The 143,204-nt window shown below is 42.6% G+C and overlaps 8 protein-coding genes, 1 long non-coding RNA gene and 1 pseudogene across 13 annotated transcripts in view; all 10 read left to right on the top strand.

The window, feature by feature from the left end:
• nags (N-acetylglutamate synthase) overlaps positions 1–2,249 on the top strand; it is a 5,704-nt gene extending 3,455 nt beyond the window's left edge. The window contains exons 4-8 of the mRNA XM_084036881.1: positions 5–185; positions 494–533; positions 656–787; positions 877–1,059; positions 1,223–2,249. Of these exons, the coding sequence (XP_083893007.1) occupies positions 5–185; positions 494–533; positions 656–787; positions 877–1,059; positions 1,223–1,382 (696 nt within the window). The 3' untranslated portion in view covers positions 1,383–2,249. The remainder of the gene's footprint in view (positions 1–4; positions 186–493; positions 534–655; positions 788–876; positions 1,060–1,222) is intronic.
• A 3,448-nt stretch (positions 2,250–5,697) lies between these two features.
• Positions 5,698–58,422, top strand: LOC311031623 (NACHT, LRR and PYD domains-containing protein 3-like). 3 transcript variants are annotated; one of them, XM_084037996.1, is made up of 13 exons: positions 5,698–5,828; positions 6,413–6,523; positions 8,566–8,681; positions 11,606–11,885; positions 14,194–15,958; positions 16,047–16,217; positions 16,582–16,755; positions 16,867–17,040; positions 17,494–17,667; positions 17,748–17,921; positions 18,825–18,998; positions 19,669–19,715; positions 24,448–26,971. In XM_084037996.1, the coding sequence occupies exons 5-13, from the start codon at positions 14,286–14,288 to the stop codon at positions 25,044–25,046; spliced, it is 3,360 nt and encodes a 1,119-aa protein (XP_083894122.1). In that variant the 5' UTR covers positions 5,698–5,828; positions 6,413–6,523; positions 8,566–8,681; positions 11,606–11,885; positions 14,194–14,285; the 3' UTR covers positions 25,047–26,971. The 3 variants fall into 3 exon arrangements, with proteins under 3 accessions (XP_083894122.1, XP_083894121.1, XP_083894120.1); XM_084037995.1 differs by lacking the exons at positions 5,698–5,828; positions 6,413–6,523; positions 8,566–8,681; positions 11,606–11,885 and adding an exon at positions 56,407–58,422 and having other exon boundaries at positions 13,268–15,958; positions 24,448–24,936; XM_084037994.1 differs by lacking the exons at positions 5,698–5,828; positions 6,413–6,523; positions 8,566–8,681; positions 11,606–11,885 and having other exon boundaries at positions 13,268–15,958.
• LOC311031632 (beta-1,4 N-acetylgalactosaminyltransferase 2-like) lies at positions 30,243–33,800 on the top strand. The gene is made up of 4 exons (XM_084038027.1): positions 30,243–30,345; positions 32,938–33,081; positions 33,298–33,526; positions 33,624–33,800. The coding sequence occupies exons 1-4, from the start codon at positions 30,331–30,333 to the stop codon at positions 33,797–33,799; spliced, it is 564 nt and encodes a 187-aa protein (XP_083894153.1). The 5' UTR covers positions 30,243–30,330; the 3' UTR covers position 33,800.
• LOC311031634 lies at positions 41,010–42,160 on the top strand. The gene is made up of 4 exons (XR_014599098.1): positions 41,010–41,324; positions 41,476–41,542; positions 41,717–41,882; positions 42,071–42,160. It is a non-coding gene; the product is annotated as an uncharacterized lncRNA (long non-coding RNA).
• On the top strand, positions 44,912–56,402 carry LOC311031411 (NLR family CARD domain-containing protein 3-like; the record flags this gene model as incomplete). Its single annotated transcript, XM_084037724.1, is given in 9 exon segments — positions 44,912–45,041; positions 47,327–47,613; positions 48,703–50,458; positions 52,118–52,291; positions 52,372–52,545; positions 53,424–53,443; positions 53,446–53,596; positions 54,307–54,353; positions 55,891–56,402. Coding segments are annotated over 8 exon segments (3,108 nt in total), but the record flags the coding sequence as incomplete, so codon positions are not given.
• A 6,218-nt stretch (positions 58,423–64,640) lies between the features above and the next one.
• Positions 64,641–67,094, top strand: LOC311031631 (beta-1,4 N-acetylgalactosaminyltransferase 2-like). Its single transcript, XM_084038026.1, has 4 exons — positions 64,641–64,670; positions 65,619–65,762; positions 65,979–66,207; positions 66,295–67,094. Exons 1-4 carry the CDS (start codon positions 64,656–64,658, stop codon positions 66,489–66,491), a joined length of 585 nt encoding a protein of 194 aa, XP_083894152.1. The 5' UTR covers positions 64,641–64,655; the 3' UTR covers positions 66,492–67,094.
• A 4,999-nt stretch (positions 67,095–72,093) lies between these two features.
• LOC311031621 (NACHT, LRR and PYD domains-containing protein 3-like) lies at positions 72,094–86,674 on the top strand. The gene is made up of 11 exons (XM_084037992.1): positions 72,094–72,189; positions 75,949–76,235; positions 77,326–79,081; positions 79,173–79,343; positions 79,731–79,904; positions 80,017–80,190; positions 80,753–80,926; positions 81,007–81,180; positions 82,084–82,257; positions 82,839–82,885; positions 84,200–86,674. Exons 2-11 carry the CDS (start codon positions 75,962–75,964, stop codon positions 84,772–84,774), a joined length of 3,693 nt encoding a protein of 1,230 aa, XP_083894118.1. The 5' UTR covers positions 72,094–72,189; positions 75,949–75,961; the 3' UTR covers positions 84,775–86,674.
• A 2,954-nt stretch (positions 86,675–89,628) lies between these two features.
• Positions 89,629–94,507, top strand: LOC311031410 (beta-1,4 N-acetylgalactosaminyltransferase 2 pseudogene; annotated as a pseudogene). Its single transcript, XR_014599367.1, has 3 exons — positions 89,629–89,689; positions 93,866–94,009; positions 94,226–94,507. The product of XR_014599367.1 is annotated as a beta-1,4 N-acetylgalactosaminyltransferase 2 pseudogene (transcript).
• Positions 94,508–99,574: 5,067 nt separating this feature from the next.
• Positions 99,575–115,621, top strand: LOC311031620 (NACHT, LRR and PYD domains-containing protein 3-like). The gene is made up of 11 exons (XM_084037991.1): positions 99,575–99,704; positions 105,443–105,729; positions 106,820–108,581; positions 108,672–108,842; positions 109,221–109,394; positions 109,506–109,679; positions 110,146–110,319; positions 110,400–110,573; positions 111,456–111,629; positions 112,304–112,350; positions 114,813–115,621. Exons 2-11 carry the CDS (start codon positions 105,456–105,458, stop codon positions 115,388–115,390), a joined length of 3,702 nt encoding a protein of 1,233 aa, XP_083894117.1. The 5' UTR covers positions 99,575–99,704; positions 105,443–105,455; the 3' UTR covers positions 115,391–115,621.
• Positions 115,622–120,075: 4,454 nt separating this feature from the next.
• Positions 120,076–142,985, top strand: LOC311031628 (beta-1,4 N-acetylgalactosaminyltransferase 2-like). 2 transcript variants are annotated; one of them, XM_084038023.1, is made up of 12 exons: positions 120,076–120,172; positions 128,559–128,692; positions 131,290–131,433; positions 131,661–131,767; positions 132,595–132,632; positions 138,956–139,022; positions 140,210–140,323; positions 140,542–140,628; positions 141,118–141,299; positions 141,553–141,696; positions 141,913–142,141; positions 142,224–142,985. In XM_084038023.1, exons 1-12 carry the CDS (start codon positions 120,170–120,172, stop codon positions 142,421–142,423), a joined length of 1,449 nt encoding a protein of 482 aa, XP_083894149.1. In that variant the 5' UTR covers positions 120,076–120,169; the 3' UTR covers positions 142,424–142,985. The 2 variants fall into 2 exon arrangements, with proteins under 2 accessions (XP_083894149.1, XP_083894148.1); XM_084038022.1 differs by lacking the exon at positions 120,076–120,172 and adding an exon at positions 124,578–126,252.
• Positions 142,986–143,204: the final 219 nt, after the last annotated feature.

The raw sequence follows: 143,204 nt of genomic DNA, 5'->3' as shown, positions 1-143,204 counted from the left end.
GCAGGTGCTGGACATAGTGTCGTTGCCTAGCGACCTGCCCAGGCTGTCCATGGCGGCGTGGCTCAGCGCTGCGGAGCGGCACAGAGTGACGGCCATAGCCAGACTGCTCAATCAGCTGCTGACTGAGTCCTCTGCAGTGATCACCTCGGCGGACTCACTGCTGACCGAGCTGTTCAGCCACAGAGGCGAGGCTGCCCACTGACTCACTCTCTTCCTCCCACATGTACACACCAGCTGTCTATGTTGAGGTGTAACTCAAGAGGGCAATGGTGTGTGTGTGTGTGTGTGTGTGTGTGTGTGTGTGTGTGTGTGTGTGTGTGTGTGTGTGTGTGTGTGTGTGTGTGTGTGTGTGTGTGTGTGTGTGTGTGTGTGTGTGTGTGTGTGTGTGTGTGTGTGTGTGTGTGTGTGTGTGTGTGTGTGTGTGTGTGTGTGTGTGTGTGGTTCTGACCACCCAACAATTACTCAACATTTATATTGTGTGTTTCTGGCTCAGGGTCTGGGACACTCTTTAAAAACGGAGACCCCATACATCGGTAAGTACAAACACGGGTAATCCGAGCCCCGTAACCCCAAATACCTTAAAGGACAGGAACACAGAACAACAGCACGTGACTCACTGGTCCCATTCAGAGTTAACGATTGCTCCATGTTGCAGGTACAGCTCTCTGGATGGGATCGATGTGGAGCGTCTGCATGCCCTCATCAACAAGTCGTTCGATAAAACTCTCAGGCGAGACTACATCAGCTCTCTGAAAGGACGACTACACTCAATCTACCTCTCTGAAGGGTGCGCGCGGAAAACAGGCGTCCACATATCCATCCAGATCAGTGAGGTAATCCGCATCCTGAACACTTTGTGTCCCTCTGTCCCTCCAGCTACAGTGCGGCGGCCATCATCACCACGGAGCAGGTGAACAACGGCACTCCCTACCTCGACAAGTTTGTGGTGAGCAGCAGTAAACAGGGTCAGGGCACCGGCCACATCCTGTGGGAATGCATCAGGCAGGACCTGGGCAAACTGTTCTGGAGGTCTAGAGCCACCAACAGGATCAACCCCTGGTAGGAAACACACATTAGTGCATTCACTAACAAAGACCCACCTTACACTTCTGCACTTTTCACTGCAGCTCATACAAGACAGCAGGTGTGTGCTATTCAAATGGGGCTTGTAACAATATGAATTCTAGATAACGAGTGACCTGTCTCTCCCTCTGCCCGTCAGGTACTTTAAACATTGCGATGGCAGCTTTGTTAACGGGACATGGACCTTCTTCTGGTTCGGTCTGACCGACATCAGGGATTCCTACGAGCTGGTGGAGTACGCCAAGAATCTCCCTGACTCTTTCCACGCGTCTTCTATGAGCTCCAGCACAGGATCCTGAACCCCCACCTCCCAGCCGTGGGTTGTGTAGCTCTTTTAACTCTCATATGAATATTGTTTTCTTTGCTCTGACTGGACTTTTTCTCTTGAGGATTATGTTTTTCTTGAGTTTTTCTCTTCCTTGAAACTTGAATACCGAAGCTACAGTGAGAATTTCCTACCTGCTGTGTTTTGACGTGCTATAACTCATCCTCTATTTTTAAATTGGGGTTAGCTCTGAAGCATTCCAGTGATCAGAGCTGAGGGTTTCAGAGGCACCACACTGCCTTTTTGGTGCCCGATCAGACGGAGGTTTGCAGTGTGCTGCATTTTCTTTTAATCTTGCTGCGAGGCGATTAACTGATTGCCTTAACACAAACCATGAACTCTATGTTATATTATTTAATAGTATGATTTAAAGATGACATATTAAGCTTTTCTTTTCCTTCAGTGTGTTTATATAATTTTGTGTGCATGTGAAAGGCCTCCAGATTGTCGAGGCATAAAGTCCACGTCCTAAAGGCAGTTATCCTCCTCCACAGAAACCAGAAAGCCTTTTCTTCCGTAACGTGGTGATGTCACCAAGAAACACATTTGCATAATAACTACCCAGCCGCTAGTTTGTCATGTCCTCAAACAAAGCTAAAGAGAGGAGCTGTGCATGATGTCTCCTTGTTGAGAAGAAAAATGTAAATGTCCTCGGTATGGAGGTGCTGAAGAATAAGTGGCTAAAATTTTTTGTACGACTTCTCAGACCGATGAGTGGGTCCGCTGTCCAATAGGAGCAGATTAGGCTTTTTGGGACGGAGGGGTAGAGAACATTTCAGAGAGGGGGCTGCGAAGAGATGCTGCAGCACAGCCTGATGGGGGAAAAAGTGGCTTTTTTTGTAGGAACCTGAAATATAAAATATATTTAACAATTGTTCTATTGTGGCATTTTGTTTTCTTGAGTTTTTTGCATGTTTTTGCAGGTCCTCTTTGAATTCTACTACAGCTACAACAACAGACGATGGATGTACTGTTTTTCAGTTCAGACTACCGACCTACAGTTTGAATTATTGCTGGTTAGATGGTGGTGGTCAGTTCACTTTCATTTTTGGCCTGTTGGTGGAGCTGTACACACACGCAGGGTGTGCCAATATCCCAATAGCAGTGTAAAGTGTTGTTTTTTTGTCTGTGATAGACTGGTTACCTGTCTGTCTCTACATGTCGGCCCTGTGATAGACTGGTTACCTGTCTGTCTCTACATGTCAGCCCTGCGATAGACTGGTTACCTGTCTGTCTCTACATGTCGGCCCTGTGATAGACAGGTTACCTGTCTGTCTCTACATGTCAGCCCTGCGATAGACTGGTTACCTGTCTGTCTCTACATGTCAGCCCTGTGATACACAGGTTACCTGTCTGTCTCTACATGTCAGCCCTGTGATAGACAGGTTACCTGTCTGTCTCTACATGTCAGCCCTGTGATAGACAGGTTACCTGTCTGTCTCTACATGTCAGCCCTGCGATAGACTGGTTACCTGTCTGTCTCTACATGTCGGCCCTGTGATAGACAGGTTACCTGTCTGTCTCTACATGTCAGCCCTGCGATAGACTGGTTACCTGTCTGTCTCTACATGTCAGCCCTGTGATAGACAGGTTACCTGTCTGTCTCTACATGTCAGCCCTGCGATAGACTGGTTACCTGTCTGTCTCTACATGTCGGCCCTGTGATAGACAGGTTACCTGTCTGTCTCTACATGTCAGCCCTGTGATAGACAGGTTACCTGTCTGTCTCTACATGTCAGCCCTGCGATAGACTGGTTACCTGTCTGTCTCTACATGTCTCCCTGTGATAGAGTGGTTACCTGTCTGTCTCTACATGTCGGCCCTGCGATAGACTGGTTACCTGTCTGTCTCTACATGTCGGCCCTGTGATAGACTGGTTACTGTCGTGTTGGGTTCTTTATATGATAGTGAATAAAGACACTACTGCCCTATAGCTAACATTAACACGCTTTACTTGTTGCTTGTCAAACATACAACAACCTCCCGTCATCCCATGTGGCTCAGGTCACCCCTGGCCTAGAGCGCCCTCTTGTGTCTGACATACATACACCTGTAGATTACACCACATCTCCCTTTCTGAGAAACAATACACTGTAACAGGTTCTCAAAGAAATACAGTTCCAACTGAAATCATAATAGTGTATTGGTTACTGAAACAAATTCCTTACAGAATTTCTCCACCACATTATGAACTCCTATTTGAGGCCATTTTTTTTTTCTTTTTAACACCGGAACTCTTTAAGGCCTGTTTTAACACTTTAACCACATCACAGAAACATACCATTATTCCACTGGATGAAACTTCCCAAATACTCTCTTCTTTCCTTTTGTTAACATCACAACCTGTTTCATGAACACATTTGGTTACAATCACTTTTTTTCACACTTCTCTTATTTTAGGTGTCCTTTTCAGCATATCTGTCCTCACAGGTCCAGTCGATCTGGCTTTATGACAGGTCTGCCAGACCTGGTTGTAACAGGTTGTTGGGCCCCCTGAGGCCTCCCTGGTGACCCTGAATCAGTGTCCTTTGGAGTGTCCTGCAGGTCTGGCCCTGCAGCATGTTCAAATGTCTTACTGCTGCTGTCTGCTGGCATAGGCACAAGGTGGCGGCGGTTCCTCCTACCCGTGCCTTGTGGTCCACTGACCAGGTAGGATCTGGGTGTGTCATGTGCAGATGTAACAGTAGCTCATTTTACTGGAAGCCTTGTTAGCATTAATGATTACCTGCATGGTGTAGAATAATAATCAAAAGCAGCTTAAGTTGTTGGGTAAACTGACGTTAGCATTGGCTAGTAGCACTAGCTGCTAGCTTGCTATGCAGCTAAAGTTTCATTAGATTTGCCGATTAGCTTGCTAGGCTAAACAAATGTGTTTGTGTTTTACAGGCGAGATGTCATTGAACTCCAATAGTCCTGATTTTGTGCCATCTGTGTTTACATACACAAAACAAAGCCAGGACCCAGTTGGAAAGATGGACAGGTAGGATTAGTGGCTCTCCTCAGTCGTTTTTTATGTTTTGTTTGTTTTCCTCTGTTTCATACGCCAAACCTGTCAACCCTGAGACTAGTCTCGAATTCCTTTCAGTTAAACTGATGTGTCCAAAGTCATAACATAACATAACGTTAGATCTAGCTTTGCTGCACTACCTTGTTTAGTCGGTGCTACATTGTTTTGGTGTCTACAGCTGCTGTTTTGAGATATGGATATTATACCTGTACATTTCTGTTGTTGCTGTAGGTACCATAGGAAAAGGAGGAGAGATGACAGACCTGGTACTGCAGCAAACCAACATGTTCCTACTGAAACTCCAGAACAAGAATGCAGCATGGATCAGTGTCCTGGTATGAATATATTAATGTATCATCTTGCGATTAACTGTGTGTGCGTGTGTGTGTGTGTGCGTGCGTGCGTGCATGCGCTCCTGCAAGGCCCACTGCTCCAATTGTATGTACTGTATGTATGTATGTATGTATTTGAATGAATTTGTTGCAGCACGGGCTAATTTTTCACTTTTCTATTATAAAGCTGAAGAGGACATCCCAGTTCCAAAGAGGGAATACGATGATCTGAACCTGAAATACCGTCAACTTCAGGAGGACTATGTCAACCTGCAACAGGAATTTGGCACACTACGAGCAGGAAATGTAAAGCTGAAAGAGGAGCTGCAACAGTCTACATTCTCCTACACCACTGTTAAGTGCAACATCAAACAATTGGTTTTCCTCACAGGACTCACCTCTGTGGTCTTTGAGTGGCTGATTACAAAAATTATGGGCAGCGTAGAGAGAATTCACAACAAACTTACAGTAGAGGACCACCTACTGATTGTATTGATGAAATTAAGGTTGGGCATATGTAATACTGATTTGGCTTATAGATTTCAGGTATCAAAAACCACCATATCAAATATTTTGCGGAGCTGGGTCCCTGCTATTGCCTTCATCCTCAAGCCACTCATTAAATGGCCAAGTAAGGGTGCAGTACTGAAGAATATGCCCAAAATATTCAAGCGCAACTTTAAAAGATGCAGGTGTATAATAGATTGCACGGAAATCTTCATAGCAAGACCCAGTAGTCTGACTGCCAGGGCCCAGACATGGTCAAACTATAAACACACCAACACTATTAAATATTTGATTGCCATCACTCCAGCTGGTGCCATTTCATATCTGTCCCCTGGGTGGGGTGGACGGGTTTCAGACAAGCAGATCACAAATGAGTCAGGTTTCCTTGAACTTTTGGAGCCTAGGGATGAGGTTTTAGCCGATAGAGGATTTCTCATCAGAGACGAGCTTGCTGCCTATGGTGCAACCCTTCATATCCCTCATTTCACAAAAGGAAAGAAGCAGCTTTCTGCACAGGAAGTGGACACAGCTAGACAACTTTCTCGTGTGCGGATCCATGTAGAACGAGTTATTGGTAGGTGGAAAAACTTTAAGATATTGCAAACCGTTATTCCAGTGTCGCAGGTTAACCTACTAAATGACGTTGTTATTGTATGTGGTGCCCTTACAAACCTGTAAGAGTGTTGTTCAACTGTCAGACATTTCCTACATAACCATGATGCTCGCTTCCTTTTTATTTGTGCACAACTGTAGTGAATGTGGTTGTTGCATTTGGCACAGATTATCATTTTACCAAAATGTGGTCTTTCACAGTATTCGCAGGCTCTCTGTAACACCAAGACAGGATCATGTATTCGTGTCAGTAATTCTGGCAACACACTTGAGATAAAGAAGTTTTGTGCTTTTGGCAAAGCCTCCTGCAGAAACATTTCATTTCTTACGATACGTTGCACAATGAACTTCTCCTTCGTCCACAACACAAAGTCACAATAGCTTACACCACAGACAAACATGTGAAGTTGAGTTTGATAGTAGTACGTGTGTGAATGTTTTAACGACCATGACTTGTCCAGACAAAACTGCTTGTCTTCTGTACATCCTTGAAGGCTATTCCTGTATTTATAGGGGCACTTTATCTCTACCACCCCTTTGCCACAGCAGGTACATCTTGCTATCCCATCTGGCGATGAGCCAAGGTGTGGCTCAGAAGGTGACACTACTAAGCCACATGAACTGATGCTGAAATCTGGATGGCTTTGGGACATTAAGGTAGTGTAGGCTTGTCTTGCAGTTTCCTCCATGTTTTGACCCCAGAGCACAGATGGAACATTTAATTCTGTTTTGTTGTACTGCATTATATCATTCAAGTACGTTTTGCTCATCTTGTCAGTTGTTGTTGCATGGTGAAATTTGGTGCTAGTGATCCGACCAGCCCTATAGGTCTGCCACTGATTTGACCGTGACTGTTGCCTTGTCACACATTCCAGTTTCTCACATTGCTGAGGTCGTAGTGTAGTTTTTAGTTTATGAAACGTATCTTCACATTTCTCCTGTGGTGAGTGCTCCCTGAGTGTTGCATCAAATAAAGCTGTCAAGGGCTCAGGTAAGTCTGGATGCTCCTCTGAATCACTGTCAGATGATGCAGTGTCTGTGTCACTGTTTTCCAGGCTGGTCAGCACTGCAGCACCTGGGTAAACCTCCCGCAGTTCGCGAATGTCATCATCTGTCGACACTGATAATAAAGCAACAAAAAGACAAAATTAGTGTGCATGATGTTCACATTTTAATAATTACTCTAAAACAAAACACAGAGGAGAAATCCTTGAGATTAATTAAATGCACGATCGCAAAAGGAAACTTATCTGTCACCTATTACACATACACACACTACATGCCTCTGGGGGTTGCACTACTCTTTCTTCTAGCTGGTGTTGAAGCTGCCGGAAGTTGCCTGCCTAGCTTTGGTTTGTGGAAGCTTATCTCATTCACTGGAGCTGGCGTAACTTCTTTCCTGCTGTTTTTCCACATGCACACTTCAGATGTAACTGATGCCTTTTCTGTTCTTCCCATCCTAACATATAACTCAATCTTGAACAGTATGGCAGCTGCATGGCTACAGCATGACCCAAGCCTGAAATTCACAATAACATAATAAACATTTGCTGATCAATTCATAATGTTATGACCAAGGCTTGAAATTACACTCAAACAAGTCTCGGCTCTGGTTATGAGGAAGGTAGGCTAAACATCTATCTTACAAGACATGTGAGTAAAATCCTAAGATCTATGTAACTGAATGATATTGGCTGCTGACATTTTGAACCGTGTTGTCACTGCGTTCATGAAAATGTTAGTTTCAAACCCTGGTTACGAGAAAGTTGCAAGGCATACAATTTTTGATATGTAAGGAGAGTAGCCTAACAGCCAACTGAAAGGACAACATAGACTCATAATTAATCTTTGCATAACTGGCAGCTACGCACCGCGTTTCCCAAAACCAAAACTTGCTATGTTTTGCTAACCTCTTATCAACTCGGCCAAGCAATGGGTCATTACATTGCAACCAACAAAGTCGCTAGCTTAAGTTTGTTGACTTAGTTAGCAACTATGGTTTTGGGAAACGTACCTCTGAACAGTTAGCTGCTATCAAAGACTCTATAACGACAAATAACTGCTAATAGGCCAGTGCTACTTACCCCGCCATACAGGTGCAATTCCCAGTCAGGACATAGTTTTCTTGATGGTTGATGATGATAAACTCCGGGTTCGCTAACTACGTTGTTGGTGCTTAGTTTTATGTGTAAGGACCCTTATCATGCTACTGAAGAGGTTTGGTGCTATTTTAAGCAATATTAGTATTTAGAATATGCCGTTGTGGAGGCGTTAGGTGCATCGCCCCAATCTAATCAGTGTTAGCGCTATGGGGCTGTTAGCGTCTTTCGAGGCTTTCTCGATACATGGGTGATCACTGAAAAAAAATGTCTGGATGGCTTATTTGATGTTTTTTCATGGCAAAAAAGACTATGGGGTCCATTTTCGCCGGTCTTACACTTTAAGCCTTTGCTCTGGATCCTCCCGCTAAAATCACACAAACAGACAAAGGAAACCCTGAAAATAAAAACGTCCGTTTGGCTTGTAGAACAGAAAACAAAAACCAGAGGCCTTTGATTGATTTCCCTCTAAAATAATCTAATCCAAGCTCTTTATTTGTTCCTTTTCATGATTTTATTTTACAATGCACTTCCCTATTTTACACAAGAGGAAGACCTTGTTCCTCCTCAGCTGCTGCTCCTGTGTCCGCTGTTTGGCAGATAAATAGCTCACAGACGAAAGTGCGTCTTGGTCTTCGCCACAGCACCACGCAGAGCTGGACTCCCCACACAGAGGAAAAAGAGCTTCCACCAAGACCTCTGTCTGGTGAGAGAAGGTACTGTTTTCTGCCTCACTGCTTTCACAGAATACCCGATAATCCAATTTAGAAAAGTCTTTTTAGCATTATAACCCGATATCAGTGTCAGGCTACAGACCAGCTATCTTAAACAGAAAAAGGCTATCATACAGTATAATGAATGTTTTTTTAAATGAAGCTGTGGGAACTTGAAACATATTGAAAGCAGAATGGTTTGTTCATGGTTGATAATGTGATTACATGCATGTTTAATGGTTTGATAGTTACATTTACATTTAGGGCAGGCGCTTTTATCCAAAGCGACTTATAAATACATTAGTTGGAAGAAAGTGCAACCGTGTATTGCTATCAGTACAGTCCAGGATTTCACAAGAACAAGTTTCAAGCACGCCCAATTGCTAAGTTAACCCATTACTGGTATACAACAGTGCTAAGATGCAAAGTGCAAAATACTAAAGTAAGTGCCAGTTCATACAAACAAGGAATGAATACTACGTCTTTGTTGAGTTTAATTATGGGAGGGGGTGGGGTTATAGAGGGAGAAGGCTAAGCAGAGTCCAGGTGAACTCTGAACAACAGGGACTTTAGTCTCTAATGGAATGCCGTTAGAGTGACTCATAGTTAATAGTTAGTATTTTTATTTGAATGCTTTAGGACATGACCAAGTCACCTTTTCAGCACTTGTGCATAGACATTTGGTTATCTTTATTATTCTTTTTATCATTTGGTTATTTTTCTTGCACACCAATCAGAGCAGTGTTTCTTTCTGGCTAAAACACTGCAGGTTTATTTGAATAGAAAAAGAACAACCTGATAATAAATAACTTTGCTATTAACAAACATTAATAATAACTAATCAGGTTTATTACTCTGACACTGGTTAATCAAGCTTCAATTCTGAGAAAAGAGACAGTGTTTATTTGACCACTGGGTGGAGCCATAACACTTAGAATTCACATGAATGTGGCTTTGAACTGATGAAGACCTGATTGTCCATCAACTCGGCTGTGTGAAAGATGAAATGTAACAGGATCCTATTGTGTGCGCCTACATGTGTGTGTATGTGTGTGTGAGTGCGTGTGTGTGGAGGGCACAATGTGAAGTGTTCGCTCCACTAATTCCAAAATATAACATGGAAAATAAAAAAGTACAAATTCACATTATTGAAAGACGTCTAACGTCTGCATAAAACGAGCAGTGGAGTAGCACTGTGGTGAACTGTAGAGAGCCAGACTAAATGGGTAAAATTGAAAAAAAAAAAAAGTTAAAATAACCAGGCGCGACCTGCCGCTTACTCGCGCGAATGAGGTGAAATGTTTCATTGCTCGAGTTGAAATATTTCAATGCGAAGCCTAAGCGGTGAGATTCTTCTCGTATCGTCACTCGTCAGTGAATCGGTAATGGCAGCAAACAAAGCGTAGCAGTCTGTTGTCTCCCAGTGCCCTGAGATAGTATCTTATGATTCATACAGAGTCCAAACCAAACTTTGAGTACAAACTACAGACTCCATGGTACAAACATCAAGGTCGCTGCCGTAATTATGCCAAGATAACGCTATTTTCAGTGTTTATTGAGCAGCTACGCCTAGCCTAGCATAGCTCTGAGCGAGCCAAAAGCCATTGCCAAAACAAGCAAACTCAAGTTATTTGTGTATCCTCTTAACAGACAAACTTAACAAACCATGACCCACGATTAAAGCCTACAACATGTCCACCTCTTCCAATCGTGCCAAGTTTGAGGAAGCGTACCGTTTTTAAGTACGGAATTGAGCGCTCAAACTGGCCAAACAATCTGCACATTAGGATCAATCGTGCTTGAGCGTGGTACGGTTGGCTTAGTCCGAGTGCGCCCTAATGCGGCGTTCACACCGGACGTGATAGACGCAAATACAATCGCTTGGCTTGTATTGCGCCGCTTGATTATTTTGGACTATTTGTGTCACTCGCTTCATTCGCGCATGATGCTCATTTTTTAACCGGTGCCGCTCTAGCGGGGGAAACGAGGGCAGCGCCGGCGGGTCACATCGGGGTACCCGATGCCAGAGTCCGTGAGCCTCCTCCGGGAGCCACGTCCCTCGCACCTCTCCCCAGGGACCACATTCGACTAGACCTCAGATCAGACGAGACAACCCGCTGAATTTAAGCATATTACTAAGCGGAGGAAAATAAACTAACCAGGATTCCCTCAGTAGCGGCGAGCGAAGAGGGAAGAGCCCAGCGTCGAATCCCCGTCCGACGGGCAGACGTGGGAAATGTGGCGTACGGAAGACCGCTTGCCCGGTGTCGCTCGGGGGCCTGAGTCCTTCTGATTGAGGCTCAGCCCGTGGACGGTGTGAGGCTGGTAACGGCCCCCGTCGAGCCGGGGTCCGGTCTTCTCGGAGTCTGGTTGTTTGGGAATGCAGCCCGTCCATCTCAGCTGCGGAGCGCCTGTCCATCTGTCTGTTGGCTTGAACTCGTCGCTGATTGGATGTCGCGGCGCGATGCCGCCTGAAAAGTTCGATATTTTCAACTTTATTTGCGTCGCTCCAGACGCTCCAGACGCTTCAGACACTTCAGACGCGCCAAATGCTTCATTCGCGCCACGTCTCATCGCGCCAGACGCTCCATTCGCGCCGCCGCCTGAATCGCGTGTCATTGCGCCATTTACATTGATTTTCAATGTAGAGTTGCCGCTCAATTCGCGTTTATTGCGTCCGGTGTGAACGCCCCTTAACAGTCTCTCCCCCTCACATCCCACCACTAACTACTAGCTATGTAGCTAACTAGCCAGCCGTAGGTCTCTGGAGCTCCATCCGCTCTCTTCCCAGCTGCAACAACACTGACTTGTATTGTCACCATAATAGCTAATAACAATCACCATTTTCTTCTGTACTAGTCAAATGACCACATAAAAAGTTCAATGTCCATTTTACTCCCATTTCTGTCCGTGTAATGGTATTTCAGCAAGCAAGAAACCATGGCAACACCTAGAGAGCTGTTGGCAGCGTTGGAGGATTTGGCGGACGGAGAGTTTAAGAAGTTCAAATGGTTCCTGCAGCAGGCTGACGTCTTGGAAGGCTTCCCAGTGATCCCAAGGAGCCAACTGGGGAACGCAGACCGAATGGACACCGTGGATGAGATCGTAGAGACCCACAACAAAAATGCAGTGGAGGTGGCCATTAAGGTTTTGAAGTTGATCAACAAGAATGACTTGGTGCAGCGTTTATCAGCACAACATCCAAAGGTATGCGTTGGCATTTTTATTGTTTCTCACTGGAGAAAGCGATTAAAAAAATGAAATATTCTCTGAATTAATTAATAGTATTGATAGTAATTTGGACAATGAACCCATGACTCCAACAAAAATCAATTACAAGACTACCAAATTAGTAATCTCAGTATATTTACTTACTTAATCCCCCTTTTTCCTCATGGTACATAAGGCCATAAGGCTCCTCCCCCACCCCAAAATGCTGGGCCTCTACCCCATTGGGTTCATCTCCCCTCACTCATCTGTCAGTTATGTGGTGATTTTTAGTCTTCTAATGTCTATAAAAGGCATAGTTCGGAATTTTGGACATAAGACCTATTTTCCAACTCAGCCGGTGTGTTTGAGACGTCTGGAGACGTCGAATTTCATTCAGTTCTTCTAGTTGCCGAGTTCGCTTGTGCTATGGCTAGCGCAAGTCAATGGTTCTAGTTAGCATGGCATTAAAAACACTCCTACCAACTCCACAGTGCACCCGAGGCAAATCAATTGTAACAGCAGACTATCGATGTACATATGTGTTGATGGAATGTTTGAAATAAAACCAACCTTGCATTTTGAAGGATTTATGTCTCAGCAGCAGCAGCAGCAGCGTGTCATACTTCCTAGTAGGCTATGACAGCGGCGGAGTGATATCACCTAGCACTTATAAGTTACCGGTTCTATAATAGTTTGTTTACCTGCTGTCATTGCTACAGACGCAGAGTAGCCTGCAGTGCTAGTTTCTTCAATCTCACAGAAATGGCCACTTTTGGAGAATATACTGAAACTTTTGAAGACTCTGATGAGGAGTTTTTTTCCACCCAAACCCAACCGTACCTGTACGAGCCTGAATATACAGAGGAAGAATTGCGCGAGAGGGATGCTCAAAGGGCAGAATGTGAACGAGCGTCTGTGGAGACCGAGATAGCCCCCGCTGGAGCTGAGAACCGGGACCGAACAAACGGAGACTGGTGGTGCCAGGAGGGAATCCCCCGCAACGCCTCCGAGGGTTTACGGTTCTCCGGACGGAGCAGAGCTTCGGGTTCGCGGTGCGTAATTGTGGATTCGCGTGGCCGTGGGCTGGCCGGTGTTTGTGTGATCTCCAAGGGCTTTTCAGACAGCCTTGGGGGCATAAGTGCCGACAAATCGGCTGTGTTCAGGTGTGTATTTACCGGCTGGATTCCGAGCAGCGCGTCTTAGTTTTGAGTCCGACGGAGCAAAGAAAAAAATCTGCAGCTGCTGAGAAACTATTCCCTCAAAAAATGGATGATTCATGCGATGCAAGGTTAGTTTTGTTTCAAATATTATTCTATCAACACAGATATGTACATCGACAGTCTAGTGTTTTAATTGATTTGCCTTGGGTGCACTGTGGAGTGGGCAAGCCATGCTAACTAGAACCATTGACTTGCGCTAACTCGGCAACTAGAAGAACTGAATGAAATTTCTTGAAAAAGTCTCCAGATGTCTCGAACACACCGGCTGAGTTGGAAAATAGGTCTTATGTCCGAAATTCTGAACTATCCCTTTAATACAGGATTGAGGAATTAAAGTAATTACAAATTAGTCTATTAATATTTAGTCAGGCTGCTACTCTGCTTACTCAGGAATATGGTGATAGAAATGCGTTTGCAGGCTCCAGACAAACCTTTCACATTTTCTTTTAGGTGCAGTGAAACATTTTCCCTGTGCCTTTTTGCCGTGCCCGCCCCTGCTGCATTGCCAATGTGAATAGTTGAAAAAACAACTTATAAACTGCCATTACACACTTTTATGCTTGCAGTGCTGGCATGTGAAAATGTCCAAGTCTATTTTTTAAAGTTTACTCCACATGTTAATATAGTACAGATGTGGAAATAACGACAGAGAGATGGTGATAGGAAAAAAGCTTAAGGTCTCTCTTGTTATTAAATTTTATAAACTTTTTGTCCCCACCCCCACTTCTTAAATGAATCCTTTAACCGGGGACAGGGGAGACAGGTGGTGGAGTGACTACCTTCGGCGATGCTGTCGGGTCTGCTCCTATTTAATGGCGGGATTTTTCTTGAGGAAAAAACAATCAATAGTTGTCTTCCTTTATGATTGCTGGTATGTTTTAAGGTTGCGATGTCATGTGAGGAGTACAAGGTGCGCACAGAGACAGACCCTCTAAACGTAAAGCGCACTGTTGCGACCAATGAAAACGTTCAGACACACAGATTTTCGCATTTGATCGCACTCTGGAGCCCTGGTTGGTGTCTGTCTGGAAATGTTTGCATTGCTCCACTTAGAATTGATGCCATCTCTTGTGTACTCTATTCAGAAGCTGTCACTGACTGCCAGCGTAAGCTCAAATCCAACCTGAAGAAGGAGTTTCAGCATTTGTTCGGGCAAACCACAACATCTGGGAAGCAGATGTTGATGAATGAGATCTACACCGAGCTCTACGTCGCAGAGGAAAAGTCTGCAACAGCTTCCAACAATACAGTTGATTCGGAAAACACCATCAACATAGAAGACCTCTTCGAACGCTTACCTGGTCAAGACGGATCAGTTAGAACATTGATGACAAAAGGAGTGGCTGGTATTGGGAAGACAGTCATGACACGGAAGTTTGCCCTGGATTGGGCAGAAGACAAAATCAACAACAACGTCCAATTCATATTCCCTTTGACTTTTCGAGAGTTGAATTTGCTTCAGGAGAAAAAATTCAGCTGGGTAGAACTTCTTCATCACTTCTTTGCTGATACTAAAGAAACCGGAATATGCAGTTTTGATAAACTCCAGATTGTGTTCATCCTTGATGGTCTGAACGAGTGTCGGCTTCCTTTGGACTTTGCCAACAACGAGATCTTGATGGATCTTACAGACTCCGCTTCGGTGGACGTGCTGTTGACAAACCTCCTAATGGGGAAACTCTTCCCTTCTGCCAGCCTTTGGGTAACCACAACACCCGAGGCAGCCGATCAAATCCCTCCAGGATACATTCACATGATGACAGAGGTGAGAGGCTTTACAGACCAGAAGAAGGATGAGTACTTCAGGAAGAGGTTCAGGAATAAGGAGCTGGCCAGCAGAATCATCACCCACGTCAAGGCATCACGCAGCCTCCATGTCATGTGCCACATCCCAATCCTCTGTTGGATCACTGCAACCGTTTTGGAGGATTTGTTGAAGACCAATGACGGGGGTGACCTGCCGAAGACCTTGACTGATATGTATATCCATTTTCTTTTAGATCAGTGCAAAGTGGCAAATGACAAATGTCATGGAAGAGCTGAGACACATCTACTCTTGAACACCGAGACTAGCAACATGATTTTGTCTCTGGGAAAACTGGCTTTTGAGCAGCTGAGGAAAAGCAACCTGATCTTCTATGAAGCAGATCTGGTAGAGTGCTGCGTTGACGTCAGAGCGGCCTCAGTCTACTCAGGCGTGTTCATGCAGATCTTTAAAGAGGGCCACGGGCAGAACCAGGACAAACGTTTCTGCTTCGTCCACTCAAGCTTTCAGGAGTTTCTGGCTGCTGTTCATGTCACTATGTCCTGTGTCAACTCTGGTGTCAACCTCTTGTCAGAAGAACTATCAACCTCCCAACAGTCTGCTCTCATCCCAGGGCAATCTGCAGTACAACACCTATTTCAGAGTGCAGTCAACAAGGCTTTACAGAGTCTAAATGGACATCTGGACTTGTTCCTCCGCTTCCTCGTTGGCCTCTCACTTCAGACCAATCAAGCACTTCTTCAAGACCTGTTAAAGCAATCAGGTAGCAGCGAACACAGCAATCAGGACAAAGTCCAGTACATCAAGACGATGATCAGAAAGAATCCCTCTCCAGAGCGATGCATCAACCTGTTTCACTGTCTCAATGAGCTGCATGACTGTTCTCTCGTAGAGGAGATCCAGCAGTACCTCAGCTTAGAATGTGTGTCCACAAACAAATTGTCAGGTGGTCAGTGGTCAGCTCTGGTCTTCGTCTTACTATCATCAGTGAGCAAGTTGGATGTGTTTGACCTGAAGAAGTTCTCTGCTTCAGAGGAAGGTCTTCTGAGGTTGCTGCCGGTGCTTCAAGGCTCCCGGACATCTCTGTGGGTGCACAACCTACTGACAATTCAGCAGTATAAATGATATATTTTAGGTCCTTGTTCATTCTTTCTGCCGATTAATTTTTTTCAGGTTGAGTGGCTGTAAGCTGTCCCTGAGAAGTTGCAATGCTCTGGCCTCAGCTCTCAGTTCCCCAGTCTCCAATCTGAGAGAGTTGGACCTGAGTCACAACTTGATGAATCCAGGACTCCAGGAGATCATCGGTGGCTTAACGTGCCCACAATGTAGACTGGAAACTCTCAGGTCTGCTTGTTTTATTTATTTCTTGAGTCAAGCAGAGGAGGTTTACACAGTTATGGATATAATGAAAAGTTAGCACGATCCATAGCGTCACAATGTTTAATTTCTTTCAGAAATATGGCAAGTTGAAATGTACTGGTATTTTCACCTCAGTGACGTTATGATAAGGTTATTATGGAATGATTCTAACAATATGCGAATGTTCAGCACCAGCATAATAAAGATTTATGGAAGAAAGAGATGAACGGGACACAATCAAAATGAATAAAAAGCAACTTCTGTGAATAGGAAGTGTGTCTGACTGCATTGAGTCACAACTTACTTTTAAACTGTTGTCCATGTCCATCTCCAATTTCTGCTTCTCCAGGCTGAATGGCTGTAACCTGACATCCGTGAGTGGTAAAGCTCTGTCCTCAGTCCTCAGGTGCCAGTTGTCCAGTCTAAGAGAGCTGGACCTCGCTTACAACAACCTGCAGGACGAAGGAGTGAAGCACCTCTCTGTGGGATTGCAAAGTGTAAAATGTCGACTTGAAACTCTCAGGTCAGCAGGCTTTGTTATTAACCACAACCACCTCTGCGCCACCCCTGGCCTAGATTACGCCTGGTTAAATGGAAAGTTGCTGTTTTTCTGAATGCCATATTCGTTTCCCAGCTTAATTGGCTGCAGGCTGACATGGAAATGCTGTGACGCTGTGGGCTTTTTCCTGAACTCCCAGTCCTCTGGTCTGAGACAGCTGGACCTGAGTATGAACAACCTGCAGGATTCAGGCGTGCTGGTATTTAGTTCTGCACTGTTGAGTCCACACTGTAAGCTGGAAATTCTCAGGTTAGCTGCTTCCTGTACTAATCATTATTTGGTCTATGAATGACACCATACCTTGTAAGTCATTTTGTGTGCAATGAGATCGTAGGTAGTTTCTCGGTACCAGTAGGTGGAAGATATACAAATTAGAAATGTTTGTTGTGTGTAAAATTAAACGTCAATCAGGAGTAGGTTGGGGGGAGGGGGGGTGCACATTGTGAAATGGAGCCAAATTGTGAAAATGTAAGCAATTATTGGCTCAAAATGGGGCTCAAAAGAGAATACCTACATGAACCTTCAATAAGTGACATAACGTTGATTATATGGTTGAAAAGATTAGTTCACCACCTTCTCTCTGTGCCACTAAAAGTTGCATGTATGTAATGTTCATCTTTATACACTGTGAATTCGGTGTGGCCTTTTTGCTTTCCATTTCCAGCATCCACTAATTATATCTTTTTTTAAATTCTTCTTCAGGCTAAGTGCTTGTAACCTGTCAGAACAGAGCTGTGAAACACTGGCCTCGGTTCTCACCTTCCAGACCTCCAGCTTGAGAGAGCTGGACCTGAGTCGAAACAACCTGCTGGATTCAGGAGTAAAGCTTCTTTCTGTTGGACTGGAGAATCCACACAGTAACCTGGAAGCTCTCAGGTCAGCAGAGTAAAATATGATCTATTATAATTAAATCTTATCTTTAGATACGTGGATGTTTTTCATTGATTATTATCCAGGTTGAGTGAATGTCAGCTGTCAGAGAGAAGCTGTGAAGCTCTGGCCTCAGCGATCAGCTCCCAGACATCTAGTTTGAAAGAGCTGGACCTTAACAGCAACAACCTGAAGGATCCAGGAGTGAAGCTTCTGTCTGCCGGACTTGAGAGTCCTCAATGTAAACTGGAAACCCTCAGGTTAGAACTGACTTAAAAGCTCTAACATGACTCCAGACCAGCTGTAGTATAGATTGTTGTTACTCTTAAATGTTCGTTCACACCAAACACGATGCAAATGAGACGAATACGCTAAATTTGCATCATTTGCTTTTTCGGGTTATTTGAAATGTTTAACTGGAGTGAAAAAATGACTGGGATGCGGAAGCCTATCAGCATTAAGATTCCCCTCCTCAGAAATGGACCCTAAACACAATGTAGCGGTCTGAGCTCACCGAGAGCTCTACGATAGAACCTCACATTAGTACAGTGATCGAGCCAGAGTATGTGGAGAAACCAGAGACTGTCTATGGTACAAACCACGAGGTCGCTGCGATATGTATGTCTATATGATGTCATTTTAAGTGTTAATAGAGCAGATTCAGGACATTTTTGGGACAGGACTTTTGGTTTGGTATGTAATGGTATATCCCGTTACCCAAACATCGTTTTGTGTCTCATCCTTGCAAAGGCAGAACAGAATTCTGGAGCAAATTTTACCCAGAAAATTCAAGTTCAGTTCACTTCAAAGATTTAATTAAGGAAGAGTCCTTCTCCTCACGCCGTTCAGGTTCCTCCTACGACAGATTCACACGAGACAATGTAATAACTAATGTTATAGTGTTTATTGATGTGTTTTAATGCCAACATGCCAGTATTTGACTGCTTAAACTTAAACTTAACTGTTAAAGTAAGAATAACGGCCAGTGAGCAGCTGTTCAATGTTAATCATTTTCTAAATAAATTAATCAAAATGTTATTTCTGCATTTTCCTGGTCTTCTGAAAACGTACCGAACCTTGAATTCTGTGTACCGTTACACCACAAACAACAGTGATGACCTGCATAGTCAAAACAACAATCGACTATTGATCAATGTTCACAGGTTGTCAGGCTGTCAGGTCACACAGGAGGGCTGTGCTTCTTTGGCCTCAGCTCTGAGGTCCAACCCCTCCCATCTGAGAGAGCTAGACCTGAGCTACAACCACCCAGGCGATGCAGGAGTGATGCTCCTCCGTGATGGACTGGAGGATCCACAGTGCAGACTGGACACTTTAAAGTATTTTTCATAGAGGGCTGAGAGCTTACAGTCTTATATTATAGAATTTGAAAGGGACAGTGTGTAAGATTTTGCGGCATCTAGCCTTCTGGTTCCAACTAACCAGGGGCGTTTAAAGAGGGTCTATGGGCTCCAGGCAAAAGTGACCTCGGGGGCCCATCCAGCCAAATAAACCCCCTTTACTTTAGGCCTCTGGGTAAAAAGGCAAAAGGCTGTCTCTAGACATTCTAAGCTAATGAAAACACAATGATTCTTAGTTTCAGGTAATTGTACACTAATGAAAATAGTGAAAATAAGAGTATTATATTCTCATTATAGATCCCCTGAAATGCACACTGTACCTTTTTAAGGCTTAAGTATGTTTATTACTTCTAGGGTATTGAGCTTAAAGAAAATCGGCAAATGGTAAAATGATCATCTAAACTGTCACTTTGGTGCGTGCAGGGTTAAAAGCGATGGAAATGTTTGCAAAAACTTCTAAAATTAGACCCATTGCATTGTAATGCTAAAATTGACCGGAGATTTCAGGCTAAATATCCTTCTTATCAAGATGATTTTCGAATTTGTTAGTGTTTTGTGAAATGTTGTGATTTCAGTGTGATGTTTATTATGTTGTGTTTTACACCAGAGGGCCGCCATAGATTACGCTATTCTTGCTTTATTCTTTCAGAGTGGACCATGGCGGGATGCAGAGATTAAAATCTGGTCTACGGAAGTGTAAGTATATGTTTTTATTGGAATAAGGCTCTCATAAAGTCCACCATTAAAATCTGAGTTGTGGAAGCATCACAATGTCTCGTTGTTGCTTGTTCAGTTGTCAGAATAGATCATTTGAAAAGGGCTTCACGGTATTGGAATGAGACTTACTTTTTTCTGCAATATATATTGAACACATAAGGGAATTTTCAACCTAAATTATGAGCATTTTAAGGTCAAATGCATACATTTCGATGCACTTTGAGGAATCAATTAAGAGGCTAGATCTAAAAACAATTGTGTTCTCTGATAAAATATGCATTCGGAACTCAGTGGTTGTATTGATAAGAAAGCCAATAAGTGTCACTCATAAAGCATGGGTAACATGATTGGGGCTGCGGTTGAATAGTCTTTTTTGCTTGGGAAGGTTCCAAACTGAAGAAGTGACCCGGAAGTAAACAAGTGGCCGCCATGATAAGAGCCGTTCGTATTCTCTAAATGCAAAGGAAAGGAGCTCCAATGCTTCCTTTCAGAGCTCCTTAAGCATAGGATGCAACGGACCTTCCCATGCGAAAGGAAAGGAGATTACACCGACCCACAATTCTTTGCGAGAGCAACATTTAAAGTGCCGCACACCTCGGCCGTTCATGAAAACAAACGATTTACATTTGCATATTTAACAATGACTTTCATGCAGACATATAGTAATTGGAATTGTGATGATAAATGCGTGTGGACAGAGATAATAATGAAATTATATTTTTATTTATTTGAATCATGTTACAAATTTGACAAAAACAAAACTAAAACCACAAATGAAATGTAAATACAGCAACCGGTCAAACAGGAAGGAAGAGCTGCTGGAACTGAAGCCGTCAGTGAACCAGCTGTTGATAAAACCAACATGTGGAGAAGTGGACGACGCATTTTTTGTAGTCCATTATTGTAGTTTCTCCAACGCAGACGCACGTCAATCACTGGTGCCGATCATCAGCTGTCAATCATCAGCGGCCGCGTCATAATGACGTAGCTTAGTGAAAGTCTGGTCGGATTCTCTGAGCACCGCAGTCGACTTTTCCTAAATCCTTTTGAGTTCTCCTATCGCCTTTCTTTAACCCCGGGACGTTTTCCCCAGAGGTCAAGGAATAGGAGTTAGGAATAGGAGTTAGGACCAGATTTTTTGACTATTCGACTGCACCCTGGGGCTGCACGGTGGTGTAGTGGGTAGCACTCTCGCCTCACAGCAAGAGGGTCCTGGGTTCGATCCCCAGGTCGGCCCAGGTTCCTTCTGTGAGGAGTTTGCATGTTCTCCCGTGTAAGCGTGGGTTCTCTCCGGGTTCTCCGGCTTCCTCCCACAGTCCAAAGACATGCAGGATGGGGATAGGTTGATTGATGACTCTAAATTGCCCGTAGGTGTGAATGTGAGTGTGAATGGTTGTCTGTCTCTATATGTCGGCCCTGCGATAGATTGGCGTCCTGTCCAGGGTGTAACCTGCCTTCGCCCAATGACAGCTAGGATCGGCTCCAGCCCCCCCGTGACCCTAAATACAGGATAAGCGGTAGAAAATGGATGGATGGATGGATGGACTGCACCCTGGCTCTGTGTTTCAAGAGGGGTTGCTTGGGTTCAGGCCCCTCCCACTCTGGACAGTCTGTCACGAAACTCCCCACAAGTCAGTTAGAACTGAAGAAGCCTTTTGAATGAAAGGCAAAACGTATTCAAAACCTAAAGCAAGTCCAGCTTCCTACAGGCGGAACCCTCCGGTTCTGAAATGTTAAGCCACTGCTGAAGTTACCTAAACTTGCATTTTCTCTGCTGGCCATCAGGGGGCGACTCCTCTGGTTGCTAAAAGAAGTCCAATTGTAAAGTATATGAGGAAATGAGCCTACTTCTCTCTTGATGTATTATCTCAGTAAACATTATGGTCCATTTAGAGTAAAATTGACCATAAAGCAGGGGATGCTGCCATTTGCTTATTGTAACTCCTTGAAATGTAACTTGAAAAAATATATTTTTTCAACACTAATCTAATACCACACCTATTTAACTATTCAAAAATATTTACTGGTAAATCTCAGGCAAATTTGAGAGAGAATCCTACTCACTCCCATGGCTGTTCCCAAACTCCTTATATGATTAACAGGACTGAAAATAATTAGAATTAGAAAATATATGGACTATAGCCACTTGGTGTCCATCCTAATAGCATCCTAATAGCATATTCAGTACATTGAGATTGTCCTTCTCAGTAACAGTTACAATATCATTAAATATAAAGAAAAGAAAATGAGAGAACTTACTTTCCCTTGGCATTCAGAAGACCCGGATGATGCAAATTTCTGTTGAATGTGTGACTTGTGTAAAGGTAACAGGACGTGAAAAACCTGGGGACACATCTCATGTGTAATTTAATTAAAATATTAATGATTTATATTTCTGAAGTCCCGGGTACAGAAAAGCCCCCATTTGACAGTTGTTAACATCTTCACACCAGAATCCAGTTGGATCCAGATCCAGCAAGGTTGCCGCTTGCGGTGCTGCTCTGCCTTTTGTCAAAGTCAGATCCACCCATCGCTCCTCCGCAGTACAAATATGGTCACTTCCTTTTACTGGTTGCAAAAATGCCAAGATGGCAATGACCAAAACGTAGTCCACAAACTGGGTGACGTCACCATGACTTCGCCCAGTTCTTATGTACAGAGTATGGTTTCCTGATCACTGATCATCATGACTGACCCTTCACAGACGTCACATACATCATTATGAGTGTCTATAACAAGTAATAAGGCGAAAACCCTATTTGCAACTGTTGACAGACTGACCAACCCCCCAACACAAATACCAGCTAAACTCCATTCCACGCAGAAATGCAATGAGTTTGCATTCTTTTATACTAATAAAATTGAAGGCATCAGACGCGCCATCAATATCTCAAACAAAAAAGTTGGATCACCACCCTGTTCAGTCAAAAGTAACACAGCAATCATGGCAAGCTTTAATGCCATAGACTCTAAAACTCTAGTGGAAACGGTGACAAATCTAAAATCATCCACCTGCTGCCTTGATGCTTTACCTACCAACTTTTTTAAGAATGTTTTTGTATTTGACGTATTGCAAATAGTTAATAACTCCATTCAATCAGGCAATTTCCCAAAGGCCTTCAAAACTGCAGTCATTAAACCTCTTCTAAAAAAGCGGAGCCTAGATGCCTCTATTATCAACAACTACAGACCAATTTCAAATCTACCCTTCATAAGTAAAATAATTGAGAAAGTTGTCCTCCAACAACTAAATCACTTCCTGGCTTCAACTGGCTGCCACAACAACTTCCAGTCAGGATTTCGACCTTTTCATAGCACCGAGACGGCCCTTATTAAAGTTGTAAATGACATCCGTCTTAACACAGACTCTGGCAAAACTTCAATATTAATGCTATTAGACCTCAGTGCTGCATTTGACACTGTCGACCACTCAATACTCTTGGACAGGTTGGAAAACTGGGTGGGGCTCTCAGGCACAGTCTTAAGCTGGTTCAAGTCATATCTACAAGATAGGAACTATTTTGTTTCCATTGGCGACTTTGTATCAATGGTAACCTGTGGAGTCCCCCAAGGTTCAATCTTGGGGCCGACTTTATTCAACATCTACATGCTCCCACTAGGACAAATCATGCAAAATAATAACATTGACCACCATTGCTATGCCGATGACACCCAAATCTATGTAGCACTATCACCAAACGACTATCGCCCCATAGATCTTCTGTGCCAGTGCATTGAGCAAGTCAAAGACTGGATGTGCCAAAACTTCCTACAACTAAATGAGGACAAAACTGAGATAATGGTTTTTGGTGCTAAAAAAGAAAGGTTTTAAAGTAATTCAACACCTTCACTCTCTGTCCCTGAAAACCTCAAACAAAGCCAGAAATCTTGGGGTTATTATGGATTCTGATTTACATTTCGACAGTCACGTTAAATCAGTAACAAAATCAGCCTACTATCACCTAAAAAATGTAGCAAGACTTAGAGGGCTCATGTCAGCTCAAGACTTAGAAAAACTTGTACATGCCTTTATTACTAGTAGTCTAGACTACTGTAATGGTCTCCTTGCAGGTCTTCCGAAAAAAAACTGTCAGGCAGCTACAGCTTGTTCAGAACGCTGCTGCTAGAGTTCTTACAAAGACCAAAAAATGTGAGCACATTACTCCAATTCTTAAATCCTTACATTGGCTCCCTGTATGTCAGAGGATTGATTTCAAAATCCTCCTGCTCACATATAAATCACTACATGGTCTAGGGCCGAAGTATATCACTGATATGCTCCCACTACATAAGACTTCTAGACCACTAAGATCTTCTGAGACCAATCTGTTAGTGATTCCCAGAGTAAACAACAATCACGGGAGAGCATCATTTAGTCACTATGCAACAAATGGCTGGAATAAACTTCCTGAAGATGTAAGACTTGCCCCAACTCTGACCACTTTTAAAACTAGACTGAAAACTTTTATGTTCACCATAGCTTTCTGCTAAATCTTTTAATGTCTGCACTGTTTTTAATTATTGCAAATATGTTTTTATTCTCCTTTTCTTTCTGTAATGCATTTTTAAATTTGCCTTTATTTTCTTTTAATTCTTCTATTTTTTTTTCACTTTGTTGTATGATGTGAAGCACTTTGAGTCTGCCTTGTGTATGAAATGTGCTATACAAATAAAGTTGCCTTGCCTACGTTCTGTTTCATGTCTCTATCAGATGCCTGTGAACTGACACTGGACCCAAACACAGCGCACAGACAACTCATACTGTCTGAGAACAACACACGTGTGACGTACGTGGAGGAGGAACAGCCTTATCAATATCATCCAGAGAGATTTGATGACCTCAAACAGCTGCTGTGTGGAACTGGGTTGACTGGTCGCTGTTACTGGGAAGTTGAGACTAAGGGACACTGTTACATGTCAGTGGCTTACAGAGGAATCGGCAGGAGAGGAGCTGGTGATGATTGCAAGCTAGGAAGGAATGTCAAGTCCTGGACTGTGTGCAGTTATGGCAGTCTTTGGCACAATAACACATTAACAGGGTTACATAACAAAAACACTCCCAGATCAGCAGTGTATCTGGACTGGCCTGCTGGGACTCTGTCCTTCTACACAATCTCCGCTGACACACTGACACACGTCTACACAGTCTACTGCAGATTCACTGAACCCCTCTATCCCGGGTTTGGCTTTGAGTGTAGATGTGGATCCGTTTGTCTGTTTGGATCCTCACTGTCTCTGTGTCAGATGGATGAGAGAACACCTGACAGACAGAATTTTGACTCTAACAGGATGTTAAATTGCTCTGTGTAGTTATGTGCTTCAGTATTTCCCCTGTTGGTCATCTCTCTCCTCTGACAGAGCAGAGCCCCCCACACACAGAGACACATTCTCACACTAATGCATCACATAACACAGATTGATCAGTGTCACCAAGCTTCAAACTACCCCTCTAGCATTAGTTCTACTTGTGTCAGTGACTGCATATCGGTATCCACTCCTTACATGCATAGTGTCTTTTCAAAATAAATTCTGTCTTCACAGGGAGTTAGGTTTTGGCAACAGAACAACTTTACTATTTTTAGAGAGAGAGCATTTTGATCCCTGATACGTGACTGTCGAAACAAAATGTCAATGTTGACTTTTAGTTTTGCATGGGACATGAGCAGGGTTCTCCTGGATGAAAGTGTGTGTTTCTTTAACCCACCCTCCCTGTGTGAACTATCTGGCACTTTATACTATGTGCAGTTACCATATTGCCATTACTGGGGACGTTGCATACCCACTAGGGGTGTAACGATCTATCGATCTAGATTGATATATTTAATGATCAAACAATGTCATCGATGCAAAGGGTAGACATCGATCGATATCGGCCCGCACGCTTATATTTTGAAATTCCATGGCACATCTGTGACCCTGTTCTATGTGCACCTCCTTCCGAAACGCAAGACAGTCGGCGAGCAGGAAGTGTGAGCAGCTAGCCAGCGCCAGGCAGATGGCGAGCAGTCAAAAAAAAGACAATGAAGAAATACATTCCTCTCGTGGGAATAAAGAAGAAAAGACGAGTCAACAGAAAAAGCTCATGCCATATGCAAACAATGCCGTTACGAGATCAAATACTCACGACGAACCTCACAGTGCAGCTTAAATAAAAACATGGCATTGACACTCATGCAAGCACAGTGTCAAATGACACTGCCTGCACGCCAGCTGTGACCAGCTTTTCTTTACTGCCTACAACTTTAAAAGGCCGCAGTGAAGAAAAGAAGGTCTATTTTTATTCAAAAGAAAATATTGTTTTTCACTTCAATGCCTGGAATAGTACAATAATACAAATTTAAAAATATGTTTTTGCTGCTTTTGTGACTTGATATAATGTAACTGATTTTGCTCGATGGGCATATCGTCTCGTATCATATTGTGCAGACATGCCACAGCGACAGGATTGTGTGGATGTGTTTACTTGTGCTTTAGAACGTAACCGCCGTGAAACAATCAGAAAACATTTTATTCTCATTAAGTGACCTATTTTTTATTTACTCTGATTCACTGATTTTTCCTGCTGGCGCCGTCTCTCTCTCTCTCTGGCTTGTTGAGTTGAGGAGGCGGGGCTTACTTTGAATGCTGTATGTTTACAATCATGCTACAGCTCTGTTATAGTAAACAAAGAGTCAGAAATGATGCAATGAGGTAAATGTACACTTGATTACATGCATAACTCCCTCCCGATGAATCAGTCAGGTGATTTGAATCCAGCGTGGGAATGGCGGACTCTGCCACTAACGACGACAGCTAGGGAGGAAATTAAAGAAAACAAATTGTTGATCATACATATTTTTAAAACTGGGATTTGATTTCATGAAAATCTTAATGATTTTAACTTTGAGTGTCAGGACTCATTATGCATGCTGCCCTGCTGACCCGGCTCTATGTGTCCCTCCTGTTCTAGGATTGGATCGCATTTGTGCATTTTTTATCAAAACATCTGCCATATGAGTAAATCTTGGGGACTAATACTGAAATAATTAATGAATGTTTCTTTTTGTAAAATTTTCAAAGGAAATCAATATAAATGCTAAAGACCACCTCAGTGGCAAATGCAGCCTCTGTGTTCCCCCTATCCACCTTAAATACATCATTACTATGCTTTGTATGTAGAAAAGAAACAAGGTAAATTCAAATTAAACATGCTGTTGTAGTGATTATCAGTGCAGTTATGAAATATACGTGACATAGCCTACTGCAATTACAATGATTACTATATAACTGTATTTGATATTAAAAGACAACTGCAAAATCCTTCAATAGAATCATGTTTTATTTGCAAAATGTAGGTGAATTTGTTTCCAACAACCTGTTGCAGCATAAGTTACGAAAAATTATTCAACTTTTTATAGAAATCAGTATTGCAATAACATTAGTGTAATGCAATAACATACAATTTCACTTTGATCCTCAATTTGGTGTCCAGACTAATGAGTTCCACCTCTGATTCTCCCTCTTCTGCTTGTTTACTGCTAAAATATCACCTATCTACAGTCCCAAACCTGAATCACCTACAGTCTCCAGACCTGAATAACCTACAGTCCCCAGACCTGAATCACCTAGCTACAGTCCCAAACCTGAATCACATAGCAACAGTCCCAAGACTAAGCACTTAACTCCTCTGGTATGATATGCTTTAGAGATATTTCTTCAGAACAGTCCACTGCCTTGCTTGGCTTGAAGGCTCACTTTTTCTCTTTCTCAACTTTCTCAACGCAGAGGTGGTTCTGGCTGTTAATACTCCATTCTTAACCCAGGTGAGCTTGATTCATATGTTATGACACGGTCCTTAGTTATCTTGTGTTAGGCTATGGGAGGAAGACATCCATGGTGGCAGTTTAGGCACAGATAGGCCTGTTTAGGATAACCGGGATTATTTTTATTACCACCTTAACACTTTAAAATCATGCTATAGCTCAAAAATGTAAAAAAAATATTAGCATCATTTGATATTGAATTGCTTTCTAGAAGCTAGTTAGCTTTGTTTATACCTTATTGGAGCTCCCAGACAAAAGCCTCAGGCAAATCTGCATTGGCCCACAAATCGGTGCTCGATTCCAGATAGCATGCCAAGTGTCAGGATCTATCAGGGACCTACAGCCAAACAGAGTGCAGAGAATGTTATGAGGTGCACATTTTCACCTCATAACATTGAATAAATAGGAGATTTATATCTGCTCATATAGGTTGTATTCATGTTAATGTGTATTTTTGGACATATTTAAATTTTTGGAAGAAATAAAGCTTGGCATCAAATCATTTTACTCTCCCTGCAGTAACTCTGAAGGATTTCATAATCTGAAATATTTCTGTCCCCGGGGGAAATTGGGTTAAATTTACATTACAGACATTTCGGTGGTTTATTTATTCATGTTTATTCATGTTAACATTATGCCAGTATTGCGGTGCCTTAACTGTTAAAGCCAATGAGCAGCTGCTGAATGTTTATGATTTTCGAAATTAATTAACCAAAAAGGTTATTTTCTGCCATACCATTACCCTGTTATTTAGTCTTATCACCAGTAGCATACCGTGGGGTTTCAATCAGGGCCTTCAGTAAAAAAACCACACACACAACCACAAAAAAATACACTGTCATGCACTAGGTATATGCACTAACGCCAATGAGACAGTTGATCTTCAACCACCACAGCGCACAGGCACACCACTGTGCATCATAACATCTTTAGGCTACTGCAGCATCACTACCAGATATTCCGTTATTATTCCATATTCCGTTTGCGCAACTTCAACGGATTCAATGAAGTAAAGCGACAATATTAGTGCACCACCTTCACTTCAATAACAAAATGAAACATTAGTAGGGCCTATATGCCAAATATTTTACAAGAGCGATTCCAGCCAAGAAGGTGTAGCCTAGTTGAGAGCCAGTTATTAAGCGGCATCCGCATCCAACTCAGCATCGTATTCTGATAGCAGAGAGAGTAATTCCAAGTAATTATCTTGATTCAGGGTCTCTTTCCCCTCGTCGTGTCCTCTGAAAGACAATTCTTGCTGTACCAAAAATATGACATCGATGAGGCGCTTCAGAATGTCCCGGTTCTTTTTCACCCTCTCGTTGTGCAGGCTCGTCTCTCGTCTCCGCTGCTCATCCAGCTACAAATCGACCCTGGACTCACCAAAGGTCTTCAAATGTACCTCCGCTATAAGGTGGCGCTTGGATGCCTGATGTTTGATAGCTGCCTTGGTGAAGCTATTTAGGCTGTTAAAACCTGTGCTGTTCCATGCTCCCACACTGGTATTAGAAAACAAACAGGGTCAGCAAAATAGCTTGTTCCGCTTGGTGCTAGCTGTTAGCCAGTCATAGCGGTCGTAGTTAGCCTCAGTGAAGTGCCACACAAAACCTTTGCCGGCCTTGATCCGCCCATCCAGCTTAGGTGTAGGTCTTCCTCTTGAAATCATTTCTGTCTTCTCTCCAAACGAGCGCCTTGAAAAAGGCACACAAAGGAGATCGGAAACAGGATCGATAGTTGGTGTGAAGGCAGCGGCCATAGCTTAGTTCACTCACAATGCTCTAAAAAAACCGCCAAAGGTTCAAACTTCATTGATGACATCAGCGCAGACACATCGCTGGGCCACTGGGGCGTTCTGTCACTATGCATCAAAATTTGATTGGCTGATGACACACGTCAGTCAAAGTTATAACCAAATAGGAAATGGCAGCTTCAACGCAAGGCTAGCAATACTACTAGAGCAGGTCCATGGAGCTGTGATGCATTTAAAGACATATGGAAAATCCAGCTCAGCTTCACAAAAATAACCATATTCTTTCTGCAAATATAATCGTAACAGACTGAAAAAGTAATTAAATTCAAACACGTTCAGACACATTAATTTAATTATGAAAAAAATGCTTGTGTTCATTTTGACATGGCCAGCAGAGAAGTCCACCACTGCTTATCACCTGGGAATAAGAAGTGTTGTATTTTCTTTACCTTAGAATAAGCCATTTACATCTACATATGGAGTGGGTCCATTTTGAAGAATGCCATATGTCTACAGGAGCCCAGAACAGACAAACCCAGCACTGGCTCTAGATAGGGCCTTTCATATTTTGCGTTTAATAATTTTAGATAGATGGATAGATCTTTATTTTCGTGTTATAAAACCAAACTTTGTTAGGAGCATCTCTAGTCTCTAGTTTGCAGCTAGAATTACAAATATAAAAATGTATGAGAATATAAATATGAAAACGCAGCAGTTATTGCACAATTGTTTAGTCTGTGTTGCAGTAAGTCTGTTGCAATGAGTGAGTCAGGGGGGAGGATATCTGTGTGTGTGTGTGTGTGTGTGTGTGTGTGTGTGTGTGTGTGTGTGTGTGTGCGTGTGTGTGCGTGTGTGTGCGTGTGTGTGCGTGTGTGTGTGTGTGTGTGTGTGTGTGTGTGTGTGTGTGTGATGATTTCTGCAGCTTGTCCACAGCTCTGGGGTAAAAAGCTGTTCCGCAGCCTGCTTGTGCGTGTGCTGGTGTTCTTAGTCTCCCTGAGGGGAGGGTGGTGAAGAGGGGCTTTCCTGGGATGTGAGGGGTCGGATGTTGTTGGCCCGTGTGAGTAGACTGTTCGATTGGATGTCGCTCAGGTTGGGGAGGGGGTAGCGGTCCTCGTGACGCGCTCCAGGTCCTGCAGTGATGGACGTTCCACAGCAGTTTCTGGGGAAGCCTGTTGGGTGTCAGGGTCCTCAGGAAGAACAGTCTCTGCTGGGCTTTCTTGGTGATGCTGGAGGAGTTCAGGCTCCAGGTCAGGTCCTCAGCGATGTGCATGGCTAGGAACTGGAAACTGGAGACCCTCTCCACCACCTCTCCTTTGATGCACAGACCGTTTTTTTTAATTATTATTCCTTTTGTTTTCTGTGTTCATGATGAGGTCAGTGTATGGACCTCCTCCCTGAATGGTTGTGTCGTCTGCACATTTGATGAGTGAGTTGTGAGAGGGAGTGCAGTCATGTGTGAAGAGGCGGTAGAGGATTGGGCTGAGAACGCAGCCTTGGGGAACACCAGTTGCTTGTAGTCCTGCTTTGCTGATTGTACAGTATGCCTCTGTGCAGGGGTGGACTGGGACAAAAATTTGGCCCTGGACTTTTTGGTCCAGACCGGCCCACTACAATCCGCGCGCAGATATCGCCCCGTTGATGTACAAACACATAAGTTCTTAATAACACCACTATACTAAACAATATCCCTTTATATTCTGAAGCCTTGAATAAAATAAATGATAACTACGCATTGTGTTGCTCACTTGCTCTTAAGAAGGATACTGGAGAAAGGTTGGGGCGGGTGAAATAATCTATGGGTGGGCTCACTGGGCTGCCTGGGGTCTCTGGTGAGATCATCTCCACAGGAGATGATGTACTGGGCCTGTCGCCTATCACAAACCTGGACATGAAAAGTAGAGGAATAGTGTGGAATAAGTTAAGTCTGAACAAGATTACATGCAAATAATGAGTCTGCACGCAATCAGAACTTTGGTTAGTTGGCTAAAGTATGGAAAACAATAGTATATTGATCTGAAAAATGGACAAACACTAATTTTATTTTAGAAAGATAGTACAGCTCAACATAATGTATAGACAATGAAGCATGACATAAGAGGAAATACTTGTAATTTGTGTACTGCATCATGAGTAATATGTATGCAGATGTTTTACTGTAATATAGTTAATCAGTATTTTATTAATTTGAACTGTATGTTAAACTGTTGAAGGACAATAAACCATAAACACTGACTGAAAAAAATATGTAAAGCATACATATTTGTTAAGTTGTAAACACTTTAACTCTGGTGACCTGATTTGGGGGATGTCATTATAGGTGAATATGGTTATTGTTTTCCAATACTTTAGATAACTAGATTTAGTTGTAACACACCACACCATCCAGAGTTTGCTTATGTCAAGTAAAGTTCATAGACAGTTAAGCAACCGTTCTGAAGCATTTATTTGAATGAATGTTTATCCACACTATTCTGGAAGGCACATACCTGCTACCTCCTTCACATGGAGTCTCTTCTTCCTCAACATTTCTTTCAGCCTCCTCCTGCACCATAAGGGCAGTGATGGGAGCCTCTCTGTCACTGTCAGACTCACGTGAAGGACACGGACCTGCTTCGGTGCTGCTAGCTCCGGCCAGGCCGGCCCCTGCTGCAAACATCTGCGTGATAGTTCAACTTTTAGCAGCCTGTGCTGCTAGAGCTTTTCTTTTCTTTTCCCTCAATTTTTCTGCACCGCCTAAGCGTTTTTTACTTTCCTTCTCCATTTTTGTTTTTCGTGTGGTGTTAACCCGTCTCTCATCATCGACTCCTCATCATTAAAAGTGATTGGACGAGGGGGGGTCTAGAACATGCGTGGGTGGGACTCCTGGGCCTCCAAAGCCTCTCATAGGGCCATTCTGTAGACAGACAAGCCACCGGGCCAATCATCACCTCTCACCTCTCTGTCTGCAGCTGATCACTGTGGGCCGAGCTGGTGCACGTCTCTCTCCCCGGGCCGCCCGGGAGAGTTACACTAGTTATCAAAGCAAGGCGAGGCATGGCAAAAAATAAATAAAATAAAATAAAAAAATAAATAAAAAATAAAAAACGGCCGTCCATCGGCCCATTAGTGACCGGCCCACCGGGAAAAGTCCCGGTACTCCCGATGGCCAATCCACCCCTGCCTCTGTGTAGGTTGGCCCTGGCCCTCCTGTGTCTTTGTCTCTTGATCTCAGGTGTGTCATTCAGTCATCAAGTCTTGAATGTAACCTGAGCTGGAATTAACTTTGTGTCATTTTAAAACACAAAGCAAAACACACACACACACACCCACACACACACACACACACACACACACACACCCACACACTCACACACATACGCACACACACACACACACACACACACACACACACACACACACACACACTCTCTCTCTCTCTCTCTCTCTCTCTTTCTTAGACTATTCATTTATTTGTCTGTCATCCATCAAACTGAGTTTTGTCCTCTTTTCGGGTTAGTCTGTTTTAACACTGAGGATGGTGATTGTATATGAGTTGAAATACTACAGGTATCAATGTAAGTAAGCATCAATATGAACTCAATGTTTTGACAATGCTCTGCTAAATTTTACTATCTTGAAATTAAATGATGCACCGTGTTTCCTTCTTCAGGGCTGGTTTGCTGGCAGGAATCTGGCCGTCTCCCAGGTAACCACCAAGTACTTCCTGTGGGTGGACGACGACTTTGTGTTTACGGAGCAGACGAAGATAGAGAAGTTGGTGGAGGTGATGGAGGCGGTTCCTGAACTGGATGTGGTGAGAATGAAATGGCTCAGGTCTGAGGGGGTGTACTGGGGGGTTTACTGGAATAAAAAGTATAAAAACTTCTCTTTCAAACAGCGCTGTTCATCCTCCTGTGCACCTGTTTGTACAACTACAATGTGTCAACTGGATCCTATCCCAGCATGCATTGGGCAAGATTGACCGGTTGCGAGTTAAAATCTCGGTTCTCTGGTCTCTCTGTTCTGACAGGTCGGCGGGGCGGTACAAAGGAACCAGTTTTATTTCTCTCTCATCTATGAGGAAGGAGATGAAATGGATGGCGGCTGCCTGCACAGGAAGTCTAATGGGAAGTTCCACTCACTTCCTGGCTACCCACAATGCTCTCTGGCCAGCGGGGTAGTCACCTTCTTCCTGGCTCGTACACATTCTGTACAGGGGGTGGGATTTGACCCTAAGCTCCAGAGGTTGGTGCACTCGGGTAAGTCTAGACCCAGACAAAGTTTGGAGTCCAAGTGCCAGCAAGTCCACGTTGTTCCAGTTTGTCTAAAAGGGTAAATGTCTGTTTCTGGCTCTAGAGTTCTTCATGGATGGCCTGGGTTCCTTAATGGTTGCCACGTGTAATCACGTGTCCGTTGGCCATCAACGCTATCAGGCCGAAGCCTTCTACGACAAATTCAGACACCCTCCAAAGGGAGACGTGGCGTTTAAACTGCAGCTTCACTTTTTCAAAAACTACCTAAAGTGTGTATGAATAAAAGACCTAGAGGTCATTGGGTTACATATTTCTCCGCATTCATTTGTTATGCTTTGTATTGTTGGATTATCTGATTAATTAATTTATTCATTACTGCAAATTTAATCAAAATCCGGTCACTGTCAAAAATGCTCTTTATTTGTTAATGGCTATTAGAATAAACTTTGTTAAAACTGCAATAAGGTCAGATAGCAATCTACATCAGGGGCGGTTTCTCATATGGGCAGTATGGGCAGCCGCTCAGGGCGGCATTCGTGGAGGGGCGGCATGAGCGCCCGCACAAAAAAAAAAAAGGTGCGTCTGCTGATGCTGAGAGAGACTGGTTCACACCAGGCGGTCGCGGAAGCGTCGCGAATAGGCGCGGAGCCCGCTTCCTTTCGGCGCCCTTGTTAAAGGGATAGTTCGGAATTTTGGACATAAGAACTATTTTCCAAGTCAGCCGGTGTGTTCGAGACGTCTGGAGACGTTTTCAAGAAATTTCATTCAGTTCTTCTAGTTGCCGAGTTCGCTTGTGCTATGGCTAGCGCAAGTCAATAGTTCTAGGTAGCATGGCATTAAAAACACTCAAACTGACTCCACAGTGCACCCGAGGCAAATCAATTGTAACAGCAGACTATCGATGTACATATGTGTTGATAGAATGTTTGAAATAATACCAACCTTGCATTTTTAAGGATTTATGTCTCAGCAGCAGCAGCAGCGTGTCATACTTCCTAGTAGGCTATGGCAGCAGCGGAGTGATATCACCTAGCACTTATAAGTTACCGGTTCTATAATAGTTTGTTTACCTGCTGTCATTGCTACAGACGCAGAGTAGCCTGCAGTGCTAGTTTCTTCAATCTCACAGAAATGGCCACTTTTTGAGAATATACTGAAACTTTTGAAGACTCTGATGAGGAGTTTTTTTCGAACCAAACCCAACCGTACCTGTACGAGCCTGAATATACAGAGGAAGAATTGCGCAAGAGGGATGCTCAAAGGGCAACGTGAACGAGCGTCTGTGGTGACCGAGATAGCCCCCGCTGGAACTGAGAACCGGGACCGAACAAACGGAGACTGGTGGTGCCAGGAGGGAATCCCCCGCAACGCTTCCGAGGGTTTACGGCTCTCCGGACGGAGCAGAGGTTCAGGTTCGCGTGGCCATGGGCTGCCCGGTCTTTGGGTGATGTCCAATGGCTTTTCACCCAGGTCTGAGGGCATGAGGCCCGATAATTCGACCCGGTTCAATTGCCTATTTACAGGAAGTATTTCGGGCGGCGCGTCTTAGAGTCTTGAGTCTGACGGTGAGTCCACATGTGTGGATTTGCGGAGCCGCCCGCTGCCCGGTGTTGGTCCGAGCTCAAAGGGCTTTTCACCCAGCTCTGAGGGCACGAGGCCTGACTGTTCAGCGTGTGTCAGGTCTCTATTTACCAGAGGGATTCGACGCAACGCGTCCGAGGTGTAGTGTTTGCGACACTGCCGTATATTGGTTGGTCATGATGTAGTACTGAAATGAGTCAGACGTGCATCGGCTATCCCGGGACTAAACCTGAGTTCATGCAAACAGTTGTCCGTTCGTCTCAATTCAATATGATAACCTACAACATCACACTGGCGACGAGGATAAATATGGAACAATAAAGTCCGGAAAAGAAGAGGAATATAAAGCGTTTCGTAACCGCGGGAGTTTAGCTAGCTTCACAGTTAGCATAGCCAGCATTCCGAGGACTGAGTGGCCAACGCTACACGCTGCACTCGTCATGTCGCTCGCGCACACTCCTGCACCCCATGCATTTGACTCAGAAACGGATCCAAGCTCGGTGGGACCGCGTTGGACCAAATGGGTGCAGAGGTTTGAAAACTACACTACTGCGGTCAACATCACCGGCGATGCTAGGCTAAAGGCACTGCTGCTGCACCTAGCAGGAGAGCGCGTGCAAGATATCTACGACACGCTCGTAGATGAGGGAGACAAATATGCGGACGTAAAGGCAAGGCTCGAAACGTACTTCACCCCCAAGAAGAACACTCAGTATCAAGTTTATATGTTCAGAAAGGCAGTGCAACTGCCAGGCGAAAATCTAGACACATACTGCACTAGACTAAGCATGCTTGCAAAGAACTGTGAGTTTGCAGACACTGACAAAGAGATCAAAGCACAGCTGATTCAAAGCTGCACTTCAACCAGGCTGCGTCGACGCGCGCTGAGAGAGCCTGACAAGGGCTTAGAGGACCTTCTCGACCATGGCAGGTCACTAGAACTGTCCGAGCAGCAAGCAGCGGGCATGGAACAGACAGATACTGCATCAGTGAATGTGATCCAGCAGAATTGGCGGCCCAGCCAATACACTGGGAGAGGCAAGCCCAGCAATAACTGCAGGAACTGTGGAGGACAATATCCACATGAAGGAGACTGCCCAGCACGGGGCAAGGACTGCAAAGCATGCGGTAGGATGAATCACTTTGCTCGACAATGCAGATCTAGGCAACAAGAACCAACCAGAGGGCGTGAGCCAAAAGACGAAGAGAGAGAGAAAGGTAAACAACACAGACGCAAAGTGTACAATGTGACCAGCACCGAGCAAAATGGTGGCTACAACTCGTCTAGCAGCGATGAGAAATATGTGTTTATAATAAACAGCAACAGTGGCAATATGCAGCCACAGACATGCATCAAGCTCAACGGTACCAAGATATCAGCACTCATAGACTCTGGAGCTGCAGTGAATATTATCAGTGAGTCCGTCTTCAACACAATGACTCCACGCCCGCAGCTCACCACAGTCAGTGTAAAGATATATCCCTATGGCTGCACCAACCCACTGCCCATAGCTGGAGCATTCAACTGTGATATAGAGGCAGGGAACAAAAAGACTAAGGGTGTGTTCTACGTGCTGGAGGGTGATGGCTGCTCCCTGTTAAGCTACAAAACGGCCGATGAGTTTGGCCTGATCAAAATAGTCAACAGCGTCTCATCCACAAGCGGCCGAACAGTGGCAGACGAGCTGGTGGACAGTTATCCAGAGCTCTTCCAGGGAATAGGCAAACTAAAAGATTTTCAAGTCAAGCTACACATCAACAAAGACGTGCAGCCTACCTGTCAGCCACACAGGCGGGTGAAAAAAAGTCGAAGACGAACTGCTGAAACTCGAGAATGATGACATCATAGAGACAGTCACAGGCCCTACGCCATGGGTCTCCCCAATTGTGACGCCTCCCAAACCAAAAGACCCAGATAAAATGAGGATCTGCGTCGACATGAGACAAGCCAACACCGCCATACAGCGCGAACGCCACATCACACCCACCATGGACGACGTCATCCATGAGCTCAACGGAGCAACGGTCTTCTCCAAGCTGGACCTGACTGCCGGATATCATCAGTTAGAGCTCCATCCGGCCAGCAGATACATCACGACCTTCACCACACACCAAGGTCTGAGGCGATACAAACGCCTAAACTTTGGAATATCGTCTGCCGCGGAGGTGTTCCAGAATGCAATATGCCAGACATTGCAAGGGATCAGCGGTGTCAAGAACCTGAGTGACGACATCATCATCCACGGCAAGACACAGGCTGAGCACGACAACACCCTCAGAGCGGTGTTCCAGAGACTGAAAGAGAGAGGTCTCACACTCAATCGCAAAAAGTGTGAGTTTGATAAATCCAGCCTCGAATTCTTCGGGTTCATCTTTTCAGCAGACGGAATCTCAGCCGACCCCAAAAAGGTCGCCGCCATCAAGCAAGCCAGCGACCCACAGGACCCGACAGAGGTCAGAAGCCTACTCGGCATGGCAAACTACTGTGCACGGTTCATACCAGACTTTGCCACCATCTCCGCTCCATTACGCGAGCTCACCAAAAAAGACACACAATGGAGCTGGGGCCCGGAGCACGCTGCTGCGCTACAGACAATCAAAGACAGCCTCACCAGTGACACAGTCATGGCGTACTTCGATCCAGCTAAGGACACAGAGCTGATCGTGGACGCCAGCCCAGTCGGCCTAGGCGCCATTCTTTATCAATCTGACAGAAAAGGGGAGAGGCACACCATAGCATATGCCAGCCGTGCTCTGAGTGACGTGGAAAGACGCTACTCACAGACCGAACGGGAAGCACTGGCCATCGTGTGGAGTTGTGAACATTTCCACTTATATATCTACGGAAACCCCTTCACCTTGGTCACAGACCACAAAGCCCTTGAAGTGATCTGGAATAACCCCAAATCAAAACCACCGGCGAGAATCGAGAGATGGGGACTGAGACTCCAGCCCTACAACTTTCGCGTGGAGTACCGGAAAGGCGCAGAGAACCCCGCCGACTACATGTCACGTCACCCCATCAAGACACCAACAGGAGAATCTACAAGAGCAGGGAAGGTAGCAGAAGAATATGTCAACTTCATTGCCCACCATGCTACACCCAAAGCAATGACCCTCGCCGAGATCAGAGAAGAAACACTCAAGGACCCGATATTACAGGAGGTCACTTCCTACATCAGACACAACACGTGGCACAGGATCACCGACAACACACAGCATGCTGCTACTCTGAAGAAATTCATCCGAGTCAGCGAAGAGCTGAGCATGCTGCCCAGCAACGACATCGTCCTCAGAGGCACGAGGATCATCATCCCAGCATCCCTTGAACACAGAGTGCTACAGTTAGCCCATGAAGGACATCAGGGCATTGTTAAAACAAAGACACTTCTCAGGTCAAAGGTATGGTTCCCCGACATCGATCAGAAAGCAGAACAAACTGTAAAGAACTGTTTAGCATGTCAAGCAAACACACCCATTTACCCCTGAGAATGTCAGATCTACCAGAAGCCCCTTGGCTTAATATCAGTGCGGATTTCTATGGCCCCCTCCCTACGGGAGAGTATCTCTTAGTTATTATAGACAAGTACTCACGCTACCCTATAGTTGAGATAATAAGGTCTACTTCAGCTAACACAGTTATCCCAGTGTTTGACAAAGTGTTTTCCATGTTTGGTATACCCCGAGTGGTCAAAACAGATAATGGTCCACCATTTAACAATGAACAGTTTTCCAAGTTTGCTGACTGCCTAGGTTTCCATCATCGGAAGATAACACCCCTCTGGCCTCAGGCCAACGCGACAGCAGAGCGTTTCATGCGCACACTCGGGAAAGCCATCCGAGTGTCAGAGACTGTGAACATTCCGTGGAAGCAGACACTCAACACATTCCTCCGTGAGTATCGCTCTACACCTCACAGCACCACTGGAGCATCCCCAGCCGACCTAATGCTGCGGTACAAGATGCGCACAAAAGTCACATACTGTTTCAAAAGTGAAGGGCTCAAATGTCACTGCGACCAGAGATGGACATTCCATTACTCGTAATTCATCTTTTTTCAAGAGAGTGAATCCAGAGATACAGGACATTCCATCAGATCCCGACGAAGATGATGACGGTGACGCTGTCACTGGTGCCTCACCAAGGCCACAAAGGTACCCCTCCAGAACCAGACGACAGCGCCCTCCGTACCTAAGGGACTATGTGTGAGATATATGCCAACATAGCTCATATTACTGTCAGTGAACATGACAGCTCGTTCTAATGACTGTTCGTACCGAGTACACTTGCACTTGTAATGCAGAGAATGTTATGCAAATTACTGTGAATGTTATAGCACAGGGTTGATATATTTATTTGATATTTGAAACATGTTGAATACCAGCACTGTTAGAAATTACCAGCATTTCACAATAATTAACAGTATTATTTTACAGTAACTTGTTGTAATTTAGTTCCCCTGTAATATCCCAATGAATACCTGTAAAAACTACAGTATCTTTGGATTTTACAGCATCTAACTCTAATTTTACAGTAAAATCCTGCAATCAAAAAACCCCTGTTATATCACAACAAGATTTGTAATATCACAGCAACACAGTAAAAAAATGCAAGGATTTCACAGCATTCAACAGTGAAATACTGTATTGAACTATCCTGGGAAGTCACATGACATAACCGAACTTGGTTTGAACTGAAGACGAGGCGGTTTCCCTCTTCTCATCCCGGCTGAATGGAGAAGGTGAGCAGCATGCATAACTCTGTTTGCAGCACTTACACCCATGTTATTTAATATGATGATAATATTTACTTTCACATGAACGTTATTCGCATGACACAGTTCATATTTTGTTAGCAAGTGCCCGAAATTGTTGAACGTTATCTCACAGCATTTGCTAATAGCAGTAGTAATAATACTAGCTAGCAAACGGCTGCTAGCACGATTAGCAACGATTTGCTACGTGAGATAAGAACAATAAGACGAGAGAGAAATAAGAAGGAAAACGAACGGGAAAGGAAGTGAAGAAGTTCGTGTTTAATGTCGCTACGTGTACTTTTCAGTGTGTTATATGGTTAGACCATGTAGCCCAGGTTTGATTTGAAGCCGAACTGGTCAGTAGCGGGCCGTTGTTTCCACTCGGATGTGTTTTCGTTCCGGACTGTTACTGGTACTGTTGTCGTCATGTTCGCTCGCGGGGCTGGTCTGTTCTGGGTTAGCGTGTGCGGGGGTACATGGAAGTGTTTTGCTGCATATTAGCGTAACGTCGCCGTCACTATTCTCCTCTCATGAGTGGTCTTTCCGCACCGAGACAGTGGGTTATCCGTGTTAGCCGAAGCTAACAATACACCCGCATCCTCCAGTTCAGCTTCATATCAAACCGGGGCTACGTGGCCGAACATAACGCACTGTAGAGTACACGTAGCGACATTAAGCACAAACTTTTTCACTTACTTTCGCGTTCGTTTTTGACTCCAGAGCAAAAGCGGTTTTGCCGAACGGTAGCCGATCTAAGCAGGCTAATGACTAGCTAGTCTATGGGGAATATAGCGGCTCCCTGCATCGTTAGAGATATTCCACATAGACCAGCTGCTCGCCATGCATGGATAGGCTACTATTCTGCAAAAACGCTTTTGCTCTTGGTCAAGTTTCAGCTAGGGATAATATTGCCGTACACAGGTGATGTAACTCTAAAAATGTCCATTACATTTATGTACAGATCATGTTTTTTACAACATACTCATGATCATAATCTGCATTCAAACTGAAATTCATATTGTTGGTTGCCTTTGTGTAATTTCTCCTTTTTCTTTTTTCCAGGTCATCAGATGGCCAGGCTAACCATCCTGTTCAGTGTCAGGCTAAGAGTGAGGAGAAATAGATAAGGTAGGTGACGAGTTAAAATGCACCACAATGTTCCACTGTAAATTGGTTGGATGTGAGCATGTGTATGAGAATGTGTATAACTTCGTTCAGCACACAAAACAGCATACTAATGCCCCCTATTATTACTAGTGTGGGGTGCCTGACTGCTACAGAAAACACACAGGACTGCAAATTCATGTTTAGGAAGCAGAGGTCCTACCTGCAGGCTGCTGGGCCTATACCACCAGCTCTACCAACCTGACCCATCAGCTCTACCAGCTGACCCATCAGCTCTACCACCTGACCCATCAGCTCTACCACCTGACCCATCAGCTCTACCACCTGACGCATCCTTGAAATGTAAAGATTTTTTATTCAAATATTTAGAATGTAAAATGAGTGATTACATTAGACGCCATTTATTACCTTGTATGATTTACTACCTCTGACCAATGAACAATATTTATCCTTTAATGTTAAATCCATGCTATTGTGTGTTACTATGTTACAGCCATGTGCCACTGCTGTGGACATCAGTACTCCAGAATGCCCCAGCACCTCCTGCTTGATCATTCAAGGTAATGTTACTTGGATCTAGTATCAACATTTCTAACTCAGTATTTTGTTTTGATTCTAGAAATCTACATCACCACAATAAATAATGATAACAAATTACATTTGTATAGCCCTTTGTATCTGAAGCAGATCTCAAAGTGCTCATAACACATGATGTTGTATCTATTCATTTTCAGGTGACATGATGAAGCCCTCTGGATGGCTGATATCCATCGAGGGACATGTCGTGATGGGCCCACACCCTTTGTTTTTACACGGAGTAGCTGCTTTCTTCAGCAGCTATTCAGTCTTCAACCTCGAGTATCCTGCTGCTGGATCGGCGACGCTGGAGTTCATTCAAAGGTATTGTATAAAGATCTCTTTTAACCTTGTAATTCACATTATAGTACAGGCTTCCAACTCAATGATTATCTTGAGTTCTAAATTGCTGACAATGGAGGTACCTGAGGCTAGCCTGGTGAGACCATCCTGATCTCGCGAACTCATCCATAAATCTATTTAAAACTAAAACTATCTTTGCTTATTAACAGGTGCTTCCTGGGCATCAATCCTGGAAGAGGCTCAAAGACCAAGAAGCGGACAACAATGAACCCTCATGCAAACGCCCTTTTGAGGAAACCTATTGACTTTGAGGCCATCATAGTGAGACAGGTAGTTCACTCGCAAGTTTCTGCACAATTTATCTGCATTTTAAGATTGCTTTGGAAAGTTTACATTTACATTTACATTTAGGTCATTTAGCAGACGCTTTTGTCCAAAGCGACTTACAATAAGTACATTTGTCAAAAGAAGGAAACAAAGAAACCACGACGTATCATTGCCGATGCAGTAAGAGCTAAAAATAGAACAAGTGCTAGGTCCTCATCTGAGTAAAGTAGTACTTCAAGAGTAACAGTGCTACGATCCGAGTTTTTTTTTTTTTTTTTTTTTTTTTGCGGGGGGGGGGGGGGGGGAGGGGGGTCGAGGGAGGGTGTTAGTGGGTCATGCTATGTAGAGTCGAGGTGAAGTCTGAACAGGTGAGTCTTGAGCCTTTTTCGGAAGATGGCAAATGACTCTGCTGTCCTGACATTGGTCGGGAGTTCGTTCCACCACTGAGGCACCAGAACAGAGAAGAGTCTGGACTTTGCTGAGGAAGTTGAATTTCTTGGTTGAAGTTGAAGTTTGACTAGGAAGTTGAATTTCTTGTATTCTTGAATTTCTTGACATTTGCTGTATGTTGAAAAATATTTATTTGTTAATAAATATGCCATTGGGCTAACATTGCCTTTACCTCAGAGTTGTTTGTTGGGGGCGGTGCTTTACAACAATGCATTGTAATATCACAAACCTGAAATCACAGTAAATTGCTGTAATCCTTACCGTGAAAGTCATGCAAAATGTATCCAATAATTTATTGTGAATTCACAGTAAAAGTACAGGGCCTTGTTGTAATGATGTACAGCAAAAGGTTGTAATTCCCCAGTAATGTACTGTAATATCACAGTAATTGCGTTGCCATAGAAGCTGTAAAGTTACAGTATACAGTTGTGCTTTTACAACAGTGCATTGTAATATCACAATACTGAAATCACAGTAAATTGCTGTGACTTAATTTACAATATATTGTTGTAATCCTTACTGTGAAAGTCATGCAAAATTTATCCAATAATTTATTGTGAATTCACAGCGTAAAATTTTGCAGTGAGGGTATATGAGACATTTGAAACCAGAAGAACGTTTACTGTTTGGTACTGTGTGAAATGTTATTTTGTTTACTAGAAGCCACAAGTAAATGGTATCTGGCCTCGTCTGTTTACAATGCATAAGTTCATGTATGCCTATTCAGAAATGTTGTGATGTTAGGCGTCTAAAAAAAGAAGAGAGTGATGTAGTGTTTGCGACACTGCCGTATATTGGTTGGTCATGACGGAGTACGGAAATGAGTCAGACGTGCATCGGATATCCCGGGAATAATCCTGAGTTCATGCAAACAGTTGTCCGTTCGTCTCAATTCAATATGATGACCTACAACATCACATGTACATCGACAGTCTAGTGTTTTAATTGATTTGGCTCGGGTGCACTGTGGAGTCGGTATGAGTGTTTTTAATGCCATGCTAGCTAGAACGATTGACTTGCGCTAGCCATAGCACAAGCGAACTCGGCAACTAGAAGAATTGAATGAAATTTCTTGAAAACGTCTCCAGACGTCTCGAACACACCAGCTGACTTGGAAAATAGTCTTTATACTAAGCTCTGCTGCTGTAGCGAGAGAAAATGACTCTACTTCTCCCCTGATTTATTATATCAGCAACATTGTAAACATGAGTTTATGGTCTTGGTCTTCATCAAAACAGCACGATGGTCATTAAGTAAGTAATGGTGCATTAAGAGTCAAATAGACCATAAATGCTTTAGGGAACTGTAAATGAGAAACTTTCACGTTCCTCATCTCTTTTTTCTGTTCTTCTTTCCCTGGCTTATCAGCTGTTATAATGCCACACAGATTCAGTCTCTCCGTCTAGATGCAGCAGTGGAATGTTGTTGCGTTAACGGGACAGAATGCATTTTGAAAGAATACAGTAGTATGGAAGAGGATAGGGCCATGTGATTTAAAGGTGCTATTGACAGCATCCAGCCAAATAATTCTGAATAACGGCGAGTGTAATAATCAATGCATTCCGTTCCAAAACAAAATAACAAAAAACAAAAGAAATAGTACAGGGCCTCCTGTTTTGTTTTTCTGTTTTACAACCAAAATGGAATGGCAATTTTGGTTTCTTTTTTCTTTTGTTTGCATGATATTGTATTCCATTACCGGAAATGCAGTCTTGTGTTTGGGGAAATAAATATAGATGGAGTTGTCTTTTTGTCCACTTTGCGATCGTGAGTTTGCAGTTGGTTAGATGTAATGCCCGTTCTTATCGGCTGGACGATGCAGTGTTTCTCCAGGATGAGCAGAGCCAATATGGCATGCTTCATGGATATAAGAAGATGCATCTGAAATGCATTCAGGCTACTCTAGAGATCTGAGGTCTAGTGCACCTGTATACTCAAAAGACATTTCCTCACAATTGAGCGGAAATTACCTTTTAATTTATAAGAGACATTGATGACATGTTTTATACTTATACATTTACTTTTTTAAACTTGCCTTTATTTTGTTAGTTATTAAGTCTTTGCTCTGGATCCTTCCACTAAAATCACACAGACAGACGAAGCCCTGAAAATAAAAACGTCCGTTTGGCTTGTAGAACAGAAAAACAAAAACCAGAGGCCTTTGATTGATTTCCCTCTAAAATAATCTAAGCTCTTTTTTTTTATTTTACAATGCGGTTCCCTATTTGACATGAGAGGAACACCTTGTTCCTCCTCAGCTGCTGCTCCTGTGTCCGCTGGTTGGCAGATAAATAGCTCACAGACGAAAGTGCGTCTTGGTCTTCGCCACAGCACCACGCAGAGCTGGACTCCCCACACAGAGGAAAAAGAGCTTCCACCGAGACCTCTGTCTGGTGAGAGAAGGTACTGTTTTCTGCCTCACTGCTTTCACAGAATACCCGATAATCCAATTTAGAAAAGTCTTTTTAGCATTATAACCATTCAATATCGGTGTCAGGCTACAGACCAGCTATCTTAAAGAGAAAAGGCTATCATACAGTATAATGAATGTTTTTTAAATGAAGCTGTGGGAACTTGAAACATATTGAAAGCAGAATGTTTTGTTCATGGTTGATAATGTGATTACATGCATGTTTAATGGTTTGATAGTTACATTTACATTTAGGGCAGGCGCTTTTATCCAAAGCGACTTATAAATACATTAGTTGGAAGAAAGTTCAGTGTATAGCTATCAGTACAGTCAGGATTTCACAAGAACAAGTTTCAAGCACGCCCAATTGCTAAGTTAACCCGTAGCTGGTATACAACAGTGCTAAGATGCAAAGTGCAAAATACTAAAGTAAGTGCCACTTCATACAAACAAGGAATGAATACTACGTTTTTGTTGAGTTTATTTATGGGAGGGGGTGGGGTTATAGAGGGAGAAGGCTAAGCAGAGTCCAGGTGAACTCTGAACAACAGGGACTTTAGTCTCTAATGGAATATGGGGAGTGACTCATAGTTAATAGTTAATATTTTTATTTGAATGCTTTAGGACATGAACAAGTCACTTTTTAAGCACTTGTGCATAGACATTTGGTTATCTTTTTTATTCTTTTTATCATTTGGTTATTTTTCTTGCACACCAATCAAAGCAGTGTTTCTTTCTGGCTAAAACACTGCAGGTTTATTTGAATAGAAAAAGAACAAGCTGATAACAAATAACTTTGCTATTAACAGATATTGACAATAACTAATCAGGTTTATTACTCTGACACTGGTTAATCAAACTTCAATTCTGCAAAGAAAAGAGACGGTGTTTATTTGACCACTGGGTGGAGCCATAACACTTAGAATTCACATGAATGTGGCTTCGAACTGATGAAGACCTGATTGTCCATCAACTCGGCTGTGTGAAAGATGAAATGTAACAGGATCCTATTGTGTGCGCCTACATGTGTGTGTATGTGTGTGTGAGTGCGTGTGTGTGCACTCCACTAATTACAAAATATAACATGGAAAATAAATAAAAAGTACAAATTCACATTATTGAAAGACGTCTAACGTCTGCATAAAACGAGCAGTGGAGTAGCACTGTGGTGAACTGTAGAGAGCCAGAATGGGTAAAATTGAAAAAAAAAAAAGTTAAAATGACCAGGCGCGACCTGCTACTTACTGGCATGACAAATAGCATGTTGTACGCGAATGAGGTGAAATGTTTCATTGCTCGAGTTGAAATATTTCAATGCGAAGCCTAACAGCGGTGAGATTCTTCTCGTATCGTCACTCGTCAGTGAATCGGTAATGGAGGCAAACGCAGCGTAGCAGTCTGTGGTCTCCCGGTGCCGTGAGATAGTATCTTATGTTTCATACAGAGACCAAACCAAACTTTGAGTTCAAACCAGAGACTCCGTGGTACAAACAACAAGGTCGCTGCCGTAATTATGTCGATAACGCTATTTTCAGTGTTTACGGAGCAGCTATGGTGTTAGCATAGCCTAGCTCTGAGTGAGCCGAAAGCCATTGCCAAGATAAGCAAACGCAAGTTATTTGTGTATCGTCAAACTTAACAAACCATGACTTGGGAGTTTTTACCAATCATTGTTATTTTGGCGCACTCTTTTCCATAGATTGCAGTTAAATCACAACGTTGTTTTTTTATTTCGGAGCATTACCAATGCTGCTGAGCCGATCTCTGGCTTGCTATTCGGAGTGAATGCAGCTCTATGAGATTCACCGAGCGATAATGAATGTGACAGCCTATCACTTAAAGCCTACGACATGTCCACATTGCGTACCCGTGCATGTGCTCATGCATGAACCGTACCGTACTCAAATCCACCTCTTCCAATCATGCCAAGATTGAGGAAGCGTACCGTTTTAAAGTACGGAACTGAGCGCTCACACTGGCCAAACAATCTGGACATTAGGCTCAATTATGCTTGAGAGTGGTACGGTTGGCTCAGTCTGAGTGTGCCCTAACAGTCTCTCCCCCTCACGTCCCACCACTCGTGAGAACTACTAGCTACGTAGCTAACTAGCCAGCCATCGGTCTCTGGAGCTCCATCCGCTCTCTTCCCAGCTGCAACAACACTGACTTGTGTTGTCACCATAATAACTAATAACAATCACCATTTTTACTAGTACTAAGACATAAAAAGTTCAATGTTGATTTAACTCCCATTTCTGTCCGTGTAATGGTATTTCAGCAAGCAAGAAACCATGGCAACACCTAGAGAGCTGTTGGCGGCGTTGGAGGATTTGGCGGACGGAGAGTTTAAGAAGTTCAAATGGTTCCTGCAGCAGGATGACGTCTTGGAAGGCTTCCCAGTGATCCCAAGGAGCCAACTGGGGAACGCAGACAGAATGGACACCGTGGATGAGATTGTAGAGAACCACAACAAAAATGCAGTGGAGGTGGCCATTAAGGTTTTGAAGTTGATCAACAAGAATGACTTGGTGCAGCGTTTAACAAACATCAGCACAACATCCAAAGGTATGTGTTGGCATTTTTATTGTTTCTCACTGGAGAAAGTGATTAAAATATTCTCTGAATTAATTAAATGTATTGATTGTAATTTGGACAATGAACCCATGACTCCAACAAAAATCAATTACAAGACTACCAAATTAGTAATCTCAGTATATTTACTTACTTAATCCCCCTTTTCCCTCATGGTACATAAGGCCATAAGGCTCCTCCCCCACCCCAAAATGCTGGGCCTCTACCCCATTGGGTTCATCTCCCAGCACTCATCTGTCAGTTATGTGGTGATTTTTAGTCTTCTAATGTCTATAAGAAGACTATTAGGAATTAAAGTAATTATGAGTCTTTTAATATTTAGTCAGGCTGCTACTCTGCCTACTCAGGAATAGGTTGAATGGGTAGCATGGTTATAGAAATGCGTTTGCAGGGCTCCAGACAAACTTTTTACATTTTCTTTTAGGCACAGTGAAACATTTTCCCTGTGCCTTTTTGCCGTGCCCGCCCCTGCTGCATTGCAAATGAGAATAGTTGAAAAAACGACTTATAAAATGCCATTACACGCTTTTATGCTTGCAGTGCTGGCATGTGAAAATGTCCAAGGCTATATTTCAAAGTTTACTCCACATGTGAATATAGTACAGATGTGGAAATAACGACAGAGAGATGGTGATAGCAAAAAGGTAAAGGTTTCTCATGTTGTTACATTTTATAAACTTTTTGTCCCCACCCCCACTTCTTAAATGAATCCTTTAACCAGGGACAGGGGAGACAGGGGGTGGAGTGACTACCTTCGGCAATGCTGTCAGGTCTGCTCCTATTTCATGGCGGCATTTTTCTTGATGAAAAAACAATCAATAGTTGTCTTCCTTTATGATTGCTGGTATGTTTTAAGGTTGCAATGTCATGTGAGGAGTACAAGGTGCGCACAGAGACAGACCCTCTAAATGTAAAGCACACTGTTGCGACCAATGAAAACGTTCAGACACACAGATTTTTGCATGTCATTGCACTCTGGAGCCCTGGTTGGTGTCTATTTGGAAATGTTTGCATTGCGCCACTTAGAATTGATGCCATCTCTTTGTGTACTCTATTCAGAAGCTCTCACTGACTGCCAGCGTAAGCTCAAATCCAACCTGAGGAAGGAGTTTCAGCATTTGTTCGGGCAAACGACAAAATCTGGGAAGCAGATGTTGATGAATGAGATCTACACCGAGCTCTACGTCGCAGAGGAAAAGTCCGCAACAGCTTCCAACAATAGAGTTGATTTGGAAAACACCATCAACATAGAAGACCTCTTCGAACGCTTACCTGGTCAAGACGGATCAGTTAGAACATTGATGACAAAAGGAGTGGCTGGTATTGGGAAGACCGTCATGACACGGAAGTTTGCCCTGGATTGGGCAGAAGACAAAATCAACAACAACATCCAATTCATATTCCCTTTGACTTTTCGAGAGTTGAATTTGCTTCAGGAGAAAAAATTCAGCTGGGTAGAACTTCTTCATCACTTCTTTGCTGATACCAAAGAAACCGGAACATGTAGTTTTGATAAACTCCAGATTGTGTTCATCCTTGATGGTCTGAACGAGTGTCGGCTTCCTTTGGACTTTGCCAACAACGAGATCTTGATGGATCTTACAGACTCCGCTTCGGTGGACGTGCTGTTGACAAACCTCCTAATGGGGAAACTCTTCCCTTCTGCCAGCCTTTGGGTAACCACAACACCTGAGGCAGCCGATCAAATCCCTCCAGGATACATTCACATGGTGACAGAGGTGAGAGGCTTTACAGACCATAAGACGGATGAGTACTTCAGGAAGAGGTTCAGGAATAAGGAGCTGGCCAGCAGAATCATCACCCATGTCAAGGCATCACGCAGCCTCCATGTCATGTGCCACATCCCAATCCTCTGTTGGATCACTGCAACCGTTTTGGAGGATTTGTTGAAGACCAATGATGGGGGAGACCTGCCGAAGACCTTGACTAATATGTATATCCATTTTCTTTTAGATCAGTGCAAAGTGGCGAATGACAAATGTCATGGAAGAACTGAGACACATCTACTCTGGAACACCGAGACCAGCAACATGATTTTCTCTCTGGGAAAACTGGCTTTTGAGCAGCTGAGGAAAAGGAACCTGATCTTCTATGAAGCAGATCTGGTAGAGTGCTGCGTTGACGTCAGAGCAGCCTCCGTCTACTCAGGCGTGTTCATGCAGATCTTTAAAGAGGGCCACGGGCAGAACCAGGACAAACGTTTCTGCTTCGTCCACTCAAGCTTTCAGGAGTTTCTGGCTGCTGTTCATGTCACTGTGTCCTGTGTCAACTCTGGTGTCAACCTCTTGTCAGAAGAACTATCAACCTCCCAACAGTCTGCTCTCATCCCAGGGCAATCTGCAGTACAACACCTATTTCAGAGTGCAGGCAACAAGGCTTTACAGAGTCTAAATGGACATCTGGACTTGTTCCTCCGCTTCCTCGTTGGCCTCTCACTTCAGACCAATCAAGCACTTCTTCAAGACCTGTTAAAGCAATCAGGTAGCAGCGAACACAGCAATCAGGACAAAGTCCATTACATCAAGACGATGATCAGGAAGAATCCCTCTCCAGAGCGATGCATCAACCTGTTTCACTGTCTCAATGAGCTGCATGACTGTTCTCTCGTAGAGGAGATCCAGCAGTACCTCAGCTGTCTGTCCACAGACAAATTGTCAGGTGGTCAGTGGTCAGCTCTGGTCTTCGTCTTACTGTCATCAGTGAGCAATTTGGACGTGTTTGACCTGAAGAAGTTCTCTGCTTCAGAGGAAGGTCTTCTGAGGTTGCTGCCAGTGCTTCAAGCCTCCCGGACATCTCTGTGGGTGTACAACTTACTGTACATATTCAGCACTGTAAATCATATATTTTAGGTCCTTGTTCATTCTTTCTGCTGATTTATTTTTTTCAGGTTGAGTGGCTGTAAGCTGTCCCTGAGAAGTTGCAATGCTCTGGCCTCAGCTCTCAGTTCCCCGGTCTCCAATCTGAGAGAGTTGGACCTGAGTCACAACGTGATGAGTTCAGAACTCCAGGAGATCCTAGGTGGCTTAACGTGCCCACAATGTAGACTGGAAACTCTCAGGTCTGCTTGTTTCATTTATTTCTTGAGTCAAACTCAGAGTCAAGCAGAGGAGGTTTGCACAGTTATGGATATAATGAAAAGTTAGCACGACCCATAGCGTCACTATGGTCAATTTCTTTCAGAAACATGGCAAGTTGAAATATACTGGAATTTTCGTTTAATGGCACCTCAATGATGTTATGATAAGGTTATGATGGAATGATTCTAACAATATGTGAATGTTCAGCACCAGCATAATAAAGATTTATGGAAGAAAGAGATGAACGGGACACAATCAAAATGAATAAAAAGCAACTTCTGTGAATAGGAAGTGTGTCTGACTGCATTGAGTCACAACTTACTTTTAAACAGGCATGTCCATCTTCACAATTTCTGCTTCTCCAGGCTGAATGGCTGTAACCTGACATCCGTGAGTGGTAAAGCGCTGTCCTCAGTCCTCAGGTGCCAGTTGTCCAGTCTTAGAGAGCTGGACCTCGCTTACAACGACCTGCAGGACGGAGGAGTACAGCAGCTCTCTGTGGGATTGCGAAGTGTAAACTGTCGACTTGAAATGCTCAGGTCAGCAGGCTTTGTTATTAACCACAACCACCTCTGCGCCTCACCTGGCCTAGATTACGCCTGGTTAAATGGAAAGTTGCTGTTTTTCTGAATGCCATATTTGGTTCCCAGCTTAATTGGCTGCAGGCTGACATGGAAAGGCTGTGACCCTGTGGGCTTTTTCCTGAACTCCCAGTCCTCTGGTCTGAGACAGCTGGACCTGAGTATGAACAACCTGCAGGATTCAGGCGTGCTGGTATTTAGTCCTGCACTGTTGAGTCCACACTGTAAACTGGAAATTCTCAGGTCAGCTGCTTCCTGTACTAATCATTATTTGGTCTATGAATGACACCATACATTGTAAGTCATTTTGTGTGCAATAAGATCGTAGGTAGTTCCTCGGTACCAGTCGGGATATGTACGAATTTAAAATCTTGATTTAGTCAGTTAAATTTAATTCTGTTTGTGTGTAAAATTAAACGTCATTCAGGAGTAGTTACAGGTTGGGGGGGGGGGGTGCACATTGTGAAATCGAGCCAAATTGCGAAAAGGTAAACAATTATTGGCTTAACACGGGGCTCAAAAGAGAATACCTACATGAACCTCCCATTACATCAGTCTTTTTTCAGCCCTCTCAAGAGTATCTATCTTCCATACAGTGGCATATTTTTAGAGTTAAACAGGATTGAAGGGGACATAACGTTGATTATATGGTTGAAAAGATTAGTTCACCACCTTCTCTCTTTTGAGAAGTTGCATGCATGTAATCTTCATCTTTATACACAGTGAATTTGGTGTCGTGGCCTTTTTGCTTTCCATTTCCAGCATCCACTAATTAAATTGTTTTTTATTCTTCTTCAGGCTAAGTGCTTGTAACCTGTCAGAACAGAGCTGTGAAACACTGGCCTCGGTCCTCACCTTCCAGACCTCCAGCTTGAGAGAGCTGGACCTGAATAAAAATAACCTGCTGGATTCAGGAGTAAAGCTTCTTTCTGCTGGACTGGAGAATCCACACTGTAACCTGGAAGCTCTCAGGTCAGCAGAGTAAAATATGATCTATTATAATTAAATCTTATCTTTAGATACGTGGATGTTTTTCATTGATTATTATCCAGGTTGAGTGAATGTCAGCTGTCAGAGAGAAGCTGTGAAGCTCTGGCCTCAGCGATCAGCTCCCAGACATCTAGTTTGAAAGAGCTGGACCTTAACAGCAACGACCTGAAGGATCCAGGAGTGAAGCTTCTGTCTGCCGGACTTGAGAGTCCTCAATGTAGACTGGAAACCCTCAGGTTAGAACTGACTTAAAAGCTCTAACATGACTCCAGACCAGCTGTAGTATAGATTGTTGTTACTGCCTCTTAAATGTTCGTTCACACCAAACACGATGCAAATGAGATGAATACGCTAAATTTGCATCATTTGCTTTTTCGGGTTATTTGAAATGTTTCAACTGGAGTGAAAAAATGACTGGGATGCGGAAGCCTATCAGCATTAAGATTCCCCTCCTCAGAAATGGAGACTAAACACAATGTAGCGGTCTGAGCTCACCGAGAGCTCTACGATAGAACCTCACATTAGTACAGTGACCGAGCCAGAGTATGTGGAGAAACCAGAGACTGTCTATGGTACAAACCACGAGGTCGCTGCGATATGTATGTCTATATGATGTCATTTTAAGTGTTAATAGAGCAGATACAGGACATTTTTGGGACAGGACTTTTGGTTTGGTATGTAATAGTATGCCCCGTTACCCAAACAGCGTTTTGTGTCTAATCCTTGCACAGGCAGAACAGAAATTCTGGAGCAAATTTTACCCAGAAAATTGAAGTTCAGAACATTTCAAAGATTTAATTAAGGAAGAGTCCTTCTCCTCACAGCGTTCAGGCTCCTCCCACGACAGATTCACACCAGGACGATGTAATAACTAATGTTATAGTGTTTATTGATGTGTTTTAATGCCAACAGGCCAGTATTTGAGTGCTTAAACTTAAACTTAACTGTTGAATGTTAATAATTTTCTAAATAAATTAATCAAAATGTTATTTCTGCATTTTCCTGGTCTTCTGAAAACATACCGAACCTTGAATTCTGTGTACCGTTACACCACAAACAACAGTGAGGACCTGCATAGTCAAAACAACAGTTGACTATTGATCAATGTTCACAGGTTGTCAGGCTGTCAGGTCACACGGAGGGCTGTGCTTCTTTGGCCTCAGCTCTGAGGTCCAACCCCTCCCATCTGAGAGAGCTGGACCTGAGCTACAACCACCCAGGCGATGCAGGAGTGATGCTCCTCCGTGATGGACTGGAGGATCCACAGTGGAGACTGGACACTTTAAAGTATTTTTCATAGAGGGCTGAGAGCGTACAGTCTTATATGATAGAATTTGAAAGGGACAGTGTGTAAGATTTTGCGGCATCTGGCCTTGTGGTTCCAACTAACCAGGGGCGTTTAAAGAGGGTCTATGGGCTCCAGGCAAAAGTGATCTCGGGGGCCCAACCAGCCAAGTAAACCCCCTTTACTTTAGGCCTCTGGGTAAAAAGGCAAAAGGCTGTCTCTAGACATTCTAAGCTAATGAAAACACAATGATTCTTAGTTTCAGGTAATTGTACACTAATGAAAATAGTGAAAATAAGAGTATTATATTCTCATTATAGATCCCCTGAAATGCACACTGTACCTTTTAAGGCTTAAGTATGTTTATTACTTCTAGGGTATTGAGCTTAAAGAAAATCGGCAAATGGTAAAATGATCATCTAAACTGTCACACTGTTGGTGCGGTCAGGGTTATAAGTGATGGAAATATTTTCAAAAACTACTACAATTAGACCCATTGCATTGTAATGCTAAAGTTGAGCGGAGATTTCAGGCTAAATATCCTTCTTATCAAGATGATTTTCGGACATGATATTCATGTCCGAAAATCATCTTGATTAGAAGGATATTTAGTATTTTGTGAAATGTTGTGATTTCAGTGTGGTGTTTATTATGTTGTGTTTTACACCAGAGGGCCGCCATAGATTATGCTATTCTTGCTTTATTCTTTCAGAGTGGACCATGGCGGGATGCAGAGATTAAAATCTGGTCTACGGAAGTGTAAGTATATGTTTTTATTGGAATAAGGCTCTCATAAAGTCCACCATCGAAATCTGAGTTGTGGAAGCATCACAATGTCTGGTTGTTGCTTGTTCAGTTGTCAGAATCGATATTCCGATAGGGCTTCACGGTTTTGGAATCAAACTTACTTTTTTCTGCAATATATTTTGAACACATAAGGGAATTCTCAACCTAAATGATGAGCATTTTAAAGTTAAATGCATACATTTTGATGCACTTTGAGGAATAAATTAAGAGGCTAGATCTAGAATTGTGTTCTCTGATAAAATATGTATTCAAAACTCAGTGGTTGTATTGATAAGAAAGCAAATAAGTCACACTCATAAAGCATGGGTAACGAGACTCTGTGTTTCAAGAGGGGTTGCTTGGGTTCAGGCCCCTCCCACTCCGGACAGTCTGTCACGAAACTCCCCACAAGTCAGTTAGAACCAAAGAAGCCTTCAAAACCTCAAGCAAGTCTTTCAACAGGCAGAACCCTCATCATCACTTCATCACGTGGACATGAATTGTCCATCCATCCATTTTCTACCACGGGGGGGCTGACATGTAGAGACAAACAACCATTCACACTCACATTCACACCTACGGACAATTTAGATCATCAATTAACCTATCCCCATCCTGCATGTCTTTGGACTGTGGGAGGAAGCCGGAGAACCCGGAGAGATATTTGCTTATTGTAATTCCTTGAAATGTAACTTTAAAAAAAAAGATTTTTACAACACTGATCTAATACCACACTGTTCAAAAATATTTACTGGTAAATCTCAGGCAACTTTTAGAGAGAATCCCACTCCCATGGTTGTTCCCAAACTCTTTATATGAGTAACAGGACTCAAAATAATTAGAATTAGAAAATATATGGAATATATATATATATTGGTGTCCATCCTAATAGCACGAAGGGACTTAGCATATTAAGTACATTGAGATTGTCATTCTCAGTAACAGTTACAATATCATTAAATATAAAGAAAAGAAAACGAGAGAACTTACTTTACCTTGGCCTTCAGAAGACTTAGATGATGCAAATTTCTCTGAATATGTGACTTGTTTAAGTTTTCACATACTTCAGAGGGGGGAATGTGTTAGGGTAACAGGACGTGAAAAACCTCTCACATCTCATGTGTAATTTAATGAAAATATTATTGATTTATATTTCTGCAGTCCTGGGTACAGAAAAGCCCCCATTTGTCAGTAGTTAACATCTTCACACCAGAATCCAGATGGATCCAGATCCAGTAAGGTTGCTGCTCGGGGTGCTGCTATGCCGCTTGTCTACGTCAGATCCACCTGTCGCTCCTCCGCAGTCCAAATATGGTCACTTCCTTTTACTAGTTGCAAAAATGCCAAGATGGCAATGACCAAAACGTAGTCAAAACTAATCGGCACCATGACTTCGCCAAGTTCTTATGTATAGAGTATGGTTTCCTGATCACTGATCATCATCATTATTGCTGTTGACACATATTAAAAGTGTCTATAACAAGTACGTTCTGTTTCATGTCTCTATCAGATGCCTGTGAACTGACACTGGACCCAAACACAGCGCACAGATGCCTCATACTGTCTGAGAACAACACACGTGTGACGTACGTGGAGGAGGAACAGCCTTATCAATATCATCCAGAGAGATTTGATTACTTCAAACAGCTGCTGTGTGGAACTGGGTTGACTGGTCGCTGTTACTGGGAAGTTGAGATTAAGGGACAGTGTTACATATCTGTGGCTTACAGAGGAATCGGCAGGAGAGGAGATGGTAATGATTGCAAGCTAGGAGGGAATGTCAAGTCCTGGGCTGTGTGCGGTAATAATCTTTGGCACAATCACATAGGAACATGCTTACGTTACAAAAACACTCCCAGATCAGCAGTGTATCTGGACTGGCCTGCTGGGACTCTGTCCTTCTACACAATCTCTGCTGACACACTGACACACGTCTACACAGTCTACTGCAGATTCACCGAACCCCTCTATCCCGGGTTTAGCTTTCAGTATAATTTGGAACCCCACATGGACATGACTCAGACAGGATCCTCACTGTCTCTGTGTCAGATAGATGAGAGAACATCTGACAGACACAATTAGACAGAATTTTGACTCTAACAGGATGTTAAATTGCTCTGTGTAGTTATGTGCTTCAGTATTTCTCCTGTTGGTCATCTCTCTCCTCTGACAGAGCAGAGCCCCCCACACACAGAGAGACACATTCTCACACTAATGCATCACATAACACAGATTGGTCAGTGTCACCAACCTTCAAACTACCCCTCTAGCATTAGTTCTACTTGTGTCAGTGACTGCCTATCAGTATCCACTCCTTACATGCATAGTGTCTTTTCAAAATAAATTCTGTCTTCACAGGAAGTTAGGTTTTGGCAACAGAACAACTTTACTATTTTTAGAGAGAGAGCATTTTGATCCCTGATACGTGACTGTCAGAACAAAATGTCAATGTTGACTTTTAGTTTTGCATGGGACATGAGCAGGGTTCTCCTGGATGAAAGTGTGTGTTTCTTTAACCCACCCTCCCTGTGTGAACTATCTGGCACCTTATACTATGTGCAGTTACCATATTGCCATTACTGGGGGCATTGCATACCCACTAGGGGTGTAACGATCTATCGATCTAGATCGATATATCAATTTAATGATCAAACAATGTCATCGATGCAAAGGGTAGACATCGATCGATATCGGCCCGCGCGCTTATATTTGGAAATTCCATGGCACATCTGTGACCCTGTTCTACGCGCACCTCCTTCCGAAATGAAAGACAGTCGGCGAGCAGGAAGTGTCAGCAGCTAGCCAGCGCCAGACAGATGGCGAGCAGTCAATAAAAAAGACAATGAAGAAATATATTCCTCTCGTGGGAATAAAGAAGAAAAGACGAGTCAACAGAAAAAGCTCATGCCATATGCAAACAATGCCGTTACGAGATCAAATACTCACGACGATCCTCACAGTGCAGCTTAAATAAAAACATGGCATTGACACTCATGCAAGCACAGTGTCAAATGACACTGTCTGCACGCCAGCTGTGACCAGCTTTTCTTTACTGTCTACAACTTTAAAAGGCCGCAGTGAAGAAAAGAAGGTCTATTTTTATTCAAAAGAAAATATTGTTTTTCACTTCAATGCCTGGAATAGTTCAATAATACAAATTTAAAAATATGTTTTTGCTGCTTTTGTGACTTGATATAATGTAACTGATTTTGCTCGATGGGCATATCGTCTCGTATCATATTGTGCAGACATGCCACAGCGACAGGATTGTGTGGATGTGTTTACTTGTGCTTTAGAACGTAACCGCCGTTAAACAATCAGAAAACATTTTATTCTCATTAAGTGACCTATTTTTTATTTACTCTGATTCACTGATTTTTCCTGCTGGCGCCGTCTCTCTCTCTCTCTGGCTTGTTGAGTCGAGGAGGCGGGGCTTACTTTGAATGCTGTATGTTTACGATCATGCTACAGCTCTGTTATAGTAAACAAAGTCAGAAATGATGCAATGAGATAAATGTACACTTGATTACATGCATAGCTCCCTACCGATGAATCAGTCAGGGGATTTGAATCCAGCGCGGGAATGGCGGACTCTGCCACTAACGATGACAGCTAGGGAGGAAATTAAAGAAAACAAATTGTTGATCATACATATTTTTAAAACTGGGATTTGATTTCATGAAAATCTTAATGATTTTAACTTTGAGTGTCAGGACTCATTATGCATGCTGCCCTGCTGACCCGGCTCTATGTGTCCCTCCTGTTCTAGGATTGGATCACATTTGTGCATTTTTTATCAAAACATCTGCCATATGAGTAAATCTTGGGGACTAATACTGAAATAATTAATGAATGTTTCTTTTTGTAAAATTTTCAAAGGAAATCAATATAAATGCTAAAGACCATCTCAGTGGCAAATGCAGCCTCTGTGTTCCCCCTATCCACCTTAAATACATAATTACTATGCTTTGTATGTAGAAAAGAAACAAGGTAAAATCAAATTAAACATGCTGTTGTAGTGATTATCAGTGCAGTTATGAAATATACGTGACATAGCCTACTGCAATTACAATGATTACTATATAACTGTATTTGATATTAAAAGACAACTGCAAAATCCTTCAATAGAATCATGTTTTATTTGCAAAATGTAGGTGAATTTGTTTCCAACAACCTGTTGCAGCATATGTTATGAAAAATTATTCAACTTTTTATAGAAATCAGTATTGCAATAACATTAGTGTAATGCAATAACATACAATTTCACTCTGATCCTCAATTTGGTGTCCAGACTAATGAGTTCCACCCCTGATTCTCCCTCTTCTGCTTGTTTACTGCTAAAATATCACCTATCTACAGTCCCAAACCTGAATCACCTACAGTCTCCAGACCTGAATAACCTACAGTCCCCAGACCTGAATCACCTAGCTACAGTCCCAAACCTGAATCACATAGCAACAGTCCCAAGACTAAACACTTAACTCCTCTGGTATGATATGCTTTAGAGATATTTCTTCAGAACAGTCCACTGCCTTGCTTGGCTTGAAGGCTCACTTTTTCTCTTTCTCAACTTTCTCAACGCAGAGGTGGTTCTGGCTGTTAATACTCCATTCTTAACCCAGGTGAGCTTGATTCATATGTTATGACACAGTCCTTAGTTATCTTGTGTTAGGCTATGGGAGGAAGACATCCATGGTGGCAGTTTAGGCACAGATAGGCCTGTTTAGGATAACCGGGATTATTTTTATTACCACCTTAACACTTTAAAATCATGCTATAGCTCAAAAATGTAAAAAAAAATATTAGCATCATTTGATATTGAATTGCTTTCTAGAAGCTAGTTAGCTTTGTTTATACCTTATTGGAGCTCCCAGACAAAAGCCTCAGGCAAATCTGCGTTGGCCCACAAATCGGTGCTCGATTCCAGATAGCATGCCCAGTGTCAGGATCTATCAGGGACCTACAGCCAAACAGAGTGCTGGACCTGCGTTGAGGGGAAACCCAGAAGGGTCAGATGTCACCGTAGAGAGGCTAAGACACGCCACTTCCTGTGGACAACCATGCAAGCTTAATTCAGGCAAAGAAAATGTACAGTAGCAAATCATTTTTTTAATCCCGTTTGAATTGTGGCATGAATAACGCATATGATGTGTATCATTTTGCAAATCATGAAAGTCACATTTTATATTATAACTGTTGAGAAAGTAAAAATACGTAATTAGACGCCACACATAAAAGTCACATAAGTGACATCGATCTAAAGCTATGAAGCCTGTGTGATTCATACCGTGATGTGCCGACACTAACAGGTTAGGAGTCACTGGTAAAACACGTCAGGAAAAATAACGTTACTTTTTTGATGGGACATAACTAAGTTATGTAGCTAGCTAGCCAGCAAGCAAGGCTAACATTTATGACAAAATGTGACTTTCTCGACTTGTTAAATGATCTTTTAAATTGATAAAAATCATATGTGTAATTCATGTTACTAGTGTGGAAGAAAACTCTTCAGGTCCAATTCTGTGGCTGGTTCAGATGAGGTTTAATCATTGACAGTGGAAAAAGGCAGTCACAGCGCTGCCATAAAATCCTTTCTAACGAGTGTGGGGCCAGTCAAGAGTTTTATACAGTTTACAGAGAACATGGAGGAAGGTGTGATGAGTGGATTTGCATTGATTCAATACACGACTGCTTCCGAGAGGAAGAGACTTCAGTCAAAGGTGTGGCTGCTCTCGGGCCAGACTGGTTTCTTTACACAATGTCACAACAGTGGCCATTCATCAGGCCTTGATCAGTCATGTTAGAAAAGGATGTTTCGGAGTCGTTCCAGGAAGGGGGAAAGACCAAAATGATAACAAAAGTTAACCACAATCAAATCAGAGCAGCAGGACATTTGATGAGTACAAGAGAAAGGAATATTAGGATGAGATTAAAATAAAACTGAAGTAACACATTTTCTTCTACAAAATACAAATTGAATAAAAAAAGTGAACTTGTCTCACATAATTGTTTTCCCGAATTAAGGTCCCAGGGGGACACCAGAAGGGGCGTGACTGAGGCTATCTATAGGAATTTAACTGTTTGTGTTGCATTTGCAACATTGCCCAAAGTTGTTGGTGTTGCACCTTCTTGGATATTTGCATGAATAAACATAACACTTTAAGTGAACACATGTGCTGATTGTTATAAGAATTTTGTATGACCTCATGTCTTAAAGCTTCTTTGTTTAGGTTACAACCTTGAGGGCCTCGTTAACTTTAGGATCCTTGATAAGTTGTACGACCTTGGCATCCTCGTTGACCTAGGGGGGGCCCATGTCTTCAAGCATGTGTTGAACTGTTAATAACTTTAGTATCCCCACTGCTGACCTAAAAACCCTAAAGCCATATCTTAAAGTGACTAATTGTTAGCAGGGGCCTTGTGTACATGATGTCTTGTTCTACACGAAGATTAACTGTCAATGAAGCATTATCTCCTGAACCCTTAAAAGACTCAAGTCATAACACTGATTTGAGCACTTTCTCTGTAGCATCCTCATACGTTGTTGCATTGTAACTGCTCCTCTTGTACAAGATTAAAGTCCGACGTCGACTTTATTTCTCTGTCTCTGATCTCCTCCTTGGTTGATTTGTCTGTTCACGAAGAAATTCTTTTAACACTGATGACATTATCAACTAACGCCAAACCATTTCACGTGTTTTCATGTCAAAATGTAGTTTGGAGCCTTCATCGGGTTCCTACTGGGGACAGGTCTTGTAGGGTGTCACCCCCTGTCTAGCTAGCTGACTTTAAGATCGAGTTGGTAGAAATGATTTGCGTTAATATAACATGAAGCAATGAGCAAGCTTAGTTAGTGCCACTCATTTAGATAGCTGACTTTGGTCTAGGATGCCAAATCTTGAATTTCCTTCGGGATCAATAAAGTATATCTATCTATCTCTATCTAAACTTCAGATTTTTTTCTGTCTGCCTTCAACAGATAACGTTACTGACAAACACGTTTTTCAACATTTGTTGGGAGGGTTGTTTTGACTGTCAGCATTGTCTTGGGGAGGTTAGTAGATAGCAGGTAACTGGAGGAAGTTGTTTAGTGTTTTGCATACTCAACAAGAGTGGAGCGGTGAGAACAGCAAATGGTAAGAACTGACCTTTCTATAATATTTCCATCATTTGAAAATGATAATTTTGCCACCTATAGTAGCACTCTCAGTAATATTACACATTGTACCTGCTATAAAGTGTACATTGGTGTGATAGTAACAGCTGTTTCTGATTCTCTCTAATTATTCCAAAGTGATTTATAGTTTGCACATTATTTAGGTCTGAACATTTTTTTCTTTGTCTTACTGGATTCTTCATTGAATGATCGTGACAGGCCACCATACCAATGTTTCTCCTTCTTTTTCTGTGTACATTTAGTATGAATTTGAATCTTGCTGATGTTTTAATCCTGGTGTTAGATAAAGGGCTCTCTTGTTTGCATTCATTTCCCTGGCAGCTATCGACCTGCACTGTGCGTGTTATGAAATTAAAGTTAGTATAATAGAAAGTTGTTGGCCATATTTCAGGGGAAAGTGTTGAGCCAGTCTGCTGTTTGTTCTGTTGGAAATCCTCTTTAATGGCACAGATATTGTCCCCAGTCACACTCAAATATTATGTCCAAGTTTAGAAACAATCTGATGAAATATGGAGGAATGCTCGCTTCAATGCCTCATACATCTCAGGAAAGTAATAACTAATGATAAAGAGAAGAGGCCTATAGTGACACAGTGGAGGGACCCCCTATTACATATTGTATAAAATTGTGTTGTTTATTAACTGGTCAATAATAATGTGTAGTGCAGCTTATAGTGCCATGTCTAAAATAACTGTAATTATGTATGTTTACAATGCTAAGGCATGACAATAATAATTGTTGACAGAATCATATATTTATAGAACATATTTTAATTCTATTTTGGCATTTCTACATCACATTCACCTCATAACATTGAATAAATAGGAGATTTATATCTGCTCATATAGGTTGTATTCATGTTAATGTGTATTTTTGGACATATTTAAATTTTTGGAAGAAATAAAGCTTGGGATCAAATCATTTTGGGGACTCCCTGCAGTAACTCTGAAGGATTTAATGATCTGAAATATTTCTGTCCCCGGGGGAAATTGGGTTAAATTTACATTACAGACATTTCGGTGGTTTATTTATTCATGTTTATTCATGTTAACATTATGCCAGTATTGCGGTGCCTTAACTGTTAAAGCCAATGAGCAGCTGCTGAATGTTTATGATTTTCGAAATTAATTAACCAAAAAGGTTATTTTCTGCCATACCATTACCCTGTTATTTAGTCTTATCACCAGTAGCATACCGTGGGGTTTCAGTCAGGGCCTTCAGTAAAAAAACCACACACACAACCACAAAAAAATACACTGTCATGCACTAGGTTTATGCACTAACGCCAATGAGACAGTTGATCTTCAACCACCACAGCGCACAGGCACACCACTGTGCATCATAACATCTTTAGGCTACTGCAGCATCACTACCAGATATTCCGTTATTATTCCATATTCTGTTTGCGCAACTTCAACGGATTCAATGAAGTAAAGCGACAATATTAGTGCACCACCTTCACTTCAATAACAAAATTAAACATTAGTAGGGCCTATATGCCAAATATTTTACAAGAGCGATTCCAGCCAGAAGGTGTAGCCTAGTTGAGAGCCAGTTATTAAGCGGCATCCGCATCCAACTCAGCATCGTATTCTGATAGCAGAGAGAGTAATTCCAAGTAATTATCTTGATTCAGGGACTCTTTCCCCTCGTCGTGTCCTCTGAAAGACAATTCTTGCTGTACCAAAACTATGACATCAATGAGGCGCTTCAGAATGTCCCGGTTCTTTTTCACCCTCTCGTTGTGCAGGCTCATCTCTCGTCTCCGCTGCTCATCCAGCTACAAATCGACCCTGGACTCACCAAAGGTCTTCAAATGTACCTCCGCTATAAGGTGGCGCTCGGATGCCTGATGTTTGATAGCTGCCTTGGTGAAGCTATTTAGGCTGTTAAAACCCGTGCTGTTCCATGCTCCCACACTGGTATTAGAAAACAAACAGGGTCAGCAAAATAGCTTGTTCCGCTCGGTGCTAGCTGTTAGCCAGTCATAGCGGTCGTAGTTACCCTCAGTGAAGTGCCGCACAAAACCTTTTCATTTCTGTCTTCTCTCCATACGAGCGCCTTGAAAAAGGCACACAAAGGAGATCGGAAACAGGATCGATAGGTGGTGTGAAGGCAGCGGCCATAGCTTAGTTCACTCACAATGCTCTAAAAAACCCGCCAAAGGTTCAAACTTCATTGATGACATCAGCGCCAGACACATCGCTGGGCCACTGGGGCGTTCTGTCACTATGCATCAAAATTTGATTGGCTGATGACACACGTCAGTCAAAGTTATAACCAAATAGGAAATGGCAGCTTCAACGCAAGGCTAGCAATACTACTAGAGCAGGTCCATGGAGCTGTGATGCATTTAAAGACATATGGAAAATCCAACTCAGCTTCACAAAAATAACCATATTCTTTCTGCAAATATAATCGTAACAGACTGAAAAAGTAATTAAATTCAAACACGTTCAGACACATTAATTTAATTATGAAAAAAATGCTTGTGTTCATTTTGACATGGCCAGCAGAGAAGGCCCTGCTGTCCCTGACAGCCCACCACTGCTTATCACCTGGGAATAAGAAGTGTTGTATTTTCTTTACCTTAGAATAAGCCATTTACATCTACATATGGAGTGGGTCCATTTTGAAGAATGCCATATGTCTACAGGAGCCCAGAACAGACAAACCCAGCACTGGCTCTAGATAGGGCCTTTCATATTTTGCGTTTAATAATTTTAGATAGATGGATAGATCTTTATTTTCATGTTATAAAACCAAACTTTGTTAGGAGCATCTCTAGTCTCTAGTTTGCAGCTAGAATTACAAATATAAAAATGTATGAGAATATAAATATGAAAACGCAGCAGCTATTGCACAATTGTTGAGTCTGTGTTGCAGTAAGTCTGTTGCAATGAGTGAGTCAGGGGGGAGGATATCTGTGTGTGTGTGTGTGTGTGTGTGTGTGTGTGTGTGTGTGATGATTTCTGCAGCTTGTCCACAGCTCTGGGGTAAAAAGCTGTTCCGCAGCCTGCTTGTGCGTGTGCTGGCGTTCTTAGTCTCCCTGAGAGGAGGGTGGAGAAGAGGGGCTTTCCTGGGATGTGAGGGGTCGGATGTTGTTGGCCCGTGTGAGTAGACTGTTCGATTGGATGTCGCTCAGGTTGGGGAGGGGGGAGCGGTCCTCGCGGCGCGCTCCAGGTCCTGCAGTGATGGACGTTCATCAGCAGTTTCTGGGGAAGCCTGTTGGGTGTCAGGGTCCTCGGGAAGAACAGTCTCTGCTGGGCCTTCTTGGTGATGCTGGAGGAGTTCAGGCTCCAGGTCAGGTCCTCAACGATGTGCATGGCTAGGAACTGGAAACTGGAGACCCTCTCCACCACCTCTCCTTTGATGCACAGACCGTAGTGGTGTGTTTTTTTCATTATTATTCCTTTTGTTTTCTCTGTGTTCATGATGAGGTCAGTGTATGGACCTCCTCCCTGAATGGTTGTGTCGTCTGCACATTTGATGAGTGAGTTGTGAGAGGGAGTGCAGTCATGTGTGAAGAGGCGGTAGAGGATTGGGCTGAGAACGCAGCCTTGGGGAACACCAGTTGCTTGTAGTCCTGCTTTGCTGATTGTACAGTATGCCTCTGTGTAGGTTGGCCCTGGCCCTCCTGTGTCTTTGTCTCTTGATCTCAGGTGTGTCATTCAGTCATCAAGTCTTGAATGTAACCTGAGCTGGAATTAACTTTGTGTCATTTTAAAACACAAAGCAAAACACACACACACACCCACACACACACACACACTCACACACACACACACACACACACACACACACACACACACACACACACACACACACACTCTCTCTCTCTTTCTTAGACTATTCATTTATTTGTCTGTCATCCATCAAACTGAGTTTTGTCCTCTTTTCGGGTTTGTCTGTTTTAACACTGAGGATGGTGATTGTATAATGAATTGAAATACTACAGGTATCAATGTAAGTAAGCATCAATATGAACTCAATGTTTTGACAATGCTCTGCTAAATTTAACTATCTTGAAATGAAATGATGCACCGTGTTTCCTTCTTCAGGGCTGGTTTGCTGGCAGGAATCTGGCCGTCTCCCAGGTAACCACCAAGTACTTCCTGTGGGTGGACGACGACTTTGTGTTTACGGAGCAGACGAAGATAGAGAAGTTGGTGGAGGTGATGGAGGCGGTCCCTGAACTGGATGTGGTGAGAATGAAATGGCTCAGGTCTGAGGGGGTGTACTGGGGGGTTTACTGGAATAAAAAGTATAAAAACTTCTCTTGCAAACAGCGCTGTTCATCCTCCTGTGCACCTGTTTGTACAACTACAATGTGTCAACTGGATCCTATCCCAGCATGCATTGGGCAATATTGACCGGTAGTGAGTTAAAATCCTGGTTCTCTGGTCTCTCTGTTCTGACAGGTCGGCGGGGCGGTACAAAGGAACCAGTTTTATTTCTCTCTCATCTATGAGGAAGGAGATGAAATGGATGGCGGCTGCCTGCACAGGAAGTCTAATGGGAAGTTCCACTCACTTCCTGGCTACCCACAATGCTCTCTGGCCAGCGGGGTGGTCAACTTCTTCCTGGCTCGTACACATTCTGTACAACGGGTGGGATTTGACCCTAAGCTGCAGAGGGTGGCGCACTCGGGTAAGTCTAGACCCAGACAAAGTTTGGAGTCCAAGTCGACGTTGTTCCAGTTTGTCTAAAAGGGTAAATGTCTGTTTCTGGCTCTAGAGTTCTTCATGGATGGCCTGGGTTCCTTGATGGTTGCCACGTGTAATCACGTGTCCATTGGCCATCAACCCAGAATGGTCCACAAAAAGGACGAAGACCGCTACAACCAATTCAGACACCCTGCAAAGAGTGACACAGAGTTAAAACTGCAGCTTCACTTCTTCAAAAACTACCTAAAGTGTGTCGCCTATGGATAGAAGACCACTAGAGGACATTGGTCATCGCTCTCAGGTATCCGTAGCGAGGATTCCTCACTCCGGGGCCAGTGTTTCCGGCGCACCGCGGCCTGACTGGGACGTTTGGTGAGGGGCTGGACTCCCTGCAGAGAGCTGCTTTTTTACCATTACATTATTTTGTATAGTTTTGTTAAAGTTAAGCTTCCCCATATTTTCTATGGCCTGTTATGTCAAAAAAAAATATTATTCAGTTAATAGTTATTCACACCATGAAAACGTCTCCACATGCTGGCACGCAATCAGATCTCAGTGGGACAGTGGCTTACCACCAAGAACAGGAGAATGTTGTACAGTCTGTTGTGTATGTCTCCATTGTAATGTAAGAATGCATGTTTGTCTTGTGTAACGGTTCAGAGGTAAGTATGTTGATGATATTTTACTATTAGACCAGTATCAGTAAGATCCAGGAACGACTGCAGAGCCTGAAAGCCTGTGTCAGCAGAGATACCACACACACACACACAACTGGATGGTTTGAATTCAAATGTATTGTACACAAAACAATAAACATAAAGTTACAGACCCTGCCTACCTAAGCCGGCTTCCTAGTGTGCACATATACACAATAAATGGGCCCAAAATAAATGAAATAAAATAAATAAACTTTAAATAAAGTGTCCTCTTTGGAGGTTTCCTCAAAGAAAATTAGGAGTAAAGTTCCATGTGCACTGCTCCTTTACGGAAAGAAGCAAAGGTCTCTTGTGTATGAGTGTGTGTTCTTGTAATATCTGTGTTCGAACTACCCGGGTAGATTTTTTTTGAGTGTCAATCTTATCTGTCTGTGAATGAAGGGGGAATCGATGATGCTGTGTTCTGCAGAGGAATCCTGCGGCTGGCCACACCGCGTTGCTAGTTCCTCCACAGTCAAACCTTCACTTTAACTGGCTCGCCACTGAACACCAAGTTCAGGTCCCGATCGACTCGGTCTGGGTAAAAAAACAATCGGAGCTAAAGCCCGCTAACAGAGGCGTTCCGTTCCACCTGAATGTTCACACGTTTCGCCCGGGAGTTCTCAGTTGGTGAACTGGGTGCTCTCAGGCAATAGGCGAATTCGACTTGATGTAGCCGCCTGCAGCGCGCTACCTAACGTGATGTATTGTGGGTTGAAAGCGATGCATGATGGCTAGAATTGTGTCCGACTTAGCAGCCGACTGCAAAGACGTCACAGGGTCGCGACCATATCACGTGACCCAAAACATCGCGGGAACAAGTTTGTAAGAGGCGCTTCTTGCGGCGCTTGGCAGCGCGGTCTACGGTGGCTGCAACTGGCTTGTCCACACCTCCGCTACAGCGGAATGGTTCTCATTGGTTAAAAGTTCAATGACGTGTGTTCAGGTCCGCACTCGGCGGCCACCTTGTGGTGAAATGATACTTTTTATTTTGATCTCATGGCTTGATCTAAAGTTCCGTGCATTGTGTTGTGAGTAGGCCTATTATATGTGAGGTCTGGTTAATACAAACATAGAATGATAATACAAATATACTGGGAAAAAATAATGCCTTCCACATGTTGCCTTGCGTGTGTGTGTGTGTGTGTATGTATGTATTTATGTATATATGTATGTGTGTGTGTGTGTGTGTGTGTGTCCGCCTCCAACACATCCTTTATCAGCGCTCGTTTCAGAATTTGCACTGATCTCTCTGCAGCCCCATTTGACGCAGGATGGTACGCAGGTACAGCAGTGTGTTTGATACCGTTTCTCTCCAGAAACTGTGTAAACTCCCTCGACACCAGCTGCGGACCATTATCTGACACCAGCTCTTCTGGCAGTCCATATGCAGAGAACAGGCTGCGCAGCACTTCAATGGTGTTGTGAGAGGTGATGGAAGTCATGGGAAAAACTTCTAACCACTTTGAATGGCTATCGATGACCACCAGGAAATACTGCTTATCCTTCTCAGCAAAATCAATGTGAATTCTCTGCCACACTCTTTCCGGCCATCTCCAGTGGTGCAGCGGTGCGACTGCTGGCATTTTCTGGACAGCTTGGCAGATGGAGCAACCTTTTACCAGCTCTTCAATGTCCCCATCACAGCCAGGCCACCACATGTAGCTGCGGGCGAGAGCTTTCATGCGGCAGATACCTGTGTGCACATGATGAAGGTCTTCCAGTAGTCGTTGTCGATAACCTGGGGGTATGATGACTCGCTGGCCCCAAAGAATGCAGCCTTGTTCCGCCGACAACTCCTGCCTGCGTAAGAAATAAGGCCGCAGTGCTTCATCCTGCACATGACTGGGCCATCCATTCATTGTGTAGCTCCACACTTTGTTCAGTACAGGATCTTTTAAAGTGGCTCCTTCAATGTCTTTAGCACACACTGGTAGTTCCTCCAAGTGTGAGAAGTAAAAAATACCTTCCTCTTCTCCTATGTTGTCGACTGAGGCTCTGGGTAGGCGAGATAAAGCATCAGCGTTTGCATGATCAGCTGATCTCTTGTACTCAATATCATAGCTGTACGCCATGAGGATGAGAGCCCAGCGTTGCATCCTTAACGCTGCTAAAGTTGGAACAGCTGACTTTGGTCCAAGGATAGTTAACAGTGGTTTGTGATCTGTTATGAGTGTGAATTTCCTCCCATACAAATACTTATGGAATTTCTTTACTCCAAAGATGATGGCAAGTGCCTCCTTTTCGATTTGGGCGTATTTTCTTTCAGCCTCAGTTAAAGTCCTCGATGCAAAAGCCACGGGCCGTTCCTCTCCATTTTCCATGACATGAGAAATTACAGCCCCTACTCCATAGGGTGACGCATCACATGCAATCCGGAGTGGCAAGCGTGTGTTGTAATGCACTAACACCTTATTCTGCTTTAATAGCTGCTTTGCATCCTCAAATGCCTCAGTAAACTCAGAAGTCCAAACCCACTTAGCCTCTTTTCTCAACAGGTTGTGTAGAGGGTGGAGGATGGTGGAGGAGTTTTGCAGGAAACGGCTGTAGTAGTTAAGAAGACCCAAGAAGGACTTCAGCTCGGTGACATTTGTTGGCTCGGGCGCTTTGTTTATGGCTGCAACCTTTTCATCAGTGGGATGCAGGCCATCCCGGTCAATGCGATGTCCCAGATACTCCACACTGCTCTGAAAAAACTGACATTTAGACAGTTTCACTCGGACACCATGTTTTTCCAGGCATGTGAGTACTTCGTCCAGTCTTTGTAAGTGCTTCTCCTCCGATGAAGCAGTGATGAGAATATCATCCAAAAAACATGTCACATGGTCCAGTCCTTGTAAAATCTGGTCCATAACAGACTGAAAAATTGCAGGTGCGCTGGAAACACCATAGCTGAGACGATGAAATTTGTACAGGCCCTTATGAGTGTTGATCGTCAAGTAGTTCTCTGACTCTTCATCCAAAAGCAGCTGCTGGTAGGCATGAGAGAGGTCAAGCTTACTGAATGATGTTCCTCCTGCTAAGGTAGCAAACAAATCTTCTGTGTTAGGTAATGCTCTTCCATACACTGATTTATACTGACCTTGTAGTCGCCACAAATCCTGATTGTTTTATCTGCTTTTGGCACGGTTACTATTGGAGAGGCCCACTCACTTTTCTCAGTCTTTGAAATCACTTTCATTTTTTCCAACCTGTCCAACTCCTTCTCTACAGCTTCCTTTAATGCATAAGGAACTGGACGAGCTTTGCAGAGGATCGGTGTAGTGCCTGCATTTATGCAGATTTTGGCTTTAAAACCCTCTATGCAGCCTTGGTTCTCAGAGAACACAGCCTGGTGGCGCTGTAACACCTCGTTGACTCTTGGGGTCCACTCTGCCTGTGTTATCACCCGGTGTACGGTGAAAATCTGTTTCCAGTTCAGTTGTAGTTCCTTTAGCCAGTTCCGACCAATCAGAGCTGGTCTACTTCCTTTCACAATGACAAGAGGTAGAGTGACTTTCTGTGTCTCGTACTGCACTGGTATCATGATGTATCCTCGAACAGCGATACTTTGGCCTGAATATGATTTCAGCTTTAACCTGGGGGCTGGTTTTAAAGGGAAACTGTTCAGATTTTTCTGGTAATAGTCCTCAGATACCACTGACACAGCTGACCCTGTGTCCAGTAGCATTGTAGTGCTCTTATCACCCAATGCAACATCAACTGTGTAGCCCTTTTCACAGCTTGAGGTGGGGTATACTGCATACACTCCAAAAAGTTCAATTTCTTCATCTCTTCTGGATGTACTTCCTTCAGCTTCTACATACTGAGTTTGAGAAGTGGCTTTTCCCCTTCTACATGCACGGGCTATGTGTCCAATTTTGGAACAGGTATGACACTTTTCATTTTTAAATCTGCAGTCACGTGCTGAGTGTCTTCCCCCACATCTGTAGCATGTCTGTTGTGTCCCAAAGTAGTTTTTTCCTTTGTTTTGTGCTTTATTATTGTTCTCTCGTCTAAATTGTCCTTTCCTCCCTTTTTCAGAAAAAGCATTAGCACTTGATAGAGCATTTACCTGATGAGGCTCACTGTGTCCAGAAAACTCCATTGATTTTTTGGACGCCAGTTCCATTGCTACTGCAACCTCACAAGCCTTCGGAAAAGTCAGATCTTTTTCAGACAGCAACCTGCGCTGCACGGCATCCGAGCGTAGTCCACTCACAAAGCGATCTCTCAGCGCATCATCCAAGTACTGTCCAAATTCACAGGTAGCTGCTAGCTGTCTCAAAGCGACCACATACTCAGAAACAGTTTCATCCTCTTTTTAGTTACGCTTCTGGAAACGAAAGCGCTCCGCGATCACAATCGGTGCCGGCTTGTAATGTGTGCTCAGTACTCTCACCAGTTCCATTGCTACATTGCATAGTACTCGGTACTGTCAGATTCTTCAGCAGCTTATAAGTACCAGCTCCAATCACCGAGAGAAACACACACACCTTCTTTTCATCCTTGATCTCATTTGCCAACATCCACTGCTCCAAACGTTCCAGATATGACTCAAAATCCTCCTTTGCGTCATTGTATTCATCCACACGACCGATTTGCACCGCCATGGCAGATTTTTTTTCCGATGCTAACTGCTAGTCCGACTCGTACCTGGTTCCTCCGCGAGAGAGATAAAAAAAGAAAAAAACTCAGTTTTCTCAACTACGACCAGTGTACGGTGACTTTCACAGTTCATTCACGCAGTGGTTTCATTTAAAATCCTCGTCGCCATTTGTAGTGTTTTGTGCAGGAGGCAAGAATCAGGCCGGCATGGCTTCATAACACGTCTTTACTTCGAGACTTCCGGGCAACAGACACACACACTACAGGTGCCGCTTGGGCTCAGCAAAACACTACAAATGTGTTGGCCAACCAAAACATAACCCAGCAAACTGGCTTTGCAGTAATGTGAGAACCTTAATTGTAAATCACTTCAATCTATTACAATAGTCACGTTGACTTTGTTGTCCGACTTGACGGCGTTTGGCTGCCGTCTCTTTTAGAGCCCGCCCCCTCAGACACCTGCCGCTCTCGTCGGCGTGATAAATCAAGTCAAGTCAAGTCAAGCCAAGACCATCCCGAACAAGCCTCTTGTTCCTCCTCAGCTGCTGATCCTGTGTCAGCTGATTGGCAGATGGCTCACAGACGGAAGTGCGTCTTGGTCTTCACAACAGCACCACGCAGAGCTGGACTCCCCGCACCGAGGAAAAAGAGCTTCCACCGAGACCTCTGTCTGGTGAGAGAAGGTACTGTTTTCTGCCTCACTGCTTCCACAGAATACCCGATAATCCAATTTAGAAAAGTATTTTTAGCATTATAAGCATTCGATATCAGTGTCGGGCTTCAGACCAGCTATCTTACCTGGTTCACACCAGACGCGGAGCGCCGCGAATACGCGCGGCCCTCCCGCGCCGTGAAGCGATCGTTTCGGCGTCTGCTCTATTTTTTGCGCTGCCGCGAGCGAACGCGTCCATACCGGCAGGAAACCACACAGAAAAACACGAGACAATCCGGTCAATTTTCAAAATAAAATACCGCGATTGACAAACGCGATCATATTTGTGTATCTAAACTCGCACTGGGAAACAGGAAGAGACAATACATTTAATAAATGTGAAGAGTAGATAAACAAATATGTGTATTTCAACGGTATATCTGCACTACTACTGTCTTCTACCATACACACTCTCTGTCAGTGTGTCCCTCTCTCTCTCTGCCTCGCTCTCTTTCTCTCTCTCAGAGAGAGAGAGAAAGTACGGATAAATAAAAGAAGTGTACAAACTTCTTGGTTACAGAAACATGGCGTATTAATTTTATGGGGTTTAATGGAAAAAATAGCTCTGAATGAACAACAGCTGAGCAGAAGCGCTTGTCGACCGCCGCGGAGAAATACGCGTCTGGTCTGAACGGGGGGTGCGCGGATCGCTCGCGATTTTCGGCGGCGCCGAAACTGGTCCAGTGAACACACTGGACCTGTTTAACTGGTCCAGTGTGAACCAGTTAAACAGAAAAGGCTATCATACAGTATAATTAATGTTTTTTTCAATGAACGCTGTGGGAACTTAACATATTGAAATAAACATATAAACATATTGAAAGCAGAATGGTTGATAGTGTGATTACATGTATGTTTAATGGTTTGATAGTTACATTTACATTTAGGGCAGGCGCTTTTATCCAAAGCGACTTATAAATACATTAGTTGGAAGAAAGTGCAACCGTGTATAGCTATCAGTACAGTCAGGATTTCACAAGAACAAGTTTCAAGCACGCCCAATTGCTAAGTTAACCCATTACTGGTATACAACAGTGCTAAGATGCCAAGTGCAAAATACTAAAGTAATTGCCAGTTCATACAAACAAGGAATGAATACTACGTTTTTGTTGAGTTTATTTATGGGAGGGGGTGGGGTTATAGAGGGAGAAGGCTAAGCAGAGTCCAGGTGAACTCTGAACAACAGGGACTTTAGTCTCGAATGGAATAAGGGGAGTGACTCATAGTTAATAGTTAATATTTTTATTTGAATGCTTTATGAACAAGTCACCTTTTCAGCACTTGTGCATAGACATTTTGTTATCTTTTTTTATTCTTTTTATCATTTGGTTATTTTTCTTGGACACCAATCAGAGCAGTGTTTCTTTCTGGCACTAAAATGCCGCAGGTTTATTTGTTGTAAACAGGAACAAGAGAATAGAAAAAGAACAACTTGATAACAAATAACTTTGCTATTAACAAACATTAATTATAACTAATCAGGTTTATTACTCTGACACTGGTTAATCAAGCTTCAATTCTGAGAAAAGAAAAGAGACAGTGTTTATTTGACCACTGGGTGGAGCCATAACACTTAGAATTCACATTCGGACTGATGAAGACCTGATTGTCCATCAACTCGGCTGTGTGAAAGATGAAATGTAACAGGATCCTATTGTGTGTGTGTGTGTGTGTGTGTGTGTGTGTGTGTGTGTGTGTGTGTGTGTGTGTGTGTGTGTGTGTGTGTGTGTGTGTGTGTGTGTGTGTGTGTGTGTGTGTGTGTGTGTGTGTGTGTGTGTGTGTGTGTGTGTGTGGAGGGCACAATGTGAAGTCGATCCACTAATTCCAAAATATAACATGGAAAATAAAAAAGTACAAATTCACAGTATCGAAAAACATCTATCGTCTGCATAAAACGAGTAGTGGAGTAGCACTGTGATTAACTGTAGAGAGCCAGACTAAATGGGTAAAATTGAAAAAAAATAAAAAAGTTAAAATAACCAGCGCGACCTGCCGCTTACTCGCACGACAAATAGGACGCGAATGAGGTGAAATGTTTCATCACTCGAGTTGAAATATTTCAATGCGAGGCCTACAGCGGTGAAATTCTTCTCGTATCTTCACTTGTCAGTGAATCGGTAATGGCGGCAAACACAGCGTAGCGGTCTGTGGTCTCCCGGTGCCCTGAGATAGTATCTTATGATTCATACAGAGTCCAAACCAAACTTTGAGTACAAACTAGAGACTCCATGGTACAAACATCAAGGTCGCTGCCGTATTTATGTCGAGAACGCTATTTTCAGTGTTTACGGAGCAGCTATGGTGTTAGCATAGCCTAGCTCTGAGCGAGCCAAAAGCCATCGCCAAAACAAGCAAACTCAAGTTATTTGTGTATCCTCTTAACAGACAAACTTAACAAACCATGACCCACAATTAAAGCCTTCGACATGTCCACACTGCGTACCTGTGCATGTGCTCATGCATGAACCGTACCGTATTCAAATCCACCTCGTCCAATCGTGCCAAGTTTGAGGAAGCGTACCGTTTTTAAGTACGGAATTAAGCGCTCACACTGGCCAAACAATCTGGACATTAGGATCAATCGTGCTTGAGCGTGGTTGGCTTTGTCAGAGTGCGCCCTAATGCGGCGTTCACACCGGACGCGATAGACGCGAATACAATCGCTTGGCTTGTATTGCGCCTCTTGATTATTTTGGACTATTTTCGTCATTCGCTTCATTCGCGCATGACGCTCATTTTTGAACCGGTGCCGCTCTAGCGGGGGAAACGAGGGCAGCGCTGGCGGGGGGCCAGCGGGTCACGTCAGCAGACCCTCCTCCTCCGCCTCGGGGTACCCGATGCCAGAGTCCGTGAGCCTCCTCCGGGAGCCACGTCCCTCGCACCTATCCCCAGGGAGAGTCGGGGCCACATTCGACTACGACCTCAGATCAGACGAGACCCGCTGAATTTAAGCATATTACTAAGCGGAGGAAAATAAACTAACCAGGATTCCCTCAGTAGCGCGGGCGAAGAGGGAAGAGCCCAGCGCCGAATCCCCGTCCGACGGGCAGACGTGGGAAATGCAGCGTACGGAAGACCGCTTGCCCGGTGTCGCTCGGGGGCCTGAGTCCTTCTGATTGAGGCTCAGCCCGTGGACGGTGTGAGGCCGGTAACGGCCCCTGTCGAGCCGGGGTCCGTCTTCTTGGAGTCAGGTTGTTTGGGAATGCAGCCCGTCCATCTCAGCTGCGGAGCGCCTGTCCATCTGTCTGTCGGCTTGAACTCGTCGTTGATTGGATGTCGCGGCGCGATGCCGCCTGAAAAGTTCGATATTTTCAACTTTATTCGCATCACTTCAGACACTTCAGACGCGCCAGATGCTTCATTCGCGCCGCGTCTCATCGCGCCAGACGCTCCATTCGCGCCGCCGCCGCCTGAATCGCGTGTCATCGCGCCATTTACATTGATTTTCAATTTTGATGTTCGCGTCTATTGCGTCCGGTGTGAACGTCCCTTAACAGTCTCTCCCCCTCACATCCCACCACTCGTGAGAACTACTAGTTACGTAGCTAACTAGCCAGCCATCAGTCTCTGGAGCTCCATCCGCTCTCTTCCCAGCTGCAACAACACTGACTTGTGTTGTCACCATAATAACTAATAACAATCACCATTTTTACTAGTACTAGTCAAATGACCACATAAAAAGTTCAATGTCCATTTTACTCCCATTTCTGTCCGTGTAATGGTATTTCAGCAAGCAAGAAACCATGGCAACACCTAGAGAGCTGTTGGCGGCGTTGGAGGATTTGGCGGACGGAGAGTTTAAGAAGTTCAAATGGTTCCTGCAGCAGGCTGACGTCTTGGAAGGCTTCCCAGTGATCCCAAGGAGCCAACTGGGGAACGCAGACAGAATGGACACCGTGGATGAGATCGTAGAGACCCACAACAAAAATGCAGTGGAGGTGGCCATTAAGGTTTTGAAGTTGATCAACAAGAATGACTTGGTGCAGCGTTTAACAAACATCAGCACAACATCCAAAGGTATGTGTTGGCATTTTTATTGTTTCTCACTGGAGAAAGTGATTAAAATATTCTCTGAATTAATTAAAAGCATTGATTGTAATTTGGACGATGAACCCATGACTCCAACAAAAATAATTTACAAGACTACCAAATTAGTAATCTCAGTATATTTACTTACTTAATCCCCGTTTTCCCTCATGGTACATAAGGCCATAAGGCTCCTCCCCCACCCCAAAATGCTGGGCATCTACCCCATTGGGTTCATCTCCCAGCACTCATCTGTCAGTTATGTGGTGATTTTTAGTCTTCTAATGTCTATAAGAAGACTATTAGCAATTAAAGTAATTATGAGTCTTTTAATATTTAGTCAGGCTGCTACTCTGCCTACTCAGGAATAGGTTGAATGGGTAGCATGGTTATAGAAATGCGTTTGCAGGGCTCCAGACAAACTTTTTACATTTTCTTTTAGATGCAGTGAAACATTTTCCCTGTGCCTTTTTGCCGTGCCCGCCCCTGCTGCATTGCCAATGAGAATAGTTGAAAAAAACGACTTATAAAATGCCATTACACGCTTTTATGCTTGCAGTGCTGGCATGTGAAAATGTCCAAGGCTATATTTTAAAGTTTACTCCACATGTTAATATAGTACAGATGTGGAAATAATGACAGAGAGATGGTGATAGGAAAAAAGGTAAAGGTTTCTCGTGTTATTCAATTTTATAAACTTTTTGTCCCCACCCCCACTTCTTAAATGAATCCTTTAACCGGGGACAGGGGAGACAGGTGGTGGAGTGACTACCTTCGGCGATGCTGTCGGGTCTGCTCCTATTTCATGGCGGCATTTTTCTTGATGAAAAAACAATCAATAGTTGTCTTCCTTTATGATTGCTGGTATGTTTTAAGGTTGCGATGTCATGTGAGGAGTACAAGGTGCGCAGAGAGACAGACCCTCTTAACGTAAAGCGCACTGTTGCGACCAATGAAAACGTTCAGACACACAGATTTTTGCATGTCATTGCACTCTGGAGCCCTGGTTGGTGTCTATTTGGAAATGTTTGCATTGCTCCACTTAGAATTGATGTCATCTCTTGTGTACTCTATTCAGAAGCTCTCACTGACTGCCAGCGTAAACTCAAATCCAACCTGAAGAAGGAGTTTCAGCATTTGTTCGGGCAAACAACAAAATCTGGGAAGCAGATGTTGATGAATGAGATCTACACCGAGCTCTACGTCGCAGAGGAAAAGTCTGCAACAGCTTCCAACAATACAGTTGATTCGGAAAACACCATCAACATAGAAGACCTCTTCGAACGCTTACCTGGTCAAGATGGATCAGTTAGAACATTGATGACAAAAGGAGTGGCCGGTATTGGGAAGACAGTCATGACACGGAAGTTTGCCCTGGATTGGGCAGAAGACAAAATTAACAACAACATCCAATTCATATTCCCTTTGACTTTTCGAGAGTTGAATTTGCTTCAGGAGAAAAAATTCAGCTGGGTAGAACTTCTTCATCACTTCTTTGCTGATACCAAAGAAACCGGAATATGCAGTTTTGATAAACTCCAGATTGTGTTCATCCTTGATGGTCTTAATGAGTGTCGACTTCCTTTGGACTTTGCCAACAACGAGATCTTGATGGATCTTACAGACTCCGCTTCGGTGGACGTGCTGTTGACAAACCTCCTAATGGGGAAACTCTTCCCTTCTGCCAGCCTTTGGGTAACCACAACACCCGAGGCAGCCGGTCAAATCCCTCCAGGATACATTCACATGATGACAGAGGTGAGAGGCTTTACAGACCAGAAGAAGGATGAGTACTTCAGGAAGAGGTTCAGGAATAAGGAGCTGGCCAGCAGAATCATCACCCACGTCAAGGCATCACGCAGCCTCCATGTCATGTGCCACATCCCAATCCTCTGTTGGATCACTGCAACCGTTTTGGAGGATTTGTTGAAGACCAATGATGGGGGAGACCTGCCGAAGACCTTGACTGATATGTATATCCATTTTCTTTTAGATCAGTGCAAAGTGGCGAATGACAAATGTCATGGAAGAGCTGAGACACATCTACTCTTGAACACCGAGACCAGCAACATGATTTTGTCTCTGGGAAAACTGGCTTTTGAGCAGCTGAGGAAAAGCAACCTGATCTTCTATGAAGCAGATCTGGTAGAGTGCTGCGTTGACGTCAGAGCGGCCTCCGTCTACTCAGGCGTGTTCATGCAGATCTTTAAAGAGGGCCGCGGGCAGAACCAGGACAAACGTTTCTGCTTCGTCCACTCGAGCTTTCAGGAGTTTCTGGCTGCTGTTCATGTCACTGTGTCCTGTGTCAACTCTGGTGTCAACCTCTTGTCAGAAGAACCATCAACCTCCCAACAGTCTGCTCTCATCCCAGGGCAATCTGCAGTACAACACCTATTTCAGAGTGCAGTCAACAAGGCTTTACAGAGTCTAAATGGACGTCTGAACTTGTTCCTCCGCTTCCTCGTTGGCCTCTCACTTCAGACCAATCAAGCACTTCTTCAAGACCTGTTAAAGCAATCAGGTAGCAGCGAACACAGCAATCAGGACAAAGTCCAGTACATCAAGACGATGATCAGGAAGAATCCCTCTCCAGAGCGATGCATCAACCTGTTTCACTGTCTCAATGAGCTGCATGACTGTTCTCTCGTAGAGGAGATCCAGCAGTACCTCAGCTGTCTGTCCACAGACAAATTGTCAGGGGGTCAGTGGTCAGCTCTGGTCTTCATCTTACTGTCATCAGCGAGCAAGTTGGACGTGTTTGACCTGAAGAAGTTCTCTGCTTCAGAGGAAGGTCTTCTGAGGTTGCTGCCGGTGCTTCAAGCCTCCCGGACATCTCTGTGGGTGCACAACTTACTGTACATATTCAGCAGTATAAATGATATATTTTAGGTCCTTGTTCATTCTTTCTGCTGATTTATTTTTTTTCAGGTTGAGTGGCTGTAAGCTGTCCCTGAGAAGTTGCAATGCTCTGGCCTCAGCTCTCAGTTCCCCGGTCTCCAATCTGAGAGAGTTGGACCTGAGTCACAACTTGATGAAACCAGAACTCCAGGAGATCCTGGGTGGCTTAACGTGCCCACAATGTAGACTGGAAACTCTCAGGTCTGCTTGTTTCATTTATTTCTTGAGTCAAACTCAGAGTCAAGCAGAGGAGGTTTGCACAGTTTGCTTGGATATAATGAAAAGTTAGCACGACCTATAGCGTCACAATGGTCAATTTCTTTCAGAAATATGGCAGGTTGAAATGTACTGGAATTTTTGTTTAATGGCACCTCAGTGATGTTATGATAAGGTTATGATGGAATGATTCTAACAATATGTGAATGTTCAGCACCAGCATAATAAAGATTTATGGAAGTAAGAGATGAACAGGACACAATCAAAATGAATAAAAAGCAACTTCTGTGAATAGGAAGTGTGTCTGACTGCATTGAGTCACAACTTACTTTTAAACGGGCATGTCCATCTTCATAATTTCTGCTTCTCCAGGCTGAGTGGCTGTAACCTGACACCCGTGAGTGGTGGAGCGCTGTCCTCAGTCCTCAGGTGCCAGTTGTCCAGTCTTAGAGAGCTGGACCTCGCTTACAACGACCTGGAGGACAAAGGAGTACAGCAGCTCTCTGTGGGATTGCAAAGTGTAAAATGTCGACTTGAAACTCTCAGGTCAGCAGGCTTTTGTTATTAACCACAACCACCTCTGCACCACCCCTGGCCTAGATTACGCCTGGTTAAATGGAAAGTTGCTGTTTTTCTGAATGCCATATTTGGTTCCCAGTTTAATTGGCTGCAGGCTGACATGGAAAGGCTGTGACGCTGTGGGCTTTTTCCTGAACTCCCAGTCCTCTGGTCTGAGACAGCTGGACCTGAGTATGAACAACCTGCAGGATTCAGGCGTGCTGGTATTTAGTCCTGCACTGTTGAGTCCAAACTGTAAGCTGGAAATTCTCAGGTCAGCTGCTTCCTGTACTAATCATTATTTGGTCTATGAATGACACCATACATTGTAAGTCATTTTGTGTGCAATAAGATCGTAGGTAGTTCCTCGGTACCAGTCGGGATATGTACGAATTTAAAATCTTGATTTAGTCAGTTAAATTTAATTCTGTTTGTGTGTAAAATTAAACGTAAATCAGGAGTAGTTACAGGTTGGGGGGGGGGGGGGGGGGGGGGGTGCACATTGTGAAATCTAGCCAAATTGCGAAAAGGTAAACAATTATTGGCTTAACACGGGGCTCAAAAGAGAATACCTACATGAACCTGCCATTACATCAGTCTTTTTTCAGCCCTCTCAAGAGTATCTATCTTCCATAAAGTGGCATATTTTTTTAGTTAAACAGGATTGAAGGGGACATAACGTTGATTATATGGTTGAAAAGATTAGTTCACCACCTTCTCTCTGTGCCACTAAAATTTGCATGCATTTTGCTTCATCTTTATACACAGTGAATTTGGTGTCGTGGCCTTTTTGCTTTCCATTTCCAGCATCCACTAACTTTTGAATTCTTCTTCAGGCTAAGTGCTTGTAACCTGTCAGAACAGAGCTGTGAAACACTGGCCTCGGTTCTCACCTTCCAGACCTCCAGCTTGAGAGAGCTGGACCTGAATAAAAACAACCTGCTGGATTCAGGAGTAAAGCTTCTTTCTGCTGGACTGGAGAATCCACACTGTAACCTGGAAGCTCTCAGGTTAGCAGAGTAAAATATGATCTATTATAATTAAATCTTATCTTTAGATACGTGGATGTTTTTCATTGATTATTATCAAGGTTGAGTGAATGTCAGCTGTCAGAGAGAAGCTGTGAAGCTCTGGCCTCAGCGATCAGCTCCCAGACATCTAGTTTGAAAGAGCTGGACCTTAACAGCAACGACCTGCAGGATCCAGGAGTGAAGCTTCTGTCTGCCGGACTTGAGAGTCCTCAATGTAAACTGGAAACCCTCAGGTTAGAACTGACTTAAAAGCTCTAACATGACTCCAGACCAGCTGTAGTATAGATTGTTGTTACTCTTAAATGTTCGTTCACACCAAACACGATGCAAATGAGATGAATACGCTAAATTTGCATCATTTGCTTTTTCGGGTTATTTGAAATGTTTCAACTGGCGTGAAAAAATGACTGGGATGCGGAATCCTATCAGCATTAAGATTCCCCTCCTCAGAAATGGAGACTAAACACAATGTAGCGGTCTGAGCTCACCGAGAGCTCTACGATAGAACCTCACATTAGTACAGTGGCCGAGCCAGAGTATGTGGAGAAACCAGAGACTGTCTATGGTACAAAAAACGAGGTCGCCGCAATATGTATGTCTATATGATGTCATTTTAAGTGTTAATAGAGCAGATTCAGGACATTTTTGGGACAGGACTTTTGTTTTGGTATCTAACAGTATGCCCCGTTACCCAAACATCGTTTTATGTCTAATCCTTGCACAGGCAGAACAAAAATTCTGGAGCAAATTTTACCCAGAAAATTCAAGTTCAGTTCACTTCAAACATTTAATTAACGAAGAGTCCTTCTCCTCACGGCTACAGGCTCCTTCTACGACAGATTCACACCAAGACAATGTAATAACTAATGTTAGTGTTTATTGATGTGCTTTAATGCCAACATGCCAGTATTTGACTGCTTAAACTTAAACTTAACTGTTGAAGTAAGAATAACGGCCAGTGAGCAGCTGTTCAATGTTAATAATTTTCTAAATAAATGAACCAAAATGTTATTTCTGCATTTTCCTGGTCTTCTGAAAACATACCGAACCTTGAATTCTGTGTACCGTTACACCACAAACAACAGCGACGACCTGCATAGTCAAAATAACATTTGACTATTGATCAATGTTCACAGGTTGTCAGGCTGTCAGGTCACACAGGAGGGCTGTGCTTCTTTGGCCTCAGCTCTGAGGTCCAACCCCTCCCATCTGAGAGAGCTAGACCTGAGCTACAACCACCCAGGCGATGCAGGAGTGATGCTCCTCCGTGATGGACTGGAGGATCCACAGTGGAGACTGGACACTTTAAAGTATTTTTCATGGAGGGCTGAGAGCGTACAGTCTTATATTATAGAATTTGAAAGGGACAGTGTGTAAGATTTTGCGGCATCTGGCCTTCTGGTTCCAACTAACCAGGGGCGTTTAAAGAGGGTCTATGGGCTCCAGGCAAAAGTGATCTCGGGGGCCCATCCAGCCAAATAAACCCCCTTTACTTTAGGCCTCTGGGTAAAAAGGCAAAAGGCTGTCTCTAGACATTCTAAGCTAATGAAAACACAATGATTCTTAGTTTCAGCTAACAGAACACACTAATGAAAATAGTGATAATAAGAGTATAATATTCCATATTCTCATTATAGATCCCCTGACATGTACAATGTACCTTTAAGGCTTAATTATGTTTATTACTTGGGTATTGAGCTTGAACACCCATTGCATTGTAATGCTCAAGTTGAGCATAGATTTCAGGCTAAATATCCTTCTAATCAAGATGATTTCCGAACATGAATTTGTTAGTGTTGTGTGAAATGTTGTGATTTCAGTGTGGTGTTTATTTTGTGTTTTACATCAGAGGGTCGCCATAGATTATGCTATTCTTGCTTTATTCTTTCAGAGTGGACCATGGCGGGATGCAGAGATTAAAATCTGGTCTACGGAAGTGTAAGTATATGTTTTTATTGGAATAGGGCTCTCACAAAGTCCACCATCGAAATCTGAGTTGTGGAAGCATCACAATGTCTGGTTGTTGCTTGTTCAGTTGTCAGAATCGATATTCCGATAGGGTTTCAACCTAAATTATGAGCATTTTAAAGTTAAATGCATACATTTCGATGCATTTTGAGGAGTAAATTAAGAGGCTAGATCTAAACAATTGGGTTCTCTGATAAAATATGTATTCAAAACTCAGTGATTGTAATGATGAGAAAGCAAATAAGTCACACTCATAAAGCATGGGTAACATGATTGGGGCTGCGGTTGAATAGTCTATTTTGCTTAGGAAGGTTCCTAACTGAAGAAGTGACCCGGAAGTAAACAAGTGGCCGCCATGATAAGAGCCGTTTGGATTCTCTAAATGCAAAGGAAAGGAGCTCCAATGCTTCCTTTCAGAGCTCCTTAAGCATAGGATACAACGGACCTTCCTATACGAAAGGAAAGGAGATTACGCCGACCCACAATTCTTTGCGAGAGCAACATTTAAAGTGCCGCACACCTCGGCCGTTCATGAAAACAAATGATGTGCATTTGCATATTTTACAATTCCTTTCATGCAGACATATAGTAAGTGGAATTGTGTTGATAAATGTTTGTGGACAGTGATAATAATTTAATGATATTTTTATTTATTTCACTCATGTTACAAATATGACAAAAACAACTCAAAACCACAAATGAAACGTAAATACAGCAAACGGTCAAACAGGAAGGAGGAGCTGCTGAGCCGGTCAGTGAACCAGCTGTTTATAAAACCCACATGTGGAGAAGTGGACGATGTGCTTTGGTAGTCCATTATTGTAGTTTCTCCAGCGCAGACGGACGTCAATCGCTGGTGCCGATCATCAGCTGTCGATCATCAGAGAGAGAATACTCAATACCATGGCTGTTCCCAAAATCCTTATATGAGTAACAGGACTGAAAATAATTAGAGTTAGAAAATATATGGAATATATCCACTTTGTGTCCATCATAATAGCATGAGGGCACTTAGCATATTCAGTACATTGATGAAATTGTAACTGTGACTGAGAAGGACAATCTCAAATATAAAGAAAAGGAAATTAGAGACTTTCCCTTGGCCTTCAGAAGATTCAGATGATGCAAATTTCTGTTGAATATGTGACTTGTGTAAGTTTTCACATACTTCAGAGAGGGGAATGTGTTGTTGGATCCTTCATAGATGTCACATACATCATTTTTGTTGACACACATTAAAAGTGTCTATAACAAGTATGTTGTACTGCTTTATGTCTCTATCAGATGCCTGTGAACTGACACTGGACCCAAACACAGCGCACAGACAGCTCATACTGTCTGAGAACAACACACGTGTGACGTACGTGGAGGAGGAACAGCCTTATCAATATCATCCAGAGAGATTTTATTACTTCAGACAGCTGCTGTGTGGAACTGGGTTGACTGGTCGCTGTTACTGGGAAGTTGAGATCAAGGGATACTGTCACATATCTGTCGCTTACAGAGGAATCGGCAGGAGAGGAGCTGGTTATGATTGCATGTTTGGAGGAAATGTCAAGTCCTGGACTGTGAGCTATAGTAGGGCCTGTCATTGGCACAATAACATAGAAACAGAGTTACATTCCAAAAACGCTACCAGATCAGCAGTGTATCTGGACTGGCCTGCTGGGACTCTGTCCTTTTACACAATCTCCGCTGACACACTGACACACGTCTACACAGTCTACTGCAGATTCACCGAACCCCTCTATCTCGGGTTTGGATTTCGGTATATATGTGGAAACTTCTACTCTGAACAGCCTGGATCCTCACTGTCTCTGTGTCAGATGGATGAGAGAACATCTGACAGACAGAATTAGACAGAATTTTGATTCTAACGGGATGTTAAATTGCTCTGTGTTGTTATGTTCTTCAGTATTTCCCCTGTTGGTCATCACAGATTGGTCAGTGTCACCAAGCTTCAAACTACCCCTCTAGCATTAGTTCTTCTTGTGTCAGTGACTGCATATCGGTATCCACTCCTTACATGCATAGTGTCTTTTCAAAATAAATTCTGTCTTCAAGTTAGGTTTCGCAACAGAACAACTTATTTTTAGAGAAAGAGCATTTTGATTCCTGATACGTGACTGTCGGAACAAAATGTCAATGCCATTGGTGGGGACGTTGCATACCCACTAGGGGTGTAACGATCTATCGATCTAGATCGATATATCAATTTAATGATCAACCAATGTCATCGATGCAAAGGGAAGAAATTCCATGGCACATCTGTGACACTGTTCTACGCGCACCTCCTTCCGAAACGAAAGACAGTTGGCGAGCAGGAAGTGTGAGCAGCTAGCAGCGCCAGGCAGATGGCGAGCATTAAAAAAAAAGACAATGAAGAAATATATTCCTCTCGCGGGAATAAAGAAGAAAAGACGAGTCAACAGAAAAAGCTCATGCCATATGCAAACAATGCCTTTACGAGATCAAATACTCACGATGATCCTCACAGTGCAGCTTAAATAAAAACATGGCATTGACACTCATGCAAGCACAGTGTCAAATGACGCTGCCTGCACGCCAGCTGTGACCAGCTTTTCTTTACTGTCTACAACTTTAAAAGGCCGCAGTGAAGAAAAGAAGGTCTATTTTTATTCAAAAGAAAATATTGTTTTTCACTTCAATGCCTGGAATAGTTCAATAATACAAATTTAAAAATATGTTTTTGCTGCTTTTGTGACTTGATATAATGTAACTGATTTTGCTCGATGGGCATATCGTCTCGTATCATATTGTGCAGACATGCCACAGCGACAGGGTTGTGAGGATGTGTTTACTTGTGCTTTAGAACGTAACCGCCGTGAAACAATCAGAAAAATTTTTATTCTCATTAAGTGACCTATTTTTTATTTACTCTGATTCACTGATTTTTCCTGCTGGCGCCGTCTCTCTCTCTCTCTGGCTTGTTGAGTCGAGGAGGCGGGGCTTACTTTGAATGCTGTATGTTTACGATCATGCTACAGCTCTGTTATAGTAAACAAAGTCAGAAATGAGGCAATGAGATAAATGTACACTTGATTACATGCATAGCTCCCTCCCGATGAATCAGTCAGGGGATTTGAATCCAGTGCGGGAATGGCAGACTCTGCTACTAACGACGACAGCTAGGGAGGAAATTAAAAAACAAATTGTTGATCATACATGTTTTTAAAACTGGGATTTGATTTCATGAAAATCTTAATGATTTTAACTTTGAGTGTCAGGACTCATTATGCATGCTGCCCTGCTGACCCGGCTCTATGTGTCCCTCCTGTTCTAGGATTGGATCGCATTTGTGCATTTTTTATCAAAACATCTGCCATATGAGTAAATCTTGGGGACTAATACTGAAATAATTAATGAATGTTTCTTTTTGTAAAATTTTCAAAGAAATCAATATAAATGCTAAAGACCACCTCAGTGGCCAGTGTGCAGCCTCTGTGTTCCCCCTATCCACCTTAAATACTTCATTACTATGCTTTGTATGTAGAAAAGAAACAAGGTAAAATCAAATTAAACATGCTGTTGTCGTGATTATTAGTGCAGTTATGAAATATACGTGACATAGCCTACGGCAATTACATTGTGAAACTTTCGCTTTGAGGTTTAAAATCATTGTCAAACATTATTTGTTATCACAGTTTTGGGTTTTCATTATACCCGAGTGTAAGACACCGTGACTCAAACACTGTCAAATGATTACTATATAACTGTATTTGATATTAAAAGACAACTGCAAAATCCTTCAATAGAATCATGTTTTATTTGCAAAATGTAGGTGAATTTGTTTCCAACAACCTGTTGCAGCATACGTTACGAAAAATTATTCAACTTTTTATAGAAATCAGTGTTGCAATAACATTAGTGTAATGCAATAACCTACAATTTCACTTTGATCCCCAATTTGGTGTCCAGACTAATGAGTTCCACCACTGATTCTCCCTCTTCTGCTTGTTTACTGCTAAAATATCCCCTAGCTACAGTCCCAAACCTGAATCACCTACAGTCTCCAGACCTGAATAACCTACAGTCCCCAGACCTGAATCACCTAGCTACAGTCCCAAACCTGAATCACATAGCAACAGTCCCAAGACTAAGCACTTAACTCCTCTGGTATGATATGCTTGAGAGATATTTCAGTCCACTGCCTTGCTTGGCTTGAAGGCTCACTTTTTCTCTTTCTCAACTTTCTCAACGCAGAGCTGGTTCTGGCTGTTAATACTCCATTCTTAACCCAGGTGAGCTTGATTCATATGTTATGACACGGTCCTTAGTTATCTTGTGTTAGGCTATGGGAGGAAGACATCCATGGTGGCAGTTTAGGCACAGATAGGCCTGTTTAGGATAACCGGGATTATTTTTATTACCACCTTAACACTTTAAAATCATGCTATAGCTCAAAAATGTAAAAAAAATATTAGCATCATTTGATATTGAATTGCTTTCTAGAAGCTAGTTAGCTTTGTTTATACCTTATTGGAGCTCCCAGACAAAAGCCTCAGGCAAATCTGCATTGGCCCACAAATCGGTGCTCGATTCCAGATAGCATGCCAAGTGTCAGGATCTATCAGGGACCTACAGCCAAACAGAGTGCAAGACCGGCGTTGAGGGGAAACCCAGAGGGGTCAGATGTCACCGTAGAGAGGCTAAGACACGCCACTTCCTGTGGACAACCATGCAACCTTAATTCAGGCAAAGAAAATGTACAGTAGCAAATCATTTTTTTAATCCTGTTTGAATTGTGGCATGAATAACGCATATGATGTGTATAATTTTGCAAATCATGAAAGTCACATTTTATATTATAACTGTTGAGAAAGTAAAAACACGTAATTAGACGCCACACATAAAAGTGACATAAGTGACATCGATCTAAAGCTATGAGGCGTGTGTGATTCATACCGTGATGTGCCGACACTAACAGGTTAGGAGTCACTGGTAAAACACGTCAGGAAAAATAACGTTACTTTTGTGATGGGACATAACTAAGTTATGTAGCTAGCTAGCCAGCAAGCAAGGCTAACATTTATGACAAAATGTGACTGTCTCGACTTGTTAAATTATCTTTTAAATTGATAAAAATCATATGTGTAATTCATGTTACTAGTGTGGAAGAAAACTCTTCAGGTCCAATTCTGTGGCTGGTTCAGATGAGGTTTAATCACTGACAGTGGAAAAAGGCAGTCACAGCGCTGCCATAAAATCCTTTCTAACGAGTGTGGGGCTAGTCAAGAGTTTTATACAGTTTACAGAGAACATGGAGGACGGTGTGATGCGTGGATTTGCATTGATTCAATACACGTCTGCTTCCGAGAGGAAGAGACTTCAGTCAAAGGTGTGGCTGCTCTCGGGCCAGACTGGTTTCTTTACACAATGTCACAACAGTGGCCATTCATCAGGCCTTGATCAGTCATGTTAGAAAAGGATGTTTTGGATTCGTTCCAGGAAGGGGGAAAGACCAAAATGATAACAAAAGTTAACCACAATCAAATCAGAGCAGCAGGACATTTGATGAGTACAAGAGAAAGGAATATTAGGATGAGATTAAAATAAAACTGAGGTAACACATTTTCTTCTACAAAATACAAATTGAATAAAAAAAGTGAACTTGTGTCACATAATTGTTTTTCCCGAATTAAGGTCCCAGGGGGACACCAGAAGGGGCGTGACTGAGGCTATCTATAGGAATTTAACTGTTTGTGTTGCATTTGCAACATTGCCCAAAGTTGTTGGTGTTGCACCTTCTTGGATATTTGCATGAATAAACATAACACTTTAAGTGAACACATGTGCTGATTGTTATAAGAATTTTGTATAACCTCATGTCTTAAAGCTTCTTTGTTTAGGTTACAACCTTGAGGGCCTCGTTAACTTTAGGATCCTTGATAAGTTGTACGACCTTGGCATCCTCGTTGACCTAGGGGGGGCCCATGTCTTCAAGCATGTGTTGAACTGTTTATGACTTTAGTATCCCCACTGCTGACCTAAAAACCCTAAAGCCATATCTTAAAGTGACTAATTGTTATCAGGGGCCTTGTGTACATGATGTCTTGTTCTACACGAAGATTAACTGTCAATGACGCATTATCTCCTGAACCCTTAAAAGACTCAAGTCATAACACTGATTTGAGCACTTTCTCTGTAGCATCCTCATACGTTGTTGCATTGGAACTGCTCCTCTTGTACAAGATTAAAGTCCGACGTCGACTTTATTTCTCTGTCTCTGATCTCCTCCTTGGTTGATTTGTCTGTTCACGAAGAAATTCTTTTAACACTGATGATATTATCAACTAACGCCAAACCATTTCACGTGTTTTCATGTCAAAATGTAGTTTGGAGCCTTCATCGGGTTCCTACTGGGGACAGGTCTTGTAGGGTGTCACCCCCTGTCTAGCTAGCTGACTTTAAGATCGAGTTGGTAGAAATGATTTGCATTAGTATAACCTGAAGCAATGAGCAAGCTTAGTTAGTGCCACTCATTTAGATAGCTGACTTTGGTCTAGAATGCCAAATCTTGAATTTCCTTCGGGATCAATAAAGTATCTATCTATCTATCTCTATCTAAACTTCAGATTTTTTTCTGTCTGCCTTCAACAACGTTACTGATGAACACGTTTTTCAACATTTGTTGGGAGGGTTGTTTTCACTGTCAGCATTGTCTTGGGGAGGTTAGTAGATAGCAGGTAACTGGAGGAAGTTGTTTAGTGTTTTGCATACTCAACAAGAGTGGAGCGGTGAGAACAGCAAATGGTAAGAACTGATGTTTCTATAATATTTCCATCATTTGAAAATGATAATTTTGCCACCTATAGTACCATTCTCAGTAATATTACACATTGTACCTGTTATAAAGTGTACATTGGTGTGATAGTATCAGCTGTTTCTGGTACTCCTCTAATTATTCCAAAGTGATTTATAATTTGTACATTGTTTAGGTCTGAACATTTTTTTCTTTGTCTTACTGGATTCTTCATTGAATGATCGTGACAGGCCACCATACCAATGTTTCTCCTTCTTTTTCTGTGTACATTTAGTATGAATTTGAATCTTGCTGATGTTTTAATCCTGGTGTTAGATTTAGGGCTCTCTTGTTTGCATTCATTTCCCTGGCAGCTATCGACCTGCACTGTGCGTGTTATAAAATGAAAGTTAGTATAATAGAAAGTTGTTGGCCATATTTCAGGGGAAAGTGTTGAGCCAGTCTGCTGTTTGTTCTGTTGGAAATCCTCTTTAATGGCACAGATATTGTCCCCAGTCACACTCAAATATTATGTCCAAGTTTAGAAACAATCTGATGAAATATGGAGGAATGCTCGCTTCAATGCCTCATACATCTCAGGAAAGTAATAACTAATGATATAGAGCAGAGGCCTATAGTGACACAGTGGAGGGACCCCCTATTACATAATGTATAAAATTGTGTTGTTTATTAACTGGTCAATAATAATGTGTAGTGCAGCTTATAGTGCCATGTCTAAAATAACTGTAATTATGTATGTTTACAATGCTAAGGCATGACAATAATAATTGTTGACAGAATCATATATTTATAGAACATATTTTAATTCTATTTTGGCATTTCTACATCACATTTTCACCTCATCACATTGAATAAATAGGAGATGTATATCTGCTCATATAGGTTGTATTCATGTTAATGTGTATTTTTGGACACATTTAAATTTTTGGAAGAAATAAAGCTTGGGATCAAATCATTTTGGGGACTCCCTGCAGTAACTCTGAAGGATTTAATGATCTGAAATATTTCTGTCCCCGGGGGAAATTGGGTTAAATTTACATTACAGACATTTCGGTGGTTTATTTATTCATGTTTATTCATGTTAACATTATGCCAGTATTGCGGTGCCTTAACTGTTAAAGCCAATGAGCAGCTGCTGAATGTTTATGATTTTTGAAATTAATTAACCAAAAAGGTTATTTTCTGCCATACCATTACCCTGTTATTTAGTCTTATCACCAGTAGCATACCGTGGGGTTTCAGTCAGGGCCTTCAGTAAAAAAACAACACACGACCACAAAGAAATACACTGTCATGCACTAGGTATATGCACTAACGCCAATGAGACAGTTGATCTTCAACCACCACAGCGCACAGGCACACCACTGTGCATCATAACATCTTTAGGCTACTGCAGCATCACTACCAGATATTCCGTTATTATTCAATATTCTGTTTGCGCAACTTCAACGGATTCAATGAAGTAAAGCGACAATATTAGTGCACCACCTTCACTTCAATAACAAAATGAAACATTAGTAGGGCCTATATGCCAAATATTTTACAAGAGCTATTCCAGCCAGAAGGTGTAGCCCAGTTGAGAGCCAGTTATTAAGCGGCATCCGCATCCAACTCAGCATCGTATTCTGATAGCAGAGAGAGTAATTCCAAGTAATTATCTTGATTCAGGGACTCTTTCCCCTCGTCGTGTCCTCTGAAAGACAATTCTTGCTGTACCAAAACTATGACATCAATGAGGCGCTTCAGAATGTCCCGGTTTTTTTTCACCCTCTCGTTGTGCAGGCTCGTCTCTCGTCTCCACTGCTCATCCAGCTACAAATCGACCCTGGACTCACCAAAGGTCTTCAAATGTACCCCCGCTATAAGGTGGCGCTTGGATGCCTGATGTTTGATAGCTGCCTTGGTGAAGCTATTTAGGCTGTTAAAACCTGTGCTGTTCCATGCTCCAACACTGGTATTAGAAAACAAACAGGGTCAGCAAAATAGCTTGTTCCGCTTGGTGCTAGCTGTTAGCCAGTCATAGCGGTCGTAGTTACCCTCAGTGAAGTGCCGCACAAAACCTTTGCCGGCCTTGGTCAGCCCATCCAGTTTAGGTGTAGGTCTTCCTCTTGAAATCATTTCTGTCTTCTCTCCAAACGAGCGCCTTGAAAAAGGCACACAAAGGAGATCGGAAACAGGATCGATAGGTGGTGTGAAGGCAGCGGCCATAGCTTAGTTCACTCACAATGCTCTAAAAAACCCGCCAAAGGTTCAAACTTCATTGATGACATCAGCGCCAGACACATCGCTGGGCCACTGGGGCGTTCTGTCACTATGCATCAAAATTTGATTGGCTGATGACACACGTCAGTCAAAGTTATAACCAAATAGGAAATGGCAGCTTCAACGCAAGGCTAGCAATACTAGAGCAGGTCCATGGAGCTGTGATGCATTTAAAGACATATGGAAAATCCAGCTCAGCTTCACAAAAATAACCATATTCTTTCTGCAAATATAATCGTAACAGACTGAAAAAGTAATTAAATTCAAACACGTTCAGACACATTAATTTAATTATGAAAAAAAATACTTGTGTTCATTTTGACATGGCCAGCAGAGAAGGCCCTGCTGTCCCTGACAGCCCACCACTGCTTATCACCTGGGAATAAGAAGTGTTGTATTTTCTTTACCTTAGAATAAGCCATTTACATCTACATATGGAGTGGGTCCATTTTGAGGAATGCCATATGTCTACAGGAGCCCAGAACAGACAAACCCAGCACTGGCTCTAGATAGGGCCTTTCATATTTTGTGTTTAATAATTTTAGATAGATGGATAGATCTTTATTTTCATGTTATAAAACCAAACGTTGTTAGGAGCATCTCTAGTCTCTAGTTTGCAGCTAGAATTACAAATCTAAAAATGTATGAGAATATAAATATGAAAACGCAGCAGTTATTGCACAATTGTTGAGTCTGTGTTGCAGTAAGTCTGTTGCAATGAGTGAGTCGGGGGGAGGATATCTGTGTGTGTGTGTGTGTGTGTGTGTGTGTGTGTGTGTGTGTGTGTGTGTGTGTGTGTGTGTGATGATCTCTGCAGCTTGTCCACAGCTCTGGGGTAAAAAGCTGTTCCGCAGCCTGCTTGTGCGTGTGCTGGCGTTCTTAGTGTGGTGAAGAGGGGCTTTCCTGGGATGTGAGGGGTCGGATGTTGTTGGCCCGTGTGAGTAGACTGCTCGATTCGATGTCGCTCAGGTTGGGTTGGTCATCGCGACGCGCTCCAGGTCCTGCAGTGATGGACGTTCATCAGCAGTTTCTGGGGAAGCCTGTTGGGTGTCAGGGTCCTCGGGAAGAACAGTCTCTGCTGGGCTTTCTTGGTGATGCTGGAGGAGTTCAGGCTCCAGGTCAGGTCCTCAGCGATGTGCATGGCTAGGAACTGGAAACTGGAGACCCTCTCCACCACCTCTCCGTTGATGCACAGACCGTAATGGTGTGTTTTTTTAAATTATTATTCCTTTTGTTTTCTCTGTGTTCATGATGAGGTCAGTGTATGGACCTCCTCCCTGAATGGTTGGGTCGTCTGCACATTTGATGAGTGAGTTGTGAGAGGGAGTGCAGTCATGTGTGAAGAGGCGGTAGAGGATTGGGCTGAGAACGCAGCCTTGGGGAACACCAGTTGCTTGTAGTCCTGCTTTGCTGATTGTATGCCTCTGTGTAGGTTGGCCCTGGCCCTGCTGTGTCTTTGTCTCCTGATCTCAGGTGTGTCATTCAGTCATCAAGTCTTGAATGTAACCTGAGCTGGAATTAACTTTGTGTCATTTTAAAACACAAAGCAAAACACACACACACACACACACACACACACACACACACACACACACACACACACACACAAACACACACACACTCTCTCTCTCTCTCTCTCTCTCTCTCTCTCTCTCTCTCTCTCTCTCTCTCTCTCTCTCTCTCTTTCTTAGACTATTCATTTATTTGTCTGTCATCCATCAAACTGAGTTTTGTCCTCTTTTCGGGTTAATCTGTTTTAACACTGAGGATGGTGATTGTATAATAAATTGAAATACTACAGGTATCAATGTAAGTAAGCATCAATATGAACTCAATGTTTTGACAATGCTCTGCTAAATTTAACTATCTTGAAATGAAATGATGCACCGTGTTTCCTTCTTCAGGGCTGGTTTGCTGGCAGGAATCTGGCCGTCTCCCAGGTAACCACCAAGTACTTCCTGTGGGTGGACGACGACTTTGTGTTTACGGAGCAGACGAAGATAGAGAAGTTGGTGGAGGTGATGGAGGCGGTCCCTGAACTGGATGTGGTGAGAATGAAATGGCTCAGGTCCAAGGGGGTGTACTGGGGGGTTTACTGGAATAAAAAGTATAAAAACTTCTCTTGCAAACAGCGCTGTTCATCCTCCTGTGCACCTGTTTGTACAACTACAATGTGTCAACTGGATCCTATCCCAGCATGCATTGGGCAAGATTGACCGGTTGCGAGTTAAAATCTCGGTTCTCTGGTCTCTCTGTTCTGACAGGTCGGCGGGGCGGTACAAAAGAACCAGTTTTATTTCTCTCTCATCTATGAGGAAGGAGATGAAATGGATGGCGGCTGCCTGCACAGGAAGTCTAATGGGAAGTTCCACTCACTTCCTGGCTACCCACAATGCTCTCTGGCCAGCGGGGTAGTCACCTTCTTCCTGGCTCGTACACATTCTGTACAGGGGGTAGGATTTGACCCTAAGCTCCAGAGACCCAGACAAAGTTTGGAGTCCAAGTGCCAGCAAGTCCACGTTGTTCCAGTTTGTCTAAAGGGGTAAATGTCTGTTTCTGGCTCTAGAGTTCTTCATGGATGGCCTGGGTTCCTTAATGGTTGCCACGTGTAATCACGTGTCCGTTGGCCATCAACGCTATCAGGCCGAAGCCTTCTACGACAAATTCAGACACCCTCCAAAGGGAGACGCAGCGTTTAAACTGCAGCTTCACTTTTTCAAAAACTACCTAAAGTGTGTATGAATAAAAGACCTAGAGGACATTGGGTTACATATTTCTCCGCATTCATTTGTTATGCTTTGTATTGTTGGATTATCTGATTAATTAATTTATTCATTACTTTTCAGTGCAAGTAAATACATTTTTTCTGAATTTCAGGTTTTGACTGTACAGCTGCATTTTTAATCAAAATCCGGTCACTGTCAAAAATGCTCTTTATTTGTTAATGGCTATTAGAATAAACTTTGTTAAAACTGTATTATCAATGACTTATTCTAAACCAAATGCAGAGAAACAGATACATTGCGTCACAATAAGGAAAGCCCCAGAGATAATCATATAATCATATATCTGAAATAAGGTCAGATAGCAATCTATATCAGGGGCGGTTTCTCATATGGGCAGTATGGGCAGCCGCTCAGGGCGGCATTCGTGGAGGGGCGGCATGAGCGCCCGCACAAAAAAAAAAAAGGTGCGTCTGCTGATGCTGAGAGAGACTGGTTCACACCGGGCGGTCGCGGAAGCGTCGCGAATAGGCGCGGAGCCCGCTTCCTTTCGGCGCCCTTGTTAAAGGGATAGTTCGGAATTTTGGACATAAGAACTATTTTCCAAGTCAGCCGGTGTGTTCGAGACGTCTGGAGACATTTCAAGAAATTTCATTCAGTTCTTCTAGTTGCCGAGTTCGCTTGTGCTATGGCTAGCGCAAGTCAATAGTTCTAGGTAGCTTGGCATTAAAAACACTCAAACTGACTCCACAGTGCACCCAAGGCAAATCAATTGTAACGGCAGACTATCTGTACATATGTGTTGATGGAATGTTTGAAATAAAACCAACCTTGCATTTTTAAGGATTTATGTCTCAGCAGCAGCAGCAGCAGCGTGTCATACTTCCTAGTAGGCTATGGTAGCGGCGGACTGATATCACCTAGCACTTATAAGTTACCGGTTCTATAATAGTTTGTTTACCTGCTGTCATTGCTACAGACGCAGAGTAGCCTGCAGTGCTAGTTTCTTCAATCTCACAGAAATGGCCACTTTTTGAGAATATACTGAAACTTTTGAAGACTCTGATGAGGCGTTTTTTTCGAACCAAACCCAACCGTACCTGTACGAGCCTGAATATACAGAGGAAGAATTGCGCAAGAGGGATGCTCAAACGGCAGAACGTGAACGAGCGTCTGTGGAGACCGAGATAGCCCCCGCTGGAGCTGAGAACCGGGACCGAACAAACGGAGACTGATGGTGCCAGGAGGGAATCCCCCGCAACGCTTCCGAGGGTTTACGGTTCTCCGGACGGAGCAGAGGTTCGGGTTCGCGTGGCCGTGGGCTGCCCGGTCTTTGGGTGATGTCCAATGGCTTTTCACCCAGGTCTGAGGGCATGAGGCCCGATAATTCGACCCGGTTCAATTGCCTATTTACGGGCAGTATTTCGGGCGGCGCGTCTTAGAGTCTTGAGTCTGACGGTGAGTCCGCATGTGTGGATTCGCGGAGCCGCCCGCTGCCCGGTGTTGGTCCGAGCTCAAAGGGCTTTTCACCCAGCTCTGAGGGCACGAGGCCTGACTGTTCGGCGTGGGTCAGGTCTCTATTTACCAGAGGGATTCCACGCAACGCGTCCGAGGGTTTACGGGTGTACAGACGGAGCAGAGGTTCGGGTTCGCGGTGCGTAATTTTGGATTCGCGTGGCCGTGGGCTGGCCGGTGTTTGTTTGAGCTCCAAGGGCTTTTCAGACAGCCTTGGGGGCATAAGCGCCGACAAATCGGCTGTGTTCAGGTGTGTATTTAGCAAAGTAAATTTCCGCTGCTGCTGAGAAACTATTCCCTCAAAAATGGATGATTCATGCGATGCAAGGTTAGTTTTGTTTCAAATATTATTCTATCAACACAGATATGTACATCGACAGTCTAGTGTTTTAATTGATTTGCCTCGGGTGCACTGTGGAGTCGGCAGGCCCGGACTGGCCATCGGGAGAACCGGGAGGTTTCCCGAAGCGCCGGCCTATGATTGGCCTGCTGGCCTGCGTCTCTCTCTCTCTCTTTTTTTTTTAAGTCTGCCGGTCAGCCGGCGCCGCGGCTATCGACTTTTTTTTTCTAAGTCAGAGATGCAGGCCTGGCCAATCAGAGGCCACTCAGGCCAGTCCGTATCAACCACACAGACAGCGTGCGGAGGAAGGAGTGTGTGTGACACTGATGCTGCAGTCGCGGTGTGTGTGTAGCGAGCGCCGAGCAGAGAGGGAGAGTCGAGGCTTCGACTAGTACTGTAAACCATGGACCCCAACCCCCCGGGTAAAAAAAAAAGAAAAGGCGGTGCCGAGAGGGAGAGAGAGAAAAAAAGAAAGGCGCTGGAGGAGGATGCGGCCAAATGCCGTAAACTGACACATTTATTCAGGCCCCCGCCCCCCCCAGCCAAGATACCTCTGCAAGTAAGTTATGTAAAAAAACAACAACAACAACAACAAAAAAACACTGGTTCTTGAGGTCCAGGGACCTGGGTCCTTGAGGCTGTACACTTTTACACAGTAGGCTATAGGTCCTGGCCATGAAATTAAACAAGCCACTTTTTTATTTACTGTTATCATTCCATTATTATGTATATGAATACAAGGGCACATTAAGTGAGACATAGGCTACACTATCTTACTGTATGAACTATAGTGTATGGAAAAACACTGTAAGCATATGTTTGCTATTCAAAGGTGGTGATGGTGATGACACAAGTCCTGCTGGTACTTCAGGAGAAGCCAGTGCAGAGCAGTTGGCAGAAGGAACAGAATCATTACTAGAGCAACAACATGCAAGTTGCAGACATAACACCAACAGGCACTGCCATTTGACATAAATGGCTCTCATTTGTAATACGGTAATAGCTGCCATTCTATTAAGCACTAGTGGTGTTGAATTTTGCTGTCTATTGCTGACTTGCTGTTATATATCCCAGGCCTATATTAGAATATGAGTCAATATTATGTGATTGCTTATTAGGAACTATACTCTCGGACTGTATTATACATTGCGTCTATCAGTGTGTGCATGTTCTGTGAACATGTATTCAAAGGCTGTCCCCTCATAGCTGATTAATTGTTTGATTTGGACTTTGTTGTCTTTGTTTATTAGGTTATATTGTAGGCTACACATAAAAATTATGCCAAAGAGGCAGTTGACATTCCACATGATATGATGTTTAAGTAACCTTGGCACTGCGTTAAACCTTTATTCTCTTCTAGTAAGTGTGTTAGTGGATTTTGCTGAGGATTGTTGTGTTACTGTATTTTACCAGCCCGGCCCCAAACACAAAAGTTACTGTATATTCCTAACTTAGTTTGTACATAGGTCCCATATTTGAACTTCTATTTGGAATGCTGTGTGTGTGTGTGTGTGTGTGTGTGTGTGTGTGTGTGTGTGTGTGTGTGTGTGTGTGTGTGTGTGTTCGTGCGTGCGTGCATGCATGTGCGTGTACATGCGTGCCAATGCATGTAGGTGTGGGCGTGAACGTGCGCGTGTGGGCAAGGCCAGAGTGGCCTGGTTACATGACTGACTCCTGGCCTGAAAAAGTCTCCCAGTCCGGCCCTGGGAGTCGGTATGAGTGTTTTTAATGCCATGCTAGCTAGAACGATTGACTTGCGCTAGCCATAGCACAAGCGAACTCGGCAACTAGAAGAATTTAATGAAATTTCTTGAAAACGTCTCCAGACGTCTCGAACACACCGGCTGACTTGGAAAATAGTCTTTATACTAAGCTCTGCTGCTGTAGCGAGAGAAAATGACTCTACTTCTCCCATGATTTATTATATCAGCAACATTGTAAACATGAGTTTATGGTCTTGGTCTTCATCAAAACAGCACGATGGTCATTAAGTAAGTAATGGTGCATTAAGAGTCAAATAGACCATAAATGCTTTAGGGAACTGTAAATGAGAAACTTTCACGTTCCTCATCTCTTTTTTCTGTTCTTCTTTCCCTGGCTTATCAGCTGTTTTAATGCCACACAGATTCAGTCTCTCCGTCTAGATGCAGCAGTGGAATGTTGTTGCGTTATGAACAGGACAGAATGCATTTTGAAAGAATACAGTAGTATGGAAGAGGATAGGGCCATGTGATTTAAAGTTGCTATTGACAGCATCCAGCCAAAGAATTCTGAATAACGGCGAGTGTAATAATCAATGCATTCCGTTCCAAAACAAAATAACAAAAAACAAAAGAAATAGTACAGGGCCTCCTGTTTTGTTTTTCTGTTTTACAACCAAAATGGAATGGCAATTTTGGTTTCTTTTTTCTTTTGTTTGCATGATATTGTATTCCATTACCGGAAATGCAGTCTTGTGTTTGGGGAAATAAATATAGATGGAGTTGTCTTTTTATCCACTTTGCGATCGTGAGTTTGCAGTTGGTTAGATGTAATGCCCGTTCTTATCGGCTGGACGATGCAGTGTTTCTCCAGGATGAGCAGAGCCATATGGCATGCTTCATGGATATAAGATGATGCATCTGAAATGCATTCAGGCTACTCTAGAGATCTGAGGTCTAGTGCACCTGTATACTCAAAAGACATTTCCTCACAAATGAGCGGAAATTACCTTTTAATTTATAAGAGACATTGATGACATGTTTTATACTTATACATTTCCTTTTTTATACTTGCCTTTATTTTGTTAGTTATTAAGTCTTTGCTCTGGATCCTTCCACTAAAATCACACAGACAGACGAAAGCCCTGAAAATAAAAACGTCCGTTTGGCTTGTAGAACAGAAAAATAAAAACCAGAGGCCTTTGATTGATTTCCCTCTAAAATAATCTAATCCAAGCTCTTTATTTGTTCCTTTTCATGATTTTATTTTACAATGCACTTCCCTATTTTACACAAGAGGAACACCTTGTTCCTCCTCAGCTGCTGCTCCTGTGTCCGCTGGTTGGCAGATAAATAGCTCACAGACGAAAGTGCGTCTTGGTCTTCGCCACAGCACCACGCAGAGCTGGACTCCCCACACAGAGGAAAAAGAGCTTCCACCGAGACCTCTGTCTGGTGAGAGAAGGTACTGTTTTCTGCCTCACTGCTTTCACAGAATACCCGATAATCCAATTTAGAAAAGTCTTTTTTAACATTATAACCATTCAATATCAGTGTCAGGCTACAGACCAGCTATCTTAAAGAGAAAAGGCTATCATGCAGTATAATGAATGTTTTTTTAAATTAAGCTGTGGGAACTTGAAACATATTAAAAGCAGAATGTTTTGTTCATGGTTGATAGTGTGATTACATGCATGTTTAATGGTTGGATAGTTACATTTAGGGCAGGCGCTTCTATCCAAAGCGACTTATAAATACATTAGTTGGAAGAAAGTGCAACCGTGTATTGCTATCAGTACAGTCAGGATTTCACAAGAACAAGTTTCAAGCACGCCCAATTGCTAAGTTAACCCGTAGCTGGTGTACAACAGTGCTAAGATGCAAAGTGCAAAATAATAAAGGGTCATTCCGTGTCATTTCATCAAATGCCTCCCACCTGACCATCTTAGAATGTCCTGAAAAAATTTGAGTACAAAGACACACTTGTTAATAGGACAAATCCAAAATATTAGGTCTCTACTGTCAACAGTTTTCTCATGAAACATCATTGAATGAAGGGTAGTTTAGACGGTTTTTGGCATCATACTCTGAAAAGCCATTTTTAAACGGCATTATCTGGAAAACTATCTCACCTGTGGCCTTCAAAATTTCTACAGTGTATATCTGTTACTAATAGCCTCCAGACATGAAATATCAGAGGTGTAGCTTAATGATAACCTAGTATGGTAGGTACTTAAAATGAGGCTTGTTGAAATAAAGTAGTATATTTGAAGAGTGGCTGAGCTCCCATTTTTGCAGATAAAAGACTTCTATCACTTCTGCCTCTATCTCTGGTGTTAGCTTAAACATTCTACAAAATATGGTCTCTCTTAGATTATTAGTTTCACAGATATTAAGGCTCAAAAATGGAAGTTAACACATCTTTGCCCAACTTCAGAGTCATATTCCAAAAAACTGACAACACGTATCAGGTCCAAACTTACTTTTTTTGAAAGATCATATTCTTGTTAAAATCATATTAAAAAATCAGGAGGGTGTTTTGCCTCATTTTGTCGCAGTGATTTTTTAAAAATCCTGATATTGGTGGGGTTTTTGTGGCTGGTTTTGGTACTGCATGTCCTAATAGCCTACCAGTAAACAGGAGGGCAATTCAAATGTGTTTTTTTACCATTTACAAAAGACTTACATGTGCCTAAATGCTACTGATAAATTTAGCCTTACGAAAACATTAAAATGTAGCACAGTTGTAGTTACAGAGGCAATAAGTCCTTGAATGTGAGTTAAACATGGTGAAAGCAGCTTTTAATGTCTTAAACCATGAACAAAAATAGCATAATATTGAAGACTGTACATTTTGTCATACTTTAAGTATATAAATACCACAACGAAATCAAATAATAATCTTAATTTGAGCATAAGATTTTACATTACAGTACAAAAGTCTCCAAAGTTTGATATTGAATAACAGTTTGTCTCTATGCTCACTGTGAGGGATCACACATTTTTCATCTTTTAGATCCAATTCCTTTGTCACATTCATTAATTTGGCAGTCAGTTTAGAAATTATCTAATGTACATCTCTGCTCTGTTGTGCTCATCTTTTTTGATGGCATACATGCGCCCAGTTTCTGTAGAGGGAACGTCAAATCTTGCAATTCTATGCTGCAGTGGGACATTGCACATCTTCTCTTCTTGGCCAGTAGAAACTCTTGGCGGGGCCATGTGGGTGCATGAACTGAACCAGTACATCTTCATCTTGATCTGAAACATCTCTGATACTTCCTATCCACCATTTCTGATCATAACTCACATATTGTCTCATAGTGAGCATAGAGACAAACTGTTATTCAATATCAAACTTTGGAGACTTTTGTACTGTAATGTAAAATCTTATGCTCAAATAAAGATTATTATTTGATTTGGTTGTGGTATTTATATACTTAAAGTATGACAAAATGTACAGTCTTCAATATTATGCTATATTTGTTCATAAGACATTAAAAGCTGCTTTCAGCATGTTCAACTCACATTCAAGGACTTATTGCCTCTGAAACTACAACTGTGCTACATTTTAATGTTTTCGTAAGGCAAAATTTATCAGTAGCATTTAGTCACATGTAAGTCTTTGGTAAATGGTAAAAAACACAATTGAAATGCCCTGCTGTGATGTTTACTTGTAGGATAATAAGACATGCAGTACCAAAAACGACCACAAAAACCCCACCAATATCAGGATTTTAAAAAATCACTGCGACAAAATGAGGCAAAACACCCTCCTGATTTTTTAATATGATTTTAACAAGAATATGATCTTTCAAAAAAAGTAAGTGTGGACCAGATACGTGTTGTCAGTTTTTTGGAATATGACTCTGAAGTTGGGCAAAAATGTGTTTACTTCCATTTTTGAGCCTTAATATCTGTGAAACTAATAATCTGAGAGAAACCATATTTTGTAGAATGTTTAAGCTAACACCAGAGATAGAGGCAGAAGTGATATAAGTCTTTTATCTGCGAAAATGGGAGCTCAGCCACTCTTCAAATGTACTACTTTATTTCAAAAAGCCTAATTTTAAAAATGGCTTTTCAGAGCATGATGCCAAAAACCGTCTAAACTACTCTTCATTCAATGATGTTTCATGAGAAAACTATTGACAGTAGAGACCTAATATTTTGGATTTGTCCTATTAACAAGTGTGTCTTTGTACTTGAATTTTTTCAGGACATTCTGAGATGGTCAGGTGGGAAGATTTTCAGAAATTTGATGAAATGACACGGAATGACCCTAAAGTAAGTGCCAGTTCATACAAACAAGGAATGAATACTACGTTTTTGTTGAGTTTAATTATGGGAGGGGGTGGGGTTATAGAGGGAGAAGGCTAAGCAGAGTCTAGGTGAACTCTGAACAACAGGGACTTAAGTCTCTAATGGAATATGGGGAGCAGTGTTGCCACAGTTACTTTGAAAAAGTAATCTGACTACTGACTACTAACTACTCCTTTAAAAAGTAACTTAGTTAAGTTACTGACTACTTGATTTTAAAAGTAACTAAGTCAGATTACAAGTTACTTCATTAGTTACGTCCAACAGCTGCATCAGACTACCGATTTTGCCAATACTCACTTTATTGACGTGCTTTTTTAACAGTAACATCAACAATGTATCCACTGACATTTTAAGTTGCACTTGAAAACTATTTCCTGAAAGAAAATACATGTTTTTATATAAAAAAATAAGTCTTTCTTGACTTCATAATTGTTTGCATATTGTAATGGCAGTAACATCATGAATGAACATTTTATGAATATTGAACCAGCATTAGAGCAGCAAGGATTGGTTTTATGAAACAAACGAGCACAGTCCTCAAGTATGAGCGGCGTGATGACGAAGGGAGGGGGCGGGGCCAGCAAGCAGCGAGACATTTCTCCACTAAACACTCAAGAGAGACTCCGCTCGCATTTCAGCACAGACTGAGTTAGCAGGAGCTCCGTGAAATCGAGAACTCGTCTTGTTTATTCACACGCTGTGCCTTTTCACCGTCACCGGACGGGACCGGCTCTTTTAATGTGGTTGTGCCATGCTGTGACTCTAAATGTTTATTCAAGTTTGACGTTGTATTCTTGAAAGTAGACAACACTTTGTTGTTAACGCAGAGTGTACAACGAACCTTTATGTTGCCATCTTTTACTGAGATGAAGTCGAAATAATGCTTGTATTTCCAGCTGGAAAATGCGTATCTCTCCCCCTCCATTGTTTACGTTTCTGCCGGTATAGCGACTACACGCGACCGTCCGTGAAGGTGTCGGCTAACATACGTCATCCCCGAGACGCACGAAGAAAGCAGAAAGTATAAGTAACTTTAATCTGACTACTGGTTTGGCAATAGTAGCGCGTTAGACTACTCGTTACTGAAAAAAGTAGTCCGACTACAGTAACGCGTTACTAAGTAGCGCGTTAGTGGCATCACTGATGGGGAGTGACTCATAGTTAATAGTTAATATTTTTATTTGAATGCTTTAGGACATGAACAAGTCACTTTTTCAGCACTTGTGCATAGACATTTGGTTATCTTTTTTATTCTTTTTATCATTTGGTTATTTTTCTTGCACACCAATCAAAGCAGTGTTTCTTTCTGGCTAAAACACTGCAGGTTTATTTGAATAGAAAAAGAACAAATAACTTTGCTATTAACAGATATTAACAATAACTAATCAGGTTTATTACTCTGACACTGGTTAATCAAACTTCAATTCTGCAAAGAAAAGAGACGGTGTTTATTTGACCACTGGGTGGGGCCATAACACTTAGAATTCACATGAATGTGGCTTCGAACTGATGAAGACCTGATTGTCCATCAACTCGGCTGTGTGAAAGATGAAATGTAACGGGATCCTATTGTGTGTGCCTACATGTGTGTGTATGTGAGTGCGTGTGTGTGTGTGTGTGTGAGTGCGTGTGTGTGGAGGGCACAATGTGAAGTGTTCGCTCCACTACTTACAAAATATAACATGGAAAATAAATAAAAAGTACAAATTCACATTATTGAAAGACGTCTAACGTCTGCATAAAACGAGCAGTTGAGTAGCACTGTAGTGAACTGTAGAGAGCCAGACTAAATGGGTAAAATTGAAAAAAAAAAAAAGTTAAAATGACCAGGCGCGACCTGCTACTTACTGGCACGACAAATAGCAGGTTGTATGAGGTGAAATGTTTCATTGCTCGAGTTGAAATATTTCAATGCGAAGCCTAACAGCGGTGAGATTCTCCTCGTATCGTTACTCGTCAGTGAATCGGTAATGGAGGCAAACGCAGCGTAGCGGTCTGTGGTCTCCCGGTGCCCTGAGATAGTATCTTATGTTTCATACAGAGACCAAACCAAACTTTGAGTACAAACCAGAGACTCCGTGGTACAAACAAGGTCGCTGCCATATTTATGTCGAGATAACGCTATTTTCAGTGTTTACGGAGCAGCTATGGTGTTAGCATAGCCTAACTCTGAGCGAGCCGAAAGCCTTTGCCAAAATAAGCAAACGCAGGTTATTTGTGTATCGTCAAACTTAACAAACCATGACTTGGGAGTTTTTACCAGTCATTGTTATTTTGGCGCACTCTTGTCCATAGATTGCAGTTAAATCACAACGTTGTTTTTTTATTTCGGAGCATTACCAATGCTGCTGAGCCGATCTCTGGCTTGCCGTTCGGAGTGAATGCAGCTCTATGAGATTCACCGAGCGATAATGAATGTGACAGCCTATCAATTAAAGCCTACGACATGTCCACATTGCGTACCCGTGCATGTGCTCATGCATGAACCGTACCGTACTCAAATCCACCTCTTCCAATCATGCCAAGATTGAGGAAGCGTACCGTTTTTAAGTACGGAACTGAGCGCTCACACTGGCCAAACAATCCGGACTTTAGGCTCAATTATGCTTGAGAGTGGTACGGTTGGCTTAGTCCGAGTGTGCCCTAACAGTCTCTCCCCCTCACGTCCCACCACTCGTGAGAACTACTAGCTACGTAGCTAACTAGCCAGCCATCGGTCTCTGGAGCTCCATCCGCTCTCTTCCCAGCTGCAACAACACTGACTTGTGTTGTCACCATAATAACTAATAACAATCCCCATTTTTACTAGTACTAGTCAAATGACATAAAAAGTTCAATGTTGATTTAACTCCCATTTCTGTCCGTGTAATGGTATTTCAGCAAGCAAGAAACCATGGCAACACCTAGAGAGCTGTTGGCGGCGTTGGAGGATTTGGCGGACGGAGAGTTTAAGAAGTTCAAATGGTTCCTGCAGCAGGCTGACGTCTTGGAAGGCTTCCCAGTGATCCCAAGGAGCCAACTGGGGAACGCAGACCGAATGGACACCGTGGATGAGATCGTAGAGACCCACAACAAAAATGCAGTGGAGGTGGCCATTAAGGTTTTGAAGTTGATCAACAAGAATGACTTGGTGCAGCGTTTAACAAACATCAGCACAACATCCAAAGGTATGCGTTGGCATTTTTATTGTTTCTCACTGGAGAAAGTGATTAAAATATTCTCTGAATTAATTAAAAGCATTGATTGTAATTTGGACAATGAACCCATGACTCCAACAAAAATCATTTACAAGACTACCAAATTAGTAATCTCAGTATATTTACTTACTTAATCCCCGTTTTCCCTCATGGTACATAAGGCCATAAGGCTCCTCCCCCACCGCAAAATGCTGGGCCTCTACCCCATTGGGTTCATCTCCCAGCACTCATCTGTCAGTTATGTGGTGATTTTTAGTCTTCTAATGTCTATAAGAAGACTATTAGGAATTAAAGTAATTATGAGTCTTTTAATATTTAGTCAGGCTGCTACTCTGCCTACTCAGGAATAGGTTGAATGGGTAGCATGGTTATAGAAATGCGTTTGCAGGGCTCCAGACAAACTTTTTACATTTTCTTTTTGGTGCAGTGAAACATTTTCCCTGTGCCTTTTTTGCCGTGCCCGCCCCTGCTGCATTGCCAATGAGAATAGTTGAAAAAACGACTTATAAAATGCCATTACACGCTTTTATGCTTGCAGTGCTGGCATGTGAAAATGTCCAAGGCTATATTTAAAGTTTACTCCACATGTTAATATAGTACAGATGTGGAAATAACGACAGAGAGATGGTGATAGCAAAAAAGGTAAAGGTCTCTCTTGTTATTAAATTTGATAAACTTTTTGTCCCCACCCCCACTTCTTAAATGAATCCTTTAACCGGGGACAGGGGAGACAGGTGGTGGAGCGACTACCTTCGGCGATGCTGTCGGGTCTGCTCCTATTTCATGGCAGCATTTTTCTTGATGAAAAAACAATCAATAGTTGTCTTCCTTTATGATTGCTGGTATGTTTTAAGGTTGTGATGTCATGTGAGGAGTACAAGGTGCACACAGAAACAGACCTTCTAAATGTAAAGCACACTGTTGCGACCAATGTAAATGTTCAGACACACAGATTTTTGCATGTCATTGCACTCTGGAGCCCTGGTTGGTGTCTATTTGGAAATGTTTGCATTGCTCCACTTAGAATTGATGCCATCTCTTTGTGTACTCTATTCAGAAGCTCTCACTGACTGCCAGCGTAAGCTCAAATCCAACCTGAGGAAGGAGTTTCAGCATTTGTTCGGGCAAACGACAAAATCTGGGAAGCAGATGTTGATGAATGAGATCTACACCGAGCTCTACGTTGCAGAGGAAAAGTCCGCAACAGCTTCCAACAATACAGTTGATTCGGAAAACACCATCAACATAGAAGACCTCTTCGAACGCTTACCTGGTCAAGACGGATCAGTTAGAACGTTGATGACAAAAGGAGTGGCCGGTATTGGGAAGACAGTCATGACACGGAAGTTTGCCCTGGATTGGGCAGAAGACAAAATCAACAACAACGTCCAATTCATATTCCCTTTGACTTTTCGAGAGTTGAATTTGCTTCAGGAGAAAAAATTCAGCTGGGTAGAACTTCTTAATCACTTCTTTGCTGACACCAAAGAAACCGGAATATGCAGTTTTGATAAACTCCAGATTGTGTTCATCCTTGATGGTCTGAACGAGTGTCGGCTTCCTTTGGACTTTGCCAACAACGAGATCTTGATGGATCTTACAGACTCCGCTTCGGTGGACGTGCTGTTGACAAACCTCCTAATGGGGAAACTCTTCCCTTCTGCCAGCCTTTGGGTAACCACAACACCCGAGGCAGCCGGTCAAATCCCTCCAGGATACATTCACATGATGACAGAGGTGAGAGGCTTTACAGACCAGAAGAAGGATGAGTACTTCAGGAAGAGGTTCAGGAATAAGGAGCTGGCCAGCAGAATCATCACCCACGTCAAGGCATCACGCAGCCTCCATGTCATGTGCCACATCCCAATCCTCTGTTGGATCACTGCAACCATTTTGGAGGATTTGTTGAAGACCAATGACGGGGGAGACCTGCCGAAGACCTTGACTGATATGTATATCCATTTTCTTTTAGATCAGTGCAAAGTGGCGAATGACAAATGTCATGGAAGAGCTGAGACACATCTACTCTTGAACACCGAGACTAGCAACATGATTTTGTCTCTGGGAAAACTGGCTTTTGAGCAGCTGAGGAAAAGCAACCTGATCTTCTATGAAGCAGATCTGGTAGAGTGCTGCGTTGACGTCAGAGCGGCCTCAGTCTACTCAGGCGTGTTCATGCAGATCTTTAAAGAGGGCCGCGGGCAGAACCAGGACAAATGTTTCTGCTTCGTCCACTCGAGCTTTCAGGAGTTTCTGGCTGCTGTTCATGTCACTGTGTCCTGTGTCAACTCTGGTGTCAACCTCTTGTCAGAAGAACCATCAACCTCCCAACAGTCTGCTCTCATCCCAGGGCAATCTGCAGTACAACACCTATTTCAGAGTGCAGTCAACAAGGCTTTACAGAGTCTAAATGGACATCTGGACTTGTTCCTCCGCTTCCTCGTTGGCCTCTCACTTCAGACCAATCAAGCACTTCTTCAAGACCTGTTAAAGCAATCAGGTAGCAGCGAACACAGCAATCAGGACAAAGTCCAGTACATCAAGACGATTATCAGGAAGAATCCCTCTCCAGAGCGATGCATCAACCTGTTTCACTGTCTCAATGAGCTGCATGACTGTTCTTTCATAGAGGAGATCCAGCAGTACCTCAGCTTAGAATGTGTGTCCACAAACAAATTGTCAGGTGGTCAGTGGTCAGCTCTGGTCTTCGTCTTACTGTCATCAGTGAGCAAGTTGGACGTGTTTGACCTGAAGAAGTTCTCTGCTTCAGAGGAAGGTCTTCTGAGGTTGCTGCCGGTGCTTCAAGCCTCCCGGACATCTCTGTGGGTGTACAACTTACTGTACATATTCAGCACTGTAAATCATATATTTAGGTCCTTGTTCATTCTTTCTGCTGATTTATTTTTTTTCAGGTTGAGTGGCTGTAAGCTGTCCCTGAGAAGTTGCAATGCTCTGGCCTCAGCTCTCAGTTCCCCGGTCTCCAATCTGAGAGAGTTGGACCTGAGTCACAATTTGATAAATCCAGAACTCCAGATTATGATGGATAACTTAACGTGCCCACAATGTAGACTGGAAACTCTCAGGTCTGCTTGTTTTATTTATTTCTTGAGTCAAACTCAGAGTCAAGCCGAGGAGGTTTGCACAGTTATGGATATAATGAAAAGTTAGCACGACCCATAGCGTCACTATGGTCAATTTCTTTCAGAAATATGGCAAGTTGAAATCTACTGGAATTTTCACCTCAGTGACGTTATGATAAGGTTATGATGGAATGATTCTAAGAATATGCAAATGTTCAGCACCAGCATAATAAAGAGTTATGGAAGTAAGAGATGAACAGGACACAATCAAAATGAATAAAAAGCAACTTCTGTGAATAGGAAGTGTGTCTGACTGCATTGAGTCACAACTTACTTTTAAACTGTTGTCCATGTCCATCTTCACAATTTCTGCTTCTCCAGGCTGAATGGCTGTAACCTGACATCCGTGAGTGCTGAAGCTCTGTCCCCAGTCCTCAGGTGCCAGTTGTCCAGTCTTAGAGAGCTGGACCTCGCTTACAACAACCTGCAGGACGGAGGAATACAGCAGCTCTCTGTGGGATTGCAAAGTGTAAAATGTCGACTTGAAACTCTCAGGTCAGCAGGCTTTGTTATTAACCACAACCACCTCTGCACCACCCCTGGCCTAGATTACGCCTGGTTAAATGGAAAGTTGCTGTTTTTCTTAATGCCATATTTGTTTCCCAGCTTAATTGGCTGCAGGCTGACATGGAGAGGCTGTGATGCTGTGGGCTTTTTCCTGAACTCCCAGTCCTCTGGTCTGAGACAGCTGGACCTGAGTATGAACTACCTGCAGGATTCAGGCGTGCTGGTATTTAGTTCTGCACTGTTGAGTCCAAACTGTAAGCTGGAAATTCTCAGGTCAGCTGCTTCCTGTACTAATCATTATTTGGTGTATGAATGACACCATACATTGTAAGTCATTTTGTGTGCATTAAGATCGTAGGTAGTTCGTCGGTACCAGTAGGAGGAGGATATACGAATTAGAAATGTTTGTTGTGTGTAAAATTAAACGTCAATCAGGAGTAGGTTGGGGGGGGGGGGAGGGGGGGTGCACATTGTGAAATGGAGCCAAATTGTGAAAATGTAAGCAATTATTGGCTCAAAATGGGGCTCAAAAGAGAATACCTACATGAACCTTCAATTAGTGACATAACGTTGATTATATGGTTGAAAAGATTAGTTCACCACCTTCTCTCTGTGCCACTAAAAGTTGCATGTATGTAATGTTCATCTTTATACACTGTGAATTCGGTGTGGCCTTTTTGCTTTCCATTTCCAGCATCCACTAATTATTATTATTTATTTATTTTTAATTCTTCTTCAGGCTAAGTGCTTGTAACCTGTCAGAACAGAGCTGTGAAACACTGGCCTCGGTTCTCACCTTCCAGACCTCCAGCTTGAGAGAGCTGGACCTGAGTCGAAACAACCTGCTGGATTCAGGAGTAAAGCTTCTTTCTGCTGGACTGGAGAATCCACACTGTAACCTGGAAGCTCTCAGGTCAGCAGAGTAAAATATGATCTATTATAATTAAATCTTATCTTTAGAGACGTGGATGTTTTTCATTGATTATTATCCAGGTTGAGTGAATGTCAGCTGTCAGAGAGAAGCTGTGAAGCTCTGGCCTCAGCGATCAGCTCCCAGACATCTAGTTTGAAAGAGCTGGACCTTAACAGCAACGACCTGCAGGATCCAGGAGTGAAGCTTCTGTCTGCCGGACTTGAGAGTCCTCAATGTAAACTGGAAACCCTCAGGTTAGAACTGACTTAAAAGCTCTAACATGACTCCAGACCAGCTGTAGTATAGATTGTTGTTACTCTTAAATATTCGTTCACACCAAACACAATGCAAATGAGACGAATACGCTAAATTTGCATCATTTGCTTTTTCGGGTTATTTGAAATGTTTAACTGGAGTGAAAAAATGACTGGGACGTGGAAGCCTATCAGCATTAAGATTCCCCTCTTCAGAAATGGACCCTAAACACAATGTAGGGATCTGAGCTCACCGAGAGCTCTACGATAGAACCTCACATTAGTACAGTGACCGAACCAGAGTATGTGGAGAAACCAGAGACTGTCTATGGTACAAACGAGGTCGCTGCCATATGTATGTCTATATGACGTCATTTTAAGTGTTAATAGAGCAGATTCAGGACATTTTTGGGACAGGACTTTTGGTTTGGTATGTAATGGTATTCTCCGTTACCCAAACAGCGTTTTGTGTCTCATCCTTGCAAAGGCAGAACAGAAATTCTGGAGCAAATTATACCCAGAAAATTGAAGTTCAGTTCACTTCAAACATTTAATTAAGGAAGAGTCCTTCTCCTCACGACAGATTCACACCCAGACAATGTAATAACTAATGTTATAGTGTTTATTGATGTGTTTTAATGCCAACATGCCAGTATTTGACTGCTTAAACTTAAACTTAACTGTTGAAGTAAGAATAACGGCCAGTGAGCAGCTGTTCAATGTTAATCATTTTCTAAATAAATTAATCAAAATGTTATTTCTGCATTTTCCTGGTCTTCTGAAAACATCCCGAACCTTGAATTCTGTCTACCGTTACACCACAAACAACAGCAACGACCTGCATAGTCAAAACAACAATTGACTATTGATCAATCTTCACAGGTTGTCAGGCTGTCAGGTCACACAGGAGGGCTGTGCTTCTTTGGCCTCAGCTCTGAGGTCCAACCCCTCCCATCTGAGAGAGCTGGACCTGAGCTACAACCACCCAGGCGATGAAGGAGTGATGCTCCTCCGTGATGGACTGGAGGATCCACAGTGGAGACTGGACACTTTAAAGTATTTTTCATAGAGGGCTGAGAGCGTACAGTCTTATATTATAGAATTTGAAAGGGACAGTGTGTAAGATTTGGCGGCATCTAGCCTTCTGGTTCCAACTAACCAGGGGCGTTTAAAGAGGGTCTATGGGCTCCAGGCAAAAGTGATCTCGGGGGCCCATCCAGCCAAATAAACCCCCTTTACTTTAGGCCTCTGGGTAAAAAGGCAAAAGGCTGTCTCTAGACATTCTAACATAATGAAAACACAATGATTCTTAGTTTCAGGTAATTATACACTAATGAAAATAGTGATAATAAGAGTATTATATTCTCATTATAGATCCCCTGAAATACACAATATACCCTTTTAAGGCTTAAGTATGTTTATTACTTCTAGGGTATTGAGCTTAAAGAAAAATCGGCAAATGGTAAAATGATCATCTAAACTGTCGCACTGTTGGTGTGGTCAGGGTTATAAGTGATGGAAATATTTGCAAAAACTACTAAAATTAGACCCATTGCATTGTAATGCTAAAATTGACCGGAGATTTCAGGCTAAATATCCTTCTTATCAAGATGATTTTCGAATTTGTTAGTGTTTTGTGAAATGTTGTGATTTCAGTATGGTCTTTATTATGTTGCGTTTTACACCAGAGGGCCGCCATAGATTACGCTATTCTTGCTTTATTCTTTCAGAGTGGACCATGGCGGGATGCAGAGATTAAAATCTGGTCTACGGAAGTGTAAGTATATGTTTTTATTGGAATAGGTGCAAGCAACATCATTTTAACCCGTGCCGTTACACTGATTTTTATTCAAGACGACACAAATAACCGACGAGTTGTGGAAGCATCACGTCTGGTTGTTGCTTGTTCAGTTGTCAGAATCGATATTCAGATAGGGTTTCACGGTATTGGAATCAATCTTACTTTTTTCTGCAATATATATTGAACACATAAGGGAATTTTCAACCTAAATTATGAGCATTTTAAAGTTAAATGCATACATTTTGATGCACTTTGAGGAATCAATTAAGAGGCTAGATCTAAAAACAATTGTGTTCTCTGATTAAAATATGTATTCAGAACTCAGTGGTTGTATTGATAAGAAAGCAAATAAGTCACACTCATAAAGCATGGGTAACATGACTGGGGCTGCGGTTGAATAGTCTATTTTGCTTATAAGGTTCCTAACTGAAGAAGTGACCCGGAAGTAAACAAGTGGTCGCCATGATAAGAGCCGTTCGTATTCTCTAAATGCAAAGGAAAGGAGCTCCAATGCTTCCTTTCAGAGCTCCTTTAGCATAGGATGCAACGGACCTTCCTATACGAAAGGAAAGGAGATTACACCGACCCACAATTCTTAGCGAGAGCAACATTTAAAGTGCCGCACACCTCGGCCGTTCATGAAAACAAACGATGTACATTTGCATATTTAACAATGACTTTCATGCAGACATATAGTAATTGGAATAGTGATGATAAATGTGTGTGGATAGCGATAATAATTGAATGGTATTTTTTTATTTATTTCAATCATGTTTCAAATTTGACAAAAACGAAACTAAAACCCCAATTGAAATGTAAATACAGCAACCGGTCAAACAGGAAGGAGGAGCTGCTGGACTGAAGCCGGTCAGTGAACAGCTTTTTATAAAACCAACATGAGGAGAAGTGGACGATGCGCTTTTTATAGTCCATTATTGTAGTTTCTCCAGCGCAGACGGACGTCAATCTCCGGTGCCGATCATCAGCTGTCAATCATCAGCGGCCGCGTCATAATGACGTAGCTTAGTGAAAGTCCGGTCGGATTCTCTGAGCACCGCGGTCGTCTTTTCCTAAATCCTTTTGAGTTCTCCTATCGCCTTTCCTTAACCCCGTGACGTTTTCTCCAAAGGTCAAGGAATAGGAGTTAGGAATAGGAGTTATGGACCTTTTTTGACTATTCGACTGCACCCTGGCTCTGTGTTTCAAGAGGGGTTGCTTGGGTTCAGGCCCCTCCCACTCTGGACAGTCTGTCACGAAACTCCCCACAAGTCAGTTAGAACTGAAGAAGCCTTTTGAATGAAAGGCAAAACGTCTTCAAAACCTAAAGCAAGTCCAGCTTCCTACAGGCGGAACCCTCCGGTTCTGAAATGTTAAGCCACTGCTGAAGTTACCTAAACTTGCATTTTCTCTGCTGGTCATCAGGGGGCGACTCCTCTGGTTGCTAAAAGAAGTCCGATTGTAAAGTATATGAGGAAATGAGCCTACTTCTCTCTTGATGTATTATCTCAGTAAACATTACGGTCCATTTAGAGTCAAATTGACCATAAAGCAAGGGATGCTTTAGGCCATTTGCTTATTGTAACTCCTTGAAATGTAACTTGAAAAAATATATTTTTTCAATACTAATCTAATACCACACCTATTTAGCTATTCAAAAATATTTACTGGTAAATCTCAGGCAAATTTGAGAGAGAATCCTACTCACTCCGATGGCTGTTCCCAAACTCCTTATATGATTAACAGGACTGAAAATAATTAGAATTAGAAAATATATGGACTATAGCCACTTGGTGTCCATCCTAATAGCATCCTAATAGCATATTCAGTACATTGAGATTGTCCTTCTCAGTCACAGTTACAATATCATTAAATATAAAGAAAAGAAAATGAGAGAACTTACTTTCCCTTGGCATTCAGAAGACTCGACTGATGCAAATTTCTGTTGAATATGTGACTTGTGTAAGTTTTTACATTCTTCAGAGGGGGGATGTGTTAGGGTAACAGGATGTGAAAAACCTGGGGACACATCTCATGTGTAATTTAATGAAAATATTATTGATTTATATTTCTGCAGTCCTGGGTACAGAAAAGCCCCCATTTGTCAGTTGTTAACATCTTCACACCAGAATCCAGATGGATCCAGATCCAGCAAGGTTGCCGCTCGGGGTGCTGCTCTGCCTTATGTCGAAGTCAGATCCACCCATCGCTCCTCCGCAGTCCAAATATGGTCACTTCCTTTTACTGTTTGCAAAAATGCCAAGATGGCAATGACCAAAACATAGTCCACAAACTGGGTGACGTCACCATGACTTCGCCCAGTTCTTATGTACAGAATATGGTTTCCTGATCACTGATTATCATGACTGACCCTTCACAGACGTCACATACATCATTATGAGTGTCTATAACAAGTACGTTCTGTTTCATGTCTCTATCAGATGCCTGTGAACTGACACTGGACCCAAACACAGCGCACAGACACCTCATACTGTCTGAGAACAACACACGTGTGACGTACGTGAAGGAGGAACAGCCTTATCAATATCATCCAGAGAGATTTGATGACCTCACACAGCTGCTGTGTGGAACTGGGTTGACTGGTCGCTGTTACTGGGAAGTTGAGACTAAGGGAAGCTGTTACATATCTGTGGCTTACAGAGGAATCGGCAGGAGAGGAGCTGGTGATGATTGCAAGCTAGGAGGGAATGCCAAGTCCTGGACTGTGAGCTATAATGGTCGCTATTTTAGTCACAATAACCTACTAACACTGTTACGTTACAAAGAGACTACCAGATTAGCAGTGTATCTGGACTGGCCTGCTGGGACTCTGTCCTTCTACACAGTCTCCGCTGACACACTGACACACGTCTACACAGTCTACTGCAGATTCACCGAACCCCTCTATCCCGGGTTTAGCTTTCAGTGTAATTTGGAACCCCACTTGAACTTGTCTCAGACAGGATCCTCACTGTCTCTGTGTCAGATAGATGAGAGAACATCTGACAGACAGAATTAGACAGAATTTTGACTCTAACAGGATGTTAAATTGCTCTGTGTAGTTATGTGCTTCAGTATTTCTCCTGTTGGTCATCTCTCTCCTCTGACAGAGCAGAGCCCCACACACACACAGAGACACATTCTCACATTAATGCATCACATAACACAGATTGGTCAGTGTCACCAAGCTTCAAACTACCCCTCTAGCATTAGTTCTACTTGTGTCAGTGACTGCCTATCAGTATCCACTCCTTACATGCATAGTGTCTTTTCAAAATAAATTCTGTCTTCAAGTTAGGTTTTGGTAACAGAACCACTTATTTTTAGAGAAAGAGCATTTTGATCCCTGATATGTGACAAACAAAATGTCAATGTTAACTTTTAGTTTCACATTGGACATGAGCAGGGTTCTCCTGGGTGAACGTCCTGTGTTTCTTTAACCCACCCTCCCTGTGTGAACTATCTGGCACCTTATACTATGTGCAGTTACCATATTGCCATTACTGGGGGCACCCCTACTAGGGGTGTAACGGTCTATCGATCTAGATCGATATATCAATTTAATGATCAACCAATGTCATCGATGCAAAGGGTAGACATCGATCGATATCGGCCCGCACGCTTATATTTTGAAATTCCATGGCACATCTGTGACCCTGTTCTACGTGCACCTCCTTCCGAAACGAAAAACAGTCGGCGAGCAGAAAGTGTGAGCAGCTAGCAGCGCCAGGCAGATGGCGAGCAGTCAAAAAAAAGACAATAAAGAAATATATTCCTCTCGTGGGAATAAAGAAGAAAAGACGAGTCAACAGAAAAAGCTCATGCCATATGCAAACAATGCCGTTACGAGATCAAATACTCACGATGATCCTCACAGTGCAGCTTAAATAAAAACATGGCATTGACACTCATGCAAGCACAGTGTCAAATGACACTGCCTGCACGCCAGCTGTGACCAGCTTTTCTTTACTGTCTACAACTTTAAAAGGCCGCCGTGAAGAAAAGAAGGTCTATTTTTATTCAAAAGAAAATATTGTTTTTCACTTCAATGCCTGGAATAGTTCAATAATACAAATTTAAAAATATGTTTTTGCTGCTTTTGTGACTTGATATAATGTAACTGATTTTGCTCGATGGGCATATCGTCTCGTATCATATTGTGCAGACATGCCACAGCGACAGGGTTGTGTGGATGTGTTTACTTGTGCTTTAGAACGTAACCGCCGTGAAACAATCAGAAAACATTTTATTCTCATTAGTGACCTATTTTTTATTTACTCTGATTCACTGATTTTTCCTGCTGGCGCCGTCTCTCTCTCTCTCTCTGGCTTGTTGAGTCGAGGAGGCGGGGCTTACTTTGAATGCTGTATGTTTACGATCATGCTACAGCTCTGTTATAGTAAACAAAGTCAGAAATGAGGCAATGAGATAAATGTACACTTGATTACATGCATAGCTCCCTCCCGATGAATCAGTCAGGGGATTTGAATCCAGCGCGGGAATGGTGGACTCTGCCACTAACGACGACAGCTAGGGAGGAAATTAAAGAAAACAAATTGTTGATCATACATATTTTTAAAACTGGGATTTGATTTCATGAAAATCTTAATGATTTTAACTTTGAGTGTCAGGACTCATTATGCATGCTGCCCTGCTGACCCGGCTCTATGTGTCCCTCCTGTTCTAGGATTGGATCGCATTTGTGCATTTTTTATCAAAACATCTGCCATATGAGTAAATCTTGGGGACTAATACTGAAATAATTAATGAATGTTTCTTTTTGTAAAATTTTCAAAGGAAATCAATATAAATGCTAAAGACCACCTCAGTGGCAAATGCAGCCTCTGTGTTCCCCCTATCCACCTTAAATACTTCATTACTATGCTTTGTATGTAGAAAAGAAACAAGGTAAAATCAAATTAAACATGCTGTTGTAGTGATTATTAGTGCAGTTATGAAATATACGTGACATAGCCTACTGCAATTACAATGATTACTATATAACTGTATTTGATATTAAAAGACAACTGCAAAATCCTTCAATAGAATCATGTTTTATTTGCAAAATGTAGGTGAATTTGTTTCCAACAACCTGTTGCAGCATAAGTTACGAAAAATTATTCAACTTTTTATAGAAATCAGTATTGCAATAACATTAGTGTAATGCAATAACATACAATTTCACTTTGATCCCCAATTTGGTGTCCAGACTAATGAGTTCCACCCCTGATTCTCCCTCTTCTGCTTGTTTACTGCTAAAATATACAGTCCCAAACCTGAATCACCTACAGTCTCCAGACCTGAATAACCTACAGTCCCCAGACCTGAATCACCTAGCTACAGTCCCAAACCTGAATCACATAGCAACAGTCCCAAGACTAAACACTTAACTCCTCTGGTATGATATGCTTTAGAGATATTTCAGTCCACTGCCTTGCTTGGCTTGAAGGCTCACTTTTTCTCTTTCTCAACTTTCTCAACGCAGAGGTGGTTCTGGCTGTTAATACTCCATTCTTAACCCAGGTGAGCTTTATTCATGTTATGACACGGTCGTTAGTTATCTTGTGTTAGGCTATGGGAGGAAGACATCCATGGTGGCAGTTTAGGCACAGATAGGCCTGTTTAGGATAACCGGGATTATTTTTATTACCACCTTAACACTTTAAAATCATGCTATAGCTCAAAAATGTAAAAAAAATATTAGCATCATTTGATATTGAATTGCTTTCTAGAAGCTAGTTAGCTTTGTTTAAACCTTATTGGAGCTCCCAGACAAAAGCCTCAGGCAAATCTGCGTTGGCCCACAAATCGGTGCTCGATTCCAGATAGCATGCCAAGTGTCAGGATCTATCAGGGACCTACAGCCAAACAGAGTGCAAGACCGGCGTTGAGGGGAAACCCAGAGGGGTCAGATGTCACCGTAGAGAGGCTAAGACACGCCACTTCCTGTGGACAACCATGCAACCTTAATTCAGGCAAAGAAAATGTACAGTAGCAAATCATTTTTTTAATCCCGTTTGAATTGTGGCATGAATAACGCATATGATGTGTGTATAATTTTGCAAATCATGAAAGTCACATTTTATATTATAACTGTTGAGAAAGTAAAAATACGTAATTAGACGCCACACATAAAAGTGACATAAGTGACATCGATCTAAAGCTATGAGGCGTGTGTGATTCATACCGTGATGTGCCGACACTAACAGGTTAGGAGTCACTGGTAAAACACGTCAGGAAAAATAACGTTACTTTTGTGATGGGACATAACTAAGTTATGTAGCTAGCTAGCCAGCAAGCAAGGCTAACATTTATGACAAAATGTGACTTTCTCGACTTGTTAAATTATCTTTTAAATTGATAAAAATCATAGGCCTATGTGTAATTCATGTTACTAGTGTGGAAGAAAACTCTTCAGGTCCAATTCTGTGGCTGGTTCAGATGAGGTTTAATCACTGACAGTGGAAAAAGGCAGTCACAGCGCTGCCATAAAATCCTTTCTAACGAGTGTGGGGCTAGTCGAGAGTTTTATACAGTTTACAGAGAACATGGAGGAAGGTGTGATGAGTGGATTTGCATTGATTCAATACACGTCTGCTTCCGAGAGGAAGAGACTTCAGTCAAAGGTGTGGCTGCTCTCGGGCCAGACTGGTTTCTTTACACAATGTCACAACAGTGGCCATTCATCAGGCCTTGATCAGTCATGTTAGAAAAGGATGTTTCGGAGTTGTTCCAGGAAGGGGGAAAGACCAAAATGATAACAAAAGTTAACCACAAGCAAATCGGAGCAGCAGGACATTTGATGAGTACAAGAGAAAGGAATATTAGGATGAGATTAAAATAAAACTGAGGTAACACATTTTCTTCTACAAAATACAAATTGAATAAAAAAAGTGAACTTGTCTCACATAATTGTTTTTCCCGAATTAAGATCCTTGATAAGTTGTACGACCTTGGCATCCTCTTTGACCTAGGGGGGCCCATGTCTTCAAGCATCTGTACTGTTAATGACTTTAGTATCCCCACTGCTGACCTAAAAACCCTAAAGCCATATCTTAAAGTGACTAATTGTTATCAGGGGCCTTGTGTGCAGGATGTCTTCTTCTACACGAAGATTAACTGTCAATGACGCATTATCTCCTGAACCCTTAAAAGACTCAAGTCATAACACTGATTTGAGCACTTTCTCTGTAGCATCCTCATACGTTGTTGCATTGTAACTGCTCCTCTTGTACAAGATTAAAGTCCGACGTCGACTTTATTTCTCTGTCTCTGATCTCCTCCTTGGTTGATTTGTCTGTTCACGAAGAAATTCTTTTAACACTGATGATATTATCAACTAACGCCAAACCATTTCACGTGTTTTCATGTCAAAATGTAGTTTGGAGCCTTCATCGGGTTCCTACTGGGGACAGGTCTTGTAGGGTGTCACCCCCTGTCTAGCTAGCTGACTTTAAGATCGAGTTGGTAGAAATGATTTGCGTTAATATAACATGAAGCAATGAGCAAGCTTAGTTAGTGCCACTCATTTAGATAGCTGACTTTGGTCTAGGATGCCAAATCTTGAATTTCCTTCGGGATCAATAAAGTATATCTATCTATCTCTATCTAAACTTCAGATTTTTTTCTGTCTGCCTTCAACAGATAACATCACTGACAAACACGTTTTTCAACATTTGTTGGGAGGGTTGTTTTGACTGTCAGCATTGTCTTGGGGAGGTTAGTAGATAGCAGGTAACTGGAGGAAGTTGTTTAGTGTTTTGCATACTCAACAAGAGTGGAGCGGTGAGAACAGCAAATGGTAAGAACTGATGTTTCTATAATATTTCCATCATTTGAAAATGATCATTTTGCCACCTATAGTACCACTCTCAGTAATATTACACATTGTACCTGTTATAAAGTGTACATTGGTGTGATAGTAACAGCTGTTTCTGGTACTCCTCTAATTATTCCAAAGTGATTTATAATTTGCACATTGTTTAGGTCTGAACATTTTTTTCTTTGTCTTACTGGATTCTTCATTGAATGATCGTGACAGGCCACCATACCAATGTTTCTCCTTCTTTTTCTGTGTACATTTAGTATGAATTTGAATCTTGCTGATGTTTTAATCCTGGTGTTAGATAAAGGGCTCTCTTGTTTGCATTCATTTCCCTGGCAGCTATCGACCTGCACTGTGCGTGTTATGAAATGAAAGTTAGTATAATAGAAAGTTGTTGGCCATATTTCAGGGGAAAGTGTTGAGCCAGTCTGCCGTTTGTTCTGTTGGAAACCATCTTTAATGGCACAGATATCGTCCCCAGTCACACTCAAATATAATGTCCAAGTTTAGAAACAATGTGATGAAATATGGAGGAATGCTCGCTTCAATGCCTCATACATCTCAGGAAAGTAATAACTAATGATATAGAGAAGAGGCCTATAGTGACACAGTGGAGGGACCCCCTATTACATAATGTATAAAATTGTGTTGTTTATTAAACTGGTCAATAATAATGTGTAGTGCAGCTTATAGTGCCATGTCTAAAATAACTGTAATTATGTATGTTTACAATGCTAAGGCATGACAATAATAATTGTTGACAGAATCATATATTTATAGAACATATTTTAATTCTATTTTGGCATTTCTACATCACATTCACCTCATAACATTGAATAAATAGGAGATTTATATCTGCTCATATAGGTTGTATTCATGTTAATGTGTATTTTTGGACATATTTAAATTTTTGGAAGAAATAAAGCTTGGGATCAAATCATTTTGGGGACTCCCTGCAGTAACTCTGGAGGATTTAATGATCTGAAATATTTCTGTCCCCGGGGGAAATTGGGTTAAATTTACATTACAGACATTTCGGTGGTTTATTTATTCATGTCTATTCATGTTAACATTATGCCAGTATTGCGGTGCCTTAACTGTTAAAGCCAATGAGTAGCTGCTGAATGTTTATGATTTTTGAAATTAATTAACCAAAAAGGTTATTTTCTGCCATACCATTACCCTGTTATTTAGTCTTATCACCAGTAGCATACCGTGGGGTTTCAATCAGGGCCTTCAGTAAAAAAACCACACACACAACCACAAAAAAATACACTGTCATGCACTAGGTATATGCACTAACGCCAATGAGACAGTTGATCTTCAACCACCACAGCGCACAGGCACACCACTGTGCATCATAACATCTTTAGGCTACTGCAGCATCACTACCAGATATTCCGTTATTATTCCATAGTCTGTTTGCGCAACTTCAACAGATTCAATGAAGTAAAGCGACAATATTAGTGCACCACCTTCACTTCAATAACAAAATGAAACATTAGTAGGGCCTATATGCCAAATATTTTACAAGAGCTATTCCAGCCAGAAGGTGTAGCCTAGTTGAGAGCCAGTTATTAAGCGGCATCCGCATCCAACTCAGCATCGTATTCTGATAGCAGAGAGAGTAATTATCTTGATTCAGGGACTCTTTCCCCTCGTCGTGTCCTCTGAAAGACAATTCTTGCTGTACCAAAAATATGACAAGGTTGAGGCGCTTCAGGTCTCCGCTGCTCATCCAGCTACAAATCGACCCTGGACTCACCAAAGGTCTTCCAATTTTCCCTCCTATAAGGTGGCGCTCGGATGCCTGATGTTTGATAGCTGCCTTGGTGAAGCTATTTAGGCTGTTAAAACCCGTGCTGTTCCATGCTCCCACACTGGTATTAGAAAACAAACAGGGTCAGCAAAATAGCTTGTTCCGCTTGGTGCTAGCTGATAGCCAGTCATAGCGGTCGTAGTTACCCTCAGTGAAGTGCCACACAAAACCTTTGCCGGCCTTGGTCCGCCCATCCAGCTTAGGTGTAGGTCTTCCTCTTGAAATCATTTCTGTCTTCTCTCCAAACGAGCGCCTTGAAAAAGGCACACAAAGGAGATCGGAAACAGGATCGATAGGTGGTGTGAAGGCAGCGGCCATAGCTTAGTTCACTCACAATGCTCTAAAAAACCTGCCAAAGGTTCAAGCTTCATTGATGACATCAGCGCCAGACACATCGCTGGGCCACTGGGGCGTTCTGTCACTATGCATCAAAATTTGATTGGCTGATGACACACGTCAGTCAAAGTTATAACCAAATAGGAAATGGCAGCTTCAACGCAAGGCTAGCAATATTACTAGAGCAGGTCCATGGAGCTGTGATGCATTTAAAGACATATGGAAAATCCAGCTCAGCTTCACAAAAAATAACCATATTCTTTCTGCAAATATTATCGTAACAGACTGAAAAAGTAATTGAATTCAGACACGTTCAGACACATTAACTTAATTAAGAGACCCTCTCCACCACCTCTCCGTTGATGCACAGACGGTAGTGGTGTGTTTTTTTAAATTATTATTCCTTTTGTTTTCTCTGTGTTCATGATGAGGTCAGTGTATGGACCTCCTCCCTGAATGGTTGTGTCGTCTGCACATTTGATGAGTGAGTTGTGAGAGGGAGTGCAGTCATGGGTGAAGAGGCGGTAGAGGATTGGGCTGAGAACGCAGCCTTGGGGAATACCAGTTGCTTGTAGTCCTGCTTTGCTGATTGTATGCCTCTGTGTAGGTCTTGAATGCAACCTGAGCTGGAATTAACTTTCATTGTATCTTTTTAACACACAAAGCAACACACACACCCACACACACGCTCAGATTTCGGTTCGTTCGAGAGGAACTGCGCCTGGAATGTAGACGAGAGCAGGCGTCAGCTGTAGGAGGTGGAGTCTAAAAGCTGCGGTCCATTGGCCTTCTAAGAACTGATAACTGAACTGATTTCCTCTTAGATCTAATCTGTAAGGTTTGTGGTACAGCAAGTTGTGCCATATGAGTCAGGGAGGAAGAAAAGAAGGAAAAAAAAGAAAGAAAGAAAAGGATATTGTTTCTTAACAGATTGGACTTTTATTGCAAAACATGAGCCAAAGATCTCACGTTAAATATTAGAATCACGCAGGAAACCACTTAACGTGGTGTTTAGTCTAGATAACAGCAAGTGAATGCTCGGGATCAACACCCGCAGGAAGGAATTTAGACTTGACTCCTCCCCTTCTGCTTTCTGTGCCTCCGTTCTCAAACTCCTTTCGCATCGGGAAACAACAGCAGCAATCTCAGAGCTAGCAACCTTTACTTATGCCCGATGTTGGTCCTTGTTGTGAAACGGCCACCATCAGTCGGAGTTGTCTTGGTACATCTCTTAACTCATTGTTCATTGGTTTTGGTATTGGTTTACAGTGTTGGGCAAGTTACTTCAAAAGCGTAATGCATTATTTATTACTTGTTACTGTCATTTCAAAGTAATTAGTTACATTACAATATTACTGTCTTTGAATTGTAAGGCATTACACTACATTACTTTTGCATTACTTTTCAGAAAATAAAAGGAAATATGGATTCTGTGTTCTCAATAGATCTTTTTGTGTTCAATGCAGCTCATTACACAGCAGGATGTGATGTTTTTCGCTTCAAAATAAAAGAACGAAAAACGGAAAATGACTCGTATCCCGTTATTCGTTTTAAAAACGGAAAACGAGAAACGGAAAGCGACTCGTTAACTGATATTAGATATTGTGTTTATGAATGGGATTCGGGGATGAAATAACTGTGCCATTTTTCATTCCAGATTTGTCTTTTTTAATGACCCGGAAGGCGCTGTGTTATGCTGCGAAATTACCTGAAAGCCTACCTGAGACATTTAGGGGAGCTCTAAAACACTGTTCATTAACGCTCTGACAGCGTCTGACGCTCGCGTTTTGAAGTAAACCTACTGTTTTAAACTCGCACCTAAAGCGTTATGACGCGGACATAAAAGCGGTTCAAAACCAACAGAGAGAATCGGAGCCTCCGCCTTTTCGCCGCCCCCCCTCAGCTGTTGATCCTCGGTGTGACTGCAGGGGTCGGCTGCGCTCTGACCGACCGGGAGCCGCTCCGTGAGTCGGTGTCCAGCTCATGGAGCCTGCTAACAACAGCGCTTAATTAACATAGTGTAGAGTTACACGGGCCGGCTTTCACACTTTTGGCAAATTTGTATAAAAACAACACACCAATTGATCTCGGGTTTAAAATGCATTGTAACGCGCGTTACTGAGATTTGTACCGAGTAAAATATTACCGATTTTTTTTTTGTAATGCCTTACATTACCGCGTTACAGCAAAACGTAATGCATTACAGTAAGGCATTACTTTTGTAACGCGTTACTCCCAACACTGTTGGTTTAGTAATTTTGCAACAGCTACAAACAGCTAGCAAATCGTCTGTGTTTTTATTTAGTCCAGTGAGCTCCTCCAGAGCTAAAGTTTACGGACGGTTACCAACGATCAAATCAGGTGTTTCTTTTGTTTTAATTAAGGTCTCGTCACACAGTCAGCATACGTGCAGGTTTTATGTGGAGTTTTCTTTTATGTGGAATCAGCCATGTTAATGATGGGGCTCGACGTTCCATCCAAACAAGTTTCCTCCTAACACTTTTTTGCTGCCGAACCACAGCGGCTTCCGAAGCTTAGCACCGCCCAAGACCATAGTGATTGGTTGAAAGAAATGCAAACGAGCCAGGGCGTTTTATTCCCTCGATCCGGGAGGTGCGATATACTGTAGCCTAGTTTCGAGAGACATGGTGCCAGTGTCAACATTCCAAAGAATTCCTGTGGCTTCACCTTTCCTGCCAAAATAAGCAACCTGATGTAGGCTTGCAAATGGGATCAACATCCTTCCAACCATCCTACACGCGTCTCCACCTTCTCAATGGGTGGTGTTATGAGTAGCTCAAATGTTGACTTTATGTCTTGAACATGGCTTACTTCCTCTGACTCAGACACACTTCTATGTCACGTTCTCTGACAAAGAGCCGAGACAAAACCTCACAGACAAAAAAAAAAAAAAAGAGGTCATTTTCACTTGAGAGAGGGCATGAAGAGAGAGCCGAGCATGTAGAGACAGGGTTACAAGGCTGCTCTGCAAGTGTTTATATGTTTGTAACATTTTGACATTTCTTATATGTGTAATATTGCTAAAACAACCTGGGGTCAAATTGACCCAAAGGAAAAGTGATGTGTCCAAAGTGTGTACAGGACATAGATCATCATGTTGATTTTTTGTTCACCTATATGCCCCCAGTAAATTCGGAAAAGTCACTGAATATCAAGTAAAAAAAAGGTGTTAACCCTCCTTTTAGAGACTTTAAACATTGAATGGGCTGAAGAGGGGGGGCTGAGCTTGAGGGTAGCCATGTTGCATGTGGTTTAACGTCTGCTTTGTCACCTTTGTTTGCTGTGACTAGCTAATGCGCTTCTGTAACGGCTTCCGTATTGCAAAGTTAATGTTAGCTTACATGTAACTTACCGGTAGAAGCTGTTCATGGCAGTGCATTAGCTTGAAGTCAGTGTTATCTCGAAAACAAACTGTTATCTCTAAGAACTACTTCTTAAAGATCTGCATGGTTATAAAGGTAAATCATCATGAGATAACGAAAAATAATAAGTCGTTCACGAGATAAAATAAAATTCATAAAAAAAATCCACGGCCGTTCTCGGCTTCCAAAGGTGTGTGATCTGAAAGGATTAAGAATGTATTTAAATAAAGCCCTACAGTGGAGTGCTTTACTACAGGTGCAGAAAAAAAGACTTTGTTGTGGCCTGAATAAACATCAGCTGTGAGTGATGTGGCGACCCCTACTGGTGGCAGTGAGTTTGGCCAGTCACTCGGGTTACACCTGTGCCCAGCGTCGTGGTGTTGATTACATGCTGATTGGGTCCAGCTGTGTGTGTGTTTGCTCTGCTGTTCTGTTTGCCTGGCGTCGTGGTCTCGGGAGATGCACCATGCAGCTGGTCCTTCCCCTCTAATGTCCCATTGATGGGTGCAGCACAGAAGGTAGGTTTTGCTGAGACTTGTCTTTAAGCTTCTAAGACCTGACATTTTTCTCTTCTGTATATTACTTGTTGCATTCTGCAGCACACACACATATCAGTCATCCACTTTGTTATCGTAGGATTTCCTCTATTACCTTCACTCTGCATATATACTCTTTATAAGCTGCTAAGTATCATTTTGAAGTACTTATTATTATTATATACTTATTTTCTCCTGTATCTTCATTCTTCTACACATTCCAGAGTGAAATACTGCACTCTTGCACAACCAGTTAGACAATACAACACATTTGTTAGAATGAAACCAGTGGCTCCAAACCTTTTTATAGCATGTGAACCTTTTTAGAAAAGTCATTTGGAACCTGTTACATTTAAGATGTCTGAGTTGTTGGCAGTTTCCAGTTTTATTTCAATAATGGCTGAAGACTTTTTATTGTAATTGGCAGTCGGTAAGGGCATGTGCTTTTTTCATGATAGTGACAGAAACTGCCATAACATGTCCCAACTCACTAAAAAGCAGGTTGTCTACCCGCATACGCTTTTTGTGGGAACAGTAACTTATTTATGTTGTGTAAACGGAACGAAAGGAACTGGACCGCAAATGGTGAGAAAAGGAGTTTTTCCATAATATTGCCATGGCTTATAATGCTTTCAATTTAAATGAGGGAGCTTCTTCCTGGTGGATAGACACTGGAAATTTGACAAATACAATTTGAAGCCGTCTATGAAATGTGAAGATAAAAGTGTGGAGTGCATTTATAATGTGCATATATATATATATATATATATTAAGATTTTGATGGAATAAAAGGAAAATGGCTGAAGTTGGTACAAAAAGAGAGAATAAAACTAGAGCAGGACACAAATCCTGCTGCTGGTGAACTAGGTCCAGTAGAAAAGTGGTGATTCATGAAAGTCATTGTTCAAACGAAATCAATAATTTCGCTCTTGTTGTTCGCATTTGAGGTAAAGGCAGAAAAGATATGAAATCTCCAAACCAATTAGAAAAAAAAACAGTCTAATGCTCTGAATTTTACATATTGTTTCAGCTAATATTTTTCAACCTAATCAATTATATTTTCACCATTGATCATCTCTGAAGCTGTGGCTCTGGAGCTTTCCTGAATTAAAGAGCATTTTGAGCGTGAGAAATGTATGTATTTTATTTCTTAATTAGCCACTAGTTTACTTGTATTAGTTGTTAGTAAAAAGCTGCACTTTGTATGAAAATGTAATTGCGTTGAATGCTGCATCACATCAATCATTACGCATGCCGTGTCATGACTTAGACTACTCAATAATAATTCAACATTATGTATGCTTCAATTTGGGATGCATAAATATCTGAAATTAGTTAAAGAAGGATGAAGTTTCTGTTTCACGTGAGAATCATAACTAACATGTGTTTCTACAACTCAAACATGGAACAGTTGACAGGAGTCAAATTAAAAAAAATTGAGATTGAAATCTACTAATTTGTGTACAGGGACATGAATTGCCCACTTTTTTGTGTCATAACAACTTTAATGCTGATGTTTTCATGCTTGAGGCACGACAAACCACTGGTGTCATGATTGAACATTATTACCAAGTCAGTGGCTTTGATGGTGTCATAGTCAAATGGATTTATTTAATTTATGCGTCCACCATGAAAAGCGATCCCAATTGATTTTCCACTGGCACTGTTTTTGTTCCTAACGACACTTAAAGAAAAGAAAAGCCTGACAATGCTTGTCCCACTACATGAAACCAGTAGATTGCATTTGGTGACTATTTCACAGCCTGCTGCGCAACCTGATTGTGATATAATACATAATGAACATTTTATGAATGTGAACATTTTATTGTATTCATGCTCTATGTACAAAATCAATAAACCCAATTTGAGTTGTTTAACTATCTAAGAGAACAGACGTCAGACTTCCAGGATATAATTTGGTTCAATATACTTACAGATACCCTGCCTTCGCCCAATGACAGCTGGGATCGGCTCCAGCCCCCCCGTGACCCTAAATACAGGATAAGCGGTAGAAAATGGATGGATGGATGGATGGATACTTACAGATATTGAAACATAGCAAACAAACGATTGCGAGAGTAGCAGCAGGTGGTTAGTAAGTCATCTTCTAGGGAACCTGTTTAACTGCAGCGTGCTGTTTGTTCTGTTGTTAACAAGTTATGAAGGGTGCAGATCCTGTTCAGTCTTGTGGCAGTGAACACAAAATGTTCTACCCGATTAAGAGCTTTGAGGAATCTTCTGCTGAGGGATTAAGAGGCTAAACATTAAGTGTGTTTCTGTCCCTGCAGATGGGTGTGTCTAACAGAGCACTTCAGACGGCCGCTGCTGTGTGTGTGATCGTTCTGCTGACGGTCTACTTCATGATATTCCACAACTGTCTTGGAGAGCGAGACCAAGACGCCCCCAAGACACACAAACTGTGGTAAAGCTCACTCTGTTCCTGCATTTGCACTTCTTACTGATGTACCTTAAAATGACACTTTACACTATTCTACATGACCTTTTATTTTGTTATTGTTCTATTGTGAGAAAAGGTGATTTAGAGACTGTGTGAAAACAAGTACAGGCACACAAACAGTCCGAAGAGAGAAACTGATGTGTGTGTGTGTGTGTATATATATATATATATATATATATATATATATATATATATATATATCATGTACATGGTACCTCTCAGATTTTGCTGAAAAGCAGTGAAAATATGCAGTTTCAGTGAAGTTTCAGGTCAATATCTCAAAAGGTTTGCCTGTGGCGTCCATTTGAATTTCAAGTGCCACACCCCTTTTTGACACATTGCAATTTCGCATTTCATTTGTTGGCATTTTTGGAGGCCCATAACTTCTGTTCTAATACTGATAGAAGACTGAAATCTGAACGTTCAACAATGTTTCCAATGAACCAGTCATCATCATAGATATAGGCAATGTAAAATATAGTTTTGTGGTTGATCTGACTGCGAGTGTTCTGCGAGTGTTCTGCCTCCGGGTGTTCTGTATCCAAGTGTTCCGAATCTGATTGTTGTCCTGCATCGACATCTGTGAGTATTGTATCCTGTGATATTCTTTTCATCCGTATCTTATTTTTGGAAATTATGGTATAAAGCAATGATGTGATCGTGTTCTACTGATCGTTTTGGCCGAGGTGTAACGTCTCTCCTCTTTGTACATTTCCTCGTGTTTTTTAATATCTTCTGCACTAACAAAGAAGAATGTAATGTTCTAAATGTTTTCTTTTGCCCACTGAAACATCTCCATTGGTGTCAGAATATGGTTTGCATCAGTGGCCTGCAGACTTGGCCACTGACTTGGAGATAAGGGGTTAATTTGTGAGTGTGCAGTCTAAATATTTAATTGTTTGCCATCGCTGAGCATAATACTCAGTTATTTCCACAATTTTTATGCTTTATCATCACTAAATTATCCCTGATCTACATTCCAGACTTCTGGAAAAAATGTCCTAAATGGTGCATTATGAAGAATAAAATTCATATTATGGAGCTTCATAGTCAAAGGTTTTATTTCATTAAAAATAACAAATATGTATCTTTATCTGGTATAAATCCCATTAGGATCATCAAGTGCCCACATGGTCATTTGGGGGTCCAAATATGGGGTTCCAAAAGAGTCACCTCTACCCGAAAGGGTTTTTGGACCCCCATAAAACCCCCACTAGTGGTACCATACCCTTCAAATTAATTTTGGCAAGAGCAAAGTTCCCAAATATAACAGAATAATTAATTATAATTAGAATAAATATGATAATTAATCGTGGTGCTAGTGGCACCCAAAAAGAGAAAAATCACACATGCCATCAAATTTTTTTCGGACTTAGGTGACCCACCTCTCACCCAAACAGTAAGGAATGTTGATTCTGCAGAATTGTGTAGTACAAACTACAATGAACTAACAGACACATTTTCAGTCTTCTATCAATATTAGAACAGAAGTTATTGGCCTCCAAAAATGCCAACAAATGAAATGCAAAATTCCAATGTGTCAAACAGGTGTGGCACTTGGCCACGGGCAAACCGTTTGAGATATTGACCTGAAACTCAGCAAAATCTCAGAGGTGTCATGTACATGGGTGGCTAAGTTGGCATGGAATGACCCTATATATAAATATATATAAATATATATATATATATAAATATATATATATATATATATATATATATATAGGAAAAAAATAAGGATTGTATTATGTTTGCATTTCCTTCGAGATGTAGTTGGTTTACAGTGAATTTGTCATCTCTGGTTCAACGCATTGAGCCATATCCTTCAGTTTGTTATTGGCCCCAAATCCAAAATGGCTCCCACCGTCCATGTCACTAATGGTCTTTTCAAGGGGTTGGTGTAAAATGCTGAACATGGATTCTGGGACTTTTTGGGTTGAGGGGATTCATAAACGATGTTGTTGTGTCATGGACTGTAAAACTACAGGTACAAAAGAGGTCAAAAAGGTTTGTAATGGATGGAAATGAACCTTCACTCTCTGTAGTCGTGGAGTATCTGGAGATGACCCAACATTTCTGAATTAATTGAATGATTGTGTTTATTGGAATATATTGGCATACATTCCCATCAGTATCCTACGGAGCCCCGGAGAGGACATCCTGAGAAAAAAATCTATTTATTGAGGCCACGTTTTACTACATTGTTCGCACAAGATACAATTAGTTCCCTCGTTTTAATTAATTTGTGGCCACGAGATAAGTAAGTGTGCATGATTGCCCTCCATTCCCAAAAAAACACACTTGCAGAAAGTTCATGCGTATGCAAAATTATAGTATTAACCAAAAAACACTTCAAACCCTATGGCTCACTGGAAAAGCCCAAACAAGGGGCACGGACCACGATTGGGCTACAGCATCTTCGACTTGTAATAGGATGTTATATTAGATTGGTTAGGTCTTTAGTTGTTGTTTTGTGCAAGCCCTCCAGCAATGTTTTAGTGTTCTTGATAATATGACAAAACGGAGAACAGAATTGTGTCACGGCTTCCATACGACCCTTCCAGGATTCCACCCTCGAGTCAACCTCCCCCACCGGGTCCATGCACTTGTCCTCGCGGCTCCACGCTTCTCAAAGATCACCTCCCTAAGGACCACTATGAGGAGCTGATGACACGGCGATCAAAGCAGTTCCAACAACACAAAGCCAGGTATAGATGGGTGGATGGATCACTGAGATGCTCTGTCCAATTACCACTTAGGCATTATTATCCTCATGTTTACCCCCATGAATATCCTATCATGGCATTTAGTACCCATTGTTATAAAAACGTTATTTAAAACACAATAAAAACACAATAAAAAAAAAACTGAAGCGTCAAATGACAAAAAAAAGTTGTTTGCACTTGTTGTGTATAAACCTTTTTCTTTCCAACAGGACTACGTCCGTTTTATCCAGACTGCTGTTTGCTCCATCCAACTCTCCTCTTCAGTATCCTATCCAGGGTTTTACAGTGCTACCTTTGACCTCCACTCTCATACCAGGTATGCTGCTTTATCTCTGTCTAGTTTTTACAATACATCAAAGTTTTACAGCTTGCTGCAATCATCCATGTGGCAAAGTATAAATGTTGTCTTTGTGCACAAATGAACAAATTTGGCAGAACAATGGCAATGGATTAATGTCCTGGTTCATTAGTACCGTTGGTGTTTTTAATGCAAACCTTCAGACTGTAAGAGAAGATGACACGAAACTCTCTGAAGACAATACGTTTTGCAAGTTATATGTACAGGCACATTTGGCAGAATGAGCTAATGCTTGTTTTTGTTACTAAGTTAAGTTTCAACCGATTTTACAATTTGAATGCTTACTAACACGTCCTGTGTTACATTTAAACTGTTTTGACCAAATTTCTTGACTATATACAAACAAGAAATGTCACAGATAAGCCAACGTCTTTTATCACAATAAGAAAAATGGTAATGAGCTGCTCAGCTAATTTATCTGACTCAATTATTTTGTGTGAAATTCTGTTGTTGAATTCAAAGAATTCTTTAATAAATGTACACATAAAACTAATCAATTCAATAAAATTATTTATCAAAGGTAATGTGTCTGGGTTAGAATGGGTTAATGGCCTTAACTGTGCTCGACAGTGCAGTGAAGGCTGCATTCCAACCTTTTTTGCTTTGAGAATTAAAATTTATTTGTGCCTTATTTCATATCAGGGTAGAGTGACAATGGTAAAGAGGCAGACAGGAAACTGGAGACTTTTACAGTTTAACTGGAGGAAGTCCCCTGTTTGTAAAAGTCATCAAAGCCAGAGGTGAATGTTTCCTTCTGTAAAAGTATGAGGTCACTTTTATTTCAGGTTTAGCACTGCATGCAGGACAAAGAAGCAGCTACAAGGTTGGTGTGATCCCATTGATGCAACAGACTGCTAGAATGGTAGTGTTGGCGGGTTCATACAAGATGGCTGCGTTCAAGATACAGTACATGGGACGTGCTACGTATAGAACATGACTAACGTTGGCTCGTGGGTTATGAACATTTTGCTCCTGCCACTTTGGTTGTGGAGATTAATTTGACTCGGCAAAGATATTTTACAATGTCAAGATCACCGACTGGCTCATCTGGTCACCATCACTGCTACGAATCTTTACTCATTAATCTTTACTGCACGTAAACTTTACACCTGAATGTTTTCGAATTGTTGGATCTGATTTTAACAATTTATCATTGTACTGTCCAGCAGCCATCTTGTTGCACCCTCACTAACACGTGTTCAGGCCCTGAAACTGCTGCAAAAGATTAATATGATTCCAAAAGCCTTTATTTTGTATTTAGTAAGTTGATATCTTTTTCCAATAATATGTATAGCATGCATAGCATAGCATCTTCAACCGCTTATCCGGTGTAGGGTCACAACAGCTTCAGCAGGGGACCCCAAACTTACCTTTCCCGGCCCACATCAGCCACCTCTGACTGGGGGATCCCGAGGCGTTCCCAGGCCAGTGTGGAGGTATAATCTCTCCACATAGTCCTGGGTCTTCCCTGTGGCCTCCTCCCAACCCGGACCGGCCCGACACATTAACTGTAATTAAGAGCCTGAGCCCAATTTCAACCCGACAATTATTTTTAATGCATGAGGCTGTTGTATGTGCATATCCGTGGGAAGCGGCACCGAGCTCAGTCACAAAAATATAGGCTACAAATAATTTTATAGCCTACGTTAGTGCCGCGATTAGGATATGACTGGACAAAACCAACACGTATGTTATCGCCTTATTCTCCCACTAGTCACTTGAAATGATCCCGTACCTCGGACTTTCCTGATGACTTGCTCAACGTTAATTGTCCTGTTTTTAATTTATCCTTTATGTCTCCAAGTTCAATGTTGCACTTTTCGCGTAACTCCTTTATTCTTTGATTTAGCTGCACAGAGCGGAACCGTTATGAATGATGCACTATGTGTAACGTCTTTTTTTTTTTTTTTTTTACTTTGTGTAACTTTGTACACATTTCTTACGTAGACCTACTCTGCTAAACATATAACCAATAATGCCTAGAGTTCTCCTCAGATTAGGCCAATAAAGCAATGATAGAAAAAAAACAAAACATAAAACGAACGAACGAACAAACACAAACGCTTGTTTAAAGGCCCGACCCGGCCCGAGGGTAGTGGTGGGAAATTTTGGCCCGACCCGGCTCGGGCAGAGAACCTAAACTCTCTACTAGGGAGCCGCCAGGAGGCATCCTTACCAGATGCCCGAACCACCTCAGCTGTCTCCTTGCAACGTAAAAGGAGCAGCGGCTCTACTCTGAGTCCCTCACGGATGAGCTTTTCTCAGGGAGATGCCAGCAACTGATTAACCGAGAGACCGAGAGCATTGCCTTCCGGCTCAGCTATCTTTTCATCACAACGATGCGGTACAGAGAATGCAATGCCACCCCTGCAGCTCTGAATGTCCGGCCAATGTCGCGTTCCATTGTCCCCTCACTTGCGAACAAGACCCTGAGGTACTTGAACTCCTTCACTTGGGGTAAGGACTCATTCCCTACCTGGAGCAGGCAATCCACCGGTTTCCTGCTGAGAACCATGGCCTCATATTTAGAGGTGCTTTGGGCCTGTCGGTACCTTCTTCGGAGTCTTCCTAGATCATTTATCCCGGAATAACTCCTTCTTCAGTCGGACCGCTTCCCTGACAACCAGTGTTCACCACCGTGTTCAAGCGCTATGGCCCTTGAGGCACCTTAGATCTTTAGACCACAGCTCACCGTCGCAGGTAATGGAAGCTTTGAACATCCTCCACTCAGGATCAACGCCCCCAACTTCCACAGGGATGCCAGAAAAGCCCCGCCGTAGATGTGAGTTGAAGATCTCTCGGACAGGGGGCTCCTCCAGCCATTCCCAGTTCACCCGCACTACTCGTTTGGGCTTACCAAGTCTGTCCAAAGGATCCCCCCACCCTCTGACCCGACTCACCACCAGATCAGATGGTGATCAGTTGACAGCTCCGCCCCTCTCTTCACCCAAGTGTCAAAAACATGCGGCCTCATATCAGACGAAACAAGCACAAAATCAATCATCGACCTTCGGCCTAGGGTGCTCTGGTACCATGTACACTTATGAGCATCGTTATGTTCGAACATGGTGTTCACTATGGACAGTCCATGACTAACGCAGAAGTCCAATAAAATACGACTTCTCGGATTTAGATCAGGGAGGCTGTTCCTCCCAATCACGCTGCTCCAGTTATCTCCATTGTTGCCCATGTGCGCGTTGAAGTCTCCCAGCAGAACTATGGAGTCCCCTACTGGAGCCCCAGTCAGGGTCTCCAAGAAAGCCGAATACTCCGAACTGCTGTTGGTGCATATGCACAAACAACAGTCAGAGTTCCCCCCCCCCCATAACCCGAAGGCCTAGGGAGGCGACCCTCTCGTCCGCCGGGGTAAAATCCAACACAACGGCTCTCAGCCGGGGATTTGTGAGTATCCCCACACCCGCCTGGTGCCTCACACCTTGGTCAACTCCAGAGAAGATAAGAGTCCAACCCCTATCCAGGAGTACGGTTCCAGAACCAAGACTGTGCGTAGAGGTAAGACCCACCAGATCTAACTGGTAGCGCTCCACCTTCCGCACAAGCTCCAGCTCCTTCCCCCATAAAGAGGTAATGTTCCACGTCCCCAGAGCCAGCCTCTGCTGCCTGGGTCTCGTCCGTCGAGGTCCCTGGCCTTCACTGCCACCCGTAGCCCGTGAGCCCACCGGATTGCTGAGAAGCAGGTGGCACGTGGCTTCTTCCGACTGTGCCTGACTGGGCTCTGTGAAAAGCCTGGTCACCAGATGCTCACCGACGGGCCATCCCTCTGGGCCTGGCTCCAGACTGGGGCCTGGGTTTCCTCCGGGCCGGGTCGCTCCTCTTATCCCTTGCTTTTCAAATAGAACTTTTCAAATACAGCTTTTTCCTATTGTCAAATTTAAAGATGATAAATACCAAAGCAATGTAACTATGAATAGGATGATGTTATTGGCATTGGCTTGGTCGTTCCAGCATTTCAATTTTGCAGGTAGTTTGGGCTCTGCCCACATCTAGTATGTCAAATCATTGCCAGTGTCCTATATATTTAACTTGCCGTTTAAACAACGCCTGCAAAACTTCCTTTGTGGAGGAGGAACCAGAGGAGCACTGCCAGAGCCCTACAACGGGACCTCCAAGTCCTGAAAGTGTCTGATGACGCTGTTTGGAATGTTATGCTGCCTGTAACATCATCCAGCATGAGCGGTTTGGTGGTCGGTCAGTGATGGTCTGGGGAGGCAAATCCTTGGAGGGTTGCACAGACCTACTTGTCATAGCCAACGGGACCCAGATTGCTGTTAGGAACAGGGATGACATCCTTAGAGCCATTGTCAGACCTTGCCCGTAGTTCCTCCTGGTGCAGCGGGCCCCAGGTTCCTCCTGGTGCAGGACTAGCCCGGCCTCAGTGAGTGTATAGGCAGTTCCTGGATGCTATTGCGTGGCCCTCATGTTCCCCTGATCTAAATCCAATCGAGCACCTGTGGGACGTTATGTACATCAGTAATGGTTTTTGATGAACTTGAATAATTTGTTCAAAATCTGATGTGTGATGTAAGTATTCCCTTAATTTTTTGAGCAGTGTATATAGAGGTATAGTGTATACCAAGATAGAAGATTTGGTCATATTGTTCAGCCCTAAATGAAAAGATATACACCCCTCTGTGAATAAAATGCTGGAGGGAGTAAACGGCACAGTACAGAGCCAATAAAGTTTGTGCCGCCGGTGTCTGGCTAGTGCTAGCATGTTCCTGGATATTAGCGGTAAGTAGGGTTGGGCATCATTTGGATTTTACCGATTCCGATTCCGATCCCAATCCTCTGTTTCGATTCCTGTTCTAAACGATTCTCGATTCCGATTCTTTGAGGTGCAGGTCAACAGGTCCAGTGTTGCCACAGTTACTTTGAAAAAGTAATCTGACTACTGACTACTCCTTTAAAAAGTAACTTAGTTAAGTTACTGACTACTTGATTTTAAAAGTAACTAAGTCAGATTACAAGTTACTTCATTAGTTACGTTCAACAGCTGCATCAGACTACCGATTTTGCCAATACTCACTTTATTGATGTGCTTTTTTAACAGTAACATCAACAATGTATCCACTGACATTTTAAGTTGCACTTGAAAACTATTTCCTGATAGAAAATACATGTTTTTATATAAAAAAATAAAGACAGTCTTTCTTGACTTCACTTAACTTAAATAATTGTTTGCATATTGTAATGGCAGTAACATCATGAATGAACATTTTATGAATATTGAACCGGCATTAGAGCAGCAAGGATTGGTTTTATGAAACAAATGAGTCCTCAAGTATGAGCGGCGTGATGACGAAGGGAGGGGGCGGGGCCAGCAAGCAGCGAGACATTTCTCCACTAAACACTCTCAAGAGAGATTTCAGCACAGACTGAGTTAGCAGGAGTTCCGTGAAATCGAGAACTCGTCTTGTTTATTCACACGCTGCGCCTTTTCACCATCACCGGGCGGGACCTGCTCTTTTAATGTGGTTGTGCCATGCTGTGACTCTAAATGTTTTTTTAAGTTTGACGTTGTATTCTTGAAAGTAGACAACACTTTGTTTTTAACACAGAGTGTACAACGAACCTTTATGTTGCCATCTTTTGCTGAGATGAAGTCGAAATAATGCTTGTATTTCCAGCTGGAAAATGCGTATCTCTCCCCCTCCATTGTTTACGTTTCTGCCGGTATAGCCGACTACACGCGACCGTCCGAGACGCAAGAAGAAAGCAGATCTTTTTTTTTACTGACAAAAATAGTAACGCGCCGTGTATTTGGATAAGTAACTTTAATCTGACTACTGGTTTGGCAATAGTAGCGCGTTAGACTACTCGTTACTGATCGTTCTATCGCGGAGTCTCCGCACGCCGGGCGGAGTAATACAAACAAACTAGTGCGAGCGGAGTAAAACAAACAAACTAGTGCGGACGTTTAAGAACCGAAAAAAAAGGATCGCAATTCCAACAGCTTCTTAACGGTTCCGGAACCGGAGGTTAGGAACCGGTTCCTATTTGGAACCGGATCTCGATTCCCAACCCTAGCGGTAAGCTCACAGTTCAACAAATAGACCTAGAACTAGAACCAAGGTTCAGTTGCCCGCCCGGTCCTGCTCACATTGAGCACTTTGCAGGGACCCTCGTGCTCTTTCCTGTACCGACTGCAGGGCCTCTTCTTGCTCTCTCAGCTTCTCTGATCTGATTTTGTGGTTTGGGGATGGCCTTCTTTCAGTTTGGTTATATTGAAGTCATTATAAACACAAACAAATGCATACTAAAAGCCTGGTGTCTTTTTGCTTTTACTCCAAGTTTTTTTTTTTTTTTTTTTTGGCAAGCAAAATCATTGGTTGTGTCTAGATGGGGGTAACCCCTGATTTGCAGAAACTTGTGAAAACTCTGGCGAGACTTATTTCCCCAATGAACTCTCCTAACCTCGGGACTGAGTCATGCATTTTTGACATCCCTCTATTTGCAAGGTACCATACCAACACACAAAAGTCACATTTTCACACACTCCACGCAAATAGCAACGCTAGTGTGTTCAGTGTCAACAGCATTTAAACAAGAGAAATGTACCCTGTAGCAATATAATTTTCACAGTAGATATGAGATAGTAATATGTTTGTGAATGTGTGACGACTCCAGAGACCGAGGCCGACCACAACGGCTGCTGTTGGGTGAACACAACGCCCGCAGGTATAGGGAAACCAGTTAGTTTGAAAACTAGTTGGGACGTAACACTGGAAATGATGCACATGGTAAATGGTAAAATGGGCCTGCATTCATATAGCGCTTTTCTAGCTAACTAGCTACTGGTTGCACTTCACACTATATTCAGTCACTTTTACCCATTCACACACACACATTCATGCACTGATGGCAAAGGAGCCGCCTGCACATCTAACTCATTCATACACATTGTTTCATACACATTCACAAGCCGATGACGCAACAACATTAACTATTCCAAATCAACGCTCATCTTCAAGCATCTCGGGAGAGGTTAGAATTGAGGGTCACCATCTAGACACGACCAAAAACTATACAAATTACCAATGAATTCATTGTGCTTAGTGATCCTGTGATCTTACTGATCCAAGTACTTTCAGTAGTCCATGGTTTATTCAGAAATCTCTCTTCTAGGTGTCCTTGAATGTGTCCAAAGGGGTCCTCACCACAGAGACTACAGCTGATGGAGTAAAGGTCAAAGGTGAGTTTCCACTTGTGATGTCATGAGAGGCTACACGGCTCTCAGCGGGACAGTTCAAGTAGTGCACGGACACAAAGTTTGAATATCATCAAGGATTTAATAATGTTCTTGGGGATTAACAGAAATGGTGTTTCAAACTTAAACTGTAAATAAGGTTTCAGCTGCTCTCTAATGGTCCAAAGGTTAAATTAATGTCTGTCCAGCCCTTTAACGGTGGAATCCCAACTCAGGAACATAAACAGCCTTCGGGTTCAACCCAGTCAAACAATGTTCCGTCAGTGGGGAGGGGAATTCAGCCTCCCTCCAAACTTCGGCTCTCACCACTGTTGAAGTCTACCCCCGTAAACGCTTCAATCCACACTTAAGTATCCCAGTCTCCAGGTAGGTATTCCACCCGGTAACTTCCACACAGGAAACCCTCTTGTACTGGCTGGTCCTCTGCAGAGGAGACAACATGGAGCCCATCTCCACCACCACACTCTCGCACTCCCTGCGTCTCTAACCCTCAAAAGCCCTTCAGTCAATTAGTCACCGATCAGCCTCGGGTGTGTTGGTGGGTTGAGGTGTGGAGTTCTGAACTGAGCAATAGCAGTCAGCGGTTGGAGCCATCTCAGGGGAATATAGCTCTCCTCCAGGACACAGCCTCCCATGACCTCACACACTTAATAGTCATATTCATTCAAGAACTGGGACTATAACCTAGTTAAGTTGAATTTGTGACAACAAAAAGTCAAAGACTAAGTGACAATAGTTGATGACATGCTGCCTTTTGTTTATGGTTGAATCAGTCAAACAAAAGAAACGAATACTAACTGTTTCATCAAGATCTCCATTAGGAGAAAATAATGGCAAACCCAACTAATCAACTAGTGCTGGATGGATTATGGTGAGAGAGAACCAACAAACCTTTTCAGCCATATGAGAGTGTGTTTGGACAAGTTGCCTTAGAAATGAAATGTGTTTTTAGTGACGCCATATTGATATAACTTGCATTAAGGTGTAGCAAAAAGCTATGATAGTCCTACAGTTAGGCCTGTCTTTAACTGCCAAAGTCACCTGTTAACACCTGAGATTCTTCATGACTTAACCTAAATGTAATACCAATCACTTTAAACAAACTCTCTAATGTGGTTAGAAGGTGGTGATTAAACAGCTGCTGTTTGACTATTGCGACGTTCTTGTATCAGGTGACGGTGAAACCGGACTGATTCTGGAGTCTAGCAGCCTGGTGCTCCTCAACTTCCTGTTGGCCAAAGTGTCCTACACCAGCACTGTCTACCACATACACACTGGAGACCTCGGTATGCTTCTGAGAAACTGGAAACCACAATCTACAGAGATGAAATGTACAAAATGGCATGCCTAAGTCACGATACAGGAAAAGTAATCAAAAAGTGCCAAATGTTTCTTTAACGTAAAATTTGAAATACTGAGTTAGTGTAACTTTGTTTCCTAAATGTCATAATGAACGAATGTGCTACTAGTAAGACGCAGCTTAGCTGTCCTTTCCTGTACTCAGCGTCCTTCCAGTTTGAGGACCACGAGGCGGTGTTTCCCATTACCATCAAACAGCCTCACCTGCCAGTCCTGTACGACATGGGAACAGGTAGGAGTGCACTCATCATGGTGGTCTTTTCAAAACATCACATCTGCTGTCTTATATTTAGGACTAGCCAAATTTTAAAATCAAACTATGAAAGATTCAGGATGATTAATCTAACTGTCTTTCTTTTGGGGAAACGACTCCGGACTAGTTTTATGAAGTTAAACGTGTTATTCATTCTCCATCCTAGCTTGCATCTTTTCGTGTAACAATAGTGTGATTCAAATACTTGTGAATGAATGAATACATTTATATAGTGGCTTTTAGCCACAGAATTATAACATAATAATATATAATAGAATAACGTATCCTCAAGCTTACAGCCAGTTGCTATGGATACATGTTTTGGCTGAGAAGGGACAACTGTTTGAAAGTGGAGACGACCATTCTGCCCAATTAATGCAGGTTACCTTGAAAAGGAAAACGTCCTGTTTTAACCTAAATCTAGCCTCATCTTGTTGCTCTAATTGACGCCACTTCTCCATCCGTCAGATATCAGAGCTCACGTCACCATCGCCACGAAGACATTCCTGCGCTACCCACAACTCAGGGTGTTGTTGAGTAGCATCCGACGTTTCTATGGCGACATAGAAGTCATCATTGCCGATGACAGCTTTGAACCAGAGCACATTACTGGGGAACACATCAGACAGTACTTCATGCCTCCAGCCCAGGTACACACACACACACACACACACAGACTCTCTTTCTAAGACTTTTCATTTATTTGTCTGTCCTCCATCAAACTGAGTTTTGTCCTCTTTTCGGGTTAATCTGTTTTAACACTGAGGATGGTGATTGTATAATGAATTGAAATACTACAGGTATCAATGTAAGTAAGCATCAATATGAACTCAATGTTTTGACAATGCTCTGCTAAATTTAACTATCTTGAAATGAAATGATGCACTGTGTTTCCTTCTTCAGGGCTGGTTTGCTGGCAGGAATCTGGCCGTCTCCCAGGTAACCACCAAGTACTTCCTGTGGGTGGACGACGACTTTGTGTTTACGGAGCAGACGAAGATAGAGAAGTTGGTGGAGGTGATGGAGGCGGTCCCTGAACTGGATGTGGTGAGAATGAAATGGCTCAGGTCCGAGGGGGTGTACTGGGGGGTTTACTGGAATAAAAAGTATAAAAACTTCTCTTGCAAACAGCGCTGTTCATCCTCCTGTGCACCTGTTTGTACAACTACAATGTGTCAACTGGATCCTATCCCAGCATGCATTGGGCAATATTGACCAGTAGTGAGTTAAAATCCTGGTTCTCTGGTCTCTCTGTTCTGACAGGTCGGCGGGGCGGTACAAGGGAACCAGTTTTATTTCTCTCTCATCTATGAGGAAGGAGATGAAATGGATGGCGGCTGCCTGCACAGGAAGTCTAATGGGAAGTTCCACTCACTTCCTGGCTACCCACAATGCTCTCTGGCCAGCGGGGTGGTCAACTTCTTCCTGGCTCGTACACATTCTGTACAACGGGTGGGATTTGACCCTAAGCTGCAGAGGGTGGCGCACTCGGGTAAGTCCCAGACAAAGTTTGGAGTCCAAGTCGACGTTGTTCCAGTTTGTCTAAAAGGGTAATTGTCTGTTTCTGGCTCTAGAGTTTTTCATGGATGGCCTGGGTTCCTTGATGGTTGCCACGTGTAATCACGTGTCCATTGGCCATCAACCCAGAATGGTCCACAAAAAGGACGAAGAACCAACCTACAACCAATTCAGATACCCTGCAAAGAGTGACACAGAGTTAAAACTGCAGCTTCACTTCTTCAAAAACTACCTAAAGTGTGTCGCCTATGGATAGAAGACCACTAGAGGACATTGGTCATTGCTCTTAGGTATCCGTAGCGAGGATTCCTCACTCCGGAGCCAGTGTTTCCCTGACTGGGGAGTGTCCCTGACTGGGACGTGTGGTGAGGGGCTGGACTCCCTGCAGAGAGCTGCTTTTTTACCATTACATTATTTTGTATAGTTTTGTTAAAGTTAAGCTTCCCCATATTTTCTATGGCCTGTTATGACAAAAAAAAAATTATTCAGTTAATAGTTATTCACACCATGAAAACGTCTCCACATGCTGGCACGCAATCAGATCTCAGTGGGACAGTGGCTTACCACCAAGAACAGGAGAATGTTGTACAGTCTGTTGTGTATGTCTCCATTGTAATGTAAGAATGCATGTTTGTCTTGTGTAACGGTTCAGAGGTAAGTATGTTGATGATATTTTACTATTAGACCAGTATCAGTAAGATCCAGGAACGACTGCAGAGCCTGAAAGCCTGTCAGCAGAGATACCACACACACACACACAACTGGATGGTTTGAATTCAAATGTATTGTACACAAAACAATAAACATAAAGTTACAGACCCTGCCTACCTAAGCCGGCTTCCTAGTGTGCACATATGCACAATAAATGGGCCCAAAATAAATGAAAAAAAAAAAAAATAAACTTTAAATAAAGTGTCCTCTTTGGAGGTTTCCTCAAAGAAAATAAGGAGTAAAGTTCCATGTGCACTGCTCCTTTACGGAAAGAAGCAAAGGTCTCTTGTGTATGAGTGTGTGTTCTTGTAATATCTGTGTTCGAA

The sequence above is a fragment of the Eutrigla gurnardus genome (genome assembly GCF_963514095.1).
Source record: "Eutrigla gurnardus genome assembly, chromosome: 20".
Lineage (NCBI taxonomy): Eukaryota > Metazoa > Chordata > Actinopteri > Perciformes > Triglidae > Eutrigla > Eutrigla gurnardus.
The sequence above is the reverse complement of the archived record's forward strand: the minus strand, read 5'-3'. Positions and strand labels throughout refer to the sequence as shown.

Excerpts from the sequence above, each read along its gene's own strand:
- LOC311031623 (XM_084037994.1), top strand. The coding sequence starts at position 13,998 with ATGTCATGTGAGGAGTACAAGGTGCGCACAGAGACAGACCCTCTAAAC. Across the intron at positions 16,218-16,581 it reads TGTAGACTGGAAACTCTCAG|GCTGAATGGCTGTAACCTGA; the intron begins GTCTGCTTGTTT and ends CTGCTTCTCCAG. Across the intron at positions 19,716-24,447 it reads AAAATCTGGTCTACGGAAGT|ATGCCTGTGAACTGACACTG; the intron begins GTAAGTATATGT and ends TGTCTCTATCAG.
- LOC311031632 (XM_084038027.1), top strand. Across the intron at positions 33,082-33,297 it reads CGGTTCCTGAACTGGATGTG|GTCGGCGGGGCGGTACAAAG; the intron begins GTGAGAATGAAA and ends CTGTTCTGACAG. Across the intron at positions 33,527-33,623 it reads CCAGAGGTTGGTGCACTCGG|AGTTCTTCATGGATGGCCTG; the intron begins GTAAGTCTAGAC and ends TTCTGGCTCTAG.
- LOC311031631 (XM_084038026.1), top strand. Across the intron at positions 65,763-65,978 it reads CGGTCCCTGAACTGGATGTG|GTCGGCGGGGCGGTACAAAG; the intron begins GTGAGAATGAAA and ends CTGTTCTGACAG. Across the intron at positions 66,208-66,294 it reads GCAGAGGGTGGCGCACTCGG|AGTTCTTCATGGATGGCCTG; the intron begins GTAAGTCTAGAC and ends TTCTGGCTCTAG.
- LOC311031621 (XM_084037992.1), top strand. The coding sequence starts at position 75,962 with ATGGCAACACCTAGAGAGCTGTTGGCGGCGTTGGAGGATTTGGCGGAC. Across the intron at positions 76,236-77,325 it reads CATCAGCACAACATCCAAAG|CTCTCACTGACTGCCAGCGT; the intron begins GTATGTGTTGGC and ends TCTATTCAGAAG. Across the intron at positions 79,082-79,172 it reads CAAGCCTCCCGGACATCTCT|GTTGAGTGGCTGTAAGCTGT; the intron begins GTGGGTGCACAA and ends ATTTTTTTTCAG.
- LOC311031620 (XM_084037991.1), top strand. The coding sequence starts at position 105,456 with ATGGCAACACCTAGAGAGCTGTTGGCGGCGTTGGAGGATTTGGCGGAC. Across the intron at positions 105,730-106,819 it reads CATCAGCACAACATCCAAAG|CTCTCACTGACTGCCAGCGT; the intron begins GTATGCGTTGGC and ends TCTATTCAGAAG. Across the intron at positions 110,574-111,455 it reads TGTAAACTGGAAACCCTCAG|GTTGTCAGGCTGTCAGGTCA; the intron begins GTTAGAACTGAC and ends CAATCTTCACAG.
- LOC311031628 (XM_084038022.1), top strand. Across the intron at positions 131,768-132,594 it reads GACCTCCACTCTCATACCAG|GTTTAGCACTGCATGCAGGA; the intron begins GTATGCTGCTTT and ends CTTTTATTTCAG. Across the intron at positions 140,324-140,541 it reads CATACACACTGGAGACCTCG|CGTCCTTCCAGTTTGAGGAC; the intron begins GTATGCTTCTGA and ends TCCTGTACTCAG.